The following is a 144179-nucleotide window of genomic DNA, read 5'->3' on the forward strand; positions in this document are numbered from 1 at the left end:
TCTAGGTCGATCTCGAGGCCAATATGAGCGCGCGAAAAGGCTCCTTGCGGAAGCATTTCGCATTTCGCCTGGAAGTACAGGCAGAAATAAAAGTTCGAACATAAAAGTTTTAAAATGAATAGACATCGAACTTCTACACAAGGATTAGTGTCACGGGTAGTAAATTTAAAGGATTGATTCTAGTATTCGTAGGTTAGCTTTTTGCCGACAAAAACGTATTCAGAGACAAAGCACCAATGCGTCAAGTTCGATAGCGGCCAGGTTCCGAGAAGCGCATAGGAGACGGTGACCTTGACCGCATTAGCAGGCCTAATTTGTGCATGCAAATGTGTCCACACACATTTTTTTTTTGTACAAATGTCATTTGTGACAGTATTAATAGTTGGCGTATGACACTTGGCACGAGAGCTCCTTTTTTGAAATTGATCTTGAAAACCCCAAAATACGGGAAGCATGTTACATGTGGCTTCTTTCCTTTTGAACGTTTTAAAATAATTCAAGATAAAAATTAGTGAACGTTTTAAAAAATTTGAAGATAAAAATTAGTGAGGTCGATGGTGAACTTTATTCATTAAAATCAAAGAACTAATGGAGCTAAGTCAGGTGCAATGTTTTTTTGTTTTTTTTTATGCGGAAATGGAAGTTACAGATATTCATTTCCTTTTTTTTTTTTTTCCTGCTTTCAGTTTTTGTAGCACTTCTTGGTTTGTCACAAGCCCAACTTTTGTCGACTTGTTTTGCAATGCCATTGCTGAATGCCGCGGCGTAAATACCCGCCAATTTCACATTAAACACGCGATGTCCGAACAAGTTGTCGGTCCGGTCGGGCCACTCGCGCTGGACTGGTTGTGCGCTCTCGTGACGGGCGCTCTAATGACACACGATCTAATAGGGAGTTTTCGTAGATAGCAGGGAGTTTTAGTAGACCGTGTTTCCCGCTCCGCTACCCGGAACTCCACAGCCAAGGCCATCGGCACGCAGGCGCAGTGGGGGTTTCCTCGTTACAGAGACCTCCGCGGAGGGGGAAACGCGGTCTACGAAAATTTCCTGATGTCGCAGCGCTCTCGAATCGCGCGCTCAACGCCGCTGCGCTCTACTGTCTGGGCTCTTTTGTCGTGCGCTTCTAGTGTTACACAGCCGTTTTCTCTGATATTTTAATGTTGAACATATTCTTACGGCAACTACGAGAAGGGCCCAGTTACTCGAAGGTGCGACTAGTGTGCCCATATTTCAGAGTGTTTTAAACTGCTCGATAGCAGTCACGTGGTTCTGCGACCGCGTTTGCAATACGAGGTGCAATTAGAAAATGACGAAAGCGTCGATCGTCTGCCAGTGTAACGCCTCTCCGCCCGCCTTCCTTCTCGCTACGCAATAGTGCTGCGTATGCGCACTTGTCATCATTCTGGGCAAGAGACGTCCGCCATTAAATTGCAAACACCCTCTGGTTTTAGTTGCTCCCTCTCTTAAATTTGGGCGCACTAGGTGCGACACTATACTCCGTTTCAAACATCGCGTGCAACGCTGGGAAAGCTACTGAAGTAGTGCGCATGAAAAAACACACAAAATTGTGTTACTCCGCGAGATTTCGTGGACGAGCGGTACAAGGCGCTGCTCCGGCGATGCCGACATCTCGGTGGCGGTGGTTCGAATCCACTTAGGGCGCAAAGGTTTTTTTTTTTTTTTTTTTTTCCTCGACCGATTTTTTGTGCAAGATTGTGCGTATTGCGGAAGTGCATATTTCAATTCCTCTTTTCTTGTTGATTTTTATTTATAAGAAGGTAGACTAGGGGCTGGTGTTCCGCTCGAACTTGCGCCGGCCTCGTCAAAACGGAAGAACGGTCGAGATCCAGGGCGTCTCTCTTTAAAGCCGTTTATTTACATGGTAGCGTAAAAATCAGAGAGTACCTTGAGAGTGTGGTGGACGGTCCTTTATATAACGAATATTGTGATTAGGGGACCGCACTGCCATTGTTTAGACGGCTTGGCATTCCCTCACGTGATGTGACTTCATGGAAGTTTCCTTCAGAGTCAGAATACTCGCCGGTGTATGAAAGAAGTCATCCAGACGGCAGTATCTCGGTGCTCTGGTGCCGGCGCCCACATGAACCGGGAGTGATTCACAATAGACGCGTACACAACACACGGCACTCGAGATCAGGATCGAGTGTTGTTTCCTTTTCGAGGAAAGCAGGGGCCTCGGAATACAGGCACGGGCATGTGCGTCGTTTACTTAGCCGGCCAAGGTTAAGGTGCCCCAGGCAGACGGAGCCGACCATGGTTACGGTCCCGCAGGCAGAAGAACCCAGACACTTCGGAATGCAATCACGGGCACCGCCTGCTGCAAGGTCCCGCAAGCAGACGGAGCCGTAGGCACGATTCATCACCGACACAGTTCCTTCTTGAGGCTTGTTTCACTTTGAAGCCATAAGGCCGATTTCAACACCAGAAATAACAGGTGGCAGTTCACAACACTGTCCGCGTGCTCGGAACTTTCACGTTGCGAGGTCTTCGCTTCGGGGACGCCACCTTGCCAGGCACTCCGGTGTCGTTACTGACCGTCTCCAGGACCTCACGGACCGACGTCACCGGGAAACACGTTCTTGAACTCGCGTACACGTTGGCGATCACCTGCTTGCACTTTTGCGAGATCTTCACACAACGAATCTTCGAAAATATCCGAGCAGGAAAAGAAAGCTTCCCGCGTAAGACGCCATCTTCACTAAACCGGCGAGGCAGGGGCAGCCGCACAACCCGAAAACCCGAAGCGAGTGCGAGTGCCGCACGAACGAAAACGGAAAATAATTTGGAGTAGTTTACATTATATTTTCCTTCTTATTGAAAAAGAATTGGTGTTCCCTCGAAATCATAACGCCACTATTAGTTACTAGCTCCAAAGATGTACACTTTTCGACTTTTTTTTTTTTCAAGGGCCGCACTATTTTGTGGAGCGAACGTAGTCGCGGTCGGCTGTGCGAACCGGCGCGCTAGCTTTGACTACATTGCACGCTATGTTTGAAACGGAGTATAGAAGGGACGTCGACGACGGCGGTGACCGGACAGATGCCACGGTCGACATGGCACGGGGACGTGAGCATCGAGCAAGACGCTAGTATTACAGTGAAGAGTGTACGCAAGACGTATATGCGCAAACAATTCGTACATACCACACTCTACATACGCACGCCAACAATAAAAAAAGCCACGTAATAATGTGACAGGGCAGTGACGTCGTCAGCGCGACATCATCAGCGCCACGAGACCACTTCATGTCCGTTGCGAACGTGACTTGATGCATTACGTATCTAAAAGTGTGTAGATAAACACGATTGCACCAATGTTAACAACCTTATAATTAACCTATTCTGCTTCAAAGAATATTATGAGGAATGAAAAAAACGGGCTTAAAGTTCTTTTTTTTTTCCTTTTTTCTACACTCAGGATAATTTCTTAGAAAGCGATTACGCCCTGTGAAAAAAAAAAAAAAAGAGATCACTTTATATGAAAAATACACCATCAAGTTCTCTCCCTCTATTTTAAAGGTAAAATTTAATACGGACCGAAGGCTCCGACTCCAAGGGGCGTTTAGAATTAACCATACAGCGCCGCCATCCTCCAGACAATTTTTTTTAAATTCTTCTGGCAGTAATTAACCGTACCCACCGCCGCACGGCGCAACCGTTATCATGAAAGCGTCGGGCTGCACCGTCGTTCGTTAACTGCAAGCTAGGGCCATCTCTTGACATTTTCTTACACTGTGGGGTGGTGGTACATAACCGCAACATGTCGCAGAACTGATTTCGACACTTCAGTTAGTGCCGTAGGCCCATAGAGGTGCCAGTGGCAATACCACACTTCAAATAAGTATCCCTATTTGTCAGTGATGACGTGCAATATTGGAAAAAATAACAAAAAAGTTCCAGGGTGATGACCTTTTCATCGAAAGCATTGCCAGATGTTTCGTTCACGCCACAAGGAAGGCTTTTTTTTCAAAAGCACCAAGGAAGCGTCTTTTTATATCACATACATGTGCACTGTATACAAGTGCGAAGCCGACGTCATCGTTATATTATTTTAAACATGTATCTGCTTCACCACCGCATCGGCACTCACCGCAGTAAAGAATATGAAAATAATTATTGTGGTAACCTTGCTCCAACAATGTGCGACGAAATGCTACTCCAGTAAGTTCTAAGCATCTTTTATGTTTCACTGAAAATGTAGTTTGTTATGTGACTTGTTACGGGCTATCATTTTATGATACGTTTTAGATCTGGACTAGTGACTATGAAGTTAATAGAATAGCCTGCTGATAGATCGATTCAGGCATTAATCGGCAACTTGCTTTTTAATCGATTAATTGTTGAAAAGTCGACCCTCTTTGGGTGGTTGCCTCAGTGATTATCTTCGGGTCGCAAACAAAAATTAGTTATCATGAACGAGAGCAATGATCAGTTAAGTATAAATATTTTTGAGGTTTTTACGCCATTCTTTTTTCTCGAACTTTTTTAGTTAAACTTGCCATTTTCCCTTTTTTAAGAATATGTAATAAATGATTAAACGTGTCGCAACATTATACTATATCTAGTGCTTAGCTTTCTGTTGGGAACTATTAATTTTTATTAGTGGTACTCTTATAGCTTATGGTAAGAAAAATAAGTGATCAGTATACACGAACTCATCTCTGTTACGTCACGGCGCGTCGGGCGCACTTCCGGTCTGTGGCTGTGGGCGGAACCCGCCATAGGGCACGTACATTCCTGTGTTACTTTGGAAGAAAACGGACAAAGACCTGCCTTCTCGTCAAAACGCCGCAACTGTGGCTGTACCAAAAGAGTGGGGAAAGGTTTGAAGGCCAGTTTTCATGCGTTTTCTGCTTGCTCGGTTCGTCCGAGAACGTGGACAGGGGCCGTGAAAAAGGAAAAACAGACGCCGTCGGACCCCGATTGCTTGGGCGGGAAGCAGTTCGGATTGAATTCACGGATACTTGTGTTCGTCTGATTTATTTGTTTCGTTCCAACATGAACGCGGGAAAACCGTCAAGTTGCACGGACCACCTGCGGACTACGTTCACTGCGTCTTCACGTTCAAACGGCCGCCTCATCGTTCGAGCTGTCGTCTGCTCTCTCAAACGTTTCTGCTTCCCGTCTGCTCTTTCAAACTACAGCGGCCCGTAGAACTAACGTTGGCCCGGTAATTGCGATAAGATGTGCAGACCTCAAAAGACGTTTAAGTTTGAAGGTCGCTTCGGGTAAGTAGGCTTGGTGTGAACAGTGGATATAAGGAAATGTTGATAATTGTTACCAGTGGCCATCACCGGCATGTTATGCCTGATTCACTCGGTCTGATTCTGCTTCCGATTTTCAGTATCGACGTCGACATCTCAGCTACGGTTCAGGCTTTTGCAGTCCGAGCGACGTCATGACTGAAAATAGCGAGCAGAACCTCACCATGTCAATCAGGCTTTAGCATACATTCTGCGGGGTCCACCCGAAATGAATCGCCGCATGTTACAGTATTCACTCCGAGTTTTGCGGTGAAACGCGCCTCGTTAATTTCGCTGAGGTCACTCAAGTAACAGACATCGCCAAGAAGACGTAGAATCAATAATTCCAACGCGAAAAAGAGCACCACGACTCACACCGACGCCGACGACATGCCATTCCAATGGTGTGTTTATATGGGCGACGGCGAGCTTCTTGCCCACACCCCCATCGCGCATGCGCAGCGCCGGTGGCGTCCGCTAGGGGCGCTCCGGTTTGTTTGTATACATGAGGTGCTGTATATGACCGCTTTGTTTTTATTGAAGTTATGCTGCCTCACATGTGAATAAAATAACTACTTATGCGTATGACATATATCGATGTGATAGTTTAATTATCCAAATAATTCTTCATAACTAGTAACCTGACATCAGTAAGAAATATAGTGATTTTTTCTGTCTTTTCCTTTCATTCTGAGGTCAGCCCGTGGGAAAACAAACCAATAAATGAAAGTAAATATCGTAACTTAACTGTACCATTTTCTCATTGGTACGACGTTCAGCAATCGTGCGCCCAAAATGCATTAGTATGTATTTTTAAAATTTTTAGCAATACCTCCACATTCGGTCAATTAACAAATTACCTAATTGGCTAAATATCAAAGAATCAACCGTTAAATTTGTCCTAACCAGTGCTCATGGTTCTTATCTCGGCAAACTATTGCAGGGCCGTGTAATCATTATATACGTGTAGCAACTCGGTTAACTCGAATATCATGAATTTCTTTGGCATAGTTCGTGTTCTGTGTGCCGACAAAACTCCATCAAAATATTTTCCTTTTTTTCACTCACTATACTTTACACATGTAAGGCAACATGCATTATAGTATAGACGTTGTACTTTTTTTTCGGAATTACTATTAAACGCATGTCGGCATAAGTAAAATATGTATCGGGATCGGCACCACAAAAGTGTAGTGCATACAGTAAGTTAACCCAAAGTCCTTAAGATAGGCTCAACATTCATGGTTCTACAGTGCCTGATAGCTTAAGAAACAGGGTTTGGCGGATTCCGAGCGTCTTATTTTCGCTGCGCCTTCAACGAGAATGTAGTAAGAATCCCTTAGAGCAACGAAGAGCGAATGGCGAAGCGACTAAAAGACTACATTACGCAACGCCCCACATTTAGTTGGCTGCAGGGTAATCTCATTGTGCCTGCATTCTATTACCTTAGAAATTGCAACTGAAATGTTATGTCCATAAGAAAATTAATTAGGCATTTGACTGAATATTTAATTCTTTTCCGCACCCAGCAAATTGAGAGCTGCGGTGGTAAAACTGGCATTACAATGACGTCTATACACAATGACTGCTTGAGAAACGCAGGGTGCTGTTTTGTTTCTAATTTCGCATTTTTGGATTCGTTCTCCCGCGTCCTTGTCGGCCAATGCCGCAATCACTTTGGTTAATCTGTTATAATAAGATGCCCAAGACTCGACACGCTCTGCATTTCTTAATTTGTCAGTAACTATAGTACAAGAATCTCTCCCCCTTCACAATTTCCTCCACTGTTGTGAGCCGCAAAGTTGATGACATGTGTTGTGTGTCAACGCTCTTCATATAGCGATATGCTTGTTTCGCTTAACCTACGAACCCTATATAACTACCAAGTGGCTTAGGATCGGGGTTTGGTTTCACTAAATCCAGCGGCACATATACGCTTTTCGCTCCACGACAGAAACTATAAAGCCACAAATAGTTTTTCCGTCAATAATGAATGCGAGATCTTCCACGGGCGGATTGCTGTTGGTCATCCGCGATGGACTCACGCTCAGTCTCCGAAAAGCCTCGGTGTTCTCAAACCAAGTCAAAGTTTCCACGGTCATTGATGACTCCAAGATCACATTCGACGTAAGTTTTAAATTTTAGTTCCTAAAAGCGCAAATTTTATTGATGAGTTGTACATTTTATAGTAATCAAAGCATTTATAGACGTATCCCCTTCATACTCCAAACAATAAAAAAAAATCAAGCACAATTTACTCAAGAATATGTATTCTGCCATTCTCTCGTAAACAAATTAATTCTAAATAGGTATCCTTTTATGTTGAATGTGTAAACATTTCTTGGACTTATTCTGATTATATGATTGTCTTCTAAACCCAGATCCGCGGGGAAGATTTGGAATCAAACTTGTACCAGGACACAGAAAAGCATGCAGCTGTAATTGTTACCGAAGAAAACGGAGTTCAGGTTGTAAGTCAGCGATCGTAAGTCGGTTGAACAGATTCCTACATTATGTGCAAACATTCATAAAGGCGTATACATTGTTTGTAAACACCGTTGTGAAAAGTACACTTTCTAAACAAAGTTATTTTAATTGCTACGTCGCTTCTCATTGGATAGCACGGAATTATTGGCAGTAAGGTGATAAGACCACTGCTCGCAATAGAACGAAGATTCGATGGTCGTCTGGCACATGAATTAACACAGGTGCAGGAAAAGCATACCGCAGGTAAGACTGATCTTGAAAAATAGATGCTTTCAAATTACATTTTGACTAAGCTAAAAACTAGCGCAGTTCCGCAATGCGAAAATATTATCTCAATATTATCAAATATATTACTATATAGAAAGCTAAAACGACATTCTGTATTATATAAAGCAAGCGCAAGTCAAGTCAATTCAAAATGTGTTTTTATTAAGTTGTTAAGTATTAAAGTTCCAAAGTTTTCAAAGTAATTGATGAACGGACCTTTTGGTAATAAAGATATATTTAAAGAGGAACTGACACCCCAAGGGTCGTATTTGCTTATTCTCTGAAACGATGCAAGTTGTAGTCATAGATACGCGGGAAAAAAAACGCATCGCGGAAAACAATTTTTCCTTACCCGCAATTCGCCTTCACGCTTCTTTTGATTCGTGACGTCAAGAATCATAAAATTTAGAAGCTTTGTAGGCGACATTTCTATAACAATTAATAACGGCAATCGTAAAACATGTTTTTTAACGCAATTGCGAACGCACTACGGCCCTTCTTTTTGAAATACCAAAAATCGGTGTCCGGTGTGATGTCGCCTTCTGGAATTGCAACCTCCATTGGAAAACACGCTGCCTGGGCAGGCAGCACCGCTCGCAGTGAATAAAACCGTTTTCTCTCGGTCCAGTCCGGCTGCGCCCTCATCTGCCGCTCCTTTCCTCCTCGCTTCGGGTCGCGGTGGCAACAGCAAAGAACGGTGTCGTGAAAGAAACTAGACTCTCAGGACTCCGCAATATTTGGCGTCAATTCCCCTGCGGCGGATAGCGCGGGAACTTTGAATTCGGCATGTGGAAATTGTTGTTTTACTTCACAAATACTGAATTCCCGCGTTTCGAATTTTGAGGGTAATGTCCCGGCATCGTTTTCAATGGTTTCGGATAATAAAATAACGTTCCGCCTTTCCACTTTAGTGAAGAAGGAAGACCAGCGAAGCTGCACTCGATACACTGTGTGCTTCTTCGTCGTCGTCTGTTTTTCGCGCTGTTTCCTACGATGAATTCCCACAACGCGCCCAACTATCCATACTTCTATTGTACCTGGACAGCTACCGCCATCTACGAGCGACGGCGGAAACCATACTGGTTGTGTGCTTGCCGCCGTCGCTTATAGATGGCGTTAGCTGTCCAGGTAGGTTTGTGTCGACATACCGGCCATGATCCCTTACCGCATCTCCACGTGGTGAATGATGTTGATTGGGGCGAAGCTTGGGTCGTGCTGATGATACTGATTTTGGTCATAGGTAGTGCTGATGGTGCTGTTTTCATTCATGTCAGTAGGAGAATGTGTGGTTTTCTTCTTTTTTCTTTTTTTAAGAAGACAGATAGGATGGCAACTCAGAACCCCCTACTCTTTTTTTTCTTCTTTTTTCTTAAAACTGATTTTGGTCATATGTAGTGCTGATGGTGCCGTTTTCATTCATGTCAGTAGAAGAATGTGTGGTTTTCTTCTTTTTCTTTGTGTAAGAAGAGAGATGGGATGGCAACTCAGAACCCCATACTCTTTTTTTTCTTCTTTTTCTTGATACTCACTTTGGACATAAGTAGTGCTGATGGTGCCGTTTTCATTCATGTCAGTAGAAGAATGCATGGTTTTCTTCTTTTTCTTTTTTTAAGAAGACAGATAAGATGGCATCTCAGAGCCCCCTATTTTTTTTCTTCTTTTTCTTTTTTTTTTCTTCATCTTTTTTCTTTTTTTTCTTGCTCTCCCTGCTGAACTCACGACCAGGAGCTCGTGAGCTCCTGCTCGTGAGCTCACGAGCAGAGGCACGCCGGACGGCGGACGGACATACGGACATGGCTAGCCCCTAAGGAGCTTCGCCCCTAAAATTATGATTTTGATGTGTCAGTGCGCCTTTAACGATCAAAAGTTAGCCCAGCATTTAACATCAATCAAAGGGACAACATTGTAAATGAACGAGGACAAAAGTATGCAGGTACATGCATGACAACGACAGATATAAAGCCAAATGAAAAGCAGGAAAAAGGGCATTACACACTTTTAAGGCGGACTCAGAAACCGAAAAACATATCAATTTAAGAAGTTTTTAAAGTTAAACATATGAACGAAAAAATACGAAAAAGTCAGTTGCTTTTTAAGCATGTGTACTGGATATATCCGTGTGATAGATGGTAGTGTGCGTATAAAAGAGAGCAGGACCGATAGAGAGAAAACATCTTGATGAGTTACACAGACTTAAAATGTGCACGTATCGCTGTTTTGAACAAATGGAAAGATGACATGGAATTTAGCCTTTGTGGAAGAAAATTTCATGTTTTAGTTGCTATGTAAGTAAATTCATATTCATATTTACTTACATGGCAACAAAAACGCGTAAGAACTACATGCCAACCAAAACCCGTAAGAACTATAGTTCTTACGCGTCGTACGTAGAGATACTGACACTTCAGATTAAGAAGCAAAAGGACCCACGATATTTTGATGCGTGAATTTAATCAATGAACATGTTTCCTGGTTGTTGACAAGCTACTGTTCACATAGTTGTATGATATTCGAACTGCTGATGAATTGTCATAACGTTTAGAGAAGGGTTTGCAAATGTAGCGTTTTCGAGCCCATAGATAAAAAGCACTGTTCAGAGTGCTCTATTCTGTGCAATTTATACCGGTTTAAAAGTTGTTTTGTACGTAATTTCATAGAGAGATAACCCGCAGAAAATATGACTTTGAATGAAGCAACTTTGAATTATTTGGAATGCTTAAAATATATAATATACACAGTAAGAGATTTTTTTTGCCTGTTGATGCCAGATTAATTAATGGTATAGGGGCAGCTCCTAAACGTTTGGTATGCTACACTCGAGTTAAGTTTATGCTTGTAAAGAAAAGTTGAGGCGCGCTTGGAGTATGTTCGTTTTTCGTAGAAAAAATGTAGTTTGTTTTTTTACACGTTCGATGCCGATTTGTTATAGGCGAGCCACTCGGCTAGCTTTTTTAAAAAGTGGTTGTCTTTTTTTTACTGTTCTGTCACGATTGCATGAGATAGTAAAATATTAATGTCATCGGCATACAGAAAATGATATTTTTTTTTTGTAAATAGGCGGTTAGATCATTGACGAAGGTTACAAAAAGAGACGACCTAGAATTGATCCTTAGGGACACCGACGCAAATGAATTTAGTTGTTGATTTTGTGCCGAATAAGTTGGCTGAATGACGTCGCTGAGTTAGAAAACTTCCAATTAAATTCAGGGGTACACCACGAACTTCATATGCACTCAGGTTCTGTAGCAAAATGTCATGGTCTTCATAACGCTACTACCAGATTTCTTTTAATTGCGTTTTCCAAATGTAAGAAAGTATTTTTCGTCGGTTACTTCTTTCGCACAAATATACATCAGATTGCTGCGTATCTTATTTTTTTTTTTTGCTAAGATTAAGTATAGAAAACCAGTTCTACCATACTGTTTTATTAAATACTATTTAAATACAAATTTAGGCACGACGAAAAAGTGAAACTTCTAGAAAAATATGTTCTCTTGTTCATTTTCACTGTCAGCTATTTACACATCAACATAGAAGTATTTGAATACTGTATCGTGCTGTTACACAGATGATGACCTCTTTCATCTCTATCGTTTTTAACTTCTGTGCCGACTTACCAAAATATTCGAGGGGTTTATTGTTACGCTTTGTTAAATTGTATAGGATACATTTAGTGAAGTAAACTGAAACAGATAAAGAAACATGCTGCCTCCAAACGTTCCATGGACTCGTTAACTATAATACCATGTTTATTTCACAAATTTTTAATTTAAACTTTGGTATTTCCACTTGCTCGTTCATACCATCCACATCGCTCTTATTTTAGGAGTCTGGGGTAAACCGAGGAAACTAATAAGCTTTCTCGACAGACTTTAATATTGGTTGTCGTGTTTTTCCTACAAATTTTCTGCTTCAAGATTACGGCATTGACGAAGAATTCGATGACCTGTCTGTATTTAACAATCAAGAACTTGAGCATTCGAGCACAACTAACAACACTAAAAATTTGGAGGCCAGGCAAGGAGAAACAGGTGAGTTCTTTGTTTGTTTGTTTTTTGTTACAAAATTAGCTTTTAAACATATAGGTGTACTCAGGCCAATCAGATTATGCAAATGACAGAAGTTATTTCAGAGAATCGATCATGCATTTACACATCTGTGTCAAACAGAAGCCTCTTAGAGCGAATCGAACTAAAATCATCTAAGTAATAATTCCCTTCTAAGTAAAATTTCACATTTTAGCTAATAACTAGTGTTTTATAAATAGATTGCACTGAATACATAAGATATTTTCAGATATTTTAGAAACATTGGCTTTATATTAGCATTAAACAAAAACACATTTTCAAATATATATATATAATATTTTTTTTACTTTTAGAGAAACGTTTGAGATTTTATAAAAACAAATCTCAATGATTATAAGACAATTACCGATCTAGCCAACTGTTCAGCCCGGCCGTGTTAATATAACGAAACTAAAATAACGTGGAACATTTGTTCTAAGACTACACACGAAAAAATTTGTAGTGAGTCAGATTCCAAAGTGGTGTAAAATTTTATTATCACTAGTTTTGATCCCAATAAAAAGTTACACTTTAGCTCTTGGAAATTGCCAACAGTAAGCTTTCGGCTGTGTTGTTCCAGTCTTAAACTTGTAAACCATGAGTGCCACTAGCACACAAATAATTTCGCCATTAGCCATCCCATTTCGAGGGTTTTGATTGTTTCTTCACCAGATGTACTCCAGGTAACACCTGAGGTTCACATTATGCTTGATTCTGTTTTCACGAGTGGATTCAACAACCAAAATGAAATGCTCGAGTATCTCGCTATTTTTATAGCTACCGTAAGTATACGTATACCATATTTTTATTTAAACGAGTACATAATGCCGTACAGGTTATATTTAGGTTGCTGTCCAGGAAACATACATCCAGTTCCTGCTGTGTTTTTGTAAGTCTATATACATAAGTTCCATAGAAATCGCCAACTCAACAGTGAAAAAAGGCAATTCGCTGATTTTAAAAATATATAAATCATAATAAAAACATTGATAAGCCCTACCTAAAAAGTAATCAGATAAGGTATGAAGTGAAAAGTATTGATGCATGTAGTTATTTCCTTTCGAACACTTCAGATGTAAACTAGTTTGGAATTTTCTGGTGCGGGTGCTTAAAACCGATCAAGCTTATTAAAAAAATGCTTCACCAAGCATCAGGCAAAACACTGATTGCGCTGTGCCCAGGTTTAAATAAATTAGGGCTGGGCGTGGGTTGACAATTTTAACCCGATTGCTCGCGACACTTTAATCAATAAATCGGTCTCTTGCACTTCCAAGCATATATAATCTTTAAAAAATCAAAACTGGTTTTCGTTTTGGTGATAAACATTTGATAATCAAAGCAATATGCAAACACTGTTATAATATTTCTTTAGCTGCATGAGGCAAAAAGGTTCATTGATATTCTCCGGCAAGATCGACCTCATTTGGTTGTTTACAATAGACTCTGCTGTCCTACACGGACACTAGCACAGCGTTGAAGTGCCCGGGAGACGCGTAAGCTTCTTCACTTGTCTGGAGTTACAACGTTCGCCCCTAAGGTCTACTTGAGGTTAAACTTTGACCTAAAATACGCTCTTTATACAGGTAAACTCGTCCATGTCTTCGATGTGTAAGCGCTGATTTTTTACTTGGTTCTGGTTCGTCAAAATGTTCCTGATTAACCTTTAAAAATTCATCGTGATTAATGCATTAATCGATTAATCGGTAGTTTAATCGATTCATTGCCAAGCATTAACAAAATACACTTTTTTTTCTAAAATTAGAGACGGGACTTTTACTAAAATTTGCTGATAGCTCAACACTGCGCAATAATTTACTCGTATTTGTACACAAATACTTTTAATTTGAATACGTATTGAAAATATCGCATTTTAATGTTTTGTTTTTAAGGCCAACCTGAAGTTTAAAACTCTTGCTCCATATCTCGATCTTCAACTTGTTGTTACTGCAGTTACATCTTACACAGTAAGTTTCTAACTACTTGTAACTTAATGTTGGAATGCGAAAAGGTACTACGCACAGTTCACCGGAAATCAAATATTTATTTCCTTTTCTACTCATTACTTTTTATTAGACTAGAAGGTGGATCATATTTCTGTTAAAGTTATTATTGCTGCTTCTTTTTAAATGAAGACATCCTTATGCACAACGAATGGCAAAGTTTGAACAAAGACGATATGGGCACTGCTTTGTATTCTACTAACACAGTCTAGTGTCGAAAGACATGCACCATACACGTTCCACACTCACTTGAGCGCTTTCCTCACCGAAGTGTCTTGTGGCAGCCTTCCACCTATTATGAGAAACTAGAAATCGCGTATTTAAAAAAATGTGTGACGCAACGTAACACAATTTCTCAAATACGCGATTTTTTTACGCGACATATTTTTTGTTTAGTTTTGTTTATTTCTTTAAATACGCGACAAAAATGTGGTACGTTGCACATATTTTTTCTCGCCAAACGTTTCGTTATTATCTAGAATTATATTTTTTAATAAAATAATGAATATATCTAAGCAATGCTTGCATTCCTCTTACTGCTCTATGAGAAGAGAAGTAACCAAGATATTGTTTTCGTCAATTAAGCATTGCATTTTTCCAAGGAACATAAAATGCTACCTTTCTTCGGGTATTTACCGAGAAAATAATAATCGTAACTAATCTCAGAGAATGCAAAGGTCTCAGAAACAACTTAAAAGTAGAATTTTGAACAATTAGAACGGTAAACGTTGTGTCGCTAAGACTTATCAAAATATCTTAACAAAAGTTCGGCTTTCTTTATGAAGCTTCAGGTTACTTTTCGATACGAATATCGTAATTTTGTATTTATTTACAGATATCATATTTCTAAAGATATTGATTGTTGTGCGATGCTTTTGTTTCCAGCCATACTTCCTTCGTCATTTTCCGGTTCTATGAGTTGGACGTTACGTCCAATTTATAAGTACAAGGTGAGGCCGTAAGGACTAACGCATTCGGCACGCCTTGAAAAAAATTCAAATGCCAACCTTATATGCCTGAAATCGGGCATGCGAATGTAGTTTTGTAAGTCGTTTTGTCTATTGTTTATAACTGAACTTGTAAGTAGTGACATATTAAAATTAAAGCACAATCAGAGGCGGTGTATTTCCTATGTCTTTTACCACCTTTTTGTCGTCTGCATACTGGTTTGTGAGATTGCTCCCGAAAAGCTCGCTGAACGCACAAACGCCGAGAAAAAGATAGCAAAGGCTGGCGATGAGCAAGATCATCGCGATAAATAATACTTCTAATCAAGTATGAACAATGACCACCTGGGAGCAAGCTCTCAAATCAGTGTGCAGACGACGAAAGTCTGGTATGGGGTATAGGAAATGCACGGCAGCCATTTTTGATATATTTTATTTTAATTATACCACCCCTGAGTTGAGCTGTTAACAAATAGACATACAACTTGTTTTAATCCATGTTCGCATGCCAAACTTCAGACGTTTCGTACTTGAATATTTCAAGGTGGGCTAAATGTGTTAGTCCTCATGGCCGTACTCCGCATACACTCTAAAAAAACGTATGTGCTTATACTTTCACGCACAGCACTCGGAGAGCCATTCACCGCAACTCACGGAGGCAACTCAGCGAATGACGATGCCGAAAACACGTTTAGACTAAAAAAAATCACTCTGAGTTGTAACATTAAGCAATGCAAGCGTGATGTTTTGCATTGCTTAATGTGACAACTCAGACTGCGTTTTTTGGTCTAAACAGATGTTTCGGCATCGTCCTTCGCTGAGCTGCCTCCGTGAGTTGCCGTGATTGACTCTCCGGGTGCTGTGCGTGAAAGCATACACGCATACTTTTTTAGAGTCTATCTCATGGAATTAGAAGTCTTTCATGGCCAATTTCAGGTTCGCGCATATTTAAACGTTGATATTAAAAGCATTCTCAGTAATTAGCCGTAATTACATTACCCCTTACCAAAAAACCTTTGTCGGCAGGAGAGCAGCGAAACCTTTGTGGAAAGCCCCCCGAAACATCCAAAGGCGATGCTTTTTTCGGCTTTGCACAGTCTGCCTAATTTTACTCTCGAGAGAAAGAATGATTTCCAAAACGACGATTTGATTGTTTTAATCACTGGGTACGTAAAAATGTATTAAAGTAGCGCGTCTGTAACAATCCCGTATTTCACCGATATGCCCAGTCACTGTCGCATTGCCGCCTCCATTCTTGTGTTGCAAGGTGTATTCCGGCATCATTATTTGTCATTTCCAATGTAGATTTAAGTCAGTGGCTCTTCCTAGTGCTTTTAGTATTATTATATACCTAACATTCGAGATTATAAGCGTTCATTTTATTGTGCCTTAAACACGGGCTTTGTACTAATGTATTCTAAGGTTTTGTCCTCCCGTGCGGCACTGATTTATTATAACGTTTTGTCCCGTGCGGCTCTTCCAAATATTATACCTGATACTCATTAATTTGAGTGCACTCCCCACAAATGCTTATTAGCTTTCTAAAAGCAGAAGTTATGAGAGGTTTATGTGAAAAATAAGTATCAAATAAAGGTATCATGGTACTTTTATTTGGTATCAATCAAAGTTCATCCGCCCGCATTTAAAATTTTATCTAATAACCATATAAGTTTATTAGAATGCCTTAAGTCCGTGTTTTTAAGCATACAATGTTAATTAAGTAGCGACCTTTCCACAACATATCAAATATATCGGGCAACACTCACATCTAAAAGTCTTCTCGAAATTAGAGTTACTGCACGGGCGAGCTGGTGAATCGCAGAGCGAACTAAAACCTGATTCAACCAAATCAAAACGAAGAAACATAACAGAACTCTCTAACAGGACATAAGATCAACGACCCCACATATATATTTTTGCTCGATGCTGGTCGGATTGTACGAGTCATTTTGCCCTACCTGATATATGCGCGTTGCGTTGCAGGCGCGACATCGCAATGTACAATGAATCGACGCGCAAACTACATTCCCAAGACATCGCAGGTAAGTCAGCGCATAATCGCTGCTTCTATGAAACGACGATAAATAACAGGTTTTTCGAACGGATGAGTAACAAATATTATCTCAGTTTTTAAGGTGTAGTGAAAGCAACTCCGTTTATTTCAGTGCAATTCAAAGTCGCTAATAACGAGACGAGAGCCATCTGACATAAACGTTTTTCGGTCCTCTTGCTCCTCCGTCCCACACCCAGGTATCGGCTTTAATTAGAATAAAAGTATTTAAAATACGTGTTTCAAATTCTTCAGGTATTTTTTTTTATTTTATATTTAATTGCATATTAGGGAATGTATCTGTCAAATGTACATAAATACTATAAATTTAGCATTTGAACCACTTATATTTAAAACGCCGCCCTAAAACCCTTTCGGGCACCGCCCTTCAAGAGCAAATAAGCCTTTTCGTAATCTTCGGGATGTGAGACATAAGCAAAGAGCATAAAACTTAGAGTGCTTCGCAAAAAAAAAAAAAATAATAATAATAATAATAAACATTAAAAAAAAATAGAATAACCAGGCATGATCGGGATTTGATATCTATACAATTATGGACGTTTTGGTTATCTCAATTTAATTTTAAATACAAGTTTAAAAATGTTTCGTTAAATTAAACTCAAACTTAATGCACTGTTTTTCTTGATGCGGTACCCGCCTATTTTATAACGAAAGCATTTAATTTTGAGAGCTTCAGCTTTATTTGGGGTTATTTTTACCTCGGGTTAAATATAAGTTTAAGATATCAAACCATGTGAACAAAAGGAATTTTAAAGCTGTGTGAAGATATGATTAAGTATTCACGATGTATTTGTATTTTGTACTTAAATACTTTTCTAGAAAGTGTAAATGCATATACAATTGGAAATTGTTTGCCTATGTATCTTGTATTTGTAGTTTGATAAATATTCGAAAGAATTTCGCCTATCCCTGCTAGTCTTACCCTAGGGTCATTTTTTCAAGACTAGAACAAACTCATCTATATATTTCTTATGAAACTAAAATCTCACCTTAAGACATTGGAGCAGGGACAAGTAGAGAGCGAGGCGTGGGGCTCGATGTCTTTTCTCACATCCAGTTTTTGTTTTGCCTCATCATTACCGGGGAAATTCTAGATCGCGGTGACTATTTCTCTATGTGCTCTGCAAAGAAGTCGACGCGCAGGCATTTTGCTTACTCTATTCAACCGAAGACTCTTCGTTCACTTCAACTGACTTTAACATTACCATCGGCTTGCGCAGTACAATGAACTTTTTTTTTTGTGTTAATGATGTCTATACAATTATGGGTGTTTTGATTACCTCAATTTAATTTTAAAGGCAATTTTAAAAAGAGCAGGCTCAGCTCGAAACGTCGAATAAAGCCTCTGCTGCTGCTCACAATATTTTTCTACGTCTACCTTCACGTCTACTTCACCTGCACCAAGAGAGTATCAGACGTAGAAAAATATTGTGAGCAACAGCAGAGGTTTTATTCGAGGTTTCGAGCTGAGCCTGCTCTTTCTTTAAGTGAAGAGAAAATACAAATTGATAGATGTTTTTAAGGTCGAGAGAGAGAGAGAGAGAAAGAAAGGCAGAGGGAGGGAAAGGCATATTAAAGAGACACACGTTGACACCAAAAACAAACCCACGCACAGCGGGCCACCTGTATGCAACAACACATACACATGCGCAAAAAAAATTGTTGGCAGTGTCTAAAGAGAGGATACATGCATAGTAAATGGCGGCATTCCCTTTATCCCCACGCCCGCCCTTAAAAAACGAAATAACAACTATATAATCACAAGTACGCCGGTCGTCAGAAAAAAAAAAACATCAACATTAGTGAAGGGAGCAGCAAGCACCGAGCACCGGCGAGGAGACGCAGGATTTCATAAACCAGATCTCAGTGTAACTGCGCACGCCGTGTGGAGCAGCGTGGAAACAAATCGCGCCATGATGGAAGCGTTAAGTTCGAGTAAGCTCGGTCCGTTACAAAATGTTAGCTAAAAATCGTGTAAGAAAAATATTATCTTTTTATGTTTACTTACAAATTTTTTTAAAAGAATTACGCGACGCGATCGGCCTTGCCTTTATCAAAAAGAATACTACAACAACCTATGGAGGTTTCCTTTGAGATGTTCATGCTAAGTGGAGACAACGAACTGAATTTCGATATGTAATATGTGACTTTATTTTTGCGTGTTATATTGGTTTTGAAATTACTTTCCACGATGGTAATTTTTAGATGCGCATTGATGTTAGGGTACACGTATGAGTTGAAGTGTTAAGCGAGTGGAGTACTTTCCTTACTTGCAATGTCAGACTTGTAGCCATAAAATCGCTCTTTCATGGAATTTTTAGATTCCGCCACATATTGTGTATTGCAGAACGTGCAGTTAGTAACATATTAACGTCAGAGGTTTTGCAGTCAATACTCCGTTTAATATTAATTAAAAAAGCTGTTGCGCAGCTCGAAATACGATAAGCTGCAAACAGGAAAGGGCAGAGCTGGCTGGGGTACTTTGACAAGGACGGCAGCCACCAGATGAGTCGGTAGTTTCTGTATAAGATGGACAAATCATTCTCCCCAGGCTTCGGTGCTTACGGAAAGTGGCAGAGGGTTATTCGGGAAATATCTCGTTTGTCATCGGCATACATGATATTTAAATGCCTCTTCAATATAGAATTTAGGCTTGATATGTTCGAGTAATAGTTTATAACCAATGGCACTCCTGCTTTATTAGAGCTGAGCTGTTGCGAAGACTGAAGGAGTGTGCCACGTTCTAGGACGGACGCTTTTCTTGTCGCGTCATTAAGAATAGATATGGGATATTCCTTTTGAGTAGCGTGTTTTTGAGGAAAGTTACGTTATCTCTGAAGTTAGAATGTTCGGAGCAAGTCATACGTAACCGACGGAAGGGACTGTGAGCTATATTATTTTTTTGTCTTTTTGGGTGGTAGGGGAAGAATCTGACGTTTGTCTATAAGCTTCCCGCATAGCTCTGCTGTTGCTCTGTTATTAAGTTATATTTTCCAGTATTTAACGTTTACATCGAGGAATTTCATGATATTCACGGAGTAATTGCAGTAATGGCAGGTGAATTTAATTGTGCGGTGATAACTATTAAGATAATTCTGAAAAGAAAGAAGTGTATTTTCTGTGTCACTCTAGATTATAAAAATATAGTGAATATAACGAACCTATATGGCCGCCTTCTTACTATGCAACCAAATAAAAGGTTTTTAAAATTTACTCATAAAGATAGCATAATTCGGGGACACCCTTGATCCCATAGCAGCGCCTTCAATTTGCAAATATTGAGTGTCGTTAAACGTAACGTTATTGCAATTTAAGGTTTATTTTAATCAACGTAAGGTACAATCGCTGTCTGAAAGAGACGAAGGGTGCGAAAAGAACTCCTTCATGGCAAATAATATATCATTGTGAAAAATGTTTGCCTAAAAAAAGTTGACATTGACAGTTACAGAATGCTTTACTGTGATACTATATCGGACCTCCGTAGTACCAATAACATTCACGCGGATAAATATTATTATACGAAACCCCCCCCCCAAAAAAAAAAAAAAAAGGAAAAAGGAAAACACTTATATTGGTGTCGTCTACTTGCTTATAAAGATTCACCGGCAAAATAATCCTGGGAGACCCTTTATAGCAGGAATAGGTACTCCAACCGAACGAATTTCTAAATTCGTAAACCACGCGATAAAACATATACCCCCTCTGCTAGAGTATTACGTGAAGTACACCAGGCACTTCATTAATCTTATCGACCACATAAAGAGATCAGATTTTAGTATCAGAGGAAAGCTATGGTATTTTGTCAATGTCAACTCTCTTTACACCAACATTCCTCACAATGATGGAATATCTGCCGTGAAGGAGTTCCTCTATCTCACTACCATTCGTCTCTCGCATACTGCGATTGTGTTTTGCGCTTATTAGAATTAATCTTAAACTGCAATAACTTTATGTTTAACGACACTCGTTACTTGCAAATTCAAGGCAATGCTATGGGATCAAGAATGTCCCCGAATTATGCTAATGTCTTTAGGAGTAAATTTGAAAACAAACCTTTATTTGATCGCATACTATGAGTCCAGCAATACATTTCGTCATATTGAATATATATATTTTTTTTAATCCGGAACGACACAGGAAATTCACTTCTTTCTTTTCTGGATTATCTTAATGGTTGTCACCGCACAATTATATGTTCTTGCAATTACTCCGCGAACACCATGATATTTCTCGATGCTAACGTTAAAACAAATTGGGAAATAATTTAATAGATCTATACAGGGAGCCTACAGACAAACACCAGAGTGAACGTAAATCTTTCGGTGGACAACCGCCTGGCAATTTCCCAGACGGCGACAAGAACGAAAACAGTCACCGGTGAACAAAGGGCCAAACTGGCCTTGAAATATGGGGCTTCGTATTATTGTTTGGCTAGAGTTTTCCTTTTACATTAATTAAACGCCAGATTCTTTGCTACAATAACTACGACCCAAAATGCAAAAAAAAAAAAGAAAACATAATATACCTTACTGTCCATTCCTTCGGTTACCTAGGATTTGCTGTGAAGAATCTAACTTCAGAAAAAACTTAACTTTACTCAAAAACACGCTACTCAGAAAAAAGTGTCCCATATTTATTCTTAATGAGGCCACAAGAAAAAACCCCGTTCTAGAACCTGGCACTCTCCTTCAACCTTCGCAACAGCTCCACTTTAACGAAGCAGGAGTACCATTGGTTATAAACTGCTAGTCGAACATATCAAGCCTAAATTCTATATTGAAGGAGCATTTAAACACCATGCACGCTGACGACACACTTAAAACGACATTTCTCGAATTACCCTTTGCCACTTTCCGCAAGCATCAAAGCCTGTTGAGAAAGCTTCGACTTTCTTATCCAAAAAGTCCATACCTCATGCCAGCTCTGCCCTTCCATTTTGGCAGTTTATCGTATTTCGAGCTGCGCAAGAGCTTTCTTCCTTAATATTAAACAACGAATTGACTGCAAAACTCCCGACGTGATAAATATAATGAAACGAACGCTCTGCAATATACAATATGTGGGAGAAACTAAACATTTTATGAAGGAGCGATTTTATGGCAGGAAGTCTGGCATTGTAAATAAGGAAAACACACCACTTGCTTAACACTTCAACTCTGACGTATACAATAAGATCAACGCGTTTCTCAAAATTACCATCGCGGAAAGTAATTTTGAAAATGGTGCATCACGTAAAATTTAAATCATAATACGTATCGAAATTTATTTCGTTGGCTCCACTTGGCATGAACATCTCAAAGGGAAATCTCTATAGGTTGCTGTGGTCTTTTTGTTGATTCAGGCAAACCCCAATCGCGTTGTGTAATTCCTCAAAAAGAAAGAAGGGAAAAAAGAAAAGAAAAGAAATAAGAATTTTTTGTTTTAGTGTGTACATGACTTTGAGCTAATTTCCCCTAACGGGACGAACTTATTCGAACTTAACGCTTCCACCAGGACGCGAACCGTCTCCACGCCACTCCACACGGAGTGTCCAGTTGAACTGAGAAGTGGTTTATGGCTTCCTGCGTCTCCTCGCCTGTGCTCCGTGCTCGCTGTCCCTTTCACTGATATTTATGTTGTTTTTTGTTTTTTCTAGCGACCCACGTCTTTGTGATAATATATTTCTGATTTGATTTTTCTTTTTTAGGGCGGGCTTGGGGATAAAGGGAATGTTGCCTTTTGCTATATATGTTTGTTTTCCGCAGACACTGCCAACAACGATTGTTTTTAAGCATGTGTATGGGTTTGTTGCATACGTGGCCTGGCTGCGTGTGGGTTTGTTTTTGGTGTCGACGTGTGTCTCTTTATTCTTGCTTTCCCTTTCTCTCTCTCTCTCTCTCTCTCTTGATCTCCGATACATCTTGAACTTGCATTATCACTTCACTTGAAAAAGAGCAGGCTCTGCTGGAAATTGCTGCGGCTCACAACTTCCTCTACGTCTAACCTTTTTTTTTTTCCTGAGACGCAGTGTTTTTTTCAGCCCTAGAAAAACATTTTGTTGAGTAGGTCAATTTCTTCCATAGTTCAATATTAACTTATTGCAAATCGGTTATGATCTTGTATTCTTTGACTACTTAGAATGTCTCGTCTTACCTTTTAGGATATGCATTCCTTGGAGGTGCATGCAGTTCGATGAATGTAGGGATGGTTGAAGACTCACCCCGAAGCTTTAGGGGAACGTTGCCTTTTGTTCACGAGGTCGGGCACATGTAAGTGAAACCTTCACTTTTCGAAGAAATGAATCCGACGCCGATAGAGCGGCACTACTACGCAATTTATACCACCTTATATAATCGCGGACAATACGAACACGGACAGTGTGCCACTCTTTTAGGACATAATGTGTTTTATCAGCAGACTTCTATGGAGTTCTGTAACCTCTGGCTGTAACTGCCGCCTGTACAGCCAGCCTTAGTGGCCGCTTGTAGCGAAAAAAAAAATGACACTGAAAAGCGGTACTTTCATATGGAGCCAAATAGAATGACCTCAGCCCCTCCGCAGGATTTAAACTCACCAGCTTGAGATTTTGAACAAGTGCTTTACCGACTGACCTACCCTGAGAAAGGTGGTACGGATCACGCAAGAGCGAGCTCATTCTCATGGAGCGTGAATGAGCTCCAGTCATATAGCGCTGTCTCACGGCGTGTGTCAGAAATGAGAGGGAATCTTCGTTTTGAAAAAGGTCTACTTGGCGCTGCATACGCTCTGCAGTGAATCGGAGACGAGTCAAAATTTGGAGAGTACAAATACAGTCCTCAACTGTATAAATTGGAATCCATGTTTGCGGGGTTTCATTTTTCATTACATTCGGGGAGGGGGTTGGGGGGGGGGGGGGGGGGGAGTTGCGGTGTTTTATTTTTTCCACTTATTCTGTGTTTTTCGGCGTCAATTTTTAGTGGCAGGCAAGCACCTAGCGTTTTTGTCGGGGCTTAAGTTCATGAAAATGGTACAGAGGAGTAGAATTACAAAACCTTTGGGGAACATTCTCGTGACTTAAATACGCAAAAGACGTCCAGGTACCAACAGGAGAGTCAAAAGAAATAAAGGGTGTGATTTTGAAGAGAACAGGCAGGGCCTCGCCTGCAGCTCAGTGTGGGCTGTGTTTGTGCTAGCGCAAAATATACAACAGCAGATAATGACTTTCATCGCATGAAGCTTTTTTTTTTCTTCTAATTCAAGGACAGCAATATTTTGAGGGTTTTGGGTTTTCCCCTATTTTGATAAAACTGCCCCGGCGGTTAATTTTCGGAGTTTGTCTGTATATACAAAAAACGCGGAACCCTAATCATAAACGACCCGTTCGCCGAAGCAGTTTATGCGGTGGTGCTAAAATGACTTTCACCAAAGGTATTTAAGTAAGAATAGAACAATGGTTCACATATTTCCTCAGCATAATCAATGTCGACCTAGCGAAAGCGAATTCAGCAGAGCCGCCTGAAACTGTTTCATAAAATTGGTCTTTCAAATTGTTGAAGGTCACATCTCTGGTCTTGGTGGCAAAAGGGGATGTACAGGCGTCCACTCTTTTTGCAGCGGAATCTCCCTGTGGGCTCAACTGATCTTAGGATACCAATGCCTTGCGCTTTCGAGTGCGACGTGTCGTGGCGTGCATCAAGAAAAAAGAGTGTTGTTAAAACAAAGATGCGAATGCTAAGAGTAGTAACGAACGTCTTGTTCTAAAATGTGATTTCTCATTTGCTAGGCTCGGATCGGTGCATGATGGCGATGAAGCAGACACAGAAATAAAAGACCACCCTGGGGCTTTGAGTTGTCCCGAGAGTGACGAATACATCATGAGCTCTATTTCCACGTCCCATAATAGGCACCACTTCTCGAAATGCAGCTCTTTGCAGCTCCTCGTCTTTGCGACGTAAGTTCTACGAACATTTTCTCTTGTAAGATAGCTCGTAACATCAAACATCTTACTATTAATAAAGATTAAAGCAGACCTCTATCATAGAGAAAATAAATTAATCTTTTCGGCACGACGGTTCCTGTACGATGAACTCATTCATCGAATAAAACTTGCAACAGTGTTCAACCCTTACTTTTGTTTATTAAAAATAACTTTCAGCAATAAAGAAGGATGTTGCCTCATTGAAAAATCTCAGAGACATACAGAGCCTGTAGACATTTCAAGGATTGAAAAATGGATAGACCCGCAATCGTTCTGCAAACTGAGGCACTCGAACGTCGGGAAAGTCACGTATGTAAAGGTATGAACGATGCTATCTATATTCAGTGAAAGCTTAATAGACGCAGGGTTTTACGATTCCTGAGAATCTTATTATTAGCCCTCAGCCTCTAATATTTCGAAATTAATCAATAAGAACCCAAAAGAGCGAATAGCGAAGGAAGAAGCGTGAACCTGATAGAACACGCCCTGTATTGCTTAACGCTCAGTCTTGGGCAAGAAAAAAAAAAAAAAGCCCTTTTTGTTCGGTCATGTAGAGATTGACGCAAAACCTGATTTTCATTTCTCTTAGCTTTTACTCGGCCAAGTATATTACTTTTAATCGCGACAAAGTCTAATCGTCGTTCTTCTCAAACATCGCACGTGGCACTTAACCAAACGCCTCGGTGGCTCGGTGGCTCCTAGGCAAAGCGCCGGCGAACGAATCCCGGCCGAGCTCCCGTAATCTAACGGAGGCTCATTGCGAAGAAGGCGCCGTGTGAGCGAGCTCTGGGTTGTACGTCGAAAGATTTCCATATAGTCCAAATTAACCCTCCTCCTCTCGGGCGTGCCAAATGCCCGTCGTTTGTTTGGCACGTAACCTCACCCATCCTTACTCCCCAATTTGTGCACTTAACATAGTTAGCTCACCTCTAAGCTGACAATGCGGTAGAAGCCGTAGGCACGTTGAACTAGTAATACGCATGTCTTCCGCATTGTCTCCTCTCCCTCTATCAAACGTCATCAGAGTCGGATCGCGCTAACTTGGCTATTGGGCCCGAGCCCGACCTTCGACGCCCTGATTGGACACGAGGCCCAGCCGAACACTGACGCAGCGCTCGTGCCCAATCTGACGCCTCGATCAATCCGACTGTGATGACGCCTGCGGAGGCCTTCCGTCTAGATGGTGTTGGGTCCACGCGGTGAGAGCGATGTTAGGTTATGCAAAAGGAATAGTTGACTGGACCGCCGGGCGCGTAGACGATAGCACACTGTCAGCTCGAACGGCGCACAGCACGCTTTTGCTTCGTATAAAACTTATTTCATCGACAAACAAAGTAATTTTTGAGTCTACTGGAATTCCTCGGTCCGTTTAGCATTTTGCACACTTTTTTTCCTTAGGAAATTCCGCAAAATATAAGACATAAACTGGGATCCAAATATCCGCCAGGAATCAAGAAGTGCCAGCTGTTATGTGAGGTGGTCATAAACTCCAAAGTCCAATATTTCAGACACGACGCACCGGATGGCACTCCGTGCAACCAGAAAGACAAGTCCATGGTGAGTTCGCGTTTTCAAGATGTGTTCGCAAAGCCACATTTCTTACGACGGTAGGGACAAATGAACGTATTACGAGAAGCGTAACGAACACTCAAGCCGGAGTCACACTGCTTGTACATCGTACGAAAGACTGTCTCCATTAAAATTCGAATGCGAGTCACCGCGAGTCTGGTGCTTCGAATGCCGATGGCAAGGAATACAAGGAGAAAACTTGGCACGGGGCATTCGAACCACGGATATCGCGGTGACTCGTGTTTGCAGACTGTCTTTTGTATGATGTGTGATGCCCCTGTCTCACAAGAACGACACACAAAAACAAACGACAGCGACAAGCCTGAAACCAGAGTATATGGCGATTTGAGAGGCTTTGTAGAAGAAAGGTGCGTGATGCTCAAACACGAGCATCATGCACACGAGGGTATCTTTGGCAGGCTTGCAATCACTCGTGCTTACTTCACGAGCACGGAATGACTAAACCCCTGCCAAAGGTACCATCGCGAGTATACTGCCTGGTTTTGAGGCTTGTCGCTGTCTTTTGTTTCTGTCTCTCGCTCTAGTAAGACACAGGCGTGAGCGTGTGACCCTAGCTCAAAGTTGTTGCGGCAGCAGTTTTTGTCAAAAGCATTGCGCAAAAGCCTGATTACAAGCGCAGTAATTGAATATATGCTAGCTTAAACGGTAAGTACGTAAAAAGTTAACAGGTGCTAAAATTTTGACCTAGCTTAATATAAAAAAATGCCCACATTTAGCTTCCCTTAATGCTCCGTGGCGCTGCTCTGGGGAAGCATATATGTGCATAAACTCAGTTAATATTAAGAGTGTACATAATCTATAATATTTCTAGAACTTGGTTCCGACCAATGTTTAAGCAAGATACTTCTGATATAAAAATGGCCACAACAATACTGTCGCGCACTTTCAATAGGAAACGGGCTTGCTACCTTTCAGGTGTGTGTCAACAAAGTCTGTACCAAACCACCCACCGATATGACCTCCTTCAACGAAAGTCGTGTAATTAGAGTTCATCGGCCACCACGTTAAATGTAAAATTCGCGTAACACGATACGCGATAGTATAAAATAAAGCTTCATCATTGCCTTCCGATTTGTGCTGTTGTTTTGATTTTCTATAACTTGTTCTGGAATCGCCTGAACAAGCAAATCGTCAATTATGACTTTGCTTCTAGAAAGAAAATTCTTCTACACTGTGAGGCATGTACGAGAAGATTTAGGCCTTCACCTTGTTATTTCCTCTCTCTCTCTCCTCTTCCTCTGCTTGCGTTATGTTGATTTTGTTCTCCACATATATTCGCAGTGTTGAAAACAAATTTTAAAATATCCCTCGTCGTTTAATAAACAAAATTTATTTCTGTGCTTTCGCCTCACATTTCTTGGAATGAGTATACAGCCTTAAACGGAAAAGTGATGACAAAATAGAAACAAAAACTAACTGGCATAAAACATAGGCAATGAACTTGAAGGATGTTTCATCAAATGCGACTTTAACGGCTCCTTATATATAGTTGCAACCTTTTCAGCTGGGAAAATGACGAAGCTTCCAAAACAATTAGGCGCGAAACGTTTTAAGTACTTGGACGCTTGAACCTCGCCGTTTATTCTCTTTCATTGACAATGCTTAAATAGCGTTTAAGAAGTTGGGATCTCTTATAATTCCTTTCATTCTCTAGGATTTTTTCGCTAATCGAAGTGATCGGTTCTCCCGTTTTGACGTCAAGATAACCACTGTCATATTTAGGAAAACAAATACCTCCAGCAAGTTCAAGCCGATACTAAATTTAAAAAAAAAACAAAAAAAACTTTCATTTGCTTTTTTAGAACAAGTACATTTAACGTTCTTAACCACAGAACATAAAACGCAACCACAGAATCACAGTTTTTTTCTTCTGCTTCAATGCCCAAAAGAAAATTCATTCAACTCATTTCAAAGAAAGGTTCTTGCCATTTCACGTATATTAAAGATAAACTGCGCGAGGCTGCAGACTGTGGCGTGAGTGAGTAGCTTAGGTGAAAGAGCGGGAGTGATATCCCACGGGTGACGTCATAGTTCATTGGCCACGCTACTCACTGGTGTATTGAACCGCGGTAGTTCTTCAGAAATGTCGCTACATCGTATAGCAGGCGGGGGTCGAACGACCGCCGCCGTGCTCTGAGAAAATATACCCTGCTCGGTTACTTTTCTGCAGAACATGTAGCGTGTCCAGCAGTTGCCTATAGAGCATGTCGTGTGAGCGGGCATTGCCATCGGCGGAGTGGTTTCACGGATTGAGGAGTCGCAAAAATGTGGTTAAATCTCTAACACGCAATCTGCAAGGGAATTATGAGCATGAAGGCGCGTGCAGCATCTTGCCGCTACTTATAACCGAGTGCCTTAAAACCTCTTAAACTTTCTTGCTACGAGAGAACATACTGGCGCGGTTGCGTCCGCCATCCTCGCGGTCACCCTGAAACTTAATTTCACTCGAGAAAAGGATGCACAGAATTTGCGACGTCTAATGTACATACTAACTATGAGAAAGGGTCGTTTATAACATTGACAAAGGTTACTCGAAACGAGAAGGGAACAACGAGGAGCGATAAAAATAGAAAATATACGGAACCGCCAAGTGCGCTACGCGATAGGTGGCGCTAATCTGTTCACTTGTCCAGAGCCATCTATACTGAAAGAGTTTGACCAATTGGTGGAGTTTGTTGCCTGCTAGAACCAGCAGATTTTGCGATAACATAAAATTGCATCACCTTTTTGTCTTTTATTCTTGAGAAATCGAATGGATTGTCTATGAGAGAGAGCCCCAAAATGACGGACGGAAGTATAGTCACCTGGCGGCTTCCAGACAACGCTCCTGCGGTTGCCAGACACAAAATTTCCTTAAAAAACAACTCCGCTTCATTTTTTTTTAATTTAGAAAATTATGCAGTCCCATTCAGTATCATATAGGAAGACCAGATGTAAAATGTTACGATCTAATTCCGTCAATATATTTAATAAACTGGCCAGCAAACTTTAAATTGAGCCAAGTCGCCGAAATCTGCCAACTCTAGCGTGCGACGTGAGGCGCAGTCATCAGCGCAGTCAATGCCATGAAGTTAGAGCAGCCAACGTTGAACCACTACGTCAGAGGCTTGTCTACTTCATTCTCACGTTTTGTTTGTTTTCAATTCTCAGAGCGAAATCGAACGACGACGTTATGAGTTTCTCCTCCCGGTGTTGGCTCAACGGCGTCCACCTGATCACCGTAACACGGTTGCGCTAGTTCGCGCTGCCCTGCGCGCTTCTCGGAGCTGAGAGCTGGGAGCAGTCTTTTTCGTCTCGCCGCTGCTCTAGCTTGAGGAGGGCGTTTTGTTTACGATACGAGCGCAGGTCGTATCTTCAATGCTTCGCTGCGATGAATGTCAAAAGATCCATAGGCTCACGATGTTGTGTTGCTGCCTGCTCGAATTACCAGTTGACCAGCCCAGGAGGTGTCTCTCACAAGTTTCCACACGATGGTGTAGCAAACTATTGGCGAAAATTGCGGAGCAGACGACGCTTGCGCTTTGCTCTACGTTCGCCTGCCGTCGCATAGAGGATCACGTGACCTTTGAGGCTGTGATGACCCTCGTAGGGGAGGCACAGACCGCTGTGGTGAGCCCACGCTGAGGTGAGGAGAGACGAGGCGAAACGATATTTACTGTTTAATAAGAATAGGAGTCGTTGCTGGTGCCGCCCGCAGCTCACCGACCGTCGTGGCGTTCTGAAGGGATGGTGTCCCGTGTTGTCCGCCACTGTGCTGGTGCGTGGGCGAGTTGGCTCCGGGGCTCACAGAATTCAGGGGCTTGGAGCGCAGACGCTAGTGGGTGGTCTTGTGATTGAGGCGATCCGGGCTTCTCAGGGCTCGGAGGGTTCGGGGGCTTGGGGTGCTGACCCGGGTAGCCATTGTGTTTCCCTGGTCGGGCTCACGGGGTTCTGGGGTTTAAAGCGCTGACGCTAGCGAATGGCCTTGCGGTTGAAGCGATCCGGGCTTCTCAGGGCTCGGAGGCCTGGAGTGCTGACGTCAGCGGGAGGCCCTTCCATTGTGTTTCTCTGGTGCGCTGTTTCCCGCGCTCTCTCCAGCGCGCTCCCTGGCACTTTCCTCGGCGCGTCTTGCAGCCGCTCGGACTCGCTTCCCCCGACAAGTGCACTGCCCCCGACATGCCCCGACTCCCAACTAGGTCCCTATGTCTGGTTTCTCCGCTCCCCCTCTTCTCTTTCGTCTTCTCCCCTTCCCCCTCTCCCCCCGGGCCGTCACTGTTCACGCCATCCGAAGCGGCCTGCTCGCGTAACGTGCACTGTACCTTGCCACCACGAACGTCACAAGACCACGTGGTTCGACGTGACGCGGCCATGACTGACGACACGAGACCAGTGTTGGCGGACGCAACCGAAGTTTCGGTTTCGGTATCTGCTGATGTTTACATTAAAGGGATTGTCCGGTCGAAACCGGAAGTACTTAAGTTCTTGCGCTCGTTACGTCGAGGGAGCCTTCATATAGACAAACGTCATTTTTATTTTGAGATATGATCTCCCGTTATAAAGTAAACCTTTCATGATCCTATGTACGAAACTGCACCCCGAATTTCGCCGGTGTCAATGGCTGACATCCGTAGGTGCTGCGTGACGTCACAAAACGCAAAGGTTTTTCGAATGGTCGGGATAACAAGCGTTGGTCGATGAATGTCTTGTATTTTGTTTCGAATTATATAGTCTCCTAGGCAGTACCCTACTGAAAGACGGTTCTTTTAATGCAGTTCCCAAGCGCGTGCAAAAAAAGTCACGCCTTTTATCAGGATATTACTCGCAAACAGCCATAAGCTTCGAGCAAACGTATGCCGTTTCGCGCAAACACAACTGCGACGGACGCCGATCGAACTAGGGGCGCTTGCAAAGCAAAGGATGCAAATTTCGCCTCTGAAGTGGCACTTAGGTACACGAAGCGGCATCTGGATACATATTTCGGCGGATCCACTGGATCGGTGATGAGGCTGCGGGTCATTCCCTCAGAGGCGACGTCCGCGGGTCGAAGGCAAACGGCGAACCGTTCAAATGCATGTCGTCACTTGACTTGGCCGAGCTTGGTGAATCGTAGGTATTACGCTCCATTTTCACACGCGGGTCAAACAGATATCGGCTGCACGCGTGCTAAATACAACTTCTGGTATCATTTCGAGATGGCCAAGCTGTTGGTTTCGGTTTCGCTGCATAATCAAGGTCTGTTCGATTCGGCAAGGAAGTTCTGAACTATAGTCGGTTACAAGTCAAGAAGGTAGCGGCAAATGCCCCTCAAAGGGAATCTTTGCATTTCGACGATAAGTTCGCGGCATCAGGATGATTTTGCGTCAGGAGTCACTGGCGGCAGCGCGGTCGGTATACCAGTCACCTCGAAGACGAAGGGCTGACGATAGCGTCTTGGCCAAGACAATTATCGACCGTAACTTTGGCCTCAAGTTGAAGCGAGAATTGGCAAAAAAATGCCGATTCTCGGTGTTTTTCCAAGGCCCGTTAGTGGGCGTCCACAGATGCCAGCGGACAAAGCATGCAGTATTATGCTCAGGTAGGGGGTTTATGCGAGTGCCAACGCACTAAATCACAGACCTCTGCATTGTATCGGAGTCGTCAATATGCATCCAAGAGCAACTGAAGGCGGAGACTATCAAGAGGGCAACACCTTTCTTGTGTCTGTAAGTAAGAATATCAACACTGTGGATTCCCACATAGCAGCAAAAAGAAACAATTTACGTGAGCCAATATTTTAACACTCACCAGAGGGAGCCATACCTACGCGAGCAGGTGCCTAAAACGCTTTTAGAATATCATAATCAAGCAAATTCCTACCCTCGGTTATGATCTCAATTCCGCGTCCACCGCGGGTACGTTATTATCATAAATGAGAGAAAATGCAACCTCCGTATCGGCGTTATTGTTAAACATCGCAGACATCTGAGCAAGCGCTGCGAAAAACGGCACCGCGAGCAGAGACGGACGAGGAGTTCTGCTATCGCCGTCTGCTCTTGTCGTCTGCTTCTGCACGGACGCTGAACCGAGTCCGGAGCCGGTGCAAGATTTTGAGGAACTGGGTCTGAACCAGATCTGAACTCGTTCAGAACTGGGATAAATCGAACGCGCCAGTGCAGCGGTCGTGCAACTTCCGGTTGAAGCGAATTAATGCACCAGTTCCTGCACTGCCGAACTAGTTCAGCCAGTTCAAGCGAATCGAACAGACCTAAATTGACTGATCCGATTTGGGCGAGGCGTGGGTGGACGTAGTTTAATATCGTTGGCACAGCATCACACCTCAGCTTACAAGCCTTTTGTCCGCTGAGAGCTCAGCTCGTAGCTTTCTTCTGTGAGATGATTGCTGCATAAGCAGGATCTCAATCTGGACGGGAACCCAGTCCCTACGCACGACGGCGATCCACTTTGCTCGTCACTGCACGTCTCGCGGAAAAGTGTGGAACGTCATGTCTTGGCTCGCATGTGCTGCCCGGTGGTTGTGGTACCCAACCGCGCAACAAAACTCTCACCCAACCACGAAACAAGTCGAGCACAACAACAAAAACGAAGCACGCTGTGGCGTTCACTCGAAGGCAAACAACGAGACAAAAATGATCGCTTTGTGTTTTGTGACGTCAGAGGTTCAATGTTGCCAACGAAAGCGGCGTTTACGCTAGAATGCGATTGGAGCAGTATAAATTCAATTACTCACGCAGAGGGGCATATAAAATTCGGATATTGCACGTACGATGCTTCTCAAGGCAATAACAATGATATTCAATTGTTTTCTCGAATACAAAATTTGACCGGACAATCCCTTTAAGATTACACATATAATATTCCACATTTCGCGAATCCGAAGACGTAGAGCTGTTTACTAGTGCTTTGGTAAATGGAATCGCGTATAAGACTAAAATTTTCGGAATTGATGGGAGTTTCCCTTTAAGAAGGTCAAACTACCTCAGGAGAAATGGCTCTGCTCACCTCTCGTGGTAAGCGCTTTTAAGATGTTTCAATGCACACGGTTCCTAGTGATCGCAAGTGTGTGAACGGGCCTTGACGCTTAGTTTGCTTATTGTATGTGCGCGTATCGCGTTTTAGATGCCCTCCCAATGCTAACAAAATCATAGCCCCATGAGCGGTCATCAGCACAGCCATCACACGCGTGTTTGTCGCTTCAGAAAGCAAACAAAGCACGCGCTATTCGCATAAAAGCTGCAAATGGCACCAACCAGAAGTGGAATAGACCAATTGCTAAAATAAATTGCCCAAGCATCAAGAAGAATGATATGAATCTATATAAGTCTACGCGCCGAACGCGCTCGCCCTCCCCGTATAAAGATTCGAAGTAAATAACCAAAATAAGGTGTTGACGAACGCGCGTTCGAGATTAAATTTGTTTTGGGCCTTTGCTTTATAACAGTTACTACTGCAGACGGAAACACGTTCAGCGCGTGTAACTACACTCCTAGTATACTTCTTGGTGCTTGGGTAATTTGGCAAAATGTCTATTTCTGAGCTCCAATGCACTGTAAAGACTGACGACCAGTTTGTGCTTTCCACTTTTCCCCCGCTCCCTCCTCTCCCCATTCTACGCTCTCCATCGTCGCCTGTTTCCTCCTCCCCCAGGGTAAGGAGTATCTTCTGCCATGCAGAATCTCCTGTCTGGTCGTCGGCCTTTAAAGGACAACTCCGCTTCATTTTGATATTTAGAAAACTATGTAGCCCTCTTCAGTATCGTATAGGAAGACCCCATGCAAAATATTACGATCTAATTCCGTTTATATATTTAATAAACTGGCCAGCAAACCTTCAAGCGAGCGAAGTCGCCGAAATCTGCCAACTCTAGCGTGCGGCACGAGACGCAATCATCAGCGCAGTGAATGCCATGGAGTTGGAGCAGCCGACATTGAGCCATACGCCAGAGGCATGACTACATCATTCTCACGTTTTGTTTGTTTTTACTTCTCAGAACGAAATTGAACGATGACGTCATGAGTTTCTCCCCCCGGTGTTGGCTGACCGGGCGTCCACGTGATCACCGTAACGCGGATGCGCTAGTTTGCGCTGCCCTGCGCGCTTATCGGACTCTGTCTCCGCTCCCCTTCTCCTCTTTCGTCTTCTCCCCTTCCCCTTCTCCCCCGGGCCATCACCGTCCACGCCATGCGAAGTGACCTGCCCGCGTCGCGTGTCCTGTCCCTCGCCCTCTCCCGAACGTCAGAAGACCACGTGGTTCGACGTGACGTGGCCATGACTCTGACAACACGAGACCAATGTTGCCTGACGCGACCGAAGGTTCGGTTTCGGCATCAGCTGATGTTTAAATTAGGATTACACAAATAATATTCCACATTTCGCGAATCCGAAGACGTAGAGTTGTTTAGTAGTACTTTGTGAATTTGAACAGCATGTGAGCCTAAATTTTTCGGAATTGAGCGGAGTTGCCCTTTAAATACGAGCGAAGCAGAAGAAATACAAGAGTGAGTTTCGGGCTTTCAGTACGCGCGCTCGTGCAGTGCAAGCCCCGTCTTTGGCGAACGTAATCGTGCTTGCAGCATTGGCTTCTATCGGACACAAAGTCAAACACACTGTGCGGAGAGAAACTGGGGAAGATGGGGGAGATGAGAGCGCCCGGGGGCGTCAGCGCGTCGAGCCCCGATTGGAAAAATAGTGGGCCGACGCAATGGAGAGTTGCCTTTGTCTCGACTCACTATTCGCACTTTGTGGAACGCCAAACGCCGGCGTCTGAAGTGCGAACGCGAGGAGCTGCACGCGGAGCAAATGACACTTTTGTTCTCTTTGATAGAGGCGTGCAGTGGGAAGAGAAGACAAAGGCAACTGGGGGTTTGCGTACCACTGATCCTCCTATTCAGAGCTCATCATCTCGATGCCCCCGCCCGTTATCTCGTCCTTTCCCTCAGATTACCTACATATGAAGCAGGGTTTTAGAGCGCAGCTCTTAGGCGCCCGTTTCCAGCTTGAGCGGCGTCACCTTCGCCGTCGCCGTCGGCGTAACCGCGAGGTGCATTATGGGTAAATCTCCCCGCTAAATTTAGCTGCAAGAATTTTCCCGCTAAATTTAGCGAAAAATTTCCCCGCAAATTAAGCGAAAAATCTTCTCCGCTAAATTTAGCGGCAAACATTTTCCCGCTAAATGTAACAGATAAATTTGCCGGCTAAATTTAGCGGCAAAAATTTCCCCGCTAAATTTAGCGGAAAATCTTTCCCCGCTACATTTAGCGGAAAATTTTCACCGCCAAATTTAGCAGAACATTTTCCGTGCCAATTAGCGGAAAAATTTCACCGCTAAATTTAGCGAAAAAAATTCCCCACTAAATTTAGAGAAAACGTTTCCCCGCCAAATTTAGCGGAATTTATTTCCCGCCGGGAGTGAGCGAATTGCGGGAGTAAGCAAATTCCGGGAGTGAGCAAATTCCGCTGCGCGGAATTCGCTTCCTCCCGGAAGGCCGCTTTTAACGCGGAACTCTACGACATTCATCAGCTCTGGGTTTCCCCGAGGGCGGTCTTATTGACGGCAAGTTTCTTTGCTTACTCCACGAAGAGAGCAAGCTTGCCAGCTCAGCCGTGAGTGCTCCGGCACGTTTGATTCTTTAATGGGCGTTCGTACGCTCAACAAATACCGACTCGATCTTCAAACACCCGGTATGATGACCGAAGCACATCATAATATACTCGTCTTCTAGCACTGCGTAGAATCTCTAATATTCCTACTTTTGCGTGTTTCTCCCAGAGACTCGCGTGTGTTGTCTGGTTTCAAGCAATGGCCTCCGATCCGCGATCCAGCCGACTACCATAAAGATCAGTAGCTTCGCCTTCACGTCGAGGTGAAAAGAGCGAGTTACCATCTACTTGATTAAATGAACATTCCGTGACGTCATAAACTTTGCGCGCAGAATGCAAAAAAAAAAAAAAAATCTCTCCCCGTCAATATTGCTCTAAAGATTTTTTTTTGCATAAAATTTATTTTTCGACGCGTGTGCCAAACACTGTTAAAAAAAAAAGGTTATTTTCCTTTTCAGCGGTTCTTTAAGGTAGAAAGTAACTCTGTGAAAGTAACGGTCACTTACTTTTGCGGAAGGGTTATTGTAACTGCAATTAGTTACAATTCAGCTTTGTGTATTTGTAAATGTAATGCCTTACTTTCTTTCAACAACCTGTACAAGTCTGAACCCGTTGCTCTGGCAAGAATGATGCACACAGGGGCATTTTTAAAGCACGTAAAAATCGCATGGTGGCATTTGTTTTCTCTGAAATTTTAACGTTTAAGACATTCTCGCCCCGGGCTACGAGAGGGAGTCAGCTACCTGGAGGTGCGACTAGTGTGCCTAGATTCCAGAGTCTTTCCAACTGCTCGATAGGAGTCACGTCGTTCTTGGGCCAGCGTTTGCAATAGGAGGTGCAAGGAGGAAGTGACGAAAGCGTTGATCACCCGCAAGCGCCTCCCCCTCTCATCCCGCGCTCTTCCACGCCACGGGATAGTGCAACGCATGCACATTTGCCGTAATTCTGTGCAGGAGGCGGTCGCCATTAAACTGCAGACACACTCCATGGTTTTCGTCACTCTCTCTCTTAAATCTGGGCACACTAGGTGCGGCACTGGCAGGGACGCCGACAACGGGGGCGACAGGACAGACGCCACTGGTGACATGGCATTAAGACGCGAGCATCGAGCACGATGCTAGCGTTACAGTTAAGAGCATACGCAAGACCTATATGCATAACCAGTTGATATATACGTCACTGCGCATACGAAACGATAGACACAAACGCGCCGTGTAAAAAGGCGACATGGAAGTGACGTCATCAACCTGACATTCTCAGCGTCACGAGACCACTTTATGTCCAGTGAGAACGGGACATGAGGCACCACGTGTCTAAAGGTCTCTATATAAACACGATTGCATCAATGTTAACGACGTAATAACCTATTCTACGTCCAAGAATATTCAAAGGACCGACCAAAACGGGATTGAAGGTTTTTTCTTCTTTTTTCGCACGTAGGATAACATTGTCGAAAGCCAATATGTTCTGAAAAAAAAAAAAGATCTTCTTGTATATATAAAAATATCATACAATTATTTTCCTCTACGTCACAGGTTTAATTACATAAGTTTCAAAGGCTCTGAGTACAATGGGCGTCTAGAATTAACCAGATTGCGCCGCCACCCTCCCGACACTTTTTTAAACTAAATGTCGCGGTAACCAGCTAAACCCACCTCCGCACAGTGCCACCGGTATCATGCAAGCGTCAGGCCGCACGATCGTTCGTTAATTAGAAGCTAGGACCATCTTCGAACATTTTCTAACACTATTGGGGCGGTTGGTAACTTGCCGCAACCTGGCGAAGCTTGCATCTTCAAGTTCAATTTAATGCCGGAGGTCTATAGAGGTGTCAATGGCAGTATAACATTTAAAATAAATGCCTCCATTTGTCACTAACTACGCGTAATATTGGCGAAAGTAACGATAAAGTTCCGGGTGGTGACGTTTCTTGTCTAGAGCGAAAGTCAGATGTTTCGTTCTCGCGCAAGAGAGTTCTTTTGCACAGGCAACAGGGAAGTCTCTTTTTATTTCAGAAACATGTACATTGTATACAGGTGCAAAGCCGACGTCATCGTGAAATTATTTTTAAACATGTATCTGCTTAACCATCGCACCGGCACTCGCCGCGGTCAACATGTTTAAAATATTTCTTGTGGTAACCTTGCTCCAACATTGTGCGAGAAAGTGCTACGCCAGTAAGTTTTAAGCACTTCTACATATTTTACTCAAAGTATAGTTTGATATGTGACTTGTTACGGCAATTTCTGTATGATAGTTTTAGATATGGACTAGGACTCTGCAGTTAATGGAATAACCTGCCGATTAATCGATACAGGCATGAATCTCCAACTAGTTTCTTAACAGATTAATCTTTGCAAAGTCGACCTTTTTGTGGGCTTGTCAGAGATATTCTATTGCCGCGTGCCTGACCGAGAAGTAACGCTTCTCCGTACTTCCAGAAAATTCGAGTTTATTGTTACCTCGAGTGTAAAAGATAAGAAGGCCATAATGGACCTCGCCTAGTCAGTGTGACCCTAGCTCACTCACGGACTTTCTGATGAATGTTCGAGAGACGGAGTGTAATCGGTAAGGAGCCGAGCGCAGTCCCGGCGACTCTTTACTTTGGCGCTAACCAGCTGTTACGCCGAGGCACCGTCGCTCGCTGCTGCCGCCGTCTACGATCGCTGCTGTTTTCCAGACGTCTGGTTTTCTGTTGTTTTTGGCACAAGATAAGGTAAGTGAGACTGTGAGGAAGGGGGTACTGAGGGGCTAAGGTTGAGTGTAGCTGTGAGGGTGAGGGTGAGTGAGGGGCTGAGGTTGAGTGTAGCTGTGAGGGTAGGGGTGAGTGAGGGGCTGAGGTGAATGTGGTTCTGAAGGTGAGGGTGAGTGAGGGCGTCCTAAAATGCCGACCTCTGATCGAGTCTCCTTCAGAGCCACGTCAGCGAGCGTGAGCGTCCCCCGACGCCGACCGCGAAGGCAACCCACTCCCCCTGCGAGAACCTTCTTCGAGGGTGCGCCTGTACATTCGCGCCATTTAAAGCTCCGGTGCGTAATCACGTGGTATAACGGGCGAAAGGTCAAGCGCATCCGATTGAGCAGAAGATCACATGTCCCGTGCATATTGCTTTCAAGTTCCAACACATTCGATTGCAAGCAGATATACTCACGTTCTCAACACGAAGTCAGTCGATGTCATTTCACGAGCTGATATTACGGAGTCACTCAATATCATCTTGTGAACTCAGAGTCATCTACAGGAGTCATTCGATATCGTCTCACGTGCTCAGAGTCATATCATGGAGTCACTCAATATCGTATCACAAACTCCGACTCATATCACAGTCATCCAAATTCAATCAAAATCACGTGGTGAGTGTGAATGAGACTGAGTGAGAGAGTTTGTAAGTGACTTTGCCGAGATATGGCCACCACCGGCTGCATCAGACCCGGGGCTTTGCTTTTTGGCAAGCCGGTATGCAGGAATACGTCTCGCATCATCGCTCGGTTTCATGGGTTATGTCGTCGTGCAGCCGTTGCCATGCCCAGCGAGAGTGGAGTCGTGGAAATACCCGATGGATCTCTTCTTTAGCTTTCTAGGAACCACGACCCTGGTGGGAGACTGACTTATTACCTCTCCTCATCATTAATCGTTGCGATGTACCGAAGCAACAAGCCGTCTTCGCACTGCAGATATGAATCTAACTGCTCATAAACTCATCCGCCGGCGTTCCGGTTGCAAAACCTATCTACTTTCTGAGACTCAACAAGCTTTTTCTTGCTTACCACTTCACCAGAACTTACGATATTCCGCTCTTGCGGCATTCTGAAACTGGTACGATACCCGATCTGGGTGTCCGGAGTCCATCCGGTCCACGCGCCGTCGGGCTTCATGGTGTCCGGAAGGCGGAGGAAGGCAATGTCTGGCGTCAAACCAATTAATTTTTTCATACATTTTTGTGATATTTGTGTTCACTATGCACGGCGACCACTCCCCCTTTTAGGGAATGTGATTCGGATGTTACATACAAACTCTTAGGCCCCTTGCACAAGTAAATTTTTGACAACAAATATCTCGAGATACAGAAGCCTGGCAAAGTATTGCAATACAATCAAGTAATAAAAAAAAATATTTCATTATTGAGCTGCAAATACATATATCAAATGCCTCTTGATACAGATACTCTACAGCTTCTATAAGATACTATTGCCATAATTTGTATCACGATACTGCCCAGCCCTGCCGTAAACACACCGCAAAAAAATTGTGTTTGCTCCTTGTTATTATTTTATCTAGGTCTGTCTTAAAGAAACAAAACACCCCAAAAATGGTTTTCTTTTTTGCCAGGTAATTCACGATGGTATTAGGAGACTACCTAATCATAATTTTGCTGCAGAGTCGCGTAGATGTTTAATCACGCGAAAATACTCAACTGCTCGAAACCGAAACGCGAGCACGGAAGCTCATGGCCGGAAGCCACGTGGCAACACCCTACCGCGTTTTTTTTTTCTCTGCTTCTCCGGCGTGTGAAGCAGATGACGAATTTTCATGCACCGTTTGTCGTGCGATTGTTTCGCACTTAAATCCCTTTCCCTCGATGTTCTGCGCTTGAAGATCGAGTGGCCGCGGTACCACAAACGACAGTTTCAAAGTAGCGGTCCCACGTCCGTCGCAACGTTGGTCGTCTTTCGCCGCCGCCATCGCGTCGTCGAGCCCGCGGCACGCCGCCATTTTGAGAATGACGTGTACATGTACTTCCTGTGACCTGCGCAACATTTTGTTGTTTTTTTTTCGATCAACGTATTTTCAGCTTTTTGGAGGCCCCAGATATAAGGTTCATATTTTTTCTATTTTTTAATTATTGACCGTGTGTATTAGTGGACCCACGACTTTGACTGCATTTGGTACACGCAGTCGGAGCGCTACTTGACGATGCAAAGGAGGGTAAGCGCGCCTGAAACCGGCCAATTCTCCAAGAGGCTAGACAAGCCTCTTGTCTAAAACGTCCTTTTGGACGTTTTAGACAAGGGGCAGGGGGGGGGGGGGGGGGGGGGGGGGAGTGCCTGCGCAGAGATGCGCTGCGATAAGAAACCGAAACCCAGAAACGTATCCAAATTAAGGATTTTTTTTTTCCGGAAAGCCGTAGAATGCTGCGCGTGTCTTATATCATTGTAATGTGGGCGCGTTTAGTACTTTTCGATGATTCCCCTCAAGATTCTAATTGAAAACATCCCTTTAAGATCAATAATAAAAATTTAATTACTCAAAATTAATTGATTACCCAAATATATCGAAACATAGTTATTTTCCTCGGTCAACCCTTTGACACAGACCACTAAGGAATCAACGATTTTCCGTGTGAGGGGTTCTTGCATGAGCGGTTTTTCCGGCGTTTTCGGAAACACCTGTACATATATAACATATGGTGTTACTGCGAAAGTTTTTAAAAATAATTAAAAAAATGTTGTTAGAGATAAAACGAGACTCTCTGCGGGAACGAAATTGCAGCCTTGGTGGAACTCAAGGATTGCAAGAGCATACTAATTCGTAATATAATTAACTAAGCTGTACTAATTAGTTTTTAATTGGTGAAAATAAACATGGTTGCACGAAGAAACATGCTAAGCATCATCGAAAACCACTAACTAACTCCTTTTAGAAAGGTATAAGGCATGGGCAGCATTTTTCAACGTCAAAAAAAAAAAAAAACGCCGAGTTTGGACGCGTATTTATGTTTCGATTTCTTCTTGGAGCGCATCTTTGCGCCTGTGGTCCTGCCCCCTGGTGGCCGCTGCCCGAACCAACCGCCTCGGCTCTCTGGTAGGATGGAGGCAAGTACAGCGCACGTGTGTTGCGCGGCTCGGTCATTGGAGACCAGGACCGCATGTGTAGAGATGCGCTATGAGGAGACACTAAAACCCAGAAACGCGCCCAAATTCAGCATTTCTACGGAACGCGGAAAAAAATACTTGCTCTGCCTTATATCTTTCTAAAAAGAGTTGCTTTTGTGGTTTTCGATGATGCTTAGCTAGTTTCTCCGAAGAACCATACGTTTATTTTCACGAAATAAACTTAATTAGTAAACTATACATGTGCCTATTATATCGAGCGAAACTGTTAAAAGAAAATTGGAGCGTCAAACCAACGTTAGATTCGTTAATCATTACACCGATTTTAGAATGAGTCTGTCTTCAAAAACCAGCCTCAGAGTAATCTTCTCTAACCTGAGCCAGAGAATGTTAAAACTCAGGTACTCCAACAGCTGTTGTTCAGATATCAACTACAGGCTTCATCTTTTAAAAGCATGAAATAAAGTTAAAAATTTATGAAACATAGGAGACCAATATCGAAACAAGTGTACATGTACCACACCCCGTATTTACAAAATCAACTTTTTCTTTAAAAAAAAATATAGGACAATGTTGTTATATTGTACGCACCGAAGTCCTACAGGAAATCGTTGACAGATTTTCCACCGGAGCATCCCGGTAGAAGATCCGCTTCGGTTTTTTCAACCGCGGTTGTCAAATATATGTGGGCCCGGCACTCCAAACGCCCGCAAAAACTCTCGAACATCGCCGTTATGGCGCACATGAGCTCACCGACGTCTCTCACGTCCGCGCCGGAGCTGGATCTCCAGACTCCAACAGCGCTTGGGAATCCGTGCCTCCGATCACCGGAACACGCTCCGGCGGTGTCCAACACTCGCTGAGCCTCGCTCTTGGACAAAGCGTCCCTTTTCCTGGCCACGTTCGATCTCGTGTTGACTGGCAGCAAATCCTAACCCGATAACGCGCTTCCACGAGTTAAGGCCGACCTCCATAGGGCGTATTCTCGACGAAATCACGCTCGTATCAGCGGGCGTAATCACGGGATTGGGCGGGCGCTTTTCTCACAGAAAGGAAGAGGGGAAGGTCGCTAAACCACACACGGCGCTTTTCGTCAACGTCTCCTCGGCGTTCGGTTCAGTGTAGCCCGACTCGCGCCTTTGATGAAAGGAGGCAAAATGCAGATCGGCGGCTATATTATTACGCTCCGCAAGGGGACAGAAATAACTGAATGTTAATAAGCAACCATAGCCTAATTTGCTAACACCTGTTTCAAAAATGTTCGTTGCAACCCTCAAGTTGCCAAAAACTCCCGGCAGGAGGACGACCGCTACCTCTGCTCAAAACTCTTCCTTTTGTAATTTTTTTCACATCGCCCGCAACATCGATGGTATTTCCTTCTGTCTCAGTCGTTCAATGCTCGTTCCCAAGAGATATAGCGATTTCGTACAGCTCGCCGATAAACCGGCGAAAGCGACAAGCGAGCTCCCATTTCGGCCATTTCGGCGGCCGAGTCAAGCCAGCCAGCCGGCCGCATAGCTAGGCAAGCCGATTTTTTAGCAACTTCCGGCTTTCTACTCGGGAGCTGATTGGCCGGCACCGCGCCGTACGCTTCCGGATACGCCGCGCCGAAATACGCCTATGCGCCGAGATCTGTCTCGGTTGGATCGCCGAATACGCGCGTATTTACGCCGACCGAGGAAGCGCTCGTTTCGACGCCCGCTGTACGTCGGGATTACGCCCGCCAGAACGCCCTCAAATACGTCGAAAATACGCCCTATATGGTTCGGGCTTTAGGCGTGTCAAATGGTCGAAGAACCCGTCGAGTGTAAACTTCAAGAAACGACCGAAAGCGATGGCCCGCTGATTGGGCTCCGCGTTGGAGCATTGCGGGCGTCACCATTAGCCAACGCACAATCAGGACCCCGCTCCGACCGCCCCGAAGGCGATGTAACACAACGCAAGGTACGAAGGGCTTTAGTGTCCTTTACTGTCTCGCAGACGGACAAGCTGGAGGTAGCGCCTTGACCATTCGCCGTTCCGTCAGTTCCATGCCACACCATCCTCGAGCTCGACGCCCGATCTTTGCCCCGTGCCGTCGTCACCTTCCTTTCCCTTAACCCCCGCGGGCCCATGTCCGGCCCCCTTGTGGGCGCGATTCCCGCGGAATTTACAAAACAAATCAGTCAACATAAAACTTGACGCTATAGACACTGAAATTTGATTTAGTTGTCACATTTGACGTGAAGTTATCGGGATGTAGAAAAATCGACAATCAGATTGTTCATCCAGACGAGTGTCCTTTTTATTAAAAAACTTAATTCACAGGGTGCATCACTGACTTGCTATTATTGGCCCCTCTCTTGCTGACAAATATTAAGGTTCAAGTTTATCGCGCTTTCATTATAAAAAAATGTCAGCGTGTCTACTTACCCGCAAAACACTCAAAGAGCCAATCTCTGTGATCTAGGAAATCAGCACTGCCAATAATGATGCGGAACATATATTTAGACCTCCAAATGAAGTCTGCGCTGTAGCATTACGCAATTCAAAACGCCATGCTTGCATTGCGTAATGCCACAGCCCAGACTAAATTTTGATGTCTAAACAGATGCTCCGCCTCATCATTCGCTGAGCTGTAGTCGTAGATCGCAGAGATTGGCTCTTCGAGGGGTTAGCGGGTAAGTAGACGCACCGGCATTTTTTAGAGTGCTGTATTTCTCTCAAATCCGCTATTGCCGTTTGATATTGGAGGCCACGTCTAAAAGTAATGAAATGACATTAATGATTCTTCAAAACAGACTGCTGCATTTCACTGCAAATGTTTCTAACAATATTCATACCGAACCAACATTTTATGGCCACAATGTCATCAAAATGTTTAGGGATTTTTTTTTTTTTTTTTTTACTTTTAAGTGCGGAGTGTGTTATTTTTTTATCGGATCTTTCATACGGCACCAAATGCAAACCTGCCATGAATACAGTATCCGACTAAAAAAATGCTGCTGCATTCCTATTTTTCCGCAGCCATTATGCACTTCAATTCCTCATTCAGAACTACCTACACTGCTTAACGACTTCATTACCAAGCGCATTAATATTCGTTGTTTAACCATATTAATTTGCGCTTATATTGTTTAGGTAAAAAGTGCTGTTGCATTTATATTGTCGTACTAGGTCCGGTGCCCCTGTAGGTGCAAGGGCACCGGATCCAGTCAAGCTTTCCACAGGAAGGCCTTTGTCCGGTGCTGTCAATACACGTTTGCTGTTGAAATAAAGTTCGACTTTAATGCGAAAACTTAACGTTTTTTCCTCCTGGCAGCGTTAGGCTTCCATCTCTTCCCAGCGCTTGATCTAAGCCCATTGTTGTCTGCTCTGTGTGACATGTTTCACTTTACTTTCACTGGCAGTACCCGTTGAAAACATGAAAGTATATCCAGCGATTCTCGGTGAGCGAAGTTCCACAAAGAAAGTATTATTGAAGATTCGGGAGGACCTTGTTCTAAACCTCGAGAGGAGTTCTGTTTTTTCTAACACTTTCCAGTTCATAACACATACTGGGGAGTCTAAAATCACCCACCACGTGAGTAAATTTCCTTTGGTGCTCAGGTAAGGGCAGATTGACGCGTACTGTGGTTATGATCATATAGGTTTCACGCTCTACACGGAAATGTTTAGGGGACGAAAGGATTCCGAGCTCTGTTCGCCGGCACACGCTTCCCACAATACCTGCATCCTGCGTAAGAAACTTCTCTGTTTGAAGCAATCAATCGAGAATCTACCATCAAAATACAACGCCAATCAGTGAGACGAGTAGCATATATGGTACAATGATCACACGGTCTTTAGTGCGAAGTTCTTTCAAACACATACTGATGTCTGGGCAGGGGTGTGTGTAGAACCAAGGTATCCTGGGTGCAATCACCATTCCTGCCTGTTTTTATCTAGATAAGTATAGTATCGGCGTACGGTCGTGTATTTCTACTTCTCGATGCAGGTTAAAGACCCACAGGTTAGCGGTCGTACTGCGCTAGCTAAATTGCTTCTATATATCTACAACATAAACCAGCATCGCCATACCGCGGGGCAGTTCAACCCTGCGCTGTCCAAACACAAAAGTCTAGTTTAGGTTTTGGATCCTGATTTTATCTCATTATTTGTTTTCTTGAACGCCTCACTAATCAAGACGCTCATTAAACATCAAGTATCACCACGTATCACACGTCACACAATAAAACATGTCTCTGTCCCTATTTCCACGTGCAAAAGGCGGTGTGAGTCTAGCAAATGACATTGAAAGTAATGCAATTTGACTGGCAGACCCCGATCTACGCATGGTACATGAACATAGCCTTTAGTAAATCTTTTTACCTGCGGTGACTGTGGTTCCATTTTTTGTCTTATGATTTGCTTAATTTGCTGCGATCTTAGTAAGTTTCCGAGTATGACGGGGTAGTAGGCACTTCAGAGGTTTCGCTTTTGGTGTTACATTTTTTGTGAAACGAATCACTCAAAGTAAGCGTTACAAAAAAAGAGAATGCTTTTGCACAGTGTAAGAAACAGTTTTCCCTGTAATTATGGCTACTAAGTATTTATTGTAGCAATCCCTTATATAGTAGTACTAAATGATGTTAATGGGATTAGATGGTAATGTGATTGCAATTTTTTGTTCTTGAAATATTTGAGTTTTACCTGAACACTTTTTTTAATTCACGTTATTCAGATAAATGCGTCAGATATAGAGGGAAAACTGTATCATGACACCGAGAAAGACGCTGCTATCATGATAACTCATGATGATGATGGACTTCGTGTTGTAAGTTGGTCTCAAATATCTTTATCTCCTTGATGAGTCGGTTACACAAGAAAACCATTTTATAAGTATATTTCTAACACTTAGACCTGCTATCTTGTTTTGAAAATTTGCTAGGCAAAACAAAAAATACGATTCTCATATTCGCACTGCTAGGATCGATATACGTATTCCTAGAATTCACATTCAAAAGGATGCTCATAGTAATATCCTTGCGTATTATTATTTGAGAATACAGTGATTGTGCACGGGAGTTGTATTCCTAGTATTTGCCATCAAAATAATATTAATGTTAATTATTATCTTTAAATTATATTGACAAGGCATTGAATTAACATTTTGTGAATTCTGTTAACAAGATGCTAATATAACTGAGTGTAAATAACTATACTGCTCCTGTAGATGCAAAGTGAAAGAAATTTCGTAAGAACGTATTCGGGTTGTGTATACCGACAGAAAACGAGTACAGTTGTTCAAACACTGCTACAATGCTGCAGCTGAAAAAGAGGTTAAAACAAGAAGCATGGTCCTTGTGAAGTAGATCACGGACACGCTTTTGGGGGATGTTTGCTTTCAGTTAGACAATCACTTCATGGGAGCGCAAATTGGTGTCAAGTACAATCATCAAAAATACTCCAAGATCCGGCTGAATACATAATAGAAGTACCAAAAAAAAAACATGTTGACATAACGAAAGGAAGTTTGATTAATGATGGGAAAAGACAAGCGCCGAAAGACTAGGACAAAGTAAGGAAACGACGACACAAGGCGCAAGTCTTTGCTTTGTTTCCTTACTTTTCTAGTCCGTACTTTGTCCTAGTCTTTCGGCATTTGCCTTTTTCCATAATGAGCCAACTGGCCTAACTCGCCATTTTGTTTGATTAATCGTTTCGAAATCCCATGTGCGAGGGATCGCCAGTAAAGCAAAGAGCTTGGCTCTTTGTTCTTTGCTTTTTGGCTGTCAATGTCTCTCGCATGTGAAAGCAATAACGATAATAATAATAACAAAAAAACTGCCTTACATAACAAGAAAACCATATAAGTAAGCGTTTCGCCTCACGCATGTGAGGCGAATCGTTTTCTTATACTGTTTTTTCTTTTATGTAAGGGTCTTTTTCTTACTACACTTTCATCGCTAGGGTCTTCAGACGTGCATAATTCATTCTGATTCGAACGTTTGGTTTTAAGTGGATGACGTATGTTAATTTCATAGGAAGGGATCTTAAGTGACACCTTGCGGATAAGGCCATCATATGTGTCCGGGCGGAATGCAGATGGACACATAGCCCAGGAAATATTCTATGTTTCACTGCGACATTCAGGAGGTAAACATTTCCAGCACCTTCCCTCGCCCTGTTACAGAAAACATGCAGCTTGTGCTGTCTTTTTTGCCTTGTGTTGTCTTACTTCTTCTTGGTCCTTGTTGTTTTCGGCAGTTTTATATTTTTTAAACATACATTCATTTGAAAATATTTTTTATTGGAAGAAAATTCGAAATAAATTTACGCCGAATATTACCTGAATGAATTCGTTGGAAGAAATGGGCAAGGACATTTTTATACGTGGTGTTTTTTTTTTGTTTTTTTTTTAGGCTTTGCAGATTTATTAAAAAAAACAGCGAAAGCTTCACTAACGCGGTCTGTGCAGGGGAGTTACATGACAAGGGGGACATAATATAGGTGGATAACAGTCAAGATTAGTTGGTTTATGAACTAAAATTTTGTTAAGTATATGTTTAATTATTGAAGATAAAGTATGCTTCCAATTAGAGACTTGCCGAGCGTCAACGAAAACCACTAAATAAGTAAATATTCGAAAAGTGTGTGGTGCGTGGGACACATTGCGGTGCGCTAAGATTAGAAGTCGTGCAACAAGTCCACGGCTAGTGGGGCGAAAAAACTCCCGCAGAGTTTTTCGGTCTGTTATCGTTCGCGTTTTTGTACCGGCTGCATATACCGCAAACTATTGGCACGAGTGGTAACTTCGGCGCACCACTTCTTCCGTTTTGGCGCTTCCCACGCGCTCCAAATATTTCTAAAATCTACTCACTGGTTTTCAATGAACCTCGGCAAGTGTCTGACTGGAACCACACCTTCATCTTGAATAAATAAAAAGGTAATGAACAACTTTTAGTTTATTAACTGACTTAGCGTACACTAAGTTATGTCCTTAGGCAGTGTAACTCATCTGTTCACACCGCGTTAGCGTAGGTTTCAGGTTCTTCTTTTTACCAAAAACCCGTAAAGCCTAAAAATAAAACACCATGTACATAGCCCTTTTGTTCTCTTTAGTGCAACATTGCTTTTTATTTTTGTACACTGAACGAGTTGTCTATTCTTGTTCTGTTTTAAAGGAATCAAGCAAATACAAGGAACGCCAATACCAGTTGCTTTCCTCAAACTATATGGTATTTTACGTATATAATATGCTTCTGGTGCACGATTGAGTATTTGACATTGACAACATGTCGGTGATAAATTATGTTGCTTAGTTCCTAGTTTTCCTCCGAAAGATGATGTTACCATGTCATAGAGGTTTCAGTGATATTAGGATTATCTGGGCTGTCCGAGTTCTGACATTTTTAAGCTGTGTCTTACTGTAATGAACAGGTGTGGTCAGAGTTAGCCCAAACGTCCGATTTTTACGTTGTTCATTCCGTATCTGGTAAGCTGCCACAGAAAATACCAGCCCATTGCCGGTGTGAAGCCCCGACAGGGGTATAAAACTTTGCTAGTCACCACAAGACTGAATAAATGAATTTCGAGAAAGTGGCGCAGTGTAGATTCTACCATCTGCATCGGCAGTCGTTCTCATTTCTTTTTATTTTATTTTCTATATTTTTGTTTGCAATTTCTTTTTAAATATATTTCTAAATTTCTGAATTTTCTGAGCACTCCTCATAAAAAAGAAACTAAAATATATCAAGCCCTCACAAAGAAGTACAGACCGAAATGGTATCTTGTCATGGAAATGACGAAGAGAGATTATTTTGGCGAACGTTTTGAAAGTTCGTGATATACTGATTGACATTGAAGCCACTGTGAACAAGCCTAGACAGTTCTATTTTTTGAGGTTGAACAATTGTTCTAATAAGCCTCGAAGAATCTAGGATTCTCCACGTGATCATAATGGCGCATCAGGGTGCCGACCAAGAAAGCATGCTTAAAAAGTTATGACCATACTTTATATGTTTTATATCTAAAAATATTAAACACACATTAAATTAAAAAGAAATTGTAAATGTGAAAATTGTTCCGCGTTATATTTGAGAAACGAAGCTATTTATACGGCAGGTGACAGATATATATGGCGGTTAAATGTTGAGAAGTTTGGATCTTCTTGCCAGTTGTACGTTTTTGAAATACGAGTTCCAGCGCCCTTAAACCTACGCCCCTCATTTTTCAGTGAGTGCATCCTGAATTTATGTTATACTACAGTTTTTTCAAGGCTTTCATGTATTCGACTTTACGAACGTTCTCCGACACTGTTAGCACGAAAAGGATATCGATGTACCTTCAGGGGATATTGGTGGGTATAAAATTTTACTGATTTGATTAATGCTGAAAATCAGCACTTTATGCAACTCTAGGAGATTTAGTAACTGCCCTTCGCTTCTGGGACAGCGAAAACCGGCGATTGCTTGTTCGAGCTTAAAGCGTCGCGCTGTGTACCAACACTTAACAGGTATTAACGAGTCGGATTACGTCGTACAAAACAAGATGCCTTTTAAAAGATAAGGTTGTATTTGTTTACCTCACTTTCACAAACGAAACATTTTTAGTGACTATTTTCTTCCTGTGTTTTCATGTTTAGAAGACGACGCAGTTAAATCCCAAGACGCCAGCACTTCCTGGAGTAGGTCCATCACAACTCAGTCAAAATCTCGCTCCGGTAAGAACAGTATGGCCAAACACAAACGATGAAGCGTTCCATCACAAACGTCGCTGCCAACGGTTTCTTTTTTGTTATGTCTAGCGTGTCTCATACAGGCCCAGAGTACGATAAAGAAGTGAGTGGGAAATTACCAACGCAGGATACGGGAACTTTGCGAAAAAATTACAGTAGCTTAATCACGCTGACGAAGGTCGGGGAGCGGAGGATGTTTGTGATTGAGCTGGGCCCGTGCAAGGCGTCTATGTGACATCAAATGTTGAGATCCCACGAAGTCATGGCGTCACGTAGCATCACGGTGTCACTTCATGTCTTGGTGTCGCGGGAAGCCACGTGAGATCCTGACGTCACGTGACGTCAAGCGATTTTAGGGCATCACATGACACCTTGGCGTCACTATGCCCCTTGACGTCTGAGACTGACTTAAAAACTCCACGTGATGTCACATGACATCTTGGTGTCATGTGACATTCACGTGATGTCACATGATTCTTGGTGTTAGAGCGACGTGACATCGTGACTCCACAGGCTCACGTGACTTCGCGATTCCTCATGACGGTTCTTCTTGATGGTTCTTCGTAACTCTTTTTTGGGTGACGGTTCTTCATGGCTGTGTTTTGTGACGGTTGCTCATGATGGTTTTCACTTGGAATTCCGCGATAAAACAAGTATGTGGTAAAAATCAACTGAAACCACTAAAACAACAGCAACTACAAATGCGAGTTTCTATTGAACATGGTTAAAAATTGCGCACAAATAGACGACGACAAAGGAGGAAGATGCACAGAACACAGACGGGCGCGTACTCGCAACTCTGGTATATTAAGTGGAGAAAAAAAAGATCCAGCACAATTTTTTACAGGGGACAACGGCACCAGGGGGTAAACAGATAAGTCGCAGTCAAATAATTGCAAGAAGGCAACTTCTTTTTCGCTCAAAGCTATCGATGGCTGACTAACACAGCGATTGGCCAGACTCGAGATGGTGAACGTCTCGAGCACCTCGCGCGTTTGTTTTTCTTTAAAGCGTCCAATAATTGATGTTTCTTGTAAAGATGGTGTGCACATACAGATTTTACAGTGCACCGAAAGGTGACCCCTACAGTGGATGTTAAAGAACGTTTGTGCTTTCGTAGCCGGTCATTCAGACACCGTCCCGTCTGTCCAACACAGCATCTTCCAATTTCCACATGAAAGAGGAATGCTCTATACAACGCCCGATGAAGAGGGAGCAGAAGGCCGCACATGTTTTTTGCGCACGTGTTTTTTTGATAATTTTTCCCCTTTTTCACAAACAATAGAAAAAATTTGTCACATTTTTAGGGGCTGATAGTACTACGGGCGCACCATACCTACTTGCCACTTGTTTTAGATTATGTGATATTTTGTGTAGGTATGGCATAACCACCACCCGGTTTTTGTCAACGGGACGCCTAGTTTTTAGACACCCTTTTACATTTTTTACCAGTGTTCGTATCACTTCAATTAATACCTGATTCGGGAACTCTGAACGAATGGCACGGAAACATGACTTTTTTACGGATGATGTGAGGCGAGATATAGCAATGCCTCTCCGCACTACCTTCGAGTGCGAGGATGTGCATGTAGTGAAGACTACCTTTTTTGGAATGTGGTGAGAATACCAGCACAAGTGATCGGCGTGCAATGAGAGGAAAAGGTCTAAGGATTGCAACGCCCCTTCCTTAGGCTTCTCAAAAGTAAAAGTGAACCCAAAAACCGAACGTATGAGAAATGTCCATAATCGTAGTAACTAAATCTTGATCCGCAGTATTTTTGTACAGTAAAACAAAATCATCTACATATTTGAACACGTTGGTAACTGGCGTGGACTTAATAGCTAAAGCAATAGCACGGTCGATTCTCACAATTAAGACTGGCGCAACACAAAACCAAATACACACCCCCGATTTTTGTAAAAATACCCCGTTTTGTCATCCGACTTCCTCGTTTGTCCCCGTCTCTTCGTGCGCGATTTTTACCCATGTTCAACGTTTACCAACTCACCCAGCTTACTACTCTTCTGCGGTTTCTACGGCAGTAGTCTTGTACGCGCTGTTTGTAGTTACAAGAATGAACCCACACTCTAAAAAACGCCCGTGCGTCTACTTTCCCTCAAAACACTTGGAGAGCCGATCATCACAACTTACGGAGGCAGCCCAGCGAATGACAATGCCGAAACATATGTTTAGACCAAAAAAACGCAGTCTGAGGTGTGATATTAAGCAATGCAAGCGCGACGTTTAGCATTGCTTAATGTCACAACTCAGACTGCGTTTCTTGATCTAAACATATGTTTCGGCTTCGCCATTCGCTGAGCTGCTCTCAGTAAGATACGGTGATTGGCTCTCCGAGTGTTGGGGGGGGGGGGGGGGGAAGCAGACGCACAGACTTTTTTTTAGAGTGTACACCTATAAGCCACTGCCAGCTTAAGGAACTAGGAATCACACGCTTGCAGGAATTGAAAAGGTTACATTGGGGCGTTACAGGTGTAAGTTATAATTAACTATCACCAGCTCGCCTACACATACACTATTTTTTGGTTTATGAGGTTGCTGCTTCTTGCTTTGTGATTCGTTCTTCGGCATTCTTTTCGGCTAACAGCTTATTCTCATTAGATACGGAGTGATGCGATGCTTAGGATTACCCACGCACTGCACTTCTAAAGCTGGATGGATGGATGCTAATGGCTCTACCCTTTATAAAAGGCGGTAGATTGCACCACCTAGCCCAGAAGTCAGCGACTATACGTTCTGATAGTAGGCTGTAACGGCTCCAAAACGAGCCCACTTTTACAGCCCTAGCTATTAGTGGAACACTTCGCGGTTTCGAACCGTCGACCGCGCTTTATATCGAGCAGGCCATTTTCGGCCTTCGGTCATAACATTCCACGAGCAACTGATAACAAGGTTAACGAGCCAGCGAGATAACATATATGGGTATGCATGGTAGAGAGATAACATGGATGGGCAGTCGAACAGTGCCCACCAGAAAATCTGGCAGTGCGCTGGGATAGGTGCCCATGTCACCCAGAATTAGGAAAAACAACAATTCTCCGGAGATACGCGGTTAAAACTTCCTTAGCATTTTACGATACATTCTGCATCAGGAAGCAAGAAGAAAGCAAGCGCTATAGTGCCCCGTCAATGCACCTGACAGATTAAGTTCGATTTTCAAACGAACAGCCAGAAATATGGTATTAATAGTGTGTGTTTCAATAAGCCGTCATTTGAGGGTGCACTTCGTCTCGTCTACTTCGTCGTCCCTGTTTATTCGGCGCTTTTCGTTTACCACGTGTGGCTATTTTTGTACCGAAGTGATGTACAAAAAAAGGCTCGCCTCTTAAGCAGACAGCTGAAATTTTCGGTGCTTAAAACACCATCATTGGTTCCAAAACGCTATGGAAGTTCCGTCCGGTGTGTTACTCGGTTTAATACGAAACGCCTACGCGGACTCCATATAATACGCGCTCACACCTTTACAGTTCATTCGGTCCATCTGCTCCGAAAGGACACCTTATAGCGACTCCAACGTAACACCTCAGCTATCGCTTTGTTTCACCATACGGGTTGCGTGTACACAATTTTGAAGGAGCTGATTACAATAGGGAGTTTTAGAATAACGTACGCAATTTTAGCGCACGCTAGCGCTAAATTTAGCGCTTGTATTAGCGCACGCGACGCAGGAGAGTTTTAGAATAGCGTTTCTCCGCCGCGACGCAAAAGCCCAAGCATCTCGCGCTTGCGACGCCACCAAGATACAGTAAAATTTTTTATTTCACACACGAAATGGTGTAACTTTAGAAAAACAACGAGTTTTTTGGTCCAGAGTAGCATTTTAATTTGTTTAAACATGAGAACGCGAAGCGAGCGGTTGACCGGTCGTGTCCGCTTGCGTCGCCTCGGCAAGAGAGGTCTCGTGTACTGACCTTCGCACATCGTTCGTTCGCCGTGAAATGTTCGCGCGTCGCAAGCATCAAGTTGCCGGTGATCGCTGCCAAACCGAGTACAATGTCGTCCCGTATTGAAAATTGCAGTCGCGAGGATGCCGCCGACGTCGAACTCACGACGCCGCCAAAACAGCCGCCGAGATAATCCTGGAAGCCGCCATTTTTTTTAACTGTGCTCGTCTTGGCTTTAGCCAACTTCTCATCACGAATCCTCCTTGGAGAAGCGCAAAGAATCTTTGCGTACGCACGCTATTTCCGAGAAATAGCGCGCGCTAAAATTGCGCACGCAAAGCGCGAAACCTGGTTTGCGTTCGGAGCATGCGCAGTGGCGACGACGCTATTCTTTGCGTGCGCAAAGCTTTAGCGTGCGCTATTCTAAAACTCCCTAATGATAATTTTTATGACAGTGAGCTAGTCGCCTAGGTAGCTCACTCTTAACAGGCAACTTCGGGAATACTAACTACCAGGCGAACTAAATTCACAATTCGTATCCTGTTTCTATTTTTCCCCTCCTCCCTGAATAAGGTATCTACGCCACAGTTTCTCCAGAAGTCCATGTTTTGATCGATAGCGCTCACACCAAAAACTTTAAAACCCCGACCAAAATAATGGAGTACATAGCCATCTTCATTGCCTGTGTGAGTATGTCCTACACCGAATTAAAGTTCCGTTATATAAAAACGATCACCTTCATTTGTTTTCATAAAACTGATCATTGCAACTTTAGCCAAGGCCATCAAGATTTTTATACCTATTGTTGTTTGTCAGAATGAAGCACGACACTGAACATTTGAATCTTGTAAGCGTCTAGAGAGGCCTTATCAGCGAACTTGAACCACCTAAAACTTAAATCCTGCCGTGCTACTACCTCTGAAAACACTCGTGCACAGCAATTCATATGTTTTTTTTTTTTCACATTGGTTGCATTGTTTACCTTTTTCTAGGTTGTTCATCAACTGTGGTCCACGCGATTTTTCTAATTATGATTAGCGCGTGGCACTCGCATATTAATTAAACTACGCTACAGATGAACAACACCTCAGCCATCATGGTGATTCAATGGTTGTCAGATATTTGAAGTTTTACATGAAATTTCAGGAAACGATTTTCATTCACTCAGCAAACGCAGAACAAAACAATGTCGCCTGAGCTTTCTCCTATCGTATGGAAAGCTCGGGATGTCACCTTGTGGGCGACATCCTGAATATACTCTGGGCACCTTCAAAATGGCAGTGCCCACAGCATAATCGGGTACCGGAATGCGGTAGCTTCTTCAGCAGTTGATTATTTACTAGCTCCAGTTCAGATATTAGCGGTTTCTGAAACTAAATGTATTGACAAGCGGCTGCACACACCAGCGGCCGCCGACCAACGGCCGCACACACCAGCGGCCGCCGACCAACGGCCGCACGTGTGCACGCGACCAAAGGAATTCGAAGGACCCTCAGGCTGAACGCAACGTAGAGCGCCGTCTATGTCATTCCTATTCGTTCCGCATGCACGACCGATACACTAAAAAGAAAACAGCGATCACAAATGATAGAACCTTGGTGATATGCAGGGAGTTGCACGGAACGCACGCTTAATCGTTCCCGCAAAACGTAAATGCCTCCCCCCCCCCCCCCCCGGACAAAAAAAAAAGAAAAGAAAATAAAGAGAGAGAGAGAAAAAAAAAGATTGGTTGGTGCTGTAGTAGCCACTAAGAAAGGTTCGATTCCGGTAAATTTGAGAGAGCCTATACAGATAAATTCAGGTGAAATAATGTCCCGCCAATGCGTGTCAAAGTGCCAGGACCTCATAAAGCTGCAACAGCATTTTGTCCTATTTTTAACCTTTTTGCACAAACACATTTTTTCGAATCACCGTAACATGCTGCGTGTGTCTTATATTTCTGTAAAGTGAGTACACTCTTAGAAAAAAGGGTACAGATAGTCCTCCCTTACGGGAGGAACAGTCTTGTAACCTATGTTCCTTTAGAAAGGGAGAAACCTTCGTCCCTGAAGCAGGGGAGCAAAGTTCCTCCGTCGCTTGCATCTCAATATGGCGGCCCCGAATCGAGCAAATCGAGCCCAATAAGGCTTAACGAGGACGCCACGTCTCTTGTACGGGACGAGAGCAGCAGCAAATGAAAGCGTAACACGAGCTTTCCGCAAACTGTGTTTATTTCCGAAGCCAGATTCCCCCCACGGGTTCAGAAACCTGCGTTTCGAAGGCAGTTACTCAGTCTTCTCGTCGACAGCACTGCGATGTTAAACGGAGACAACCGATACCCACTTACTTCGCGCACTTTGCGTCTTACCTTTGGTGTTCCTCGAGTCACAATTCCTTCGTCAACCGCACATCACGGAGAAGGGCAAACTCACTCCGCGGAACCAAAAGCCGCTCTCGAAAGAACCAACTCGAAGCCGCTGTTTATTGCGTAGCGTGAAATAAGGTTAAATCGCTAGCCACCAGATGGAGGGGTCAAGCAGAGTAATTGCAAGTAGCTAGGCTAGGTGGCGCTAGGTACCGCCCAATTCATGTTCTAGAAAAAATAATTTTCTTCTCTCAGGCCACTACTGCGCCTTCAGGGTCCTCTACTATACACACATGACACCCGTTACACTTATTACAAGCATCAGGTGAACATACATTAAGCACACGCACTGCACACACAAATGTCAATACAACGGAACACCACACTAACCCGAACACTACACCGGTGCTCTGCGTTTCCGTCTTTTATACTGGTCGTTTTGAACGTGCGGAACTTTCCGGTGACTCCCTAAGCAATAAAAAATATTCCCAGCATGTTGATTTTTTCCCAGCAATGTCATACCTTTGAGAGTATTTTGAATGGCTCAGGGATTGAATCTCTTATTAAAAAGTAAACGCTCAATCATGCCGTAATTATTTGAAAGCCAAAAAATCAAGCCGCTCCAATGCGGTTCAAAGCCATGAGTTTGTTTCCCCACACGGCACGTCGTAGCCTGTATTTCTATTTGTTTCTCTATTTCTGCTGTTTGCGCAAAGCTGCAATTGCCGTTTGAATTAATCTCTGTAGAGCGGATATTCAGTCAGCTGGAAGTGATGCTTCACGGACTCAGAAATTGCTTTTCCATCAACTTAAATGCAGTCAAAGCCGCGACTTGCGGCAGGTGTTAAGTGTACGGAGCTACGCCGTGGCGAGCCCGAAAACTTCTAGCGCTCATCGCAGCGCGCCACGGAGGGCAGTTTCTCCAGCAACCGTAGTATAATTAAGGGAGGCACTCACTTGATCGAATGACCTTTTAGCGAACGCCCACGTTTCATCGAATGACACTTTAGCGAATAGTCGGACGCCGCGAAGCGGCGTTTTCGGGTGGGCCAAGTGAGTTCATATTTTTGTAATGAGTTGCCGCAAACTGTCGCCGTGAAGCGGCGTAAAGCGCAGCGCGACGGATGGGTTAACGCGCGCCCCCGTTATTCGCTAAAATGACCATTCGCTCAAATGTCGCCGTTCGCTAAAATGTCATTCGCTCTTGTGATATGGACCCACTGTAAATATACGTACTTTACGTCACGATTTCGTACTGTTCAGTCCTTGCCCCTGAGCGCGATCGCTCTCGGGGACGAGACAATTCCGACAGTCACATTGGCCACTGTACGATAGGAGCTTCTACTGTTCAGACCAGCGTTCCAACATGACTATCCGCACGTTGATCGATTGCACGTAATCCCTCAAGTGGTACTGAACTTTTTAATGTAAAGCGGAATGTCAACCTGCGACACCCCACCCCCTCCGATCACAACCCGACCAGCGGCATCAATGCCCAATAGTTTACGATCTCATCTTCTTGTTACACCACAGATACTCGAACAAACGGTCACATCGGCGATAATTCCAGTCTTCTGTTCACAACCCAACACTGCCATCACGATGTTGCAGCTATGTTGCTGACACGCACAAACACAGAACCACGTTGAACGCCGGTTGCACTCGGCATCGGAAAACAGAACCGAACTCAGGGGGGAAGGCACCCAGGCAGCCGGCAACAAAACCTGCCTGTCTTGGACGCAGTTCCTGCGGTTTCCATAACGTCGAAAACGTCGACACAGTTCCGCGTGCTTTCGCTAGTGTAGTCTGTAGTGCTGCAGTAGCTGTAGTTCCGTGCCGCGCGAGTCACGCAATCCGGAGACGGCCATCCCCCAGTGTACGTGGCGCTGCTGGCACTGCTCCGGAACTTCGCTGTTTCTAGCGGCTTCGTTTGCTCGTTTGATAAAATTAGTGATAAAAACGTCAATGCAACCGAAATGTTCTGCAGGTTTAGACTAGAAGACGGAATTACAGGCGGCCTTCGCTGCTGCTGAAGCTCAATCAACTCAACAGCTATTAATTAAACAACGTGCGCTACCTGCTCGAAAAACGAAACCGAAAGACGATGAGTCGGGAGGGCGAAAGCTTTCACCCGTCTGCCTGGAGAAGGAGAAAAACGTTTTGTTCCTCCCCTTTTCTCGTGTCCGCTTGGGGGCGCGTCGGTAGAAGGGAGGAAGGCGCGCCGTTGCTACTTTTTTCCTCCATTTTTTCTTAGAGTGTAGATCTAGCGGTTTGGGATGACGCTAGAACATATATAATTGACGTGACACCTTAGAATGTAGTAATTAAAAAGTTCATTACCAAAATGTACTTGCGTGCGTATAATGGGCACTAACCGTCTGATATGAAGGCTGAAAGACATGCGAGCAAAACGTACGCCGCATCGAGGCACCAGGCAACGTAACCATAGCAACCGTCACTGACGCTGTGACGGGTCGGCACGGCGTTGGGGCCACGCGTCATAGCGTTCCTATGGTTACGCCGTTTGGCGACGCAACGCGACGCGATTCCTGCTCACATGTGTTTCACGCTTTACAGCAGACCTCAGCGATCTCCGGGCCGGCAAAAAAGTAATCACGTGGCGCATGAACACACGCCGACAGCACGTATGATTACCAGGAGGTGGGGTGCCGGTAGACAAAAAACCTTCCTAAAGCGCGCTTTTGCAGCACCACTGTTCTGTCTCGGACGTTTGCCAGCCGTGCGCGACTGCATCTCGTTTCCCAGCGGCACAGCATGTTTCCCTAAAGCACAGGCTGTAGGACTATAGTTTTAGACTCGTCCGACGCGACAAAAGTTCGCGGATCTCGCCGATTGAACTTTAGCAGCGAAAGTGCAGCATCATCATCGCGACAGCCCGATTGCTTTCCTCCGTAAATTGGGCCCGGACTTCGTGTTTGACGAGTCTAGGACCCATTGTATGACAGCTAGTAGTATAGGTCTATCTATACAACCCTAAGCGGAACTGGGTAGGTTTCAAAAAACAATGAACTCCGAAAAACATTTTAAAAGTTATAGCATTCGTCTTGGCAGACCTTCTTCTGCCCCCCCCCCCCCCCCCCCCTATCGCCCCGTCCTCCCCCCGCCCCATCCCCCGCCCTCTTCTTGGAAAATTATTACTTTTAGCATGAAACGGTTTGATGTTCGATTTTTATCCTCCGATTTTGCTCTCCTTTGCCCGCGCATGCAGTGACAACACCTCCCATAGTCATCTGTAACTAATCAAACGCAGGGCGGGGCTTATTCTGATCACGGTTCCTGTCTATGATTCGTTCTTCCGCGCACTTATCAGCTGATGCCAAAATCTTAATGGTTGCGGAGCGATAAATAAGCCGCTCGGGTCTTGCCACGTCCAGCGTTCCTTAAGCTCACAGCGGCTATAGATAAGAAGGCTAAAGGGTCCAAATTTTCACTTCACTTAGAAAGAAAAGACGCTTTGCGATAAAGATCTGCTAAGAAAAGGAAAGTCATTGGAGGCGGACAAAACAACCTATGATATGGCATGAGAAAAAACACGTAGATAAAAATCTACGAAAAAACACTCACACAAGCACCCTCGGAAGCCCGTTTTACTCTCTGCGCTTTTTTTCTTCAAAACTGCGACCCATAGAACCGCCCCCCCCCCCCTTTTTTTTCCCCCCAGTTCTATTCCTTGACTTATGCAGCATTAAAGAAGTCTACCCATTTTCTGGACCCCGCTAGCATCACTTTCTGGAGGAGATGCACCTAAAAGAGAGTGAAAAATTGCTTTATGCTCCAAGTAAATCGGTTTCATCCTCTCTAATATCGGATGTTCTATTTTATAGGTAAATTTAAAATTTCGGACACTATTATACGTGGACGTGCAAATCGTCGTGACCAAGATCACAACTTTCCACGTGAGTATAACAGCCTCGAAATCTGTGTCCGTAGACGCTAAGTTGGGAAGTTTTCGTTGCTCGTTTCCGTAGTTCTTAACTCTGGTGCTTGGAGTATGCGTCTCCGACTTGCGTGCACATCGCGTCCAACAAAGTGGTCCCTCGATTTCCGCCTTGTGACGTCATACAAGTGGCATGCTGCCGCCGGTCGCGATCCTGGCGGTGTTTCAGCAGCGCTGGTGAATATGAAAGACACCTGGCCCTGCTGCAGGTTGCTCTCTAGTGTGGCAGTCCACGGAAGCTTTGGCTGCCAGAATTTGGGACGCCGCGACGACAGCGATACTCGCGTTCGCTCCTGGTTTCCACCACCATTTCTACGACCGATTGCCAGGATCGCCACGTCCGACAGCATTACACTCCTGCTTGTGTGACATCATTTTTTTCCACTTGGGGACCATTTTTGATGTGTAGGACGTTTAACGCACCAGTAGGGGACACGCTCCTGACCATACCTTAGCTCTCTCGCAAGCAAGCTAGCACGAAATCCGGAGCGGTGGAAGCAAATTTAGCATACTTACGAGCGGTTGTGGCGTCTTTCTTACGGAGAACGCCGGGGATGGAAAAAAAAACGGCCACCGAATTTCCCAATTATTCGAAAACCCAAAGATATCCCGTGACTCACAAGGCTTCTTTCGTAGGTAGCACGTTCAGACTGCGGAAAGAGCGACTGACCATGGAAAAACGCTAGAAAGAACAAATTAAATGCGTGCATCAGTTTAAGATTGTGGGCTCGTTGTGAATAAACGTGATTTATGTTCAAGCCGCAGAAAACCTTTATTTATTTATTTATTTATTTGCCCTAAGAACCCTTTCGGGCATTACATGAGGGGGGGGGGGGGCATTAAAGACAAAGGTAGTGCAGTTAGTGACAAAAAGATGACGTTGGCGCAACATATATTAACATTAAAAAAAATGCTTGCAGAAAACTAGGTAAGCAAAAACTACTTACATTGTTATTCATTTATGTGTTAAGGCGTTGGTAAACGTCTGGGCTGAGGTGATCGACACAACATCGCTGCGTAGGCTGTTCCAATCGGAGACAGCGAGGAGGAGAGGGGACTTTTTGAATAGGATGACGCGACCAAAATGGGGCGTACTTTGAAAAGGTGTTTTTGGATTGGGGAAAAAAAATCTGGTACATCTTTTGTTCATCTAATTTCCTTGCCAGTGTTGTTTTTTTTTAAAATGTATTTCTGTCCTTAAATTCAGCGGTAATTTCTCGAAGAAAAACGCTACGTCGTCCGCGACTGAGAACCGTCCTCGGGAGACGAGCTACGGAGAAACGAGAGGCACTGTTATACTTGGTTTCACCTTAAATCGAAACGATGCCGACGCTACGAGCTGATGGAACCAATCAGACATCGTCAAGAGTGCCCCATCATGGTGTTCGTGAGGCGTTCTTGCATACGCGTTCCATCATCGCTGAAACAATCATAAAAGGGAAATACCCAGTGATTTGCCCTTTCCACGTTGCTTCATTGGTCTCGTTAGCTCGTAGTGTCGGCTGCGTTTCGGCTTATACTGAAACGAAGCATAGTGACGTTCACCTTGCCTGGAGAGTGCAAGACAGTGTCATCTCGCTCAATTGTGTTTGGTCTAGTCAGATTTCGGTTATTACGTCGTGCACCTCTACGAAACAAAGCTACGTTAACCGCGTGCTTCCGCAGTAGCGCCATTCTTTTGGTGGATCATGCAGCCGCGTGCCTATAGGTTCTACGAGAGAAAGAAGAAATAACAGAAGGTTGTGGAGAGTTTATCAGGCTAAAACGATTTCTGGTTCCTTTTGGTTCCCTGCAAATGAGCTGCCGCGATCGTTGATGCGCTGCACGCTGCTACACGGTACTGCTGGACTCCCACTACACCCACTCAAACTGTACGGGATGTCCCGTGACGTAAGGTTGTCGCTTGACGCTATGGTCTCACGTGACCCGGTCACGTGAATAATGATACCCGTCACGTGACGTAGTGGTATCACGCGTCCTGGCATCACGATGTTTCATCCTGCATGGCGCCACGTGACTCCACATGACACCATGTTGTGACTAGGCATTTTGACGCCACGCGACGTGAGGGTCTCATGACGTGACGTCTTGGTATCTCGAAATGTCACGCAAATAAGACCTGACGAACCGTCAAGGTGTTCGAGTCGACAGTCTAGGAAGTCTGACGGGCCATTAGGAATGTCTGACAGTGATGGAGAAAGTCTTACAGACCACGTAGAATGTCCGATGAATTACAAGGATATTATGATGGTCTTTTCGACCAGAAATCCAGTACAATTAAGCTGATCTCGAATGTCAGCTGTCTAATGCTAGAGAGTGCCACCTTTGGACAATTGCACACATTATAGCACTTTTTTTTTATCTAGAAGCATTTGTATCCTAGACTGATATTTAATAATAATAATAATAATAATAATTTTTATTTTTGCATCCGTATGGGTTACAGACGCCGGAGCCACGGACAAAAAGTCAACAAATGTTGACTTGACGGGGTCCGGGCCCCGTGCACTTGGCAGACAGCTATGGCGATACAAAAATAACTGCAGAGATTACAGCAATACGTAAAATACATATATAAAAGAGACCTAGGTTTCACAGGTTAACGAAAACAGCTCTATACAAAAAGTAAGTACAATGACTTAGGGTTTATATTGTAGATGTCCACGTCATCTACGCAATATTTGTTTAGCAATGAGGGTAGATTATGTTTTAAAGACTGGTAACTGTAGTTCGTGCGAAACGGAAACACTTTCCATTCCTCGGAGTAGCGGGTGCAAATGGTGGGTATGTTTTTGATTAATCCCGATGTCTGTTTCAGAAAATTAATAGATTCAGGGGAAGAAAAAAGAAATGATCGAGTCAAAAGGTACTCATAAAAACGATGTATATTTATAATTTTGTATTGTGAAAATAGAGCCTCTGTGTGGGCTAAGAAATGAACGTTTCCAACAAAGCGCAAAACTTTTTTTTGTAGTAATAATATTCTGTTCAGATTTGTCCTTGTGGTCGTGCCCCAAACGAGATGGCAATAGGATATTTGGGATTTAAATAATGCATGATATATTTGTAGTTTTATTCTTTCGGGGAGAATGGCTCGACAACGTGCAAGCACACCTACAATTTTGCATAATTTGCTGACGACCTGGTTTATGTGTTTATCCCACTGTAAGTTTTCTGAAAATATAATACCTAATGTTTTATGTTCTTTCACTAATTCAATCGGCGTGGATTGAAAATGGAGAGTTTCATTTATATTTACCTGTTTATTGGACGGTTTAAATAAAATTGCCTTTGTTTTTGTATCATTAATATATAGGCCATTTATTCGCGACCACAAAAAAAATCTAGACAAAATTAAATTTCCTTTGGTTATTAGGTTATCCGCATCCGCGTCACTGAGGAACAGACTGGTGTCGTCGGCATACAAGACAAATTTGACATTTTCGGAAATATTCACAAGATCATTGATATAAATATTAAAGAGCAACGGACCCAAAATGCTACCTTGTGGCACGCCATACTTAATCTGCAACAGTGATGAGAAGTGACCATCGATGATTACAGATTGCCTACGTTCATATAAGTAAGAATACAGAAGTGAAAGTGATGGACCGCGTATACCATACCTACTTAGTTTGTCAATGAGTATGCCATGATTGAGACAGTCGAAGGCTTTACTAAAATCAATGAAGATGCCAAGTGTCAAGAGTTTGCTTTCTATATTTTGTAATATGATTTCTTTTTGCAAAAGAAGCGCAGATTCGGTAGATCTTCCTTTTCTAAAGCCAAACTGAGATTCTGTGATTACAGAGTGTTTGCACAAAAAACTATTCAGACGACAAAAAATGATTTTTTCGAGTCCCTTTGAAAAAACAGGCAGAACAGATATGGGTCTATAATTTGACAGAACATTCTTATCTCCACCCTTATATATCACGGACACTTTTGCAAGCTTCATTTTTTGCGGGAATTTTCCGCACGATAAACACAGATTAAAAATATGTACAAGGCATGGTGTAATTATATCAAGAACAAATTTAATTGGTTTTATTTGAAGGTCGTCAATATCACACGTTTTGCTGTTTTTTAGGCCCATAAATACCCGAAACACTTCATGTTCGCTTGTTGGATCAAGAAACAGGGTTTCACTAACCCTTTGATAAATGCCTTCTACTGCATCCTCGCAATATGAACTCGAGGCCAGGTTGACAAAAAATTAATTCTACTGGTGCATTTCCCACTGACTGAAGCGAAAGCCGCCAAAACGAAGTCCACATTTGACACGGAGCAAAATCCGTGTTTTACGGGCATTTTAAAGGTCTTTGGGGCAAATTCCTTCAAAAATAGGAGATCAGCTCCCGATCTCAAGTCAGCGTGCAGTGCTCTTCGGCTTGCACTGATACGTTGATTTTTTTCTTTTTTTAAACGGCTTAATCTAAATTGCTTTTAAGTAACCGCGTTAATTCTGATTTAAAACACCGAATAGACAGTCCTAAACCGTGAAGCTTCCTCCAGAACTTAAAATACTTGTACTGTAAGCCGAAAGATGCGCTGCCATCGTTCTGTCCTTCTGTGTGTAATTCTTTCATAGGCTTTTACACTATGCGGAGGGCAAGTTCGTCTGCTTCTTGCGCAGGGGGTAGCGGTGACGTCAAAACGCCGAGCCCTGATTGGCTGATCGCGACCCCCTATTGAGCGTCGTCTGCTCCTTTGCAACGTCGTCTGCTCGCAACGTCGTCTGCGTCTGTCTTACCTTTCCTGCGACTTTTGAAAGTACAGAGGCCAGATTCACGAAACGATCTTACGCCAAAAATGTGCGTAAGACATAACTTAAGAACAAATTCGTATTCACGAAAGGAAATTTTCGTAAGTTTTTCGCAGGTTACGACGAAATCCTACGACAGCTCCGAAGCTGTCTTACCACTTACGATCAAATCAGCATGGCCGACAGCGTCGCGGTCGCGACGACCCACGGACGTTTATTTTTCTACGTGCGCTTCTCACGCGTCCCGACTTCAAGCAGCAAGAAAAAATTAAGAAGTACTTGAAACAGACCACGACGAACAAGAAATCTGGATCCACAAACACCCGGGAAAAGCTCCAACGGCCACGATTCCACCGAACGCGACCAAACGAGCTGGGCAGTTAGGCCTAGCAGGCACTCCGCGACTCGGCGCACGACCGGCTGGCGTGCTGAATGGAATATGCCCGCGCGACCCTTGTGAACCCTTCCCGTATTATATTTTAATCGCTGACCTCAATTTTAGATTAAGAGGTCAATTTCTTCCTCTTGTTATCTCCTTGTTTCCCGAGGCAACGGTGACTCTCGCCGGTCAAAAAGCGGTGAATCTCCGACAGACGCAGGAAAGGTAAAGCAGCCACCGCTTTGACTAGCAGACGTAAAGCAGACGACGTTAAGTGCGCCAACCCGCCGACGCCATTAAAGAATGAGGGGTCTCGCCGCGCACGAAAGGAGGGGAAAAGTATTTGGGAGGGAACTTGCGGACACTAACCACCCTCCACACTCGGTTTTTAGCAAACAAACCTCGGCGCCTCGGGACACCTCGCCAGTGAGTCCTTTCACTTTTCTCCTTGATGCGCGTCTGCTAGTTGTTAGACAAAAACAACGTACCGCTCGAGTTATTTCGTCTGCCCTCTCTGAAAGGCGAAGTCGAGCTCGCTCGTAAAGACCTGGGCAGACGACGTTGCAAAGGAGCAGACGACGCTCAGATAGGGGGGTCGCGATCAGCCAATCAGGGCTCGGCGTTCTGACGTCACCGCTACTTCCTTTCTCATGCGCAGAAGACGAAAATGAGTCCACTTGCGAGGCGTATAGAAACACGCTCACCTCAACACAGCAGTGTAAAATTTAGGTCGCCAATATAAGGTTAAGGAGCAGAATGCGGCACCGCTACCGCGATTTCTAAGATAGAAATCCCCCCAAGCGCATACTCGTACAACTGAATAAGCAATGTCTAAGCATGTTCTGCTCCCGTACACTCCATGAGACCATGAGATTTTATTGTGGGCGGAGCATACGGTGGAGAAAATAGGCAAACCCTTTTTGCTTGCGCGTTGTACGTGCAAAGATCTGAAAGTCGATGCAAAATTATTACTTTTTTTAACGTATGATCATTAGTATTAAGCTTTGTTTCACCACGGCATGGCCGACGCTACGAGTTAATGGTGTTCATAAATCAATGACAAGACAACAATGTCATTGTGTTCGTCATATTTCTTTGCGTAAATACCATCTCTGACTACCCAAATAAAACACCGAAATTGTGCGCATTTTGTATGTGTGTTTGTTTTTATGTGACCAGTCTGTGACCGTAGTCAACTTCCCTTCGACCTCGAGTGGAGGTGGGCGTCCTGGTCCGGGTGGTGACGACCAATGATAGTGCTCGCCCGATGAAAGCCCTCGGGAAGTTGAATAAAAAAAAAAAGTAAAAGTTGTTTGATCCCGTTGAATACATTGCGACGTTGGTTGACTTTACAATGGCCAGTGTGGCCACGTTTATTATGAAACAAAACAACTCAACTTAGCAGTGAGTTAAAGCCCCAAAATTAAATCCCATACTTTGTTCCAAGTCTTCCAATATCGAATCGAAGCCAATCCCAGAGCATCCTCTCGGCACTCTTTTTGTAGGCTCGTAGGAGCCTCCTTTCCCCTCAAGGGCCGACCAATCCCTTCAAATTACACTACTCCCACGTGGTACGCTGTTGTTTAATGGTCGCCGAGCTGTTAGCCTGGCGCTCCGACCGCCAAATCCAAATTCCTTTCAGAGTCGTCCCCTGCATTTTTCCCAGTCTGGATGGCGCCAACAGCTAAATTATTACCTCGGGCAAAAAGGGACAATTTTACACTAAGCGGCGAAACCTTTTATATACAGGCACACTCGGTTAAAAGCCGCACGCAGCTCCAAGCGCGGGTTCTCCCCGCACCGCATCCCGAAACCCGAGACGTTTCTTAACGACCGCGCGGGGAAGCTGTCCCACCTCGGCCGCGATGCCCCCGCCAATGCTCCCTCCAAAACGCCGAACCCAACAAAGAAAGTTTAAAAAAGATAACAATGCCGACGCAACTCTGGAAAGAGCTAGTTTTCTTCAGCTTTGCATGCATCACTCTAAAAAAGCCTGTGCGTTTGCTTTCCCGCACAACACTCGTCGAGCCAATCACCGCAACTTATGGAGGCAGCTCAGCGAATGACAATGCCGAAACATATGTTTATACTAAAAAACGCATTCTGAGTTGTGACATTAAGCAATGCAAGCGTGACGCTTTGCATTGCTTAATGTCACAACTCAAACTGCGTTTTCTAGTCAAAACATATGTTTCGGCATTGCCATTCGCTGAGCTGCCGCCGTAAGTTGCGGTGATTGGCTCTCCGAGGGTTGTGCGTGAAAGAAGACGCACAAACGTTTTTACAGTATGTATCCCTACTCTCTGTCATGACTAAAGGTGAAAATGATTGTTGTGTGGAACATCTGCCAAACTTTTGTGACAGACGCGGCTTATACATAGCTCATTTCCACTTTCTCTTGAGTGTTTTCTTTCCTCGCTCTATCGCTTTTTCTGTGCATTATATCCAATCAAGGAAATGTGTCAAGCTGTGCTACACAAGATTTTCCCTCGAACGTCACCATCATATTATCATTGCCGACAGCTTCTTGTAACGTCAGGCGTCATTCGGCATTCTTATGGCCAATTCCGGAGTTTCATGGGTTGCGAAGCGGCAATTAGATTCACGGGACTCGCCACGACATGCCTCTTTTACTATCTGAGTGACCATACGATGGGAAACAAGCTAATAAGCAATATTATTACATACCATTCGCCGGTTGCGATGCGTAGATCGCAGTGGTTGGGTCGCCAAGTGCCGTGGGAATGTAGATGTTTCACTTGAGCCAACGAGAGAGAGAGCAAATCGATGTCACGTTCTAGTGATCATACAGTCTGGGCGGCAAATAATGCTCCTTTTTTTCCTTTGAGACCTTTACTGACCATGGCAAGTATGATGCCAGTGTGTTTTTTTTTTTTTTATCTCATTGAGTATATAATGACTGACAGCTTAAGGGACTCAGGGCGCTGTAAGTCAGGAGCGTCTTAGTCAACGACATTGCGCCATTGCTATTTCCGAATCTGCTGCATTATTTGTTGCGTTTTATAGAGAAAAACTTCCACCAGCTCGCCTACGCACTGACTGTACGTTCAATCATTGCTGCTTCCAGCGATGTAAAATCAGCAAGAACTTTCATTTTATGACTTTCTTTCTAAGCATACGTACATATCTTTTGCAGGATAATATGGAGCCTTTTATTGTGAGATCCGAGGCACATCCAACTATAATGATGGGTGAAACGCTGTGGAACTTCAGCAATTACGTGAAAGAGATCGATGAAACTATAAGCGACGACATGGCAGTACTGTTGACTGGGTATGTACAGTAACACGAAAGAAAAAAAAAAGCAGTGCGAAGTTTGGTGAATAATGATTTGTGAAAAATATATCACCGGTACTATATACTATGTGATAAAACGTCTACTACAGCAAATCCATATTTAGTCCAAAATAAAAATCATGCGAGGATTGTCCTATTTCCTAGGACAAACTAGACAGCATACTCTTTTCTTTTAAGTGTATATAAAGCACTTATTATTGAGCACACAATCAACCCTCAAAAATAATTAAGTGCCCTTAAATTAAAATAGGGTCATGTTCAATTCGCAGAATATTGAAATAACATTTGCTATAGGGGAGTTTTATTATTGATTCTTAAGATAAATCGCACACTTCTGGTGTAGGTAGCGTATGACTGAAAGTGTCTTGAAATGTTATGAAAAAAACCTACAGACGAGCCTTTCCTTTTCTCAAGCTTCAATAAGACCAGCCGGAAATATCCTGAAGCCTTTAAGATTGCGGTTGATTACTTGCCAGACCAACTCTAAAGGTGGCATCGCCTTCGAGACACCTTTATGCATTCTCTTATTTCCGACAAATTTATCTTAAACATTATGCGCTTCCACGGTATACGCAAACCGACACGTAGTGAAGAAAAACAATCACTCGATTTATCGGTTTTCTTAATAAAACATCCTCGGCACTTGGTCGACCATTTTTTCTAAAGGTCGCATATAAAACTTTACAATTTTTCTATCAAAGGCCGGCTTTTGTATTTCTCTTTACTATTCCTAAAACAGTAAAACGTCTTCCGGATATTTTGCATCGCAACTCGTAGACACTTCTTTTATTATTTTTTTTTCCATAGAATGGATATAGCCTATGTGAATATCCATACAGGCACTGTTTACGGCCAAGGCACCAGTGGTGAGTCTTGTTAAGTTTTTTTTTCTATGAATGTCATTTTTAATCTCACAAACTCAACTTTTTCTCACATAAATATACAAATGAAAAAGGTAAAATAATAATAATATTAATTACTATTATTATTATAATAGTAATTATTATAATTACTATTATACTGATATTTCGTTTTTCGAAATTGTACTGCAATTTCGTTTTTCGCCCGACTATTTTTTTTCTTTTTTCTTTTATTCATAAGGCGCGACACTGTGGTCTTCGGGATTATCGTTATTTTTTATATCAAGTTCTTTTAAATGTTATCTATGTACTTGCATCAGTATTTGGAGGTGTGATTCTGTGCGTTGCATGCACCCAACTGCTGACTTTGACTTTGGGACATTCTAAGGACGTGTGTATGTCAATCTGTCTTATTTCCTTTTTGTATACCGGGTAGCAATGTTTAAAGTCTTAATTTTAGGGCAGCATCCCACAAGCCTTGTTTTGGCATTGATGCGCCCGTCACGCAAACAGTGCTGTGCTCCATACAATAAATGTATTATTATTATTATTATTATTATTATCCATCGATTATGATTGGGGGGGGGGGTAGAAGAAAAGCTGCAGCTCGCAGCTTGACTAGCTTTCGGGCCCCTAGAATGGTCAACTGCCTGGATGCAGGAAATATTCCTTAGGTGTCAAATAGACCGATCTCACCAGCCAGTTTGACTACGCCACCGCTGCCGCAATGCATCGAGGGAGCTTTAGTCTTTCTGCACCCCTAATGAAAAATACACCAGGCAATCCTGTTGTGACATCAGAGAATCCTGATGTGACACCAGAATATCTGGTGTGCCCACCAGCGATGCTGATGTATCGAGCACACCAGCCTGGTGTGCCCACCAGAAATGCTGGTGCACCCGCACATCAGCCTGATGGGTACACCAAGAGAGTCTGGTGTCACACCACAAGGACTCATGCGCCGACCAGGCAGCCTGGTGTGCACAACACGCAGTTTGATGTGACACCAGAGTTGTGTTTTTGTTGACTTCTCCCCCCGGTCCGCGCGCGTGTTTTCTATTAGTTTGTGTGCCGCTCCGTCCCCCGACGGGGTGCCTTGTTTCCTCCCGTCTTGGTGGTCGCCGGAGACCCCGCGGCGGGCTCCTTTGTGCTCAAGAAGTGTCCCCCTCGTCCCGAGCACTTTCCCGGGCGGCCTTGAGCAGCTTGGGGCGCTCGCCGGCTCGCCTCTTCAAGGGTTTCTCTTGCCCTTTCCGCCGGTATTCTTGTTTAAGTTTGAGAAAGTAAAGAAGTCTTCTTTGTCAGTCGAAGCCGAAAAGATGTGTTGGTGCGCTTTCCTTACTTCCGACGAGCTTGGTTTGGTAGCAAAGCAACAAAGGAAGCTAGTAATTATTACAGTTTTTGGGGACGAAATGCCTACTACGAGCGAGGAGGGCGTCGACCGCCTGAAGCGAAAGAGGATTACCCTGCGAGCCGCAACAACAAAGATCATCAACGAGATTGGCGTCTGCTGGCCACGGATCCAACCGACATCGGTGAGCTGGAAGAAATATTTGATATTCTTCTACTTAAGGAGGCTTCCCTGAAAGAGCTGGACAAGGAAATCGAGCTATCTGTCGAATATGATGCCCTAGAAGAGGAAATTTCTGGTGCGGAGGGGTACGCGGAACGGATCAGCGTAACTAAGACACGAGTCAACCGCAAGCTGAAAGGCCAAGAATTTCGGAACGACGGGGCGTCCGGTTCTTCGACGCAGGGCAGTAACTCCGGACAAACTCCAGTTGATCACGGCCAACTCCCTACAACAGTAAAGCTTCAGAAGCTTTACTGTTGTGCTTTTTTGCTTTTTTGAATAAAGTAATTATGGCGGCAGCGTTGTTGTCAAACTTATCATTGTACGCTTTTTTTGTGAGTAAAGCAACACCCAGTCAACAGGTGGTCTGGTGTCATATTATAACAAAACCTGATGTCCCGCCAGAACACCAGATTTCTGGTGTAACATCAGAACACCAGATTTTTGGTGTCATACCCACACATCAGATTTCTGGTGTCACAACAGAACACCAGGTTTCTGGTGTCACACCAGAAAATGTCCCAAATCACATCTGTGAAAAAGTCTGGTGTAACATCAAGTCACACCAGCCCTCGAGCTGGTGTATTTTTCACTAGGGGTACGTGCGACAACCTCGCTGGAACTCTGCGCGTGTGGAGCATGAGGCAGCACGAGGCGTCTTATGCACTGCTGCCTGGCTCCTGCGAACTAAAGTTATGGCGGCGTCACGCATGCGCCGAACGTTTGGCGAGATCGGTCTATTGCGCCCCTACATTTTAAAACCATCAGAAGAAAGATTATCAATCTTCGTGCGACGTTGGCATTATGTCCTGTTGAGTCTGCGGTTCGGGGGAGGTGATTAAAGAACGACTATTCAAATCAAAGCTCAAAAGTCAACTAGCTTAATAGACCAGGTGGCGTAAATGAAGGCGATAAAGAAAGCACGAATGATGATAGATTTAACGCAAAAGAAGTGAAACCGAAACTGCTGAAAACAATACCCCCCTCTAGCCATTAATTTATGGAAAGAAAAATGTGGTGAAAGAAAATAAAAGATTAAGAATAGAAACAGTAGTTGGACAACTCATTTAAACATTAAAATTATCATTTCTCAATAACAAGTTCAATTATGTAGTACTCTGTATTTAGCCGATACCACTATACATGGTTGGAAACGTTGGTGTGTCGATAATGGCGGAATAAAGGATGTACGATGAAGGCCACTGCAGTCATCCTCAATCCAGGTAATCCTGACAAACCCCAACACCACAACTAGTTCAAAGGAAAAAACATATAAATTCTTCCACTCCAAACCTTACTTTAAAGCATACATAACACGCGTTCATTTCAATCCCACATATATTCAATTCAATTCAATTCATTTATTTACTCCCATTTGTACATTTGGGTGACGGAGACAGGGGAAAAAGCTGCAAAATGTGCAGCTTTTATGTTCCTGGTTTACGACTGTCGAGCAGAAGAGTAGGATGTAGCGTAGTGATTGTTTCCGCTCTACGCCGGTAGATGAAAACGTAGTCCAGGACAGCCGCTGGGAGAGTACAGAGTGGGCAGGTTTTGAGAGCACAACACCGTAGAAAATATTTGAATGAAGGACAATAGCTTTATAACTAAGAGTAAAAAGAAGTGAAACCAAAACTCTTGAACACAAGATGTTGTTATGGGGTCGCCGACGCTCGCGAATTCCAAAGTCCAGAGCGATCAAGAACCACCATTCCTGCGGAGCTTGAGATGAACATCCATTCCCCGCTTCGCCCGTAACCTGAGCGCCCCGTACCCAAAGCGTCTTTCTTTTATTTCTTTAATAAACGAGACCTCAGTCTTCAACCTGACTCCGGAACGAAAGGTTGTCTGTGTGTTCTCTTCGCCAAAATAACATAAAACAAAACATGGTGTCAGAATTGGGATCGCTCCCCGAGTCTACTAATAATTAGTAAAACGCAGGATCGACTTCAAACGAAGGAACAATGAACAAGCCCTCAACTTCTGCCAGCAACGGCGCTACGCAACAATCGGTAACGGCAACTTTTCGCGTCTCGCCACCCGAAGCCTTCAGTTTTACAACACCGAACGAATGTTCGGCGTGGAAGAAGAGATTCAAGCGCTTCCGCAGTGCATCAGGACTGGCATCTTAACCATTAAGTCGACGTTCTCATTTACATCATGGGACCACAAGCTGAAGACGTCTTACAGACCTTCAAGCTGTCCGAGGCCGAGGTTCAAGACTTCGACAGGATGATGAAGAACTTCGTACGTTACTTCATTTTCCGCCGAAATGTGGTGAACGAGAGAGCCATGTACAACATGAGATTGCAACTGGAGACGGACTGTCGAGGAGTAGGTCGCTGCTCTCCTTGGACTAGCCACTACGTGCAACTATGGACCACTGAAGGAAGAATTTATCCGCGACAGGCTGATAGTTGGTCTTCGGGACAGCAGGACTTTGGAATAACTTCAATTGAATCCTGATCTGGACCTACAGAAGGCCATCGTTGCTATGTGACAATTGGAAATGATTAAGAAGCAACATATGGAATTCCGTTCGACAAAAGAAAAGGATGCCAACGTTGACCGTATAGCAGCCAAAACTGGGACAGCAGTTGAACCTGCTCAGCGAGGAGCTGAACGTTCAAATGTTCGAACTCCAACTAAGAAAACCGCGGCACCCAAACCAAAAGGCAAACCGAGCCGGTGGTGTGGTCGAGAAGCTCACCCGAGGAGCCTGTATCCGGCGAAGAACGCAGGCTGCAACAGGTGTCCGAAAAAAAGGATATTTTGGAACAGTCTGGAAATCTTCAACTACTGTGAACACCCTCGTACACAAACAAGGATTCGTAGAAGCTGCAGTTTCTCCTCAAACAGCAAAATGGGACATCGAAATATTTGTCGACAAAACTTGTGTTGTTCCCCGAGCAGATGAAACGGCATTACCAGCTGCCATCTTTCAAAATGTTTTCGCAAAGTGCCACAAGCTCTCCGAGCCCTAATGCCGACTTCATGGTCCAGACGGAAGACCCCTCAAAGTCATGGGATCAGCTTGGAAGAAGCTCAACTGCCTTGGGCAACAAGCACTGGAAGAAGTTTACACTATGAAGGGAATTCCCAAACCTCTCTTGGGAAAGCCAGCTATCGCAAAGTTTCGGCTTTGCCCTAAACTTTTGCATGACTGCGAACAAAAGCTTGCGAACGAAAGAAAGAATTATTTCATCTGTTTCAAGGACTGGGATCTCTCGAAGGCGCTCACGTTCTCCAGCTGGAACCTAACGCGACGCCGTTTGCTCTCCCATTAGCGAGAAGGGTACCGATTTCGCTGTATCGTGAAACGCAGAAAGAGCTAAAAAACATGCAGCACAGGGTCTCATCTCTCCAGTAGAAGAACCTACTGAATGGTGCGCACCGACGGTGATCGTCCACAAACCGTCTGGAAAAATTCGCGTTTCTGTTGATTTCACACAACTAAACAAACACATCCAACGCGAATATCACCCCATCCCTACAGCGGAGCACACGCTTGGAAGGCTAGCAGGAGCCAAGATCTTCTCAAAGCTGGACGCGAGCTTCGGGTTGTGGCAGATTCCTTTAAAAGAGACGTCACGGCTCCTGTCAATATTCATTACTTCGTTTAGATGATTTCGTTTTAATCGCCTACCATTCGGGATCATGTCGGCTTCGGAACACTTCCGACAAAACTTCTCATGGGGAGAAGGATGCGTACAACCGCACCGATCGCCACTCAGTTCCTGAAACCAAAGCTACTCGACCACAAAAGAACTGCGTCATTATGAGCAAGAAAGTAGGAACCGACAAAAGCAATACTTCGACCGGCGATACGGAGTGCGTCAACTAGATACACTCGGCTCTGTAAGAGTGAGTTTGGGTCACTGACCTAAAGCGAAGTGGAGTTGTTCTGAGCAAGGCCCATACGCCACGATATCTTACTGGTTGAAGTCCTAGGGTCAAGCGATCCGAAGAAATCGCACGCATTTAATTCCTTTCCCCGATCAAAAAGACAAACAATGCATCGAAGAGTTCCCCGAAGCAACCACGAGGCCCAAGGAAACGTGTGCCGACACCTCCCATAAACATACCCGACACGGCTGAGGTGCAAAAGAACCATACCGTTTAGGCACTTCTTCGAAAATCCCTTAGGAAAAGCGATGTTATGGAGTCGCCGACGCTCGCGAGCTCCGAATTCCAAAGCGACCGAGAGCCACCGTTCACGTGAAGCCCGAGATAAACATCCATTCCTCGCTTCGCGCGTAACCTGAGCTCCCCGCACCCGAGGAATTCTTCTTTTATTTCGTTTTAGCTTTAACAAACGATACCTGTTTTCAGCCTGACTCCGGCACGAAAGGTTGTCTGTGTGTTATCTTTGCCAAATTAACATAAAACGAAACACATGTCCCCGATACTCTAGCTTATTAATTGGATTACCACCCGCTCGGCCACATCTGTCGATGTATTCAGTCAATTCTGGGGCAATTGAATGACCGTTTAACAAAATTTCGCCTGAGCCTTCATTTAACCGTAAAAAAGAAACCGCACGTGCGTCGCACTCCATAATATGAATGCCCGTATGAGCTGGGCTTGAATTTTGCTCAGGGCTGGCAAATCCTGGAGGTGCGTGCGGTTTGTGGACAAGAGGAGCTCTCGTTGAAGACGTGGCAAAGACGTTCGACGGAGTCACCACCTTTGCCCACGAATGCGGACACCTGTGAGTGACTTTAAAACGACTAAGCTACACGAAAGCTAAAGTACATTTAGAAAGATTAAGAATGTTTTCTCAGTTTTCGCGCTAATTAATCTTAAGTAAATCTTGACGGCGTTTTTGTTTTGTTTTTTGTAACACTTGTAAAATTGTCTGGTGCAACACGGCTGCACCTGGGAATAAGCTGGGTTTACGGAACCCAGATATATTCATGAGATATTGCGTGATTTGTTATTAGGCTTAAATTACCGAGAAATAAATGCAATTCTATCATTGATAAATTCACATCATTAATCGAGAAATTAATTTTTGTTTGCCGATTAAAAAAATTGCGCCTGCTGAACAAGCGATAGAGACATTTAATAACAGTCTTTCACACTGAGTAAATTTGTTTTAAAAATTACATATGGTAATCTCCTGTAGAGCAACGGTAGTAAAAATATAATTATGTGTTTGCACTTACACTTTTTCAACATATACAAATTCTTAGAAGTGCTAGGTTTTCCGCTTCATATGCTTTTCTTCAGTTATATCCTGACGTGTGCGCAGAAATTAACTTGCAAATTATTTCACTAATCTCCATAATATGCGTGTTTCCCTGTCGAACGTCACACGGCACGTGGCCAGACTGGGAATGTCTCACGATGGGTCGCCACCACCGAAACCCGGTCCCGGAGTCCCTAACTGCCCCGCCGAAGAAAGATATATCATGAGCCCTTTTGCTGACTACAAAAGTAAATACAAGTTTTCCTACTGCAGCGCCGTGCAGCTGTACACATTTGTGAGGTACGTTCATCTGGCACAGGAGTCTCAAACACGTGACCCGGGACTCTCTGGGACGGGGCTTGCAAGTGTCCTGTGGTTGCGAGCTCCCGTTCTTATGCCTCGAGCGCTGCATGTGCCGTAACCAATGACCTCTAGTCATCCATTCATTTTCACTGGAAACGTAGCTGTACAGTGACTTAAGTGGGGTAGCGCGGTTATCGCGTAGCCTCCACCATGCATCGGAAACAGCCGCTCCTTGGAAGACGATGTAGGTGGCGCTTCGAGCCGCAGTTCCGTTGGGTGCCTCAATCGGCCGGCAGATAGAGGCACCCTAACACGCTTCATAACCAAGATAAATACCTCAAAAACAATTATTTGTTTCCAGTGAAGTGCCAACGACATGATTTGTATCTGAAGGTGAATAAAAAATGTGAAACTAGCAGACGACAGTGTAGTCGACAACTGCGAATCGGCCGGAGCTGGCCGGAGCCAAGCTGACCAAGCGGCCAAGCCGGAGCCGTAGCCGGAACGACGGTGCTGCAAGCGCCAGCGCCACCCGCGGCCGTCTTCCAACGCTGTGCCGCTTCTCCGGTTTCGTTCGTTACACTACCCCCTTTAAGCCACTGTAGTAGCTGTGCTCTTACACATTTTAACTTACCTAGCTAGCACTAAACTGTTTTCTTTTAGCTCGAAAATTGTTTCATCTTACATACCATGAAGACACAACTATTTTATTGTAATTCTGCTATACAAAGCACCAGGATACCAAAAAGAACCCTATGAAAAGATTTTCTTTCGAGATATATTCGACTAGGATAAATTTTCCGAATCAATTTAGCGGCAGAATAGCAATTCTATATTTGGTTTCCAGTTCTAACGAAACATTCCAGCGCTTTGTCGGGATGGGTATAGTAATTCAATCTTTTAATCACGCTAGGGCGAACTCAAAGAAATTGCACGGAGAAATCGAAGTTGAAGACGGCACTGGCAAAACGGCCGTTTTACAAAAAGCAAATAGCACGATATCCATTCTTTAGGAAAGCTTTGGGTGTCGCTGAAAGGCTCGGCTACTTTGAAACGTGGAACACCATTACTTTTTGTTTTGTTTTGTCCTAGAATATATTAACCCCTCCCTTCCCCACTTTATGTTGGCGCTCGACATTGCGGGGGGTGGGCTCTCTGGCCCCCACACTCAAATCGGTATGAGACCCCTACTCTTAGTCCTCTAGCTAATTCATGGAAGGCAGTGGGGTGCAGTAAATCTTCCCGTTCACAAGGCCTTTTTTTTTTTATCTCGTTCTCCCCCTCCACCACCATCTTTCCCAATCGACTTTACGGCTGTTTTAAGTTTGTTCTTTCCGTGTAATAGGCACACGAAAGACTTCTTCATGCTTCTGGTACTGGAGGTTCCGCACTGATCGGCGTTATCTTCTAAGCCTTTTCCTAGGCTGATTGAACATTTTCAGAAACGCGTACACTCAAAAAAAAAAAAAAAAAAACAAAACGTCAGTGAGTTTACTTGCTTGCAGGAGAGGGAGACAGCCAATGAAGGCGAACAAAGAATGATTCCGGCGAATGAAGAAGTGCTGAATTCTTTCATACAAAAACAAAGTGACTTGCGCGGAAACAATGAGCATGATACTTCACGTACTCATTGTCGCTTCGCACATGTCATTCTTCAGACATTATGTTTCTCTAAGCTTCGTCATTTGCAGGGTTCCTTCTATTGTTGGCAGTGATTGACTGCATTCGTGTTGGGCGGGGAAGGGAACTCACAGACATGTGCAAAGTTCAGTACGTAAACAGTGACCGGAACTCTCGGTTCAACGACGTAGCAGGTGGCATCAAACTTCTCTTCCTGCGAATTCACGAGTCACGACGACTATTAGCGGAACAAATTGGTGAACAAGAGACTGCAAATGAAAATGTCCGCCTGTGTTGTGTCCGTGGTTGGGATTTTAATTCTAATGGTCGTCGAAGTGGGAAGAGGTCTGTAGTGTATCCCACTTGTACAGGAGCGTGCATTTTTCAGACCTCTTTTATAGAGCAGGATAGGATACTGTACCTACACTGTGAGATACGAATAGCGCTCAAAATGCTTTGGCCCTTTTTTGTATCTTACTTAAAAAAATCATTGAGTAGCGCCAATCTTTGACTCCTTGAATGGTTCTCAGAATAAGCACTCTTCACCATAGTAATTATATTTATCATAGCCTTCCACTTTTCGAAAAAATGCAGGTAGAACTGGTGCTTGCTTCTTCGTGGTAAATATGGTGAGTTCCTGGAGTGTAAATATAACATCTCATTGTGTTCCGTTTCTCTAATTATCTTCATGGCCGGTGTAAATAGGTGTTGTCCTTCCTGTTAGGTTAGAAAGCTATGACGTTAAAGTTCAGTATATTTGTTTTATGTAAGTTTTCTATTTGTTCTCAATATGATCAATTTAAGAAATAGACGAATATATAAGGAATGGTCGTGCCCACCGACGACTAACCACTGTACTTAAAAAAAACATTCTACAAGGTGAAAAACCATACTGTTCACGTGACCCGGAATACAAACACCCTTAGAATGACCCTCTTGCTCTTCCGTTAAGCAAGGTCGAACAGCGACCTTCGACCATCGTGAACAACAAACGACCAGAATAAATAGTCCATCCCAAATGCCTTGTCCAAGCCACAGAACGTTTTGTGTGTATCCTTGGCCTTGCTAATGGTGAATTCGGGTGGTCGCCTCTCTCCTCTGACCCCGATTCAGCAGAGCGCCCCCTCTTCGCCGCCAGGGCTACTCGGGATCCTTTTCAGCCGATCATGACTGCCGGCTTCAGAGCGCTCCGAGATTCTCAGACCATGCAGTCACCGAAGTAAAATTTCTTGATATTGGTAATGGATTAAGAACAACACGATCTTACAGCGTACGGTGGACGATTGAGCAAAATTTACGTTCGCAACGTGATGAAATAACGGTTGTGACGTAAATTGTTTTACGCATTGGCATGTAAAAAAAGAAGAAAACAGCAGTATGCGAATTGATTTTTGCAGAACGGAACGAAAGCCAACGCTTGGAAACAGTTGTCACCTCATCGCGTTTTCGACAGTGAACGCGCTGCGATAGCGGTCATGCGTACGACAGAGCAGGCAAATATAAAATGGTTAATAAACCGCATTTTTCTCACGGCAAAATATCGTGCAAGCATCGCAATGTGACACAAATCACAGTGCATTATATTCTGCTCTCCCTTTATTTTACAACACAAACCTTTGAACGCACTTTTACCAAAACTCACAAATTTCTTGAATCCACCACAAAACCCGGTAAAACAGCACCGAGCTCTGCGAGCTGTTTCGTCGTCGGTTAGGCTTAGAGGGTTCACCGCCGTGAGATGAACGATCTCGTGAAAGCACTGGGAATAAATACTTCACACAACGGCTTTTCCTGTTGCGATCGCAAACGAATGTCGTCCCGTCCGTTGTAATCCTCGCACCATCGAATGCACAAGCACTTTGTAGAACCCCACACCACCACAGACCTCTGCCGGCCATCGTCAACAAAACCACGTGATCACCGTCCAAGAACCACGTGACATGGGCGTACCAACCGGGGGGCAAGGGGGGTTCTTGCCCCTCCCCCCCCCAGTTCTCAGAGGGGGGGGGGGGGGGGCAAGGCATGTGTTTTGCTCCCCCCCCCCCCCCCCCCCCTGAAACGGCCGCCACTGGGCAGGGCAAATACTGGCCGGCGGCGCCCAAGGAATACCGAGGGCACCGCCCCCCGACCTGCGGGGGTATTTTTTTTAGCGCGCAGGCGATACAAACCCTAGCAACGGCGCTCACGCCGGATTGCCTGGCTCGTGGAGATATGCGGTGCCGCCGTCAACATAGGCAGCGGATACAATGCGAGTTTCCGAAGAGGTAGCGTATCTTAGTGGTAAGATGTCTGCCTTATACGTATCAGACCCGGGTTCTATTTATGGTGGGGCTTACTTGTGTTATTTTTTTTTCTTGAACATTTTGTTTTGTCAAGGCATTTGGCGATATTTACGACATTTCTTTTTTACGATTAGCACTGAAAGAAACGAATGTTGTTAACGAAACATCGCTGAACTAAGTCGTATGGGATTCTATTTACGGAAGTGCATGGGGAACAGCGGGGCTTGGGTTGCCGACTGGACGCAGGAAAAGCGGCGTGTACCGGGGGGGGGGGGGGGGGGGGGGGGGGCTAAGTGGGTTAATAAATTTTTAATTAGCAGCCGCACACTGTCGCCGCGAAGCGGCGTGAACGCAGGCGGGGGGGGTGGGTTAACGCGCTTCGAGGGATACACGCGCCGTCCGAATCCGAAATTTAAGTTGCCGCGCGTTGCCGAGCAACCAATCTGGCGTGAGCGTCGTTGCTAGGGGGTCTATCGCCTGCGCCGTAAAAGGAGCCAGTGACCAAAGCGCCCGGTGTGCATACGCAATTGGCCCGCCCCTCCCCCCTTCCCCCCCCCCCCCCCCCCCCACACACACACTCTTCTACAACGCCTACACACACACACGCCGTAAAACTTAGTGATGGACCGAACCTGCCGAACTTCAGATTCGGCAAAGTTCCGCACATGCCGATGTTTTGAAGGAAAGTTGGGCAAAGATTCGGCGAAAATTTGGAAAATGTCTGCGCACGCGCACGAACGCGACGGGGCCATGGATCGCAAATGGACGCCGCGCAGTCGCGCGGTTACTATCGCACAGTGTAGTACAACCAGCGGTTACGGCGAGGTCTGGAGTAGGCTACACGGTAACTGTGCCTTTCTGAGCTTTTGCGAGTGTGATTCTCTTCAATATTTTCTGCCTCAAGAATAGAAGATCGACCAGTAATTTACGTAGTTCACTGCGCAAGTGACAAATGATAGGGTGCATTCTGGATAACGTAATTTTCATTTGACCTCTCCATTGATGTAACGAGTTAGTTGAAAAATTGACTGACAACTGACAATTACGCTCAGTGTGCGCAGCCCACTTCCGACAAACGGGGCAGAGTCACGAGAGCTTGCCAGAATGCATGGGATGCAGCTGGCATCCTCGTCACATTGTGATACATGTTTTCTCCTTTCGTTTCTTTCCTTTTTACATACTTTCTGTACTGTGTATATTCTTTACATTTATTTGTCTGTTTTGTTCTTTCATATGTGGTGGCGGGCTGGCAGCACAGATGTACAAGCAACCCAAGAAAGTAATGAAGTTAAGTTACTGAGTTTTAGCCTCAAAAGTAATTTGAGTAGAGTAGGAATTACTCAAATAGAAAGTAATTCAGTAAATTACTAATTACCATAAAAAATTAGCGATTTACTTTTGCAGTTACTTTTATTTTTCCATGCTAACAAGGAAGTACTTACACACACTTACATTTATGCGTTAGCGAAATTCTGTTAGCCGAATATAAAGCGGCTTGTGTTTTCACAGAAATCCTTTAATAGCTAGTTCTGCTTCTGCATGCCTAATTGTTGTGAACTTCTTTTTGGTAAAGGATGTACTGCGGATATTCAGAATGCCCTTTCAATCCCTATACAGCGTTTATTTTTGTTTTGTTTTTCTGGCCGGTACGCGTTGCTTTAGGGGAAATCGGTGGTGCATCAGTTTTTGTTCGGGAAGGGCGGCAGAATCGGAGGTGCATCAGTCTTTCTTTTTTTTGAAAGTGGCGGCGACTAATACGCCATAGAGTAATTGCTTTATTCTCGCTGACGAACCATTTAACACAATCAACTTATAAGGCACTTATTTGTGTCAATCTTATAGCCGCAATTTCTTCAGTCAGAGAAATGACCAGATGACGTCTCAAAAGACAGCACAAGCTAAACAGGAGCACCAGATGAACTTCAGAGCGGCTGCTGCACTTTGTTACCTTTTTTGAGCGAGGATGTAGTGTGTAGAGGGCAAGAATGCCTACATTGGGAAGAAGCGGTGAAAAGCCCCTTCAAATGAGTCAATTCTCCTTGAGCTTCGAGATACAAAGGAACGCCAGTCCTCGGCGCTAACCCCACAGTTACTCGGCCTCTCTTGCGTCGTGTCTGTTCACTCCCCGCGCCTAATAGCAGTGTTGTTACTGTGGGGCGCTCGTTGAAATTTTGGGGGGTTTTGGACTATCCAAATCACTTTCTTCCTCCCCCCTTTTCTACGCCACATGCTTCCCCCTCTGCCAATATCAGCTGATTTTCCAACATCTTATCTCTGTTGATAGGCAAAATAACCACTAAAATTCGAAAGTAATTTGTAATTTGAGTGGAAGTCACTCGGAAAAGTAGTTAAAATAAACTACTAATTACCATAATAGAAATGTAATTGAAAGTTACTAAACTATCCAGAAAAGTAGTTAAACTACAGCAACTTGAGTAAAGTAGTTGAACTACGTACAAGTCTGGCTGGCAGGCGCTCTGCGTAAAGGTTTTCAGTGTTTTCACCTATCTGCCTAGCCCCGCGCACCACCACATGGGCCCCTTCCAGTATGTGAAAATAAAATTATTATTATTATAACAATCCTGTTTTCGGCTCACAAGTAGCTTGTGCAAAACAGAATATTATCGCTTTTTAGTTCCCGTCATTTCGCGATTGTCATGTATCTGCATAAAACTGAACACGGAACTATCATGCTCGACGTTGCAAATCCGACAGTCCTAAGAATCCCCATCTTCCTAAACATCCGTGTGTGTCCTAACACCAGAAACCGGTATTTTAAAGGATAAAATTGCACGTTGCGAATATGGAACGTACACTTTCATGCAAAGCTGACGTCAAGTGACTCAAATCGAAAAAAACATGTATACGTATTTACACTATTGTTATCTCTTCTGGTGAAGGCTCAGTAACCGTTGCATTCGTTTTCGCGCATGAAACGGTGACTCCAAGAGAAAGTAAGAACGCCAGTGATTGCCTTTATTTTACCAATGTAAACACACTTGCTGGCGTGCGTGATGAAGTCTCAAAATCAAAACTCCCGTAGCGCGATTCGTGACTGCGCCGGCTGCTACCTGACCTCGTTGTCACGCCACTTTCTGCAAGCAAGCGCTAAAAATGAAAGTAAACACACAAAAGCGACATCGATACAATTATCTTGTAGAGTAACACCTTATTTAGTCATAACTGTTTCAATAGGCACTACATGTTGTATTTATTTTAAGAAGAAAAAACAGAAGTTTTTTCGTGAGGAAAAAACTAAATATTAATGTTAAGTCTGGTAACATTGCATTTTTGCCGGATCCGCATTGCCAAATCTTTAGAAAAGTTTGGCAAAAGTTGCGCCGAATTTTCGATTCGGCACCATGTTCGGCCCATCACTAGTAAAGCCATGCGACCCAAGTAGGGGGGGGGGGGGCCTGGTTTGCCCCCCCCCCCCCCTCCCCACTCAAAAACAAGTTGGTACGCCACTGCCACGTGACGCCTGCGCCGCTCCGCGCTCCGACGGCTGCAGACGGAGTGCCAGGGAACGCTCTGAGAGGGAGAGGCACCCTCGGAATGAACCACCCGATCAAGCCACAGCACTCTCTTTCAACCACCCGAGTTCGCGCGCTCTGGAAAGAGTGCTCGAGAGCGCGCAGAAAGAACCACGCGAATTCGCCATAAGTAAAGGCGCTTTTTGCAGTCTGAAAATACGGGAATGGAGCAAACCAGGCGTCACTCGCGGTATGCCTGTCTGCCTTTCCTTTGAGAGTTTATTCAGGAATAAGCAAAAAAGCAGGTTTGTTGGAAACGTAGACGTTTTAGGAAGTTCGCGCCATCCCTTTCTTTAACTGGCGACGCTTCCGCTACACAACATACCTTATGTGACAACGCAAAATAACTTTGGTCTCTTCGAGTGTTTTGTAAGAACACCTCATGAGACGAATGACCGAAAATGCGCCAAACTCTTTAGAGAAAAAAAAAAGACTGCGACCAAGTCAAAGGGGAAACATTGCATGTGACGACTTCTTGTAAGATCGAGCCCCTATGGCCCAATGTCACTGACACGGACTATAACTTCTTAAAAAATATATTAAGACGGAATCATATGAACCTTTAACTAAGTATCGTCACCGTTGAATGAACAACGAAACCGGTGAGCTGACTGTCTTTGAGCCGTATCTGAAGAAGATGCCATTGATTCGGTTTAACACTTCTGTCTTGTGCGTCAGCGGAACGTCTGTTCAGTTCGGTTCACGTGACGATTGATATTGTTGTGGTGTAAACAGGAATATCTGAGTTCTGGTACATATATTGAAAATAAAATCAGCACGAATTACTGCCTGAAGGTATTGAAAAGTAATGTCAAAGTAATTTCATTACTTTTAGAAAATAATTTTAATGTATTGTAATTACTTTTAGTCTGCGGTAATTTCTAATGCCATTTAATTACATTTTCGCAGATTTCAGAAATGCTAATATTAATGCAATTTAATTTGTTTTAATACTTTTGCCGTCTGGTTATCTCTGCGAGACACCATTCCTTTCTTGCGTGTATTTGTATTATGGTTCAAATTGACCACATAAACAATGCAAAGACCCACAACTTAAGATAATTACACTAAATTCGTTGCGTCTCCCCGTTAGGAAATAAGCGTGTAAAATAATCGAGTCTATTTTAATCTGAAATGCGAAACTCTTTTTTTTTTTTTTCTAATTTCAATTTACAGCGATCCAACCCGGACGTGCCTACAAAATGTACCCGATAGACATGCTGCGAAAGTCACGCTAGAGAGATTGAAGAAAGCGCTTGTTTCACCTCAGAAATTGTGTAAATTGGAATATCCGAACCACCCAGTAATACACTATGTTGAGGTATACATATTCCGATTATCTATTGTAGAGCATCATTTCGGGGGTTCTGATATTCATACTTATGTACATTTCTCCAGACAAATTCTCAACTAAATCCGGCCCTCGGTATGGCCACGTGCCACGTTGTTTGCCATGTGCCAGAAAAGGGGCACTTAACCAGTATTGCTCCCGACGGCATGCCCTGCGATAAGAACGACCCAAACAAAGTAAGTTCCTTAGAAGCGTCGCCTTTTAGGAAAAAGAGATATACACGTTGACGAATTGCACAAGTCATCCTACACCACAAAACAAAAAACAAATATTGGATGGTGTCCGCATCTGCATAATTAAACTTATAAATTAAAATCTGTTTAAAGGGAAGCAGCTAATTTTATAATAAACGATTTATTTCCTGAAACTTTCATCGCACTTACGTCAAATACTAATGTTACCTAATTGGTCACCAGGTGCGCCCTACCTTTCATTTTATTTTCCCTCGAACGTCGCTTTTACTTAAACTTGAACAAATCCTATCTTATAACACTTTATTCCTCTTTTTTCCCTCAATATTATGCATTACACAATCAAATCCCTTGCCCTACCAGGCTATATTTGCATCGAACACAAATCTGACATAATTTAAGAAACGATTGAGCATTTATTTTTATGCAGTGTGTACATGTAAAAATCAAAGAAAGATTTGTTTTCATTTTATAACTTTTTTTTGAGCCAAGTTGAGAACTATTGTTTATGTGATGTCTTATGATGTGTAATTTTTGTAATATTTTGAAACATGCATTGTTGATTGCCATCTGCAGGGTGCGGCCGTAAAAACTTTCACATTTGGCACGCCTAGCAGAAAACGAATTTCAAACGTACATACCTGAAATTGGGCACACGAACGTCGTTTATTCCAAAGTTTTTTGCCTATTTTTTTCAGACGTCAACTCTGGTGTAGCGAATTATTAGAAAGATAACAAAAATGGCAGACGTGCATTTCCTATGGCCTATACCCGCCCGTTCGCCGTCTGCTATCTGGTTCGCGACGCCGATCCCAGGTGGCGCACTGAACGCAAAAACGCAGGAAACGCCGCACGAAAGGCTGGTGTCGGGCGAGATAATCGCGATAAAAAGTGATTTGAACGAAATATCTGAACGATTATGCCTTTTTACTTCAAATTTAGAAACTGGCGGACGCATTCGTTTAATAAAAATATGTTCTAAAGCAGACGAACGTGTGTCTTCCTTTGTCGTCTGCTTATCTGTTGACGGGTTCGTTCCCGGTGAAAGCTCAGCTTTGGAATCAAGAGTGCCGCTGCTGAGGCATCTTGATTGTTCCTATTTATTGTTTTTGTTGCACTATCTTCTGCAGTTATTATCAAAATATTTTGATAATAACTGCAGCGATGCCGCAATGCTCGGCAAGTGAGTGTGCCCAGGCAGTCAAGTGGTACGTGGAGCGGAACTCGGTGGGCCACAACAACACGAAAACTTCGCACTGCATTTCATAAACGCCCGTCTTCACGCCCGACCGTTTTGAGTTGGGCGGATCGTTTTGTGAGTGGAGAAGACTTTGAAAAGAAGGATCCAGTCAGTGAACGTGAGAGCCTGCTGAAAAATGAGGAGCTCATTGAAGCGGTGTTTGCTGTCTTCGAGAGCGACCCGCAATTGTCAACAAGACGAGCAGTTGTAAATTAAATTATTTCGTCGCATCATGGTGTCTTCTTGCTTGCATGACGAACTGTCAGAACTTGAATTGAAACAGGTAATTTCAACAATCGTTCAGATATTTCGTTAAAATCACTTTTTATCGCGATTATCTCGCCCGACACCAGCCTTTCGTGCGGCGTTTCCTGCGTTTTTGCGTTCAGTGCGCCACCTGGGAGCGGCGTCGCGAACCAGATAGCAGACGGCGAACGGGCGGGTATAGGCCATAGGAAATGCACGTCTGCCATTTTTGTTATCTTTCTAATAATTCGCTACTCCAGAGTTGACGTCTGAAAAAAATAGGCAAAAAACTTTGGAATAAACGACGTTCGTGTGCCCAATTTCAGGTATGTATGTTTGAAATTCGATTTTTGCTAGGCGTGCCAAATGTGAAAGTTTTTACGGCCGCACCCTGTACGTGTCATGTCTGTGTTTAACGAATCTATTTTCATTTTGTTCCTCCACCGTGGTGTCGTGTCCCCCTAACAACACCTTTGAGCTAACTAAATAAATATAAAACCATACAAACCTTACAATTCACGCCTTCCACATTCCAATCAAGCTATAAAAACAGCTGTAACGAGATAGGCAGTCATATTTTGAATATTTAAACGTCGAAAACGAACTGTGCAGCAGTCTCGTCGAGTGGCTCTTCTGTTTGCAATCACCACCCCTCTACTCGAGCAATTGATGTCAATAAAAATAGAAAACTTTACGGTAAAAAGCCACACTGTCCAAATATGCATTGGTGCAACTTAACAAATATAACTCAGCCAATCACGAAGCGAGGATAATATTTAAACGCTAAGTTAGGGCTCTATAGAAGACATTCAATGTGTGAAAGATTGCGCTGTCAAGTACATTGTAAAAAACAAGTTCCCATTCGTGGGTTTAATGCACTCTTAAAATCATAATTATCAGGACTGAGTCTCTTTGTGTTCGTCGAGCTGCTCGCGCGCGAACGTTTGAAAAGGTAAAACAGTTACTTTAGAGGAAAAATTGTCAAGGTGCAGGCGAGCTGGTATATGTCGATCATGATGTTAAAATCATGAGACTGGGAAGTAAACCTGAAAGCAAAAAGTGTAAGAAGTTACAGAATTAAGGGGACTGACAAACGTCTCAATCGAGTATTTGTCTGTCCCCTTAATTCTGTGACTTACTACACTTTTTTTTCTTTCAAGTTTTCTTCCCTGTCTCGGGGTTTTAACACCATGATCACACTAACTTTTGTTTCATATACATGGTGCTTCAGCGAACAGTAGAAAAAAAAATCGAATGAATGAAAAAGAAATGTTTTTTGGTGAACAAGATAGAAGTTACGGTGGGCGCCAGGTATTGCAAGAGATATACTCATTACACAAATATTTAAATAAAAGGTACTAACCTACTTTTCCATTCGAAAATATAAACCTATGCTTCAAATCATAAATTTTCTGAGCAGCATCGAAGATGAAATAATGCACTTATTAAAAAAATATAAAGCTGGTACAACACTTTACGGCCGTCCTCCTCACCCCCTTCCTAAAAAAAAAAAAAAAAAAAAAAAAAAAAAAGATCGCCTAATTGAAAAGCGTTCCTAAATTTCGTTTTTGTTTCTCTTTTTTTTATTTTTTATCACTGCCTATTTTTGCGTTGGCGGTCCTGCCCCTACGTGTCCGAGACGTGAAACTACCACCTCGGCTTGCTCGCTGGATGCAAGGAAGTATGGCGTACCTGCACTGCGTGCCTCGGCCACCTGGGGGCAGGACCTCTGGGGCGGAGTTGAGCTCCGATTAAGGACTGAAAAATAGAGACGCGTCCCTATTGAGGTATTCTCTTTTTTTTTTAATGCCGTACTAAGCTTCACCCGCATCATATCCCTCTGAGCGAAATTGATTGAATGGCTTTCGATTTATGCTCAGTAGCTTTCTATATGGAACGATATATTTATCTGCACTAATAAAAACCTTTATCAGCAAACTTTGGATAAATGTTTAGACGTCTTTTAATACTTTTTTTTTGTGTGCAATTTTGACGTTTATTGTGGCTGGCCGTTTGTATGTAGAAATATTGCATTGTTTCTTTATCTTAGGGATTTCTGAAAAGATTCCATGAAACACCCGGTATATCATATCCTCGAATATTATTAATGACTCCACTTGCGCATTTAAAAAGTCCGAGGATGCCTCGAACTTCTTATGAGTTGTGAATGCGAAAGCATGAATACCGTTCTTCCGCTCCCTTAGTTCGTCTGCGGCGTAATGGCGTGGACGGCCACGTTTCCCCGGCCGACGGCCGAGCGCGTGCTCTCGTAAAGTGGCCGCACCGCGCTGAGCTCAGCCGTGCACCCTTCCCGGAGCTTGCCCGAGCCGGCTCTGCCGCCAGGCCCGCACCGCTCTTACCGGCGGCCGGGCTGCTGCGTCAACACCACCTAGACAGAGACCTCCGCATGGTTTCCTCTTCCTCTATGAAACGTCATCACAGTCGGATCGCGCTCGGTCGGCTATTGGACCCGAGTCCGACCTTCGACGCGCTGATTGGCCACGAGCCGCAGCCGAACACTGACGCAGCACTCGTGCCCAATCTCTCGCCTCGATCGATCTGACTATGATGACGCGTGTGGAGGCCCTCTGTCTAGGTGGTGTTGGCTGCGTGCGCTGCGCCGCCATAAAGAGGGCTTCTCTGGTGGCTTTTCTTGGAATTACGCCACAAGAGAGCCAATGGGATCCTTCGTTCCTTGATGCCGCGCTCCAGCCACTGGGAGCACAATCCATCAGAAATCGGCTTCACTTCAGGAAGGGGATTTTAGGTGCCATTTGGCCAACGTTTGGCGCGGTTTCAAAGCTGATGATGACCGTTCGTTCTATGGGACAGTTAATTCTTTCGCATTAAAAAAACAAACAATGACTGACAGCCAGAGATTGTGGGATATACGCATCTTGAGCTCTCCGTCGGACACTTATATAGAAGCATGTACTCGTGAAATTTCATGAAGGACGAAACTAGATAAATTTTTAAATGCATAAAACAGCTGTAGATGGCAATATTACAATCATATTTAATGCCAACTAAAACACCCGTCACGTACACATTTTAATCCTAGGACCGACGTACTGTTTGGCATTGGGTCGAACTGGTCACTTTGCAAGATATTAAACGTATGCCCCACCATATTAAAAACAAACCTTACATTCCCGATGATCGTAATACGGAAAGAAACAGAGGGGGAGGAGGAGACGAGAACGATCGGGGGGGGGGGGGGGGGGGGCGTCAGAACATGGAGTTATTATAATGTACGCTAGAGGTTCAACTCGCGCTAATGTTTTGCGGCAAATTGAAGCAGACAGCAAGCAACCAGTCGGAAATTGACTTTCGATAATGCATTTCTATGGGAGAAAGCGAATGCATTCTTTCTTTCTTTCTTTCTTTCTTTTTCCTTTATCATTCCTTTGTTATTCTTTTTTTAAATACACAATCGTTGCTTGGAACAGTTCTCAGTAACGCAGACGACATGACCGGTCAGTTACGGCATTTTTATTTCAAATTCGTTGCATGAAAAGCGGTGCTAAAACCGCTTCGTACACGTATTTATGCGCACTGTCGGACACTGTTAGCGCGAACACGACGTTGGCGATTTCCAGCATGGGGGATCTACGTGCCAAACGGACGAAGTGCATGTGGAAAACCAAGACGACAAGAACTACGCAGTAACACTGGATAAATAGCTCCTCGTGCATGCAGACGATCAAAATAAAAATAAATAAGTACTGCTTTACTCTTTCTGGGGCCCTAATCTGGACAGTTGGCCTCAAAGTCTGCGAGAAATCTTGCGGCCGTGATTGGACAACGCCGCACTTCACCTTTGCGCCGGCCAATCATTGTCGTGCGATTTCTCGCCGACTTTTTCACCAAGTATCTAGATTAGGGCTTCAGCTCATGAATATGTGCGGAGATGCTTTGCACTCAAAAACATTGCCTGCACGCTCAAAATCTTTAAAAATAGGCAGAAGCCTGAGAAAAGGTGCCAGATAAAAGCTGCCCGACATAGGAAATAATAAACATACAAACCTTTCATAGCTCACGTACTTTATTTTTTACGTTTCGAATAGTTTTTAACCGCTCATAAAGATGCACAACGGAGTCATTTTCATATAGTGACAGGACGGGCACATTAGCAATATATATTTACCACCAGAATGCTGGCCAACCCTGAGGAAACTCTATATTTCTTTCGATTTTTATTTTGCTCAGAATCGTCGCAAGTTTTTACACACCTGCCATAGAACGCAGGTTTGAACCTGAAATATAGCGAAGTTTAACATTGTTCAGTGGTAAAGAAAAATGATGTAAATAAAGCAATTACACTTTTTCAATGTTAATAAAGGTGCATACTATTCAGTACAATCAATAGAGCAAAAGTTATCTATGTTATTTTCCGTCGAAGATACAAAATGCACGCACGTTTTAACATATGACTGTACAGGAGCAGTGCGAAAGTAGACGGGTTGCTGTCTGCTTGAAAATGCCTCCCGGAAGTTGCATAGACACTAGCACCAGTTGAACTCTAGCGTACATTATAATAACTCTATGCGTCACAACACCAAGCTCTCTTGGCGTGACTTATGGGTCGAGGTAAAGCTAGCTTTCTTTCTCTCTACGCACTCTTGGAAAGCGTTAGTAGGCGGAACACCGGCGTCCGACGTTCGCGTTCGAGCAGTGAGTAAAGAGAAATGCAGCAAGGCTTTGCGTCTACTCACTAATCATTCCAGTCGGAGCTAGGCGCTCTGGCAACGCCACGCGCTCTCATCTCGTCGTCTCCCTAAGTTCCTAGCCGTATAGGATGTGATTCACAGGATTCGTGTATATTACAAGAAGATTATATTAGCAAATATGTTAAATTCCTCAGAAATACAATGAATTTGTCACAACCTTTCCAGTGGTCTGAGGGTTAGGCCTAACCCAAGAGGATGCAGATCGACGTATGAGTTCTCTAATTTGACGGAGAGGAGCTACAAGAAACCTCTCGAAACCATCAATGTGGCAGACGATGTCTCTTGAAGTCACTTCACTTAGGAAAACGTCAGTGGGCGCTCCGAAGCGCCCAAAAGATCTCAGTTTGAGTATTCTTTGTTCAAACGTCAAGTATTTGTGTGTTTGTGGTCTGGAAGAAGGTTTTTTTTGGTGTTGCACGTCCCGCAAAGTTCCAGTGCATACATCAGCTCAACATTTAGAAGACACCTGATCGTTAATCTCAAATAAACAAAGGAGGCGATAAAAGAGCTATAATTAAAGTGGTTGTGACATGTGCGAACCCACGGATTTGATATTTCGGTGTGAGTTTTCCTAGCTAGTGCATTACCCGCACACATGTCTATTGCCCACGAATATACGAAAAGTCTCCATTTTTAAACATGTCGATATGTCACTCAGTTCCTCGTAGTCACCCGTTAAAAGTTGCTGCGGTGTTGAGTGGGACCGGACTGAACGTATTATCTTTTTTTATTAAACTCCTTTTTTACTAGGTCTGCATCAACAAGGAATGCGTAACTTTTCCCCCGGATATCACTACAATAACAAAAAGGCCACAGAAGCCAAACTAATCTACTTGAACGAACCCACATCGCTTGCAGCACGCTGGTCAGGAAACAGATACCGAACACCTGTAAATATCAAGAAAATGAAAAGACAATTTTCTCGTAAATGTAATACAATGGTGATTGTGTCATTTAACTGTCATCGTATTTACGAAATATTTCTCTATTTTCCAGTATGTAAAAGAAAAAGAAAAAAGAAAACCTTAATTTAAACTTGTGCTTGCCGGTTGGGACAAGTGGGGCGTCAGCCGCCCGCTAACGCAGCACTCGTGTCAAATCTGTGACCCATTTTGGCCTTTGGCAGGCGAGGAAAAAAAATAGCACCGCTGCTTTCTGTTTAGTGTTTCCATAGTGCGATAAAAAGAGCGAGAGGAAGAGCGTGCCGACAGGTGAATGGATGGCTCGGCGTCAAGGACTTCCCAAGGCGCTCCAAATGAAGAAATCACCGCAGAAAGCGTTTTTTGTCCTCTTCTATTCTTCCAAACAAGTTCTGAAGATTAAAGCGATACCACCATATTTTGGAGATCTTTTATACGTTCCGGTGTGCAGGTTAAATATGATTCGTAGCCTAAAAAATTAAATTACAAATTCTTTTTTTTTTTAGTTTAGTATGTGAGTTTTTGAGGTTGCTACATCCGCTTCCTTCGACGCTGTCTCAGCGGTTGAATTATCTTTTCAAATAATCCTTCTCAGTAAAAAAACCCTCCCTTGCGGCTCCTGCTCATCAACGAAAATTTCTTGTCATAAAATGATAAAGCCGGCACACGGCAATAAAGCACAGTGCTATGATGCTTTATTGTATAGCAATTGTACAGAATGATCATAACGAAAAACAAACCACAAAAAGGCAACACATTTTACATTTCAGGACATCTGAAGACGCCGGACGAAAAAGGGGACGGACGCAAAATGTCTCAAACTCAGCTACTAAACTTTTTTTTGGCCCCCCAAACTCATAGTTTTACCATTTCCCACACAAGTCTCTCGGCCAATTCGCACACTCCCCGTGACCATCAGGAAGGGTACATCTCGTCTCGAAATGAAATCAAACCTTAACTCGTACAAAGCAGTGCAAGCCTACCCTCCCTCTCACATATTCACTCAAAGACCGACCAGGCACATGTAACACACGTCTGAAGTTTGCAAGTGCGGCCTCTGGCGCTGCCATCTTGCTAATGGTGAGGGTAGATCATCTGATAGTCAAGCGTTGCTGAATCCGTGGGCATGCTTCAGCAATGCTCGACTATCAGGCGAGTTAACCACACCGGACACAAGATAGTGGCACCCAGAGGCCGCAGTTTCAAAGGTGTGTGCATGGTTTTATCGCGAGCAGCGCCATCTTGCATACCGTAGCGCCATCTCTCGGGCGTTAAGCTCAGCAGTCGTGCTGAACTGGGTGAAAACAGCTTTTGTGCGCCGCTGATTGGGCGCAGTAAAACCCTAGTAATATTTACTGCACGGTAGACCTTTTGTATTGTTTGATGGGTTCATGTTTTGGACACTCTGTGCCTGTTTCGTGCTCGTTATTATGGCTTCCGTCGGGACGGTGATGCGTACCACAGGGGCAGCGAACGCGGCGGCAGCGAGCGTGCCAGCGATCGAAATTGGGAGTTAGCACTCAAGACATCAGTTCACAGATAATAAATTTGTAATTCCTTTGACGTTTTTTCTTCTTTTTTTTTTTTTTTGTGGTTGTAGGTGCAGTACACCAAGAAAGGTTTTGCCGTTCCGTATCCACGATAACAAGAAAACGAAGACGCGCCGAATCAGAGAATCGCGGAAATGATCGTAGACAGCTTCGGCCTGCTATGCACCGATGTTTTTAAGTCTAAAAAAAAAAAAAAAATCAGGGATCCGTGTCGACGGGTGCGTCTTTTGTCGAAAACTGAATACATCAACGTCAAAATAGGCCCGTTGCAAGCGTGGGTCTATCAGCGGCTGAGCATTTTGAGGTATTCGAAATAGATGTTTATTACTTCCTATGTTGCCCGCTTCTCCGTAAAATAATAAGCATGCAGTGGCGTTTTGACGGCTAACATAACTTAACGGTTCCCCGTCTGTTGTCTAGGAGATGGCGATTTAAGGGAACTGATAAGGAAACACCCGTTTGGTAACAGGAATGAGCCTTCAGCTACTAAAACAGCCCTTTCTGAATCGCAAATCATGCGCAGGCTTAGCGGCGGAACGTATCTTAATCTTTTGCAATCGTCGTCGCGGGAGTGTGACCTACAGAGAACACCAAGAGTGACTTTACAAACTGAAACAGCGAATTTCGAAGGGAGTGCTACTTACCCTCCGATCAAAACCCATGTTGAATGACGATACAGCATCGAACACAGCGCGCTCCAGTCAAGAAATGTTTCGAGCACACTCGAGAATTTGGGAAAGGGCTAAAGTCTTTTCTGCATATTGAAGCAACCCACTGGCCGTCGTTGATCATATGGGAAGCGATGAAACCGTAAAAAAATTTCGAGGACACCTAAGCAGTCTTTACGAGTTGTGAACGCGAAAGCATGAATGTCTTTCTTCCGCTTCTTTAGTTCATCTGCGGCGTATTGGCGTGGACGGCCACGTTTCGCAAATGCAGAGGTTGCGGCCGACGGCCGAGCGCGCGCTTTGGTGAAGTAGCCGCGCCCCGCTGAGCTCGGCCGTGCAGTCACTCCGGAGTTTTTCCATGCGGGCTCTGCTGGCTCGGCGGCCAGCCGCTCCCTTTGACCTGCGGCTAAACTGGCTAAACCCCCTGGCGCCCGTATCTGGGAAAAGTGGCGCATTCTTTTCACTTTTCCTCCAAAGTAACCTCCTTACAACAGTGAACTCGTGGGGAGTAGTGAGTCCACATGCTGGCCGGAGAGGTTGCTCTTTCTGTGGATGCTAGTAGAGGGCGCCACCGCCGCCTTCGCTTGAAGTTCTCCGGCCCCTCCGCCTTCGCTTCGTTGACTCATGCAAAGCTCTGTGCGATGACCGCCGTTTTAATTCTATTTTTATAAATAATAATATTTCCGAAATCCTATCTTTGAAGAGAATCATAAAACTGCCTATTATTCCCGTATTTTACTGCTGGGCAAGTAGCGCGGTTACAAGCGCAGTCACGCTCGATCCAAGGCAGCGCGTTTAGGCCGAACAGGTGCTTTGGTGACAGGGTGGCTCTCAACAGCGTTCACCAGCCTTGTATTGCACGGTCAAAACTGGTGATCATGGCAGATGATAAATAACTGATGGCACGCAAACAGCGCTGCAACAGCGCTTCGCTGTATGTGAGAACCGGCCTTTGAGCTGAGACTAGAAGCTCCGCCTTCAGCGCGAGCCTCCCGCCCTTGCTAACACAACAGGGAACGCGCATGCACGCGCAACCAAAGCACTGCAAAAGCCAGCGAGCTCGCGCTATTTCGCTGAATCAGACTTGATATTAAAATTTACTGCAGTTCACCTTAGAAACAGTTCAAGGGTTTTAGCAACCGGTTACCAGCCCGAACTTCGAAAAGGACCAAATTAAGTTCCAGTTAAAAAAAGAGGGGGGGGGGGGGGGGGGGGGGGGGGGGGGCTCCTGGACGGTTCCATTTTCAGTGTCCGTGCCTGTGGCGCGTAATTTGCTCGCTTTCTGAAGCGACGATTATGCGCGCGTACTGGAATGAGAAGATCGGACGCTGGGCTGAGGATTTGTAAATATTGGAAGGTGTATGGCCTTTTGCCAACCTACCCATATCCAACAGAATACTGGTAATGCGAGTACACGCGCGCTTTGTCCTTATCTGCATAACATATTTAAAGTACGCGAATAACCAAAATAAGGCGTTGAAAAGTGTGCGTGCAAAGCATTTCCTTTTTTTTGTTTGCTCTGAAAAGTTCTTTTGCAAACGCTAGCACACGCACGTACACTTCTTGGCAGTTGGGTAATTTAGGAAATGGTCTATAATATGTTACTGTCCATACAAGAATAGAGCTCTTAATGCCTAATGCACCATGGTGCAAGCGTTTTGATGGAGGGGAGAAAGACTATTCTCGAGTATCTTCTAGGGATTCGAAGAGCACTATTCCTTTCAAACATAGCTCCAGATAATTACATATAAAAACTGCAAGTGCCTTCTGCTATGAGCAATTTTATTCAATTACCACTTTAATAGAAAGCACTGAGTCTGGCCTTGGACTTTTGTTTTACAAAATCTTCGCGGTGAAGGAAGACCTGTATCCCTTTCCAAGTATCGTCGCCCATAATCGTACACACTTCCCGTTTTGCTACCAGAATGTCTTCATTTTTTTTTTTCAAAACATTTTTAAGCAGTAATTATTTATTTTTATTTTTTTTATTGAAGCTTTGTACTTTTCGGGACCGCTAACAATAACCCAGTCTGGTCGGTCTGGAGCACGGCCAATGACTTGTCTTTCCGTTCCCTTTGAACGATGACACCGATGTGATATATCCCTTTTGGAAAGACCAATCCCTCTCATCACTTAGTCTGTCCAAATAGTCATGAAGAAAAGGGGTCCGAGCTTCTGGTAGATCGAAACAGACATGTTTGCGTTGCAGAAAGTGCCTCGCCAAACATATATTAAACCTTGCATTTATTTGTACGTCCCGCTTTACGAGAGACATACTCGTTGCTATCAATGGGTAGAGGAGTTTATTTTAAGTTTATCTATTTCTCCTCATTGCCCTAACTTCTGATTTGATGTTAAGCGGGTTGTAGTAAGAGGAAAATTACGGGGGTTCTGTCAAAAGTAGGAATATATGTTAGCTAGCTCTGTTATTATTGGGGGATGTTTCCTTGTTGGGTCTGCGTGCTTATTTTATGTCTCAGGGGTGTGGTGAACCTTGAAGGGGATTAGCCAGCCGGGATAGTGCCCGTAAACACACTAAGCTTAGGCACGTCTTTTTCTCCGCCTATACCTTGCTCGAATTCTATGAACTCGCGTTTTCTGGTCAATAAACACCCAGCTGCGTTTGCGATTCGTTGTCTTGTCTATTTTTGTTATACTTCAACATCTCAGGCTTCCTAACTGTGTATGTACAACATGTTCGCTGCGTCAAAAAGCAATTTTTTTTTTTTTAAATTTAATGAAAGGTTGCGAACTCGCAGCGACCGCAGCACGCTGGCAGTTCACGCCGGTAAAATTGTTCAGGGAAAGTCGACTACAGCGCCACCGCTATCCTCTGCTTTTTTCCACGTTTTCGGGTCCTCTCGCCAAGACCGGTTTCGCGGCCGAGTGAACCAACTACCCCTCTCTAGGCAACTGTATCCTTACCCCACGTCTAATTTCCGGTTTGCGACGGAGGCGCACTCTGGAAGTTCCCGAGCGTCTCGAAGGCTCGTTCAGCTGGAGCGGCGCGATGCCGGTCGTGTGGACTTTTCTCACTTTTCTCGTTATATAAACGTGGCAATGAGCCCGCATTCGCATCCGACCGTCCTGAAGCCGCTCTGTATTTGTTCGTCCAACCGTGGATCCCAAAAGTACTTTGGGCAATCGTCATAATCGTCCCTACCGATTTGCATTACCGGTCAGTGTCTCGCGAGTACCTGTCCGCCCCTTCGGCTTTACAGAAATCGCAAATCATTTTTATTCATCATATCAAACCGCCAGATTGCAATTATATTTTTCCTGATTTCAGATGATTCACTACTTATTTTTTTAATAGGGAGTTTTAGAATAGCGCACGCTAAAGATTTGCGTAAGCAAAGAATAGCGTCGTCGCCACTGCGCATGCTCCGAACGCAAACCAGGTTTTGCGCTTTGCGTGCGCTATTTCTCGGAAATAGCGTGCGTACGCAAAGAGTCTCTGCGCTTCTCCAAGGAGGATTCGTGATGAGAAGTTGGCTAAAGCCAAGACGAGCAGAGTTAAAAAAATGGCGGCTTCCTGGATTATGTCGGCGCCTACTTTGGCGGAGTCATGAGTGCGACGTCGGCGGCATCGTCGCGACTTGCGATTCTCAATACGGGACGATATTGTACTCGGTTTAGCAACCATCACCGGCAACTTGATGCTTCCGACGCGCGAACATTTCTCGGCGAAGGTAGGATGTGCGAAGGTCGGTACAAGGAGACCTTTCTTGCCGAGGCGACGCAAGCGGACACGACCGGTCAACCGCTCTCGTCGCATTCTCATGTTTAAACAAATCTAAAATGCTACTCTGGACCCAAAAACTTGTTCTTTTTCTAAAGTTACAGCAATTCGTGTGTGAAATAAAAATTGTGACTGTATCTTGGTGGCGTCGGAAGCGCGAGATGCTTGGGCTTTTGCGTCGCGACGGAGAAACGCTATTCTAAAACTCTCTCGCGTCGCGTGCGCTAATACAAGCCCTAAATTTAGCTCTAGCGTGCGCTAAAATTACGAACGTTATTCTAAAGCTCCCTAATGGTGTACGAACGAACACGAACAAGGAACGAGGAGTCCGCCACTTTCCTCCGCGGAGCGCGTATCATGTGCGAGAAACGTCGCCCCTTTTTGACGCCTCGCGGCGCCGTTCTCCTCCGTGGCGGAGGCGCGGAGGCTTCGTATACAGTCGAACCCGTTTATAGAGAAACGGCAGGAAACGCTACGATCAGTTTGATATAACAAGTGGTTCGATATAGCAAAAACCGTTTACAACGAACTTCCACGATAAGTTCGTTATACACGGGTGCTAGTGAACTCGTTGCTATTGAACACGTTGCTCTTGAACCTAAATTCCGATAGGCTTATTGCCCCTTGAGGTTTGACGTGTCAAGTCCCATGTGGCGCGCAGGCGAAGAGAGGGGGGGTGGGTAGTTTTCTTTTTTGCTTTTGGTCAAACTAAATTTACTTAAGTGAAACTAGGGTGCCTTCATGTGCGCGCACATGAAGGTTCCCTAGGTCAAGCAGGGCTTGAAGGGCGATAGCATCCCTGTCTTTCTCATCTCTTCGCTTCCGCCTCTTAGCAACGCGCTAGAACAGTTTTTTTTTCTTTCTTTTTGTGTGTGTACGCGTGCAATTTTTTTTAGCCCATTTCTTTTTTATGATTTGCTACTCTTTGTAAGCAACCGCTTTCCGCTATTTTTTTTTTTTTTTTAGTTTGTGACTTTCCGGATTTGCTCTTGAAATTTTCTTTCTTTCCTACTTTTTTTTTTTTTAGGGGGGGGGGGGAGGGAGGTACTAGCTAGAAAACGATTGTTTGCGCGTTCTTCTGGAAGCCTTCTCAGGGGAAAAAAGTTCGATATATCGAATCGGTCGTTCGTTATAAAAAGTATTTTTTACATGCATGTTTATTTAAATTTTCCGGGTGTTCGATATCGACAATATTTCGCTGTACGTGGGTCCGTTCTAAACGGGTTTCACTTACTATCAGCACGTATAAGCTCCGCAGGTGGGCGGCGGAGCCGAGGACGGAGTTTCTCAGGTTGTTGACGTCACGACATCCGTCCGCAGAGTTCTCCTTCGTGTGGGAAACCTCTAAAGGGGTAATCACACGAGGCTCGCGCGAGCATCACGAGACGAAAACGCGAGGTTTTTGCACATCGCAAAGCCTGTCGTTTTCGTCGCGGGATGCGCGTGCCGTGGAGAAATCCCCGGGATTTCTTCCTCACATGAATACCCCTTTAAGTGGGAGCGACGCCGATGCTCGAGGCACGAGCAGGACCAGGCCGTTTTAAACGACGCTTCTTCCACGGCACGGGCGTTCGTGCATGCCAAGTCGGCAGTGTTGTGAACGCAATTACATCGCTCGCGCTTACGGTAGAATGGAGCGCACAACTCGCTCTAAACAGCTGTCCTTTTGCATTCTGGTGAGCTTCGTACAGAGCACCTCCATCGCATGACGTTGCGGCTTCCGTCCGGTTGAAATCTTTTCAACTGATTCGGTGAAGCAAGGTCTTCCTTTGAAGTTCACTTCTGTTCCAGAGGGAACGCTGAAAGGCTCTCCGGCCGACTTCTCCACAGGCGCGGCAGCCCGTTAGCTGCGGCGTAGTAACAGCTTGGGAATGTACAATGTAATGGAGACCGGAAGTCCGAAAACGACAGCAGGATGTCACGTGACGACTGCCCAATAGTGTGTGCGGCGGCTAGTTGGAAGAATGGCGCGACTTTTCCCAGGATAGAGGGGCTTTACTGGTGGCCTGGCCGCTGGGCCGCCATAGAGAGGGCTTCCCTGGTGGCGTTCCTTGGAACTGCGCCGCTGCGCCAATGGGAGCCTATCCATCAGATCGCTGCTACAGACAACAGGTTTCGCTTTATTCGGACAGTGGAGTTTATGTGCCGTGTGGCGCGGCTTCAAAAGCTGATAACGCCGGTTCGCTCCACAAAACCAGTTCATGCTCTCGCCTTAAAAAAAAAAAAAAAACACGTTGCAGCCGCATTTGCTTTGCCGGATTCCGTGCTCAGTACAGGCCTCCTGATATTGTTTTACGCTTTCACTGGTTGTTCGCGCAACCTACAACCGAGCAATTGTGCCCTGATGACCGGGAGGGGGTGGTCATCAAATCCACTAGTTTTTATTAACTCTAAAGAAGCAAAAACGGAGAGGAAACTGCGGGCGAAGCAAGCAATCGTCGGGCATCGCATGCATCCAAGGTGTACATCCGGGGGGTTCCCCTCGCTTCGCACAGTTTAGCGAGGAGAAAAGCGGGCTTCTCCTTAGAACTCTCTTGGGATTTTTCCCTTTTTCTGCTCTATTTCCTTTCCGGGCAATGGTAGTCGTAGGTAGGGGTGTCGCGAACTTTTGTCGAACCGGATTTTTAAATCCAACTTTCGGGGTTCGACTGGGTCGAACCGGTTCGACGAACCTTCGAACTTTTACCCAGATTCGACCGGTTCGAGTTTGTGGACAGTGTGGCCAGACCTTGATACAAGCATGTTTAGGTTTGGAAAACTTTTTCTCATGCAAGGAGGTATTTTAATTTTATGAACAGCTGCAATTAAAAGAAACTACCGGATGATTCAAAAAGCGGCCAGGCTCTTTAAATCGACCGCAAAATTGTTTTTTTAATATATCGCGTTACGATTTTGTACAGCGTCGGCCACAGGTGGTGCATTTTTTCAATGAAATTCGCAAAGAGCGAGCTTGCCTGCGGAAAAAGTAAAAAAAAAGAAAAATACTTAACTCTTATGAAAACGCAGTGAAACCGCCGGTTTTCAAACCATAGGCCGCCCTATGGTATGGTTTGAAGACCGGCGGCTTCGCTTTTAGCTTTGGAAGCAATTTACAGTATGAAACTCTGTCAAACGCTTTAGCGAGGTCAAGGAAAATTACATTAGCCTGTTTAGAACGATCTAATGTCTCAGCAAACACCTTGGGCGGTTTCAAGTAATTGTGTCGTGGTTGAAAGGCCATGACTAAAACCATGTTGATTCACGTTAAAAAAAAGTTGTGATTCTCTAAATGCGCTGCCAAATGTTTAGAAACAACCTGCTCTTAAAGTTTCGAGCAGTACGGAAGCAAAGAAATCGGCCGGAAGTTACCGGGCAAGAGATGAGATCCAGATTTGTGAACGGGAATGATCTTGGCAATTTTCCATTCTATAGGAACAACGAACTCCGACAATGACTTCTTCTGAGCACCATTCTGCGTAGCGAACGAGAAACATATTGGAATGCCGTCGTTACCAGCAGCTTTTTTTGTCGAAAGATTAGGCAACGCTGAAGACAGTCCCTAGGGAGAAATAAAAACATCAGGTAACACTGGTAGGTTGGGTGGCAGGTTTAGACGAGGAATAATGCTGTTATCTAAGGTGAAAACAGACGAAAAATAATCATTGAAACCTTCAGCAATGGCACAGTCATTCTTAAATAATCTGTCCGAAACCACAAGTTTGGAAATGTCTTTTCGAGCAGGGGACAAAGACCTCCAAAACTAACTTGGGTGATTCCCTATGGAACGCGCGCAAAGTTACATTGTTTTACTTATGTTTCGCAAGACGAGTCATAGATTTTTATCATTGTACGAATTTTATTGATATTTAAACATTTTTTGTACTTTCTGGCACGATTGGTTCTTCGTTTTAGATGCAGGATATTGCGAGTTAGCCACGGATTATGTTTTCTGGTAGCTTTGATACTCGTTGTAACAAACCTTCGTAAACATTCAAGCACGGTTTCTTTAAAAGAATTCTAAAGGATATCAATTGAAGAACTATCAGAGAACATGTTTGAAAAAGAACCAAACGACATCTCAAGCGCGTCAAGTACTTACTTGCCTTCTGCTTTAGAAAAATTAAACGCACACTTAGAAATATGTTTTTTTACGTAATGAAGGACGAAGTGTCAAAGTAGAAAACTCAACGAGTACCATTTGATGATCAGTGACCCCATGGATCCACCACTTGGCAGTCATACGTACGTGCCGTAAGTGGTTCCGATAAAAACAAGAGATCTAGTATAGATTGAGAAGCCGATGTGATTCGTATTGGACTACTAACAATTTGAAGTAGATCGTTATTATAAACCAGGTTAACTAGCAGGAATAAATTAGGGCAATCACCGCCACTACACAAAAAATCCCAACCAATTAATGGTAAGTTAAAATCACCAGCCATAACAAGAACCAGGTATTTTTGTTTAACCTTAAAAACAAAATCAGCAAGAAGATCAAGAACGGAGAAGCAAACATTTGGCGGACGATAGACTACGCCGAGGACGATTGGCGGAGTAAACCCGGTAAGCTTTAGCCATAAACAGTCAATATCAGGAACGTCATCGATCGCAACAAAATCCAAATGATTTTTCAGGAGAACGGCAACGCTCCCACCACGTGGTTCTCGATCGTTCCAAACAATGTTAAACCATTGGGGAATAATTTCTGAATCATGAATAGAATCATCCAGCCATGTTTCTGTTACAGCAACAACGCCAGGTTCGTGATGACACAACAAGCACTCAATGTCAACGATTTTGTTAGCAACACATCTGGAATTGACGTTTAATAATTTCAAAGATTTCGAGCAAAAGACGACGTGTCACGGTGAAACGGCACCTTCAACAGACATCATGGAACGTTCTTGTGTAGAAATACAAATTCCGGTGTCATTTTTCGTGTCCCACGTCTAAGTCAAGTTGTTGATTATCAATTTGTTGTAGACGAGGTTTACCCTGTCATCCTGCCTTCTGTTAGCGTGTGCAGTATCCCACAATGTTTTTCGGAGTAAGCGCATTTGTTTTGAGTAGTTGCCGAAAATATATATTTCGGAACCTTGTAGTTTATAATCGTTTTTAAATAAATTGGCTTTTTCGTTAAGATCACGAACATTCAAGATCACAGGCCTCGGGCGATTTCCTGTGTTATGACCAAACCGGTGGGTCCTTTCAGTGGTGGTGACATGTACATTCAATTTACGACAAAAATATCACTGCAAACTTTCTGCCTCAGTTGGACAGGGTTCTCTTGATGATCTTCAGGTATGCCGAAAACAAGAACATTTTTCCGTCAACTACGATTTTCATAGTCATCAAGCGTCTTTCCCATCTGAGAAGCAGTCCCTCTTAAGCCAGAAACAGTGTGGTTTAGCTCAGGAACTCTAGCCTCATAAGCCTGGAAAGATTTCGCAGCGTTTTTGACCTCATCAATGGTGGCCTCAATAGCACATAGTCCCTTATTCACACCTGCAAACATTTCCTTAACACTTTGTTGCTCCTTTCGCATTTCTTCGATGTCCCTAGCAACGTCCTTCTGGCTTTTTAAAAACTGCTGAATGTCATATGTGCAGGTTTGTCTGTGATTATCCGCACTACGGCTTCTTTGTTCTGTTTCGGCCGTGGCTCGAGCACACTAAGAAAAAGGGGAGCGCGACTTAGTCCCCGAGGGGAGGAAGTGCGTCGCCACAACCATTAGTCCCCTCGGGGATTAACGGGAATGGGAGAGTAGATGTTAAGGTAAAGGTTGTTTTCCCCGACCTCGATGGACCACCTTGAAGTTCCCGTCGAGGACCGGGGGATCGTGGATGAAGCTAGTTGCTGGAGGGCTGGATGCGTCGGTGGTGATGCAGAGGCGACAACTCGGAGGGGTAACAAGATGAACGAAACTTTACTTCGATAAAAAAAAAGAGAATCAAACAATTACATAAAATACAAGTGCGAACTGTAATAAAATTCCGCGTACGGCTTAAAGACTGCACAGACGACTTGGCGTCGGATGGTCCTACCGCGCACGGTAAGGACGGCGACTACCTTGTAGCCGCGAAGACGAAGACGCTGTCGCCCACGACAGGTAACGCGGCGCACCGCGGGAGCTGAACGTCAGTGGGGTCGCTCACGAGCCTGTTCCAAAATCCAAATATTTCCCTGTCCGGCTAGGGTCTAAAACAGCGTGCTCGAACCCGTTTAGGCCAATCAGGGTTCGACCCTGGTCCCATTGGCTAGAGGGACCAAACTACGACGCCTACACACGACGCACTTTCGACCAATCGGGTGAGAGGTCATTGCTCCGAGAGTGAACCAAAAGCTGAGTCTTGGTTCTCAGAAGCCGAGGATAAAATACGACTTGTGGCTTTCCTTTCTGCCACAGAAGATACACATTCGCGAACGGCGAGAACCACCGAGACATGTCGGCTGGGGCACGTCTGTGCCACCGCTAAAGGCCGTTGGCAACAAAGTAAAAACAAAGACACGCCAGGCATATGCAGAATATATAGGGAGCGCCTGGTCCCCGGGCGTCACGGAAGAGTTCCGAGACACGACTCCGAGAGCTCTGAAGCACTTTGTTTCCCAGCAAACGGCCTGCCGACCGGTGTCGTATTAATGTCTCGGCCGTGGGTCCCCCGGCAAACCTTTACGTCTGGACCCGCGTCTCAGGGACAAGGGGTAGACGCACGCGGCGCTGAGACAGCAGCCTCTTGTCGGCACGTTATGTGTTTTCACGTACGTTCAAAAACCGGGGTTCCCCCCATGAAATTCAACGAAGAAGGCGACATGCCCGCGGCCATTTCCCCGATACCGGAAAAAGCTCATAAACAAGTAGAATTCCAACTTGTAACGGCACGGGAGTCCTTGAAACGAGACACTCGACTCCCAAAGCACCTCCCCATTCCCGGCCGAAGCGCCGTCAGGCGGCTAAACAAAACAGAGCGGGGTATGCCGTCCTCTCGGTCGAAAAAAAGTAATAAATAAAGGCGACCACCTCTACAGGGGGTAACAGTTGCACCCCTCCATTAGCCTCTCGCACTAGTACCGTTGGGACTAACTGTTACCGTTTCAATTGCACCTCGAGCACCAACTCTTAGACCCTTGCACTTGGACCCCTGGGACTAACTGTTACACCGTTTCAAATGAACCCCGAGGACCAACTGTTAGGCCCTTGCACTTCAACCCCTGGGTCTAAACGTTGCGCCCTTGGATTTAGACCCCTGGGACTAAAGGTTTATCCTTTACATTCGGTCCCGAGCCACAAATCTCCGAAACGAAATTGTGCAGTTCAGGTTAAACGTTGCTTTATTGCCTCGTAGATACACATCGCATTCAAAGATGACTGAAGTCGAAGTTGCTGAGGGGTAGAATTCACGATAAGGCCTAATTCCGAAGAGGGCACTTGCGTCGACGATGGCTCGAACAATGGGACGTCTGTCCAAACAGGTCGAGGTCAAGCACCGTTTATTGGGGCACCGGTAGCTTCTTGCCTGTTTGCGAGGAATTTGGAGAATTCGCAACAGGGGCTGCGTGAAATACCCGATCGCTCAACAAAAGTATAAGATATAACACACACATAATAAAATAACAAATAGGCTACAAAAGTGCTACAATGATTCACATCTAACATGCGATCTGTTGAGAGCAGACCAGCGCAATATTATATTTTAGTAGACCGTCCGCTGCCAATTACAGACCCAGCGTGTGCGTGCTCAAACTATGCTTCAAAGTGACCGAACGAGCTCCCGCCATCAACGCGAAAGTCTGTACAATCGAATAAATGTCTCCATTAAGGCTGGTTCTCACATGCAGCGAAGCGCTGAAGTAGCGCTGCTCACTAGTCATGAGCTGCGTTTCGCCTGCCATGAGCAACAGTTTTGACGGTGTGATAGAAAGCTGGTGAAAGGCCCCGTCAGCACGCTTTAGCACTAGGTCAGCGCTATGCTTGTAGCTCTCTGCTGCATCTGTGAACAGGCCTTAATGGTAAAGCGATCCTGCCAGGGTCTGTAAAACACAAAAAATAAGCCATCGGTAGAACTGGCGTTTGGCTCGATACGATTGAATAGCAGATCTCTGTGCTGCATAAAAAAATAAACAACCATGGTGCCAAAAAAAATAGAGCATGGCGCGCGCTTTGGAAGCTACAGGACGCGCTCAAAATAAAACACTTTCCGAAGCCGCAGTTAATGAAGTACTTCGACATACCTTAATCGAGTTCCCTTGTCTTGTGACTTCAGAACAGATCAAGTGCAGTGTTGAAGCTCCGCGAATCCAAACCAGATCGCGCAATAGGGAGTTTTAGCAGGTCGTTTCCACACGAACGGTTCGCCCTCGAACGTATCCGCAACGCCACTGCGCATGCGGCGCAAGTCGTTCGGAGAGTCGGGAGGCTCTTCTCGTTCGTTTCTCCCATTCCGGCCGCTGGAGTCGTCACCGCAACGCAGCCAGCACCGTTCACGACTCGGGTAAAAAAAAAAGATGGCGGTCAGTCCGGCGACCGCCTTCGTCGACCGAGCCGAGCGTTAGGCTTAGGACAGCGGGAGGCGATTTGCCGTCCTGTTAGTCGGCTTCATTTGAGAGGTTGAACCAAGTCATTTCGAGGGCTGCTCACAATGGTAAACGATCATGAATGCTGTAAACTGTACATGCTAGTAAAATTTGCGATCTGCGGGCAGACTAGCTGCCGTGGCGACCGCGAGCAGACGAAATGATTTCGTTCGACGGCACCCAACGTGAATGATCGTTCTAGTTCAAGATAACGGAGACACACCACATACCTTTACGGTCGTTCAGACACTTTTTACTCGATCTAGCTTCGCAGTTCTTGAAATTCCGACCGGCAAATGTTACGTCGGCCGTCTTGTTTACATCAGTCGTACGCCAGAAGCACGAGCCGCCACGGATTTACACGTTGCAGAATGTTTCACATGTTTACTAGAAGATGGTGCCACCGTTAAGCCCAATCATCATCATCGTTTACACAGTCGCGCCACTTTCACGATTCGCTAAAGTATGTCAAATTTGAGGTGCGGTTTCACGGAACGGACCAGCTGTACCGTTCGTGATTTCGGAACCGTGGGCTTGAAAAACGACTCGCTAAAACTCCCTAATGATCGGAGAGGACCAGCTTCTAAGTCCCTGACGAAGGACAGGTTCTTTTCAAACAAAAACCCCTTCCCATTTTTATTCTTTATTTTCTCTCTCTCTCTCTCTTCAATTTTCTCGGGGGCCTTTTTTATTAGTTCGCATTTGTTTTGTTTTAGCAGGGTGTTGCCGTGGATGACGTCCGGGCGCGGTTCGTTCTTCGTTGTTCATCTGGAATGTTATCTGCAACATCGGCGACGAAGGCATGAAGGCGTCTGGATACTGCCACTGAATGTGCTTTTTGGGTGGAAACTGCCGTGCATCAAGTGTGTCGTTGCGGATTTTGGGTTCAACATTAGACTACCACGAAAGGTTGGTTACGGGGAGACACAGAGACGAGGCTCGACCTGTTCTCAGTAACTCAGTTTTAGCGATTGAAGTGACCATTTATTGTGACTGCGAGACTCCGGTGTTGAAAGCGCGTCTTCTAAGTTTCATTTAAGAAAAAAAAAGTGTTAGTATTTGGAGGTGTTGCGTTTGGATTAATGTTCATTTTTTGTGCGAAGGAAAATTACGTGAATGGGACTTGTGAAATGTCAACAGATCATTTTTGACGAGATAGTTGGGTGAAGTAGAGTCAACACATTCGTTAACTCGCATTCGCACAACGCGCGAAGCTCTACCATGTAATGTCTGAACGTTCGTGGCACATTAAACAAACTCGCCAGTTTCGTCCGAGTTTTGTCAACACTTTCAGCCGTGCTGGATAGAGTCTCGCCGATCCCCAAGACAAGCGAAATATCATCCGTCCTCCTGGCGAACATTCTGTTTGTCTTCGGAGACTAAATACTACAGATGCACCCTGTCTGGGGGGGACTAATGGGTGCTTTTGCTCGCGCACGTCTATCGGTTAGTCCCAGTCGAGCGCAGTTAGTCCCCAGCTTTTGCGCACGGTACCTAGCTTGAACCAGATGGTCCTTACGGGGGAGCAACTGGAAATTCAGAGGACCAAATCCTGCCTTAGATTCTCGAGGCCAACTTTTTTTCTTAGAGTGTATCTATCAACTACAAGGACACTAACCCCGACGCAATTTGGCGACACCATCAACTCAGCAAACCACAACTGAGATCGCCACGTGCAAACGAACATGTGATTTTGAGAACATTGATTCCTTTTTGTACATTTGTAGATTAGTTTATTAGTGCTATTTTTGCTTCCCTTTTTATGTAATACACATCGCTATATTTTACCACCGTGCACTCTATTCTCCTAAATGGACAGGAGTGCCACCGGAGACTGACACTCGAGCGCGCTCTTCCGAGCACCGAGAATTTTTCGGAGCTCGAGTGACTTCTTCGTGCTCCGTGACGTCACTTAAACAAACAAGATGGCTGCGCTGCTGTTTGAGACCGTCGAGACGAAAAGGCGTTGCCGGACCGCTGCCCCTTTTCAGTTGAATAGTGCTTAATCCACTCACGTACAAGCTAAAGCCAGAGTACAATCAGCTTTAAAGAAAGTTCACAGATACCTTTGCGTCCGTGGCCTTGAAATCTCTGCTGCCAAATCTGCTGCCATTCCATTCACTCGAAGGAACATGGACCGTTATCCACTTCGCATTTTTAAGCACACAATTTCATACGTCAAAAGTCACATATTTCTTGGCGTATATATTGATAAAGGACTAACTTGGACCCCGCATATTAATTACCTAAAACGGAAGCTCGTGAGTTTCATTGACCTCTCCCGCTTCATTAGTGGCACTACGTGGGGAGCGTCAGTGCGGGCGTTGCTACGTCTCTATCAGGCTTTATTTACTGGCTTGCTTAGGTACAGTCTTCCAGTTATCAACGGCATGTGCCGTACAAACTTAGGCACACTGCGAAGCCTTCAGGCACGCGCTCTTCGAGCCTGCCTTGGGCTTCCAGCATGTGCGTCAACAATTGGAACTATAGCAGAAGCACGCGTCATTCCTATAAGCATCCTGCTCATGCAGGAAACTCTAAGGCTTCATTTAAGACACTTAACTCAGCATGAAGATCACTCTCTCGCCACCATAGAATCTGCACGTCCAAACTCGAGCCTCCAAGGCGCTGTCCCAGGTACGGCGATACTTGCCGAGAGATCTTACACAAGCCACAGTTAGCACGACGCCTCCGTGGAGATTTCCGGAACCAGATGTCAAACTTGATATTCCAGGTATCAAGAAAAAATCAAATATGCCAATGGTCGTGATTTTACAGGTTACTATGTCCCATATTTACGGTAACCATCTCTCGAGAACAGATGTCTACACCGACGGCTCATGTACCTCTGATAGTTCTACTTGCTGTGTGGTCATTCCAAGTCACTGTAGAACCGTGCGATTCAAGCTAAGCCACGTAACTTCATCTACGATGTCAGAGCTAGTGGCAATTCAACAAGCACTTCAAATTATCTTGACACAATTGTCCCACTCGTGGACAATATTTTCTGACTCCAAGCCGGCCCTCCAAGCAATATCAGCATTTTTGCGACGCGGTCAAAATGACCAAGTGGTTTTCGAAATAATGACCCTTCTTATGCAGTGTTTGGATCTAGGACACACTGTCCAGTTTCAATGGATACCAGGTCATTGTCGTTTACCCGGAAACGAGGCTGCAGACGCAGGTGCCAAGTCAGCCCATTCTCTAGATGCAACTATTACGATTCCGTATTGTCGGAATGACATTAAATGCCTTATCAATCGTCACGCCGCCAGCGCAAGGAGAAATCTATGGCACGATGTCTCTTACCACTATGCTCCCCTCTCCGCGTTGGACCCAAATCTTACCTTTCAACTTCCACGTGATCTTCCCCGGAGGACAGAGGCAGTCATACATCGCCTCCGGCTCGGTGTCGCTTATACACAGTCCTTCCTTCACCGCATCGGGCAAGCCAGAACATCGGACTGTCCAACGTGTGAATGTGATGAAACCATTGCTCACCTATTGTGCGACTGCAAAATCTACGACGCGGAAAGAGAACACCTCAAGAGTACGTTGGTGCAACTAGACAGCCGACCGTTTTCTGTCATGAAAGTGCTCGGAACCTGGGACAGCCCTCAGAATGCAGCGAGGGCCACAAAAGCTTTTCTGCGTTTCCTAAAGGAAACGCGGCTGAGCTTCTGCCTCTAATGGACACACGTACTTTATTTGTAATGTGATCTATAGTTTGTGCTCTCGTGTCACTATTCCTTTTTTTTTACTTGTTTATTGTTCTATGTCCTCCTATCCTTTCCTTCCCCTTTTAACTTCCCACTACCCCCTCCCTAAAACAGAGTAGCCAACCAGGACTCCAACCTAGGTTAACCTCTCTGTTCTTCTTTTTCCGACTCTCTCTCTCTCTCTCTAATCCAGCGGATAAAAACGATTTGATTTGAAAGCCAAGACAGCAATTAGCGTTCCGAAAAAGGTGTGTTCGTGCATCTCGCCTGAATGAGGAATTCATCTATCAAACGGTAGTGTGCCAATGGCACAGCGACTAAAAAGTTGTCGAGATGAGGAGACATTCGGACCGCTCTGTTCCTTTCATAATGCTTAGTCCAGCGAGTAAAGATACTTTGATTTGAAAGCCGAAACATCAGTGAGCGTTGAGGAAAAGGTTTGTTCGTGCGTCTTGCCTGAAAACAAGTTGATCTATCGGACGAGCGTGCCGATAGCTCGGCGACAGAAAAGTTGTGATGAAAAGACGGTGAAACCGCTACCCTGCTTAGAATGCTTAGCCCAGCCACAGCGAATAAAGATACTTAGATTGGAAAGCCGAAACACCAGTTTGCGTCCCGGGAAAGGTTTGTTCATGCATATGCCTAAAAACGGATTTACGTGCTATCGAACGACGGTGTGCCGGTATCGGCGTAGCTTTCGTCTCGTTGCGAGACGGAGCCGACGGAACCTGGAAATCTTTGACATATTTGAAGGTTTCCTAAGTCGACGAGCAGGTTCAAGAATGTTGTCTTTAATTTAAATCGGAACAGCATGCGTGGCCAATAAATAGAACGGCCAAGGTAACCTTCCACCTATGTGCACGAAGCGAGTCTTCAAACCTTTCAGGAATAATAAAACGTTCGTAGAAACTTCATAACGTTGCCGTCTCTTTTGCTTTAGACTCTACCGCTCCACACGGGCCTAATTATTTCTCTTCGAAATATGTTCGGCTTCTGCCACCCGTATCCTCGGTCAGAGGGAGCTCATGTGGCCCGTCTGTAGCCCGTCGTTAGTTTCTGGCCGTGTTCCAAAACTTGCTCGATCTAACTTAAGGGTAAAGGTGGTTATCGAAAACCGACCCGCGTCCAGCGCTTCTCTACTTTCGTTGTCACGTGACACAATCTGCCAGGGTAACTCGGATCCATTCGAGTAGGTTTGGAACGCAGCCTCGGTGTGTCGCGCTCCTGTACGATATGCGCCGTTTAGTTGCTGCGCTCCGAGTATGAAACTCGGAGCGTCGGAGTAGGAGTAACCCCCTCTGCCCAACCCCCCGCGCGTGCAAGGAGCTGCAAGGAGCGCATGAAAGAATGGTGGGAGGGGGAAGGGCGCGCACCCGGAAATCTCGTTTCCCCCCTTCCACTGCACACTGCACACGGACACAGCAATGCTTCAAGGACGGGAGAAGGTCGAAGGTCGCCATTTTCAACACGCCGGTCAAGTGACGTACAAGCAAACACGTTTTATTTTTTTTTTTGTATTTTTTTTCTATTTCTCGCTCTTTTCAGTTTTCTCGTTGGCCTTTTTTTTTTTTTAGTTCGCATCTGTTTTGTATTAGCAGGGTGTTTCTATGGGTGACGATCCGGGCGCGGTGCGTTCTTTGTTGTTCATCTGGAATGTTATCTGAAACAGCGACGACGATCGTATGAAGGCGTCTAGATACTGCCCCTGAATATGTTTTTTAAGTGGAACGTGCCGTGCATCAAGTGTGTCGTTGCAGGTTGGTTACGGGGAGACGCAGAGACGAGGCTCGACTTGTTCTCAGTAACTCAGTTTTAGCGATTGAAGTGACCATTTATTCTGACTGCAAGACTCCAGTGTTGAAAGCCGTCTTCAATAAAACTCTCAAGTTTCATTTAAGAAAAAAAAAAGTATTAGTATTTGGAGGTGTTGCGTTTGGATAAATGCTCATTTTTTTGCGCGAAGGCAAATAGCGTGATTGAGACTTGTGAAATGTCAACAGAATAGTTTGACGAGATATTTGGGTGAAGTAGAGTCAACACATTCGTTGACTCGCATACGCACAACGCTTGAAGCTCTGTCATGTAATGTCTGAACGTTCGTGGCACATTAAACAAATTCGCCAGTTTCGTCCGAGTTTTGTCAACACTTTCAGCCGTGCTGGGCCGAGTCTCGCCGATCCCCAAGACGAGCGAAATATCATCCGTCCTCGGGCCCTAAACTCGTCGAACACAAAGTTGGAGCCCAAAGTTCGCGGAGCGCGCCGATTGGACGCCGGCGAAAAAAGCGCCAAGTCATTGTCGGGATAGTCCAATCAGTGCGTTCCGTGAACTTCGGCCCAAACTTTGTGCTTGACGAGTTTAGCGCCCCAGGCGAACATTTCGTTTGCCTTCGGGGACTAAATACAGATGCACCCTGTCTGAGGGGGACTAAAGCGCGAGACACAAGCGCGCAAAATCCATTCGATCCGACGTCCGATCCGGCAGTACGACTGCCTGATCCGAAAAATTTGGTCGCTTTAGACGACGGATCGGCGATCCCGCGTGCGTCCAACGTGCCAGATAGTTTCGCACGACGGACAGATTGTCGGAAGCGTCCAGCCAATTGCAGCACAGGTTGCGCGAGCGTCATGATGACGTACTGGGTCTGGCGGGACGAACAAGAAAACGGTAAGCCGGACGCGTGGATCCCGCTGACTCATTCGAGAAAGATGGCCCCGGCAACGAATACACGCACTAGCGAGAACGAGCTCCTAAATTCGCTCGTGTGAGCTAAACCGTCAATCTGGGACCAGAGATCTGTGAACGCGGACCTCCGCTGGAGTGCTTGGATCTCCTGGGCGGAGCCGAACGGATCGTCGTGTCGCATGCAAGGTCGGTCTCAAACTGTCGCGTGCGGCGATTCGGAGCGGCGTTGGGACTGTCGGATCGGACGTCGGATCGAACGATTCTGCCGTCTATTTGTCTCGCGCTTTATGGATGATTTTGCTCGCGCACGCCTATCGGTTAGTCCCGGTCGAGCGCAGTAAGTCCCCAGCTTTTGCGCACGGTACCTAGCCTTAACCAGATGGTCCTTTCGGGGGACAACTGGGAGTTCAGAGGACCAAATGCTGGCGTTAGTCCCTTGAGACCAACTTTTTTCTTAGAGTGAGAGGCTGCACGAAGGTTCTCGAGCGTGGTCGGGAGACGTCAATCGATCGTTGTCTGAGGTGGTAGTACCGAAATTTACTTATGGTAGTGCCTTGTCTGCTTAAATATATTTTAAGAGGTAAGAACACTTTGTGTCATTTTTGTCGCAAGGGGCGCTATGTGATAGAATCACGCATCTCTGTGTTTACCAAGATCCCCGTCTCTCATTGGAGCTACTATCTCGAGAAGGTTTTGCTGTTCTGCTGATGTATCGGTTGCTGAGCAAGATAGCCGTTCGTCTAAAAAAAAAGGGTAAAGATATACGCATGAGATTGTGCATCTCGACCGGAAATTGCTATACGCATGACGCGACACTCGTATAAAACGATTGTTAAAACGAGTTTCCGAAGCGGTAGCAATTTCCGGACAAAAAGCGAGTTGCGCGGCGCGAACACGGATGGCTCCACCATCAAGGTGTACAGCAGCGCTGGTGTGGTGGGAGTCGCTCATTACTAAAACTAAGGAAAACAATTATAAATCAAACTTTATTTAGTTGTAACTGCATATTATTTCACTACATACATATTACATATTCATAAGCCCGTGACGGCGCACCGGAGTGTTTAGCGCCGTCACGCGTGTTTCCGCAGATCTTTGTTGTCGACTTTTTGTGTGTATCCTCGGGGAGTGTCCTGTATTCCCCTAGTAAAGTATTTGGTGCCACTGCGCGCTTCCTTTTCCTTGTTCCTCCTCTCCTTTTTACATCGATCAGATGCTTTCGCGACATGCCTTGTAGAATAAAGAAAGCAATGCCACTACACATTTTCTAGAACACTACTCGCACACAGTGGCGTATTCAGAAGGTGGTCCTTTTGTTCTGACCCCCCTCTCAAATTCCGGATGTGCAAAATTTTAGGGTGGTGAAAAAAATAGGGTGGGAGGGTTTTTTAAGCATTTGATATGCTGACCCCCTCTCCGCAAACACTTGTAACCGCCCCTGCTCTCACACACACACACACGGACAGATGTACGAACACATGAACGCACACGCACGCACACATACAAATAGGCACGCGCACACACACACCTAAGAAATTTAGCCCCGAGTTTAGGGCGTAAAAAAATAAACTGCGAGCAAGGTGAAAATAATAAAAATAATATACACCCGGCATGCGAGCCAACTGAGATTTTATATGGCATTTAACCGTGTACGCCCTGTACATTGAACTTACATTATACTTGTCCTTGTATTGGTTTTTCCGTGATGATAGCGAGAGAAATCATAGTGTGAATGCTCTTCCGTTTTGCAGACATTTATATTGTGAATGACGTTGCGTTACATTTCGGTGCTCACAAGAATAGAATATAGATTCGCTCACCCCTTTTTATGCGCTGTATTGCGCGGAGAGAAGTTACAAATGGAGATGGAAAAGTGGCTGCTGTGCGCGCTGCTATTTCGCGCTTCTCATCATTTTTTGGCTACAATTACGGATGCACGTGAGTAAGCTGGTTTTTGTTTTGCGGTTAGATTTTTTTTTTTTTTGTGGCGCAGAAAGGAAGACGTGCTCGATGGTCAAGTTTACTTAGGATTAAATTTAGCCGAACATTGAAGTCACATGGTTAAGGAAATTGAATGTCGCTTCGGTATCTAACAAAATTGTTTTATAAGGTATCTGAAAAAAAAAAAAAAAAGTTCTCGGCGCCACATTAAACCACTTCTGCAACACAATTTCACTGCCACTGTAAACATTTCAGCGAAAACATTTTTTAGAAGGCAGAACGGTTGTGCACTCGGAGATGTGTGCGAGATGACGAATTTCGCGGTTCGAGTATGAGGTCCAATTAACGTGGAAGGCGAAGGCCAGTGATTTCTGATCTGTCAGAACGTGCAAAAACCCGGCCTTCCAGGAATTTCCGGTAGTGTTTGATCGCTGCGTAGATGGAAAAGTGCTCGTGACCGAAAATGCCATAGAGCGTCTCCGCCGGCTTTAACACACTGGGAGAAGAAGCGGAGTGGAAACCATCCCGTCTGGTCGCACTGCTGTAACACAGCTCCAACTGTGGCATCGGATGCGCCAACCATGAGCTTAGCGGGGACATCGGGGTCGTGAATAGGCAAGATGTGTTGTTTTTTACGAGGGCTTGCTTCGCTCTCGCGATTGCCGCTAGTGCAGTTCAGTTCAGTTGTCCGGTGTCGTGGGGCTCTTGGGCGACCGTTGCAAGTCTGTGAATGGCTTGAGAATTTCGGCGCAGTTGTTGATGGATCGTCAATGGAAGTTTACGAGGTGCAAGAATTCTCGTAGCTTGTGAAGTGAAGTTGGTTGGGTGTAGTCCCTATTTACCTGAGCTCTAGAAGGCAACGGATGAATACCTTGAGACATGACTCGACGTCCCAGCAACTCAAGATCCCCTGTTATGAAGAAGCAGTTATGACGACGAGACCGTAGCTACAGAGTTGCTCAAAGAGCAAACGAACATGTTTTTCGTGCTCTTCAGGTGAACTGCTGGCGGTGAGCAGGTCGTCCACGTAGGCAAACATGAAGAGAAGTCCTCGTATCACTTTGTGAATACGACATTGTTATGTCTGGGCTGAGTTCCTCAGTGTGAAGGGCATTCGTACTTAATCGAATAGCCCAAAAACGACACCTGTCTTGTGGGTGTCGAGTACCTCGATCGGTAGGTGATGGCAAGCACTGACCATGTCGACCTTACTGTAAATAAATATTTCGGCGAGTTCCATGAAGTCGTGAGTGTGAGGCAGAGGATAGCGTTCCGGCAACGTGCTTACATTAAGGGCGCGGTAGTCCCCGCATGGACTCCGGTCTCCTCCTTTTTGGTCACCTTGTGGAGAGGAGATATTCAGGAGCTGTTTAAAGGCCGTATAATTCCGAGCTCAAGAATCTGCTCGATTTCAAGGTGAGTTGTCTAGAGTCGTTCACCAGAATGGTGGCGAGGTCGTACGTAGACAGCCGGACTGGAGGTAACGATGGTATGAGTCACCCCATGGTGTGCCGGTTGTGCCATATTTGAAGGCCTGGTGACATCGGAAAGTTCATTTTAGATAACTGCATATCCTATGTGGCGTATGTCAACGAATGAAACTGTTTCAAATGTCCCCATTTAGAGTCAGGTGTGTCGTCCCGTCAAAAAGATGACGGTGGCAGATGCTGACATCCAGGTTGAAGTAAGCCATAGAATTCGGTCCTAAGATGGGACACTTAAAGTCAGCGATAATGAAGATCCACCTGAAAATGAGCCGCTGTCCTAAGGCCAGGGTCACGGATCGCAAAACATAGGTTGTATAGAAGTCCCATTGGCTGCGGATAAGCTTACACCACAGTTATGGTTTTCTTCAATCTGCCGTTGTGGGTGGAGTGACGGACAACTGTGTGCCGGTGTCGACAACAAGTCAATAAACTGTAAACTGATCAGCAGCAAAGAAAATACGGTTTTCTGGTCGGCCGGCGTGACTGGCCGGGATATTTTCCTGCAAGGCACAGAGACGGTGGCATTTGACTGTGCGGTGTCCGTAATTCCGGTGGTACCAGGATGTACCTTGACCTCGCGACGGCGATCGCGCTCGTGCTTGAGACGGATTTCGATGGTGCGAGTCTCTGCGTCACTAAGGACGTCGTGGGTCACCGGAGGATGTTTAAAGAGCGGCGACTGTCGCCGTCAGCTGGTCATTCTTGAGCTGCAGATCTTGGAAAGCAGTTAACGAGGGAGAGGGCTCTATCAGCGTGGAGATGGTCGACATCAGTAGTTGGATAGTCGGCGCCGCGCACTCAGCCACACGATCAGCACTCTCTCCTAGACTGTCCAAGGGCATGTCCATTATGGAGGCGAGAACCACGCGGATGCTCTAAGGTAGAAGTTGCGAGAAAGGTTTGCGCAAGATAGGCTTACTTACATCGAAAGCAGGTTCCGCAAGTAGTTGGCTCATCCGGTGCAGCAACTGTGACGGGCTCTGGTTTATGAGTTCCTCCGTTATGAGAAGGCGCTGCGGGTGACTGGTTGTGGACTCGGTTTTTCTCAGCAGAATTGTGGCCTTTAGATAATCGTAGGCATCTGCAAATGGTGTCGGTGCTAGAATGTCATTGAGCTCGCGAGATATCTCCGGCGGCTGGGAGGATAAAACTTAGTATATATATCTGGACAGCTGAGCGTTGCTCCTCTTCAGGTGAAAATGACCTTCGACCTGAGCGAACCACGCTCAAGGGTCCGTTGCCCAAGTTGTTAGAAGCTGATCCTGGAGTGTAGACAGTGCCGTCTCACCTTTGGGAACACCCTGCTCCAGGTTCTGAAGGCCGGTACAGGACAGGAAGGGGACGTTCGAGCGGGGTAGATTGATACAGATCAGCCGATGCGTTGGCTGATGGCTCGACGATGAAAGACATGTTTGCTGTCGGTGTCCGGGTCACCAATTGATGTGGCCAAAGTGGCCCTTCATATTTACAAAGAAAAACATGGAAAAGAAGGTAGTCGCTGGGCCGGGAATGAGGCCGTTGAAGAAGGCTCTTCGTCACCCCTCCCATTTCCCCCTCTCCCACTGCTAGCTTTGGTTCCACATGCTCCGAGTTGCAATTCACAAATACACTTGCTCACCGATACCCCGAGAGAGAGAGAGAGAGAGAGCAACTTTAATGGGTCTCCTGCAGTAACCCCTATCATCCCACCCTCTCAGGTGGGTTCTTGGGGCGACGTGGCCGGACGTCTTCTTAGCGGGGAGAGCCGCTCGCGGCGGGCTTCAGCGTACTCGGGTTAACCCTTTCTGCTTCCATCCCGTCCGGTCGCTGCTTCTCGAGTGCCGCTAGGATCTGCTGGACGGCCGTGTGTTGGACGTCGTAGTCTTCGGATCTCTTCGCCTCCTCCATGAGGGGCGGGAGAACGTCTGCACTGTTGTCCGCGTTCGCGCATTCGCAGTCTTCCAGGATGTGGGCCAACGTGGCCCTTTCCTTCCCGCACAGTCTGCATAAGTCTGTTACGTATACCTCCGGCCACAGGTGCTTTGCTAACACTGGGGTTATCACGGAGTTAGTCTGTAACTGGCGGAATACCACCGCCTCCTCCCGCGTCAGACGGGGATGGGGCAGGGCCATCGTTCTTCCTGCTAACCGGTACCACAGGGTTACCTCGTTGTAAGCGTCCATGGTGTCCTTCTCGGGGCGATCCACCACGTCGGCGGCGGCCGTTACCGGGGCGCGGCCGGCGAGTCCACGCGCCACGGAGTTGGCCGTCTCGTTGTGGTTGGTGAGCCCCAGCGAGCCCGCCACTTCCGCGCCCGCGTGGGCGGGAAACCACTTTATCACCGCACTGGTGATGACTCCGTTGACTTCGGCCTTTCGCAGGATGCGCGCTGCCGCACTGCACACTCGCTGTTTCGCAAAGTTGCGCACTGCCGTTCGCGAGTCGCACAACACCGTCTTCGTTCTGGGGTCCGCGATGGCGAGGGCTACCGCCACTTCTTCTGCCTGGCTGGGCACAATGGTCCGCACGCTGGCCGCCATCCTGATCTCACCCGTTTTGGCTCCGATCACGCTGACGCTGAAAGCGTCGCCGATGTTCTTGTAACTGGCCGCGTCCACGAACACGGCTCTCTCATCGCCGGCGTGTAGCGCGATCAGCGCCTTGGCTCTCGCCTCTCTTCTTTCTTGATGGAATGTGGGAGTCATGTTCCGCGGGATTGGGCTCACGACGATGTGCTTTCCCAGCTCCCGCGGTATCTGCTCCTGCATCCGGTGGTCGTCTTCCTTGGCTCCGATGCCTAGTTGTTTAAGGATAGATCTGCCGGTCCTGGTTCCCGACAGTCTGGTGAGCTGCGCCGTCTGCTGTGCCTCGGCGATCTCTTCCAGGCTATTGTGGAGTCCCAGGGCTTCGAGCTTCTGCGTGCTCGTGCATCCTAGGAGTCCTAATGCTGATTTGTAAGCTTTGCGGATCATCGCGTCGATCTTCTTCCGCTCGCACTGCCGCCAATTATGGAAGGCGGCGACGTAGGTGATATGGCTCATCACGAAGGCTTGAATCAGTCTGACGAGCCTTGCTTCCTTCATCCCGCTTCTTCTATTGGCGACGCGGCGTATGAGACGCAGTGCCGTGCCGGTCTTAGCTTCGAGCTTGGAGACCGTTGCCCCGTTGACTTTGCTGCGTTCGATGATCATGCCCAGCACTCTAATCTTGGCTACCTCGGGGATGATGTGCCCCCCTTGCGTTCGTATGCGGATTTTATCGCAGTCTCGGATAGTTTGCTTCTTGCGGCTCGCTCCCCTGGGTGGAATCACCATCAGCTCCGACTTTGCGGGGGAACACACCAGCCCCGATCCCTTCAGTTGGTCCTCTATAGTTTTTACTGCTTCTTGTAGTGTATTCTCTATGTGGTCGTCGCTGCCGCCGGTGACCCACAGCGTCACATCGTCGGCATAAACCGTGTGGCGTACCCCATCGACGCTCCGCAGCCGGTTGAAGTCGCCGGTTGGCGACTTCAACCGGCTGCGGAGCCGGTTGGCGGCTCCGCAGCCGGTTGGCGACTAAGAAAAGATATATGCGCTTTTCGTAACCCAGGGGTTGTTCCGGTCCGCTTAGAACTGATTGAAATCGAGGCAGCGCAGGGCTCCCGCTGAAAGCCTCATTTAAAGGAACGGACTGAAAACTCCGAGCTATCCTTGCCATGATGACGCGTCAGCACACCGTTGTAGATTTGTGAATTCATTTTACTGGGAATTCGATGCAGGAGCGCCTTCAAGAACGCTGCCGTTTGCTGACGCTAACATAAATGCGTTGAATTCAGACGTCATCGCTAACGGATGCTTTCCACCAGAGCCGTATATGTAGAGAGTTTGGTCAATGGGAGGCGCGCGCAGAGCCAGGGCGTGCGTCAGACTCGGAAAGAGGGCTTGGCATGTTGTCTTGGCCAACCAGTCCCAGAAGCCAAAAAGAATCCCCTAGCGGTGATAGCGAGAAAAAGTTCTGATCAAAGGTATATGCTCGTATATGGTTTTAATAAGCGAGTAAGAGTGCACGTCTTGTTTTGATCATGATCATGCAGAAAGATGTAAGAAACGAATACGCCGCTCAAGTCTGTTTTGCGCGGACAGAGTGTGACCGCTCGGACGGCAGATTCCCGGCTCTCGGCGCTTGACGTACGGATTATGTCTATCGATCCGCTAGTTGCACTCTTCCACCATCATTTTGGATGAGCGTGATCGAAACATCACGTGTACCATATTTTCAGTCACCGAGAGTTACTCCGATGCAGTTATCAGGTTTGTTTCTCGCGACCACCACCAGGGTATTATTTCCGGCTTCTGGTTGGTCACATTTGAATTTCTGAAGACGCCCTGGAACACGCCAAACTCTCCACATATACGGCTCTGCTTCCCACCAGGCACGTAGCCAGGATTTTGTTTCGGGGGAGGTGGGAGAGGAGGTCCCAGCAAAATAAAAGATTTCGGGGGGGAAAGGCCGGACCCCATGGCGCCCCCCCCCCCCCCCCCCTACGTGCCTGCTTCTCACACAATGAAGGGCGGGAAAACATTGTTATATAATGCTCGCTATTGTCCTCTTTCTCTCTTTTTCCTTTTCACAGCGAAAGCTGTTGTGAGCTCTTCCCGCCGCTAGAATTTGTTAATGTTGTTGGTATTGTGTTGGCGTAGTATTGCGTAGAGCGTCCGTCGTTGATGTTGCCACGTACTTGAAAAAGATCACTAGCCGCTCGCAGGAATCGGACCTGGGTCCGCTGCGTGCGAAGCGGAGCTGTTCCCACAGGGCTACGCCACGGCGTGAACAACCTGTCTTATGTATTAGAGCAGCCAAGTATCAGTCAAATTGTATATTCGGTTAAACCGGAGGGAAGCGGCTCTGCGCAGACAACAACTTAGGGACTCTTAGCACACCGTTATACTGTGTTTCGCATACCACACTACAGGAGCTTAGAGCCACTGAATGAGGAACGTTTAGGGAATCGGCACTCGGTTCCCCGATATTGTTGTGGGCGCCGCCATCTTGATGCTTGTGCAGAGCAGACGCAACTGCCGATCGCCATGATTCAAAAGGGCGACTTCCTTAGCATTAGATTCGGTGTTGGGAAGCTCACGTAATATTGCTTTGCTCTTTCGCGGAATGTTTAAACATTTGTGAAGGACGGAAAAGCGTTTCCTGTGATTTCAGAAAAAGTATCAGATAACTGGCAAGAATTATTTTAAGCCACGGAATGAGCCAGTGTCTTTACTCTCAAGCGTAGCTTTTTTCGTGGCACTACCGGAGCCTTTGAAGCATGCATTTAAATCGCGCGCCTCGCGGTCACGATGTCACTCCGGGCGCGCATCTTTAAAGCATGGGTGAAAGGCCCCCGTAGTGCGGTGCGCTGAACACAGTAGCGGTTTGCTATAAGTCCCATATAACCGAGTGACCGACAGACAGGGTGTCCGAAACAACTTCCACCAAACTTTAAAAAAGAAGAAGAAACGGAGTGCTTTGCGAGCGGGTAACCAACAATATGTTTCTGAAGAAGCCTTTGGGGAAGTATAAATTTTTTTAGTCCGTCTAGTTATATATTTAACTACGACAATTTAGTTATTTCTTTTAATTATGTTTTTAGAAGCCGAGGTGCGAATCGGAAATTTGTAGAGCGCCGCATTGAAAAATACCTAATTAGAAAGTTTCCTATATTCATTATTTGGGTTGTGTGGACATTTATGCAGCGTGCAGTTGGTCAGCCATTTGAACGTCGCAACGAGTCTCCCAGCTGTAGATGAGCAATTTAGCCAGGGCAGTACAACCGCTAGGCTGGGGTACGTGCACCACGCAGTAGTGATACACGACCGCACGCCGGTACGATGCTCATCCAGATCGAAACGGGCAGGGGTGGGGATTGAACCCAGGATCCCTGGGTTCTGTAGCGCGAGCTTTCGCTCTGCATGCTCCGAGCTGGTGTGCGCTAGCTCACTCGGCCACTGTTTCTTACATGACACCACTATGGGCGCTCCTATATATTACCTTAAAATGCAAGGAGCAGTTGCAAGAAGCAATGAGCGTGAATGTAATAATCGAGGCCTTTCGCTTCTTAACATATCAGTTACCATAGTACACACCCAACGTCGGTTGAACATACGTGGTTTACGGTATAGCTTGCGACACGTTATATTTGTTTGGCTGTGGCCACTTCCGGTAGTGCTAAGGGGAAAGGGAAGATGGTTCGAGGGGATGGACTGGTCCCCAGGTGTTGTAAGGGAGAAGTTCGCCGCATTCGCGTTGCCATTGGTGGTTCGAGAAAACAAAGTGCAATGAACATCTGGAGTCACTGGGAGCTTAAAAAGCCTCTGACACGCCAAAACAAATTTTTTTTTTTGTTTTATGCTAGGAGTTGAAATGGCATGTCAGGACATTACAAAAAAAAATTGCTTCTCTGTATAGGTGCGTAGTTTTTTTTATAAAAATAAAAATGCGAGGCCCAATTCAAAGTTCCCGCCAGTGCACTGTGACGTAACAGTGTACCGCAAGGTGTCGGGGCGGTCAGAAGGGAGACATCGGCGGAAGTCACGTGAGTTGTATCCCTCCTCGTGCTTACCGCGAGCGCGTGTAATATTTTGTTTTAAATATTTTTGTTGTTCTCCGCACCTCCACGAGCGATCCAAGCAGACAAGGTTTCCTTTATCTGCTTTTCATCGCTTAATGTTGCTGTAAAGGTAGAAGAGGAGGAGTCAGTGAATTGACGTGATCAACTACAATGCCTAGAAGGTGCTGTGTGAGGGACTATCCCGGTATTTCAGAAACTGAAGAAGAGTTCACACTGCATGCATTTCCGAGGGACGGCAGGCATCTTCAGCCTGGAGAGTATACGATGATTCGACGACCTCGGTGTCCGAAACTTCAGCAATGCAATTGGAGGTGTCGTACGCAAGCAATCCTAATTTCTGCAAGCGTTCTAAATTTGTTTTCAAGACTTGATAGCTTCTTTTTCGCCCAGTATAGCTCTGTATCATCGGACTGATCGCATGCACTCGTACACTGGCTTATACTCGCAACACTTTCATTTTTGACCTTACTGACTCTTCGTCCTCAACTTTTACTGCACGCAAACTAACCAACGGTGCAGCGATAAAGAGCTAGTGGAACTGAAACTTCGTTTTCTACAATCCCTCGTACAAAGAGCAGAAAAAAAAGTCTTAGGCACGGTCGCGGGGAGCACGAGGAGTGAAACTCGTGTGACTTCCTGCGAACCCACTTTTAGTGACGTAGGTCGATGCCTCCCTTCTGAACGCCCCGACACCTTGCGGTACACTGTTGCGTCACGGTGCACTGGCGGGAACTTTGAATTCGGCCTCCCATTTCTATTTTTATAAAAAAAACTACGCAACTCTTTAGTGAAATAATTTTTTTGTAATGTCCTGACATGCCACTTCAACGCATAGCATGAAAAAAAAATTATTTTTTTGGTGTGTTTGAGGCCTTTATGGAACGAAGGTCGTTTCATATAACGTTCACGCTTATGGCTTTGATCTGTTTCGTTCTCCACAGTGAATGCCGCAATCTGATTGGCTGAGGACCGATAACTGCAGGGGCCTGGGGAATCGCAACGACCTGTATTTCTTAGGCTCTCCGTGACGTAGCGCGTAGGCCGCATGCGGCAGCGCCGGTCAAACTTTTCACTTACGACCATACCTGCCGGATCAGGCCACTATTCTGACGGTCTTTCCTATATCGGTTCGGATTGCTTTTACGCACATGTGTATCCCGCTTTGCATTAGCCGCTTCTTCATCCAGCCGCAATTAACCAAAAAAGAACAAGTCTGTAGAACTTGCCGTTTCCGCCCTACTTCAACTCAAAGACAGAAAAAAGGAAAGCCAACACGTACATTGTTTAAAGGAGCTGTGCAACAATTTTTGTACTGTGCACAAATACTGCTTAAAACGGATCCCTAAAGTTAATGACCTATGAAACACGCGTTCGTTTTTCACCCCACGCAATAGAAGTCCCAGAAAAAAATTAAGAAAAACGAGCAGCGTTCACCCCCTCAACTCGCAGCCAGAACAAGCGGCCACGTGATCTGGAGCCGATTATATGCCGCCAGTGTTGATCATAGCCACGCGCTGGGGTTGGCAAAGCGCAGGACACGCGCTGAGTTCCAGACATTGTTATGGCTCGGCTGTTGTCGTCGTTGCAGCGATTGGACACGGGTCACAACCCGAATGCTTCTCGAGCTAGCAATTGTCACGAGCCCAAGTCGAGTGCCCACGCAATGCTCGGGTCCAATCTACGAACCGCATTCAAATATCGTCACTTGGGTGTACTGCGATCCCCGAGTTACGTCATCAAATTTTGCAAAGGAGAGATTGAATGAAAATGATCGTTTTTGTCCTTGAAATTACACCGCAACAAAGGAGTTTCTTGGCCAACGACGTTGCGTGTGAGTATCCTTGAGTCCCAGGTGTGCCAGTAAGCTCGTGTAGAGAGAAAAACATTCCAATTGAACATCGTTGCACAGCACCTTTAAGTAATAATTAATAATTATATCATTTTTTCATTCCTGATTTTAGATGAAATCCCTCGAGCATATAGAATAAAAGTGCTTCGATATTTTAATATTTAATTTCACAAAATGAACGCCATAATAGGCTTTAAGGTGAATGTCTCCTACGATCGCCAGAACTTTTCCTTGAGACTTCAAGAGGGTTTCTCAGGAAATTAGTAAATATGCACGTCATGTAATCTTAACGGTGATGCATATTGCCGCCCGCTGAGCCGAGAAAGCAACGCTCGGTCACGGTCTTCTAGAAGATTCCCGTTCATCCTCGAACCAGACGTAACTTTCCCTCTGCTTTGTTATTCTCGAAAGTGTTAGTTCATCCTCGCCCCGAGCGCGGGACGCTCGAGCCTTCTTTGGCGAACTTTCGAGATAGTGACGCACGGTAGATAAGCAGTTACCCGCGACCTTGTCGAGTCAGTCTCGCTAGCGCACTGTAGTGCCGCCGAACCGCCACCCGCTTTTCTGCTGCCTCGGCGCTCTTTCGCTACTTATTTTTGGTTGGCACAAGTTCGCCCATTAAACCTTTATTTTCAGTTCACTTTTCGGCTTTTCGTCGCCTTCATTCGTGACAATTCTGGTGGAGGTGCGGGGTATGAAACCCATGCAACGTACCCCTACAAGAACTCGTTCAGCAAGCCCCATTCCCCGACGACCCTCCGTTGAAGACTCGGAGCATCGTGCCAGCCGCCGTCTTCAAGGGCAAGCTCCTGAACTCAGACCACTCCCGGCGAGGACAAGGCAAGCTATAACGACGATGGCCTCATCGACGGCGCAGACCACAGCAGCACCCCCCGTAGTTTACCTGCCCGTCACCCTTTGTATGCCGACGTCCTTCCACGGCGAGATCTACGGAGACGTCAAAGACTGGTTGCAGCAATACGAACGGGTGGCGCTGCACAACCAATGGACTCCCGGACAGCGTCTGCAAAACGTCTATTTTTCCCCCGAGGGAACGGCGCGACACTGGTTCGAGAATCGTGAAACCTCGATTACGTCATGGGACCAGCTGAAAGGAGAGCTCCGAGGGACGTTTGCCAGTCATCACCGAAGGGAGAGAGCCGAAGACCTCCTTCGGACGAGGACGCAAGGCCCCAACGAAAGCGTCACCAGCTTCGTTCAAGACGTCCTGCGACTGAGCGCCCGTGCCAACCCACAAGCCACCGATGACAAGAAGCTGCGTGTCCTCATGCGTGGGGTGAGGGACGACATCTTTGGGGGCCTCGTCCGCTACCCGCCGACCACCGTCGAAGAGTTTGTCACGGAGGCAACGAACATGGAGCGTGCCCTCCAAGCGCGTGCCTCCTACTACCAACGACATCCCGGCGTCGTTGCCTTAACGCTGCTTAATGACCACATCGGCGCCCGTACCCGGGACATCCGCAACGTTATCCGGGAAGTCGTCCGAGAGGTGCTCCGTAAGCTGCTCCCCGCTGCTGAGCGCCCGGCGTCACTGTCAGTCGCCGAGATCGTGCGCGACGAGGTACAGTGGGCCTTGCAGCCTGAAACTCCCGTCAACGTGCAAGCCCCTGAGGAACCGAGGCTGACCTACGCCGCCATTGCCAGAGGACCGCCGCAAGCTCCCCGCCAAGCTACGACTCCACCACGACGTGAACGTCCAGCGCCACAGTACCCCCAACGTCGCGAAGAACGGCAGTACGTCGCCCGGATAAACCAGCACCCAGGAAAACCGACGTGTGGCGAACGGCCAAACGACGCCCGCTTCGTTACCATTGCGGGGAAGCCGAGCATGCCTACCGCCGTTGCCCGTACCGGCAGCTGGGGCTACGCGGCTTCCACCCCGACGACCCGCAACCGCGCTACGGAGACCGACCTCAGGACGTCCAGGACTACCTCCGCCGCTCTTCCTCTCCTGAGTCGTCTCCCCGTCGAGTATTCCGTTCACCATCTCCCCGACTCTCGCCATCGCCCTTCCGCCGGTCTCGCCGAGACAGCCTGTCACCCATCGCGCCCCGTCGGGAAAACTAGGCGCGGCAGTGCCGGGAGGTGGTGTTGCCCGAGGACGAACGACGTCAATATCCTCCACAAACGTCGGAAGGCTCCCCCACTAGCGACGAGACGCATCAGAACGACGCTTCTGTGACGGTGTTGAATAACCTCGACGTTACCATCGACGGTGTCGACGCAAAGGCACTCGTCGACACCGGAGCAGGCTATTCCGTTTTAGGTGAGAAGCCCTCTCGCCGCCTTCGGAAGGTGATGATGCGGTGGGATGGCCCGAAAATACGAACCGCCGGTGGACATCTCATCACACCAGTGGGAAGGTGTACTGCGCGCGTGGACATCCACGGAGAGACCTACACCGTGAAATTCGTCATCCTCAAAGACTGTTCGAGAGACGTCATCCTTGGCATGGACTTCCTCTGTGAGTACGGTGCGGTGATCGAACTTGGAGCAAACAGGTTGACGCTGCGAAAGCCCGTGCTACCTCCGGAGGAATTCAAAACGTCGCCAGCCGCCGTTCGAGTCATTGCGGACCACGTGAACCTGCCGCCACGGTCGAGTGTTGTTGTGCCCGTCGTGATCGATGCAGTTGCCAACAGGAAAGTCCTTCTGGAAGGCAATGTCCAACTGCTTCTCAGAAGAGGAATTGGCGTCGCAAGAGCCGCAGGATGGACGTCGTGTGGTCCTCATGACGAACTTTCGACCCGAGGCGCAGCACCTCACGAAAGGTGCCGCTGTAGCACACGTCGAGGAACTCCGGGCCGTCGCCGAAATCGCCGTGATCTCCGACGAGCCCTCGCCATGTCAGCCGTACAGTACACCGCCGCCACAGCTCGACGTTAACCCCAAGCTCAGCGCCACGGAACGACGACAGCTCGGAGACCTCCTCGCCGAGTTCGGCGACTGCTTTGCGACGACGTCGAGGGTGCGCCAGAAAATAGTTGCTAAACACCGCATCATTATTAACGAGGACGCGCTCCATGTGCATCGGCCGCCGTACCGGGTCTCCCCAAAGGAACGAGAAGCCGTTCAGGAACAAGTACAAGAGATGCTCAATGACGACATCATTCAGCCTTCGAGCAGCCCGTGGGCCTCTCCAGTCGTACTTGTGAAGAAGGACGGAACGCTTCGATTCTGCATTGACTACCGGCAGTTTAACGCGGTCACGAAGAAACACGTGTATCCGCTCCCCTGCATCGACGACACGCTGGACCGGCTGCGCCGCTCCCGATACTTTTCGTCGATGGACCTTAAGAGTGGCTACTGGCAGATCGAAGTCGACGAAGGGGACCGAGAAAAGACTGCCTTCGTCACGCCCGACGGACTGTGTGAGTTCAAGGTGATGCCCTTCGGACTGTGCACGGCACCGGCAACGTTCCAACGTGTCATGGACACCGTCCTGGCAGGCCTCAAGTGGCAGAGCTGTCTCGTTTACCTCGACGACGTCGTGGTATTCTCGGCCACTTCGACCAATCAGCCGAAACAGAGGTTCACACGGACGCCAGCAATACAGGACTCGGAGCGGTACTGATCCAACGACAAGACTGTGCGGAGCGCGTGATCGCATACGCTAGCCGGACGTTGTCGAACGCGGAACGCAATTACTCGACAAACCGAGGAGGAATGTCTGGCCGTCGTCGGGGCCATCACGAAATTCCGCCCGTACTTGTACGGGAGTCCATTTCGGGTGGTCACCGACCACAACGCGCTGTGTTGGTTAGTGAGCCTGAAGGACCCATTGGGACGCCTCGCTCGGTAGAGCCTACGACTGCAAGAGTACGACGTGACCGTGGTCTACAAGTCGGGCCAAAAACAGCGACGCCGACTGCCTGTCCAGAGCCCCTGTCGAGTCAGCTACCGGATGTGCCAAAGACGACGACGACGACCATTTTCTTGGCGCGGTGAGCATTCGCGGTATGGCTGCGCTCCAGCAGGGCGATCCTGAGTTGCGTGCACAGATCGACCACTTGGAGGGACGAGAAGGTACGATTCCTCGAGCCTTCTGACGTGGCCTGCCAAGATTCGCCGTCCGGAGAGGTATCCTCTATAAAGATAACTTCGGGGACAACAACTCGACGTGGCTCCTGGTGATTCCTGCTAGTCTTCGAAAAGAGATCTTTCAAGCCTGCCACGACGACCCAACATCTGGTCACCTTGGCTACAGTAGGACTCTTGCACGGATCCGAGAAAAATACTACTGGCCCAAGCTCCCGAAGACTGTCCACCTCTACGTCCGTTCGTCCCACGGATCCCAACGACGCAAGAAACCACCGACGAAGCCGGCAGGTCTCCTGCTACCGATCGCGCCCCCGACTGCACCATTCGAGCAGATTGGAAAGGATCTTAACAATAATCTTTATTTCCATTTAAAGAAATGGTGGAGCGAAAGGGAAAAAGCTTCAACAAGAAGCTTGACTGGCCCTCAGCCCCATCGGCAGCCAGTGAACAAACAGTTTTCGTGCAAAAAAAAAAAAAAATAATACAGAAAATTATACATTATTAAATGACCCTATTGAAAATTCCATCAAGGTACGTAATTTGGGACACTGACTGCCAGTCAGCAGCCCTGGTGGAACGTGCCCTGATGGTCCATCAGACGACGTCTGACTGCCACTGATGGAATGTCCCAAATTACGTATGTGGTGGTCTTTGATGGAACATACTGTAATGGTCTTTGATGGAACGTATTGTGGTGGTCTTTGATGGAACATATTTGACGGAAGGTGTGATTGTGATCACTGCTGAGCTGATAGGATAGGCTAACCAGATTGCAGCGTGTATCTTTATTAGGTCACAGAAAACGCCTTCCTTGAGCGATGCTCGATCTGAAAAGGTAAAACAAACAGCACTGTTAGAATAAATCAAGTTAAAGCAAGTGGTAACTGCAATGGTGGAACTGACAAGTGGTGATTTGGAACTCTTGTAGCAGGCAAAAACTGGTTTTGGGGCAGACATTCTCACTTTCGGAGCAAACATTTTACCAATGTTATTGCGTCATTACCAATGCAGAAGTTCAAAAATGCTATAACAACTTGGAACCTAATGCTGGTGCTGAAAGCTTCTCAGCAATGGTGACAGCTGCTCATATTGAATTTGAACAAGGGAATTTCATCAGCAAGGGCAGCATTTATATAAAAGCTCGCATTACGAGATGGCCATCTTGGATGGCTATGAAACGGTTCATAAGCCGAGGTGGCCATCTTGCATGGTATGAAACGGTTCACAAGTCCTTAAAATGAATGTAATTCATGACATCAAAAATCGGAAAAAGTGTGTACCCATCCTTATTTCTTGTTTTTTTTCTTTCACTTTTGAAATTTGTGTTTTTTAGGCAACAGGGACATTCCTTCACAAACGGGCCCACGTGCACCCAAAGCATGTTTCAGAGAAACGCCCTCGATGTCTGAACCTTCCGGGACGACCGTATACACTTTAATTCACAAAACGCATGCGACTCAGCTGAAGCTAGAGAGCAAGCATGCATGCTACGACAGGCAGCCCTGGCTTCTACGGACGAACGCGAGCAGCAGACATATCTGAACTACGCTCGTGGATGCTTTTTGTCTGCGCTCTTCATGAAACAATAATAATGAGCTGCAACATAGCGGTAATGCCAATAGCCCATCTGTAAAAAAATTTGCCCTCTTTTACGGAGAAATTCTCTGGCACCTATGCCGCCGGAAAGGTCATCCATAATTCTAATAACGGAAAAATCCTTTTAAACACATACATAATCCGTAAATAAAAGGACATTCCGCAAAACAGATTATGGAAAGTGCTCTACTATCCATAACGCTATTCAAGAGCTGTCCGTAAAACAACGGACTGGAATATGCATTCCGTAAAACCTATTGCGGAAATCGCTCTAGTATCCATAAAAGTGCTTAAAAGTTGTTGGTAAAAGGGCAAGCAGAGTAGGCTTTCCGTAACCTATGTTACGGAAAGCACTCTTGAGTATCCGTAATCCTATGCGGAGCACAAGTTTGTCTGCTTCTTGCACAGGGGTTGCGGTGATGTCAGAAGGCCGAGCTCTTATTGGCTCATTGAACAAAAAAAATAGGGGGTAGACCTCATGGTGTCTAGCATTGTGGTCTACCCACTATATCCTTCCAATCAAAGCCAACGAGAGTTCGTCACCGTTCTGACATCACCATAATGTCTGTGCAAGAAGCAGACGACTTGCTTTCCGCATAGGGCGGTGTCAATAGAAAGGTGGGCTGTAAAATGAGCTAGAAGAATTAATGCCTTCATCTAGCAAGCTGAACTTATCAAAGGTTTACACAGATTCCCATGAAAACTTTTAAGGTACAACTCCAGTCTGTGAAAAATAGAACTACATTATTTAAATTTGACAATGGGCACCAATGTATACAATCGAGAGCTGCCACAACCTGTTGTGGAAAGCAGGCAACACAGCTGAGCAATGCATCTGCAGCAAGTTTCCTCAATGTCAGTTATTTTTTCTTCTGTCAGTTCTGGCATTCAGACCAATGTGCAGAATTATAGAAGGTAGTGGGATTACAAAACATTATCTGCAGTCTGACTGACCACCGCAGTCATTGCATTTCTAAACAGCGATATAAAACACCTTCTCGACTACACCAAACGTCACTCACTCATCTGCGTCGGCACTCATGCTTGAAAATATAGAGAATGCTGTTTTCATATTCCGCAGAGACGGAACTGTGCCTTTACATGTCACAATGGTGTTCACTGCTAAAATAGACCTTTGGTAAGAAAATGAGCTCAATGCTTGTAGGTACAGATTTCTCCAGTTCACTTAACAGCCAGTCCCTTAGTGATGCTGCCCTATACATAAAGTAATGTTCATTATGACGCTGATACAACCAGGTTTTCTATAAAAAAAAAAGTTACAGAATTTTGAATTGGAAAAGGATCCCTTTAAACGAATACTGAGTACTCTTTCCTATGCTGCTTGCAGCAATCATGCAATGTCACCTGAATAATTAATGAGAAAATAAGAAAAGTACCTTCGAACACTTTATGTGGGTCCTTGAAGAGCCAAAGTAGAGCCCCCCGTGGTGTTTGGCCTTTGTTTTCAGATGCTGCATGTAGCACGATGTGCTAAAGAGAAAACAGAGAAAAAATAATTAAATATCTATATCAGATGCAAATTGAGCTTGTGCATAAAACACAGCCCCCTCAGTCCATTTAATTATTAGCCATGAATCTTATACAAAAGTCAAATGGACATTGCCTCTAATTGTTCATCCTGTGATCCCATATCTAAAACCAATGTTTGACTTGAGGGTCTTGTTCTCCTGTTCCTTAGTCAAAACCGATACACTTCAAGCCTAAATTCGTTCAAAACTTGGAAAAAAATTCCAAGGCCGGAATTGCAATAGTGATTTGGTTTATAATGTGAAGCATTTCTTGAGAACTGACGAACCAACCGGAAAACTCGATCCAGTTTGAGTAATGCTTTATTTCTAAGGTTCATGAGATGTTGCAGAAGAGTCTATGTAAAACTGGCTTAGCTCATATCCCAGACTTTTATAAGTTTGGGCAGCCACTCAAAATCTCCCATTAGAACGAAGGGCTAGTTGCACTCTTTCTCGTTGTCGGATCAGGTGGTCAGCCTCGAGTGCTTAGAGTGTGTGAACATAGAAACATGATTTTCTCTTTAGATATCCCTGAAGGTTTTCACAGAACTGAGCGGGTGAAAGAGTGCATGTGTACTAAAGCTGCTATCAAAAACTGGGGACTAAGCAGTAGCTTAGTCTATAGTCCCCAATCTTACAATTTGGGAGCTCCATCCTACCCACGTTTGAGCACACCTGTGCACACGCTTTTGAGTTGAGCGAGTGGTAAAAATTTAGAGTATTTATATATGGCATGCAAGTCTGTTTGCAAGCTCCACACTTTGTGCACCTGATTACCCCCAAAATGTGATCTAGCCATTCCCTTTACCCCAAGTGCCTACCACTCAAGGAGCTTGCTTGGCCACCTCGTCAGCGCATTCTGGCTGCGCATTTCTTTTGTTGCCCGTTGAAAGGCGGACCCTTCATAATTTTCTCTGAGAGACTGTTTCGATGTGTGCAAACGATGCATTTTGGTGTACCTGCATGCCATATACTCCAATTTACAAGTTGGATTTGGAGCTGACAAAAGCATAGGGTCAGATGCACGATTTTAAAAAGCTTTCTCTCTGCGTGAGCGCTCATACAAACCAAGCTGTCATCATGTGCCTCTGCCATTGCCTGTGCTAGAGTCAAATCGGTCACACAAACCATAAAACAGACCAACCGACTGGTGAAAAGTGACAAAAATGTTCGCCCACAAACGCTGTCGAATTTAAAGTGAAAATAGGTCAAGCCGAGACGAGCAACCCATTAAAAAAAAGGTACCATGAAACTTTCATTACACCAGTTCTTTTATATCTACAAGAAATAAATATGTGAAGCCAACTGCATAAAATTAATTTATAGAGACCATATCGGATCAGCACAGACGAGGAAAAAGCCAATCTTGTGGAAGGCCTTCTTAATAACTGTGGCCTTTGATCTAGTGAAGCTGTACAAGTTAGGATAGAATAAATGTTAGACACAGATTTTTCTCCATACATTGTGGACAAATAGGCATCCGACTATGACTGTGGAGGGGAGGGGGACACAGGCAGCAGCTGTATCTTTCTTCTGCGTGCACCTCAACCAAGTCGTATTAATTTGGGTTGTGGGGACCTGTACCTGCATGTCTTGGCACAGAAGTCCGCCGAGCACAGCGATTTCTGTGCCAAGACATGAAGGCCACAAGACATTTTTCAAAGAATTGGGCAGCTAGCAGGACTAGTGGGCAGCGAAACCACTGCCACCCACTGTGAGAAAAACCCTGGTTAGATGTGATCAATATTGTTTAAACAGTTTTCAGAAGGGTGCTGTCAGTCACATCAAGTTTGCTTTTCTCTCAGACCATGCTAGATTTTAAAAAACTGAACTATTTACTTGCCAGCAAAAAACATGTGCAGCCAACTCCACAAAATGACTTTTTCAAAGTGACCAATCGTCAAAAACTGCTCCACGTTGTACAATTCCAAACGTAGTTCCTGAAAAAAAAAAAGACAAGCACGAATGACAATCTATACAAATGAGAGTTGCTTAAATCGTTGCTGGCTATAACCATCCAAGGTAATCCTGCAGTACAATGGCCACAGGAGACTGCCAGAAATCAGCTGACTTGTGCTCCAAGAAATTCCTACAAACAAGACTTAAGAACCATGCAGTTCCCTTTACTTAAAGGTTACCTTATAATGTGTTAGAATATACAAGAAAACATATTTCAAATCTTAGAGCAAGACCTTGTAGGCATCGACATAAACTAAGCGAAAAAATTATGCGATTAGAGGACCCTTACAATATTTGTCGCCTTGGGCAAGATACTTTATATAAAAAGACTACCTAATTAAGCTAGTTAAGAAAAACGTAGCCTATATTGGTTACTCCTAAGAGGTAATTCCAGTATCTTACTTTACTTCTTTTATTAAACAAATAAACAAGGAAAACTAGGAACCGGCTATGCTCAGGTTTTTTGCACAAAGTGCCTGTATCAGTGTTATTACATCTTATACTGAAGCAGCAGTTGCTTTTCTAAATTTTCATCCAAAAGTTTTACATTACTGAAGGCAAGCACATCCATTTCCATCGCTGAACAAGCTTTCAACTGGCACACTTGGTGGAATGGCTTGCATGCACAAGGATTTGTTCCTGGTTAAAACCTCAACAATATACAAAGCCATTGCCTCTGAGGTTACCTTTCTCCACCACTGATCCTCACTGTAAGCACAACTTTTGGAGGGAGTTGAGAAAAAATATTCTCCTTGTTTATCTGTTGTCAGTGTTTTCTCTGCATTGCCAGCTGCGCTTTGTCATTGGCACTTGTCATCCATAATCCGAAGTGCATAATCTTTTTGGTCATTGTCTATCCATGACAATCTAGATATAAGGTATGCATCACATCATGCTCCTCAATGTAACTGTAATTAGAAAATTAACTCCAAAAGAACATTGCTACTTTTTTATTCAGTAAAAATAACGTGATACAGAACTTACTTCCCACAAACTTAGCGTGTGACAGTTAGTGTTACCAAGAAAACAATTGTTACATCAATATGTTGCTTGCAACGTGTCACTACTTAATACTACCTGCGATTCAAACGTGGCAAGTTCATCGGCTACAAAAAGCCAGCAGCAGGTGACCTAGTATGTTTGAATTTAGCTATAGTAACTAGATTCAAATGAATTTAGCATATTAGGATTGAATCTAGCTATAGTGAATAGTAACACCAGTTGGGGTCAAAACAATGTTACATGCGACGGACACTACTACAAAACTTGTCGGAAGTGACACCAGCTGGATCAGCGTTGTCTCCCTCTCAGAGTCGTGCTTGATCTGTAATAACTCACTTTTTACTTACCATGAAAATACACCAGCGAAGTTGACTCCGTAACTCGACTTGTTCAAATAGTTAAATCATAAAACGTTGCTCGACATTTCGTATCTTCTGAAAAACAAGACATACACAAGACTGTCAGAATGCCAGTTAAAGCAAGTGAGAGTAGCTTAAACCACAGTTGGCACTGGACATGCAAAGTAACCCTGCAGTCCAAGCATGGCTGCAGGAGGCTGCAAGAGATTAGCCAACTTGTGCCCTGAAAAACCTCTACAAAACAAGAATAAACCATGCAGTTCCATTTTGATGTTAACTCATAATCTGCTAAAATATGCATTAGAAAAAGGCTTGATACATGTTCAAACTGGGGCTTTAGGGGCAACATGTTAGATGTGGCTGATATCGCTACAACAGTTGTCGAAAAAGTGACATCAGCTACATCAGCGTTGCCTCCCCCTCAGGGACATGCTCATTGTGTAAGAACTCAGACTGGAGACTTACCATAAAAAAAAATACAAAAGCGAAGTTGACTCCGTAATTCAACTGGTTCAAATGGTTAAGTCGTCAAACATAGCTTGACGTCTTGAGGTGCACACTGTATTTTCTGAAAAACAAGACACAAGATTGTCAAACTGTCAATTTAATCAGGTTAGAGCAGCTTAAATAGCAGTTGGCACTGGACATGCTAAGTAATCATGCAGTGCAAGCATGGCTGCAGGTGGCTGGCAGACCGGCCGACTTGTGCTTTGAAAAACCTCTATAAAACAAAAAGAAAGAACCATGAGGCTTCACTTAGTTCAAAGCTTAAAAGTTACTATTTAAAGGGGGGTGCAACGATTTCCGGACTTCGGTCAAAAATTTGTGGAGGTTGCTCTCCGACACTTCTGAAGTAAAGAACAGGAAACCGATTTCGCCTGCGCGTCCTAGTTGTTGCGTAAAAAAAAAAGACAGCTATTGGCATTTCGGGCACCCCTCAACTCACTCCCAGACTTCAGGGTCACACCTGGTCGCACTCCTAGTGACGTCATTTGGAGTGCCGTGTAGGTTCCCGTGTGCTATCTCTGAGGTCGCTTCCTCTCCCTCTCTCTGCTGACATTAGCGGGCGTTATGCTGCAGCTTGGAGCCGAGCGAGGGCACGTAATCTTCTAGCCGTAGTTCCTTCGGCTGCCACTTGCGGCTGCAGGTGGGGGAAAAAGCTTGGCGTTTGTTTTGCGATTATGCAGCGGAATCGCAACATTCTTAATGAAGGAGATGTTTTCTGTATCCTCCGGGACGTGATAAACGTAAAAATGACGAGATGCAAATTTTCTTAATCATAAAATCGTTGCACCCCCTCTCATAATAATACATTTAAATATCAAACGAATAATTATTTTGCGCGAGAGCAAGGGGCAAAAAAGTTGCAAGGAGATAATTTGTAAAGTGGCAGGATGCCGGTTGCTGTAATTAAACAGACGCAGACTCCTAATAACACGGGATATAAATACCATATCATGTCGCCCACATCTGCCTTGACACTGTAGCACTCGCACTGCATGCATGCATCACCGGTTCACAGCAGCATACCGCAGCAAATCATGTATTGGCTCTGGGGGCTCAAACATTTTACAGATCAACCATCTGTGGTTACAATTACAGGATGCCTTCCCGTTTTAAATAAACGAGTTGAAATAAGTTTTATTTGCATACAGTTCCCAGACTTCTGTGTGGGCTTTTGTGAGTCGTTTCAGTTGCTTTTTTACGATGGTGTGTCCTGGAGCATTCTCAGATTGAAAATTCATACAACTGCCGAACCGTCCTATCCGATGAAAGTATAAATAAAATATGACATCATTCGCTTCGATATTTGAAAGTTCTGAATACTCACAAAGCCATCTGTTACGCTTCTCAAAAGATTGGCATCAGTCACATTAGAGTTGTCTTCCCCTTAGGTACATGCTAGATGTGTAGGAATTCAAATTGGCACTTACCATAAAAAAACATACAGGTTCAAGGGATTTCTGTGGAGACTTCATTTGAAGCCCTTCAGCATCGCTAAAATCTTGAGCTGGGCCGTCGTTCGCTTCACTGCTCCCATTCTCTTCAAGCCCTTCTCCAGGTTGATTTGGAAGATTGGTCTAGGAGGATATATTGCATCATCTAACATTAATGCCATGCCTGCCTCAAGCATACTCAGCCTGGTGAAGGTGAAGCCATTTATTTTTTACTATCGAGTCAGACTATGGTAGTGTTGGAACATGTTAAACCTGAATGACTGCTGAACAAGCGCACATTCTATAGACCGACACCCTGTTTATAAGCAAGTCCGCGTTTGCCCACACAGGTGTGAGCACTGTGCGTGCGCAAAAACCAAATTCGCGTAAAGTGAAGCGTCTGCGCTGTGCCGCCGACAGCGCCACCACAGCTGCGTGGCGTCAGTGCCGCGTGCTGGTCTATACAAGATAACCATGCTTCCCTGCCTTGAAAGTTACAGCCTAATGACAACCAGTGTTCCCACGTTATCAATTCATTATAAATATGCAGCAGCATAATTCTTTGTAAAATTAGTACAGCTCAAATGTGTGTGCGAGTTGTGAAAAAGGGCGCTACGGCACGATAAATGATAGGGTAATCTAGATTATGCCATTCTATGACACATCCTGTGGACTTGACGCATTTCAAGATTTTCTCACATTTGCATAAACTCGAGAGTGGCCAAGGCTTCCGTTGAATAGGTAAATTCAACACGTAAAAAGCTCCAAACAAGACGCATACCGCCTTCAAGAATGGCATAGGCTCTTTAAACATTGGCCGATGCTCAGTGACAAGGAAGCAATTGTCGTTGAAGACGCCTCCTGAAAAAAATATGAGCTTGCATCTCAGACAATTTGAAACTGCAGGAACGGTGGCTATGTTCCTTACAAACAGTCTGACTGAGGAGCCAAGATTAATGCACACAATTTTGCAGTCCGTGGAAGAGTGGTATTACATGCCCTCCTGAGTGGCGCCGTGCAAGTATTGAGCGGAGGTGTATTGCTTTAATATACACATAGAATATTATGAGCATAAAAATGAATATCAATACGATGATCTTAGACCATCTGGTTGGGGGGAATCAGCGTACAGTGACACAAGTGCATTCTGTGAAATGAGAAATTCATCGGCTGCATTATGACTGCTAACCAACCAGTGAACGTGAAGTACGCAGTGGTGATACACCAACGGGGAATCAGCTCATCGAACGACGTTTCCTCGACAGATCGTTTCATCGACAGCTCGAATTAACCTTCTTTTTTTTTTTCGGGGGGGGGGGGGGGGGGGGGGGGGTAAGCTGCATGAGACTGTCGCCGCGAAGCGACCTGTACGGGTCGGTTAGGTGGGTTAACATTTTTGTAACGAGCAGCCGCAGACTGTCGCCGCGAAGTGGTGTGAACGCAGGCGGGGGTGTGGGTTTACGCGCACTTCAGTGATACACGAGTGGCGAAACGTCACTGCAGCATGAAATTCGCGTAACGAGTGTCGATGAAACGTTCGTGTCGACGAAACGTGTCCATAAAAAGTTGTCCACGAAACGTACTGCCGCGAAACGAATTTCGACGAAACAATATGGACCCCTCGGCGAAATGAGAAGGCTACAGGAAGCGCGAACGATGCGAAACTCGTAAAGCGCACTCACGCACTCAGACGATGGGTTGTCACGTGCTTTACTGCAACTCTAGCGAGCCAGCACGCGCGAATAGCCTCCCAATCGCTACAAACGACGAACCGCGCGTCCCATTGGTCCCAGCGAGCTCACGACATGACACAAGGTTCAAACGAGCACCCGACTTGAGCTTTCAACTCTGAGAAGAACGTCAAACACGAACTGAGATAGCAGCGACAGTCATTGAACCCGAAAGTTTCAAGCGACGCAAATCCGTGGTTTCGTTTCTTTCGAGGAAAGAAGTGTCAAAAATACGAACGTATATATGACAGTCCCCAATCAATGTTAATAAAAAGAGCAGAACAAACTCACCGTTTTGATAACAACAAGGAAAGCTCGCACAAAAACCACCAAGCACCTCTACCCCTCGACAAAACAAGCGCGGCAGTAACGGCCGTAACGGCAGCAAAACGACCGAGCGGAGATGGGTAGATGAAGAGATAGCGGCAGTGTGATTATACTAGACAAAAATTTTACCTCGTGCTTTTCAATTGAGCGGTAACTAGCGCCACCTCGTTTCGGAACGTTTACCATTATCGATTTCAAACCAGAACCAAGTCTTTCGGTGCCATCATCACCGGCACGAGGTATCACGTGAAAATTTTGCGTCCCTGATTGGATGCAGCGGCTTCAAACGTATTCGAATTGCTCCGAGCTGCTTGCTTATTTCGAGCCGGACCCGATCTCAGCAATTCGTGTCGATCTAGGGAAAGCTAGAGAACAACCCGTCATTAACACCAAAATTGCTGAGAAAGATGCTCGATCTGAAGGGGGCCTCACGCACTCACCGCCCTCACGCACTCATGGCCCTCACACCACCTCATGCACTCGCCGCCCTCACGCCTCTCATGCCACTCACCACCCTCACACCACTCACGCGCTCATGGCCCTCACGCCACTCACCGCCCTCACGCCCCTCACGCACTCATGGCCCTCATACCCCTTACCGCCCTCACCGCCCTCATGGCCCTCACGGCCCTCACCGCCCTCACGGCCCTCACGGCTCTCACGGCCCTCACCGCCCTCACCGCCCTCACGGCCCTCACCGCCCTCACAGCCCTCACCGCCCTCACCGCCCTCACCGCCCTCACGGCCCTCACTCACCCTCACACTCATGAATTTTCCTGGTTCAGAAACTCACTCACCCTCACCTCACCTGTGAGGATGAGGGTGAGTGAGGGTGAGTGAGGGCCCTCATGAGTGAGGTTTGCCGAGGTATGGCCAGCACGCGCGAATAGCCTCCCAATCGCTACAAACGACGAACCGCGCGCGTCCCATTGGTCCCAGCGAGCTCACGACATGACACAAGGTTCAAACGAGCACCCGACTTGAGCTTTCAACTCTGAGAACGTCAAACACGAACTGAGATAGCAGCGACAGTCATTGAACCCGAAAGTTTCAAGCGACGCAAATCCGCGGTTTCGTTTCTTTCGAGGAAAGAAGTGTCAAAAATACGAACGTATATATGACAGTCCCCGATCAATGTTAATAAAAAGAGCAGAACAAACTCACCGTTTTGATAGCAACAAGGAAAGCTCGCACAAAAACCACCAAGCACCTCTACCCCTCGACAAAACAAGCGCGGCAGTACGGCGGTACGGCCGTAACGGCAGCAAAACGACCGAGCGGAGGGGTAGATGAAGAGATAGCGGCAGTGTGATTATACTAGACAAAACTTTTACCTCGTGCTTTTCAATTGAGCGGTAACTAGCGCCACCTCGTTTCGGAACGTTTACCATTAGTTGATTGACAGTGCAATAAATGATTCTTTAAAATGTGAGAACCGTTGTCTATTAGTCTAAACCAAATAAAACAACTTTCAGCTTGTCGCAAACAATTTTAGTTGTTTAAAGAATCGTAACTTTAGATTTACGGACAAGTCAATCGTATTTCAGATTACGGATGCTTCTCCGTAGCTTTTAATGAGAAGCTCTACGTTTTTTTACGGAATGTTTTTACCGTGCACACCTGATAGAAAGATATAAACTTTCTTGCCTAAACCTCTCGGACCGAGTCAAGAGCATTTCAGTATTGCAGCGAGAGGTTCCGACAATGAGTGCATCGCTCTAAAAAGTGCTTCGGCTGCATATGCAGTTAAACCAAGCAATCGTACATCAATCGCCGTACTTCAGTTCTACTCACCTGCCAAGCACAGTAGTTTCGCGTCGTAGAATCCTCCTTTCGTTGGAGCGTCTCCGGCCCAGTAGTACACCTTGTCGTCTTCAACTACACCGCTAAAGTGCCTTACATTGTCGGAACTCACAACAGGCTGGGTCTTGTAGAGTAAAAATTCTACTAAAACGTAAGACATTGTAGAGCCCGGGCAGGATCGACAGGTTGGAGCAAGCGGGCAAACAAAAGGAGTCGAGAGCGATCGTTCATGGAAGCTCGGCGAAGCCCCCATGGGCGAAGCGAAGTGCGAAGTGTAGTCAGTGTTCGACGCTCCGGTGGCCCGGTGGCTTCGGCGGGCTTCTGATCAAGGTTGTCGGTCGGTTGCGTGTCACATCTCTAACGTCAGCGGTTTTATGGGCTCACGTCCCGAAATCGTTTTCTCGTGCATAGATTACTTTTCGTATTCATAGATTTGACGAAATAGTGGTATCCGAACGAACTTTACGTCCTTTGACCGTACTTCTGTCTGCACGTCAAAGCTTTCTGACGTACAGTCAGAGACAATCGATGTACAGTCAGAATCACCACCAGGACATCCTGATGGCATTTCGCGGCGGCCGACTGCCACCAGGAAACCATCAGAAAGCCGACAAGCGGGGTCTGACTGGAGTTTGACTGTCGGTCAGAGTAACTTGTTGTCCAATCAGACATGCTTGACGTACAGTCAGGCACAGTCAGCGGTCCACTAGAAAACATTGACTGCCAAACAGCGTTACATTGATGGATTTTTCCTTCGGGACCTGTAGGCCTAGGCGTCGGTGAGGACTGTTTCGCTTTTCGTCGACAAACTTTCGCGATATGGCCCCGCTGCTTGCAAAAGTGGCACTGTGCGTGTCGAAAACGACACTCGTCTGGTGGGTGTGACCCTCCACAGCGAAAACACTTGCCAGCGTCTTGCTGTGACTTCGACGCAGTCCTTTCTCTTGCTGCCTCGGCATTAGGCTTAGCTCTCGGAGCCATTTGCTTACCAACACGACACACATCGCTGCTCTCTGCGGACGCCCCCCTGATCTTTTCTGTCTGGTGGTGGGCGTACTCTGCTGCTATCGCCTTCTCTTTGGCCACCGCGAAGGTTAGTTCCGGCTCGGAGAGAAGCCGTCGCTGAAGGGACTCTTCCCGGAGGCCGCAGACTAACCTGTCTCGGAGCATGTCGTCCAACGTTGGCCCTAAAGCGCAGTGCTCCGACAGCCGACGAAGCTCGGCGATGTAGTCGGCGGTACTTTCTCCTTGACGCTGGTCGCGCTTCCCGAACTGGAAACGCTGAACAATGGCGGACGGCCTCGGGTTGAAGTGGGCCGCCAGTCGCGAGACGATGTTGTCGTAGCTCGTCTCGGAAGGTAGAGCCGGTGAGCAGAGTGAACGAATGATGGCGTACGTTGCCGCCCCGCAGACCGTGCACAGGATTGCACGCTTCTTCTCGGCTGACTTGACCTCATTTGCGATAAAGTAGAACTCAAGTCTTTCGTGGTACAGTAGCCATGTTGCACCGGTGCTCGGTGCGAACTCTCCGATGCCGCCGAATGCCGGCCCCGCTGATGCCTTTGCTTCTGCCATGGCGCCGTGAACGGCGCTCTAGAAGGTCTTCCGCCGCAGGTTGACTCCACTTCGTCGCCAATGTTGTGTATTTAATCTTTACATAATATA

General features: G+C 45.4%; 1 protein-coding gene, 1 long non-coding RNA gene and 1 pseudogene across 2 annotated transcripts; 2 read left to right on the forward strand and 1 right to left on the reverse strand.

Annotated features, from left to right (window-relative positions):
- Positions 1–3880: 3880 nt before the first annotated feature.
- On the forward strand, positions 3881–27636 carry LOC8050527 (annotated as a pseudogene).
- An 870-nt stretch (positions 27637–28506) lies between these two features.
- Positions 28507–93343, forward strand: LOC115311453 (snake venom metalloproteinase H3-like). The gene is made up of 14 exons (XM_040218960.2): positions 28507–28606; positions 45372–45595; positions 46736–46828; positions 48039–48150; positions 50639–50716; positions 55208–55320; positions 60824–60895; positions 69238–69374; positions 70206–70264; positions 76428–76539; positions 77161–77319; positions 85934–86078; positions 86156–86284; positions 93266–93343. The coding sequence occupies exons 1-14, from the start codon at positions 28507–28509 to the stop codon at positions 93341–93343; spliced, it is 1611 nt and encodes a 536-aa protein (XP_040074894.2).
- Positions 93344–136769: 43426 nt separating this feature from the next.
- Positions 136770–138710, reverse strand: LOC121837888. The gene is made up of 3 exons (XR_006078324.1): positions 138652–138710; positions 137183–137285; positions 136770–136792 (listed from the first exon to the last, which is right to left on the reverse strand). It is a non-coding gene; the product is annotated as an uncharacterized LOC121837888 (long non-coding RNA).
- Positions 138711–144179: the final 5469 nt, after the last annotated feature.

This window comes from Ixodes scapularis, unplaced genomic scaffold, assembly GCF_016920785.2.
Source record: "Ixodes scapularis isolate PalLabHiFi unplaced genomic scaffold, ASM1692078v2 PGA_scaffold4__175_contigs__length_147842914, whole genome shotgun sequence".
Lineage (NCBI taxonomy): Eukaryota > Metazoa > Arthropoda > Arachnida > Ixodida > Ixodidae > Ixodes > Ixodes scapularis.

What these genes read in the sequence shown, in the direction of transcription:
- LOC115311453 (XM_040218960.2), top strand. Translation starts at nt 28,507, where the DNA reads ATGCCCAAAAGAAAATTCATTCAACTCATTTCAAAGAAAGGTTCTTGC. An exon ending in GGCTGCAGACTGTGGCGTGA is followed by an intron (nt 28,607 to 45,371) that starts GTGAGTAGCTTA and finishes GCTTGATCTAAG; the next exon opens with CCCATTGTTGTCTGCTCTGT. An exon ending in TCAGTCAAAATCTCGCTCCG is followed by an intron (nt 50,717 to 55,207) that starts GTAAGAACAGTA and finishes TCCCTGAATAAG; the next exon opens with GTATCTACGCCACAGTTTCT.